Consider the following 144,179-nt stretch of genomic DNA (forward strand, 5'->3'; position numbering starts at 1 on the left):
AAACTGCTGACCTCTCTCATTCTCACATCTTACAACAACACACTCCTGACAGCTGTATTAGCAAAATTGTAAATCCAGTAAAGAAGTTATTAATATGGAAAGGTCAGTACATGTCAGAAATGGTAAAGTGTGGATAACTGATGGAAAATTACAAATTGGGAACTGCTTTGAAGAAGGCAAAAGAGCCTTTAACTGGTTCAAAATATTTGAAATTTTGAAAATTTGTTTAATGACTTGAATCATCATAATCTTTTGGAAATTGATTGGATAATGTATATTTCTCTTTGAGGGCATATTTCTTCTACCTCTTAATTTCTTTTTTCTCACACTGAATTGTTCCTTTTTCAGCTATATATTTTATGGTACAACTGTTAATTCTTTGTTGTAGAAAATCAACACGGTTTCTGGAAGAAGCAGTTATTCTTCACCCAAATTTTAGATTTTTTGAGGGACAGACAATGTGAGGAGACAGTTTCTGAATCTTAAAAACCACATTGAGTTCCAGTTTTAAAATCAGCGGTATATATAGGCGTATAAAACAATGTAAACTCTACTTGTCATCAGAACAGTAGCCTATGGACATAGTAAGTGTTTAATATTATTTTTGAATCAATTATTTTTATTTTTAGAAACAAAAGGTGAAGATGAGACTGTACTTCCTGAGTAGTATAAACTAACAATTGTCTATTCAAAGAACGTAGCTGTTTGTCTGCTCTCATGTGATATACTTAATCATCTGAAAGAGCAATGGCCTAGTGAGAACTCCACCTTTTAGATGTCCATCACCTCTTCCAAGCAGTCAGTAACTTGCTTCAGGAGATGAGCCTGGGAATTCTGTAAGGTAATTAGAATGTTACTTTTAAGTCTGGATCATTGCATTTTTATGTTCATTTTCTGATTTGTTCTTTACAATAACTTTTTGAAATTTGATTATGTAGGCAGAACGGTTATGGTTGCTTTTTATAGATAAATAAACTGAGGCTGTGAGAAATAAAAGGATTTCCCCAAGTTCGTTTAACCAGTAAAGAGTTTGGATTGAAACAAAGGATGTTTGACTCCTAGTCCTAGGCCGCCTGATGCAGTAAAGGCATCAGAAGCCAAATAAATGTGTAAGTTCACACAGGATTAGATACATTCTGATGTCAGGTTCCTAACAGATTGTTAAAGGCCATCAGGTGTTCTTAATATACACTGCCTGCTTCTTCAGGGTAATGTCATGGTGGGTAACCATGCAATCCCCTAAAAAAGCCCTTTGCTGTCACTGTCAGAGACAGAATTCTGGACTCTAGGCCCATTGGCCTGTCACAGTGTGCCATTTCTCAAGTTCTTATCTTTTGGATACAGAAGCATATTACTTGAGAGTGTGAAGGGGACGTTGGCTTTAATCTTAATTGCCTGCATAACAGTATTTTTAAAATGATCTCACTCTGTAAACTATAAAACGCTACTACTACCATAGAAGTCAAGAATGTTAGAGCAGACCAAAGATTACTAGAAAAGTCAAGCTTGCAATAACTATACATTCTATCCCTCTGAATTTGCCATTAAAATACAGTTGCCGTTCCAAGCAGACCACAGCCAGACTGCAGAATGCACAGTCCGTGCAACTACTCTATCCCTACTCAAATTGCATGCCAGGACAGGACGGGTATTTATCTAAATGTTATGTAATTTTTTTGTTTCCTTGATGTTAGTGTGCTCCTCTAAAGTCTTTGTTTAAATCACCTGTTTATGAAAATAGTGCAGTATAGGTTATGGGTACAATGCATGTGGCTTCTCCTATGATAGATATTTTGTTTATCAACATTTTAATTTTACTATGTTCATTCCATGATTAAGCCAGTTACTTGCTCTTATTAGGGATTTACCTGCTTTGACTAAAAGAACTACGGAGCCAAAACCATGGGTTCAAGTACTGAAGCAGTTGTTTTTGTTGGCCAATATAAGGTAAATGCAACCTAGCTTAGATAGCACTTATACTCTGATGCATCCTAAATCTAAACAGATAACATATTATGCTTTTGCTTGCCTGTTTGTGCAGTAGCTCACAGTTTCACAGACTAAAAGAAACTATGTACAAAAATATATTTAATTCACAGCCTTTTACAGAAGTGGCCTAGGAGAGCTGGTGAGGATACACGATTCTGTCAGTTTCACATGCAGACAGTTAACCTGACTCAGAATGCTACTGCTTTCCACGGTAAAGAGAAAGCTCACGACTAAAGTCTGTGCAGCAGAAATGGAAACTTCCAGGATTCATGCCATTGTTGAGTTTTAAACATTTTATACAACATTTTAGTAGGTATAAGCTATTTTCCAGGCTTATAGTAATTTCTGATACATTTCTTGCTGGCTGAGAAAGGTGATGAAATGTATAAATTCCATAACATATCAAATCTCTGTTCACACATATATTCCCATGAACACGTGCCTTGAAGCCAGAAGATTTGGATTAGAGCCTGTGCTAGTCTTGCTGCTTATTTGCCCTGTCAGCTTGGGCAGGTTATTTTAGGATATAGGTTCTTAGTTACTTCCTTTATGAAATGTGAAGGTAAAATCTGCTTTGATTAATTTAGCACGCTCTAGCGTAGCAAAATTCTTAATGATAAAAAGTAATTATTATTAGTAGTATGTTTTTGGCATGGAATATGACAGTATATGTAAAAATACTCTGAAAACTTTAAAACGTTATGTTTAGTCAGCTACTATTGGATAATTATTTCAAATAATGTTAACATAAATATATGCTAAGCATGTACTCAAATAGAATGTTTGCTTATATAACATTTTAAAGATAAATTTTAAAGTATCAAGTGGAAATAGTTTTGATTTGTATGTATATATAAATATATGTGTGTATATACATTCTTAATATGGTATAGCGTGTGACTATCACAATTACTAATCTGGATATTTTACTCTGTGATCTTGGGCAAGGTATTTTCCTTTGCTCACCTAAACAGGTTTTTTAAAACTTTTTATTTTACCTATTAAATGTAAAGTAAAACAATCTGTATCAGAGATTTGTGGGAAGAATTAAAGGAAGCCAGAGTACTTAGAAATAGATCTTCAATAGACCCTCATTAATTATTATTAGAATATGGATCATGCAAAATTGTATGACAGCCAAGTTAGGTTTCAAAACATCTCTTCCCACTCTAATATATAATGCTTCACAAATTTTTCTACAGGTAGACATTAATGTACATATCAGAAAGAATAAATTGATGTGGCTTAGAGGTAGAGTTTTATGTATGGAAGACCCTGAAATCTTTAATTTTCTACTAATCTATGGGCATAAACTGCACTTTTAAAATGGCATAACCCTATACCTTCCCAGGAGCTAGTATGTATTGTTTGATGAATTTTTACAAAACTTAAAAGATGAGAGAGGAATTATTATTAAAAGGAACAGATGATGGAATCACCTGGGGGCATCCATAGCTCTCAGGCATGTATTTTCCTGCATAGTCGCTGGGTCCAGGTTGCTACTGTGCCTCCCTCTGGGGACAGCACACATGTGCAGCCACATGCAGTGTGGCAGGACATCCTTCTCCCATATCTTCCTCCCTGTCATACCCTCAGTTGGTCTAATGAGTTATGTTGACATGGAGCTCTCTGTACTACTATGTTCTCAGGACATGGGAAACAGCACATTTTCCTGTGTGACCCAAATAGGGAGTCTCTAAAAAATGTAGTAGTAGTAACTGCACATCCGGTGTGTCTATCCAAGGGAGGGTTAAGGAAACCTACCATAAGCCTGCTCTTGGCTGGACTTTGTCAAATTGAGTTCTCTCATTGCTTCAAAGATATCAAGTCAGGACACAGAGATATACTTGGATCTTCAAATGTTTACTTTATTTTTATTTAAATCTGAGCAGGATTTATAGGTCTTTTCTCTTCCCCTTCCACCCCACAACAAACGTGTTGAACATAGGTCTATTTCATTTAGGTCCTAAGCAATGTGCTCCACCAATGATCTGTGCTGCCTCAGGGCTTGGCTGAATTTAATGATTTATTTGGATCCACAGATAGCTGCCTAGTCAATAATCTTTGATGTGGGAATGTAAATGATTACATTTTGAAGATTGCATATGAAGAGCAATAATTATGCCTACATTTTCATATATCTGTGAATACTTTAAAATATATGTGAAAATAGATTAATTTTAAAAACTTGCAACTTTACTCTTCTAATTAGCTTTTCATTGGAAAAGTATGAATTCAGAATTACTTGAAACAAATTTTGCTTCTTCTCTAGAAGGGGATTCATTTAAGACTAGGAAAAGCAGGACATGCTGTAGGTGGAACTAAAGCTGAAGAAACATACACAATGGACAATTTATGACCTAAGCGCTGAAAATAATTGACAACAAAACTACTGCCTATTATGTTAAGGATCTCTTCTGGGGATTAATGGAATAAGACCATTATAACTAGAGGCCCCTTGTGGACATGGTACAGGCATATGAAAACATTCATATCAATAATGAAGGGAATCTATATAAGGCATTCTCATGAAATTTGTGAATCTTCATAATTATGACTACCGGTGTAACTGCCTAGGTACGTTGGACAGTTTTATTCTAGGCTCTTTTATTTTATATTTACAACCAAAAGATGAGCTAATCATTGTATCCTCATCTGGTAGATGCATTATTTGAGAGGTTATTTATACCTGTGGTCACCCATGTTAAAAGTCCATAGAGGGAGTAGTTAAACTCGTGTCTGTCTGATTTACAGCCCATGACCTAGCCACTACTTTACAGTACCTCCACAATGACTTACTCAAGATTTTAAAAAGTAATAATAATAACTTGAAGTAATTGATAAAAAAATAACTAAAATTGAATTTAAAATAAATACAAACCTGCAACTGGAATCAAAAGTTCAATTGCCAAATTGGTAAGATAGAGATTTCACTTAGTGAAATTTCATATGAAAAAGAGTTGAGGAGGTTACAGCAAGTGAATTTTGTGTTAACATTGTGATAGCTCCAAAACCCTTGACTATATTAATAGCATTTCTTCATGGGTCGGCTACTGGGTTTTGGGCAGGATGAGTTTTCACTGTGCAGAGCAGTCTCTGTTTGACAAGAGACTTAGGATCCATAGGCCTCACCCAATACTGCCAGTAGTACATCCAGGCAATGAGAAAAGAACTCATATATAAAACACTCTCTACTCCTGCAATGGCTTGGTTGACAACTACTGCATTAGTAGACATATGCTAGTCAGAAAAGAGGAGATAATAGGTAAATATTTCTTTGAACTAGTCAGAAATTATTGAGCCCATTTTCATCATATTTAAAAGAAACCTTTATTATACTAAAAGAAATTTCAGAGAATAATTGATTCACAGTTGTTGGATTTTGTGAAACATCCTAGTACATGTGTAATACATTTTTCTCATTGCCTAACTAGTTTTCACTGGATTTCAGTCACATGCACCCAAACAGTTCTAACTAATATGCTAACACAAGGTTCCTAAGACTGAAAATAATATGTTACAAGAAATGCCACAAGAACTGGGATTCTTTAATCTGAAATAATGTTGACAGAGGACATGATGTTTTCCAAAATCTGATGGAAAAAAATGGCTTAGGAATTAGATTTGTATTATGAACCCGAAATAGCAAACCTGAGACCGGTGCTTTGATGATGGAATAATTAGAAATGGCTATAAAATAAAAGAACTATCTTGAGAGGTGGGGACTTTTTATCATTGTTTGTGTTCAAGGGGATGCAGCCTTCTGAGATGTTGTCTATGAATGAGATGGGCGGTTGGCCTCTTGAGGTCTCATTCAGTGATGTTAGACCCTATGATTCTATCTCTTTTGGGTGTAAGGTCATTGCAGATCCACTTACTTCTAACATTTTTTTTTTCCATAAAATGCTCTTATTTTAGTTCTACGTTCTCTGAAAATACATCAAGTAATACATTCTCCTGAAGACCTAATTTTAGATGCGCAAAAACTGCATAGATTTACACTGAGATCAAAATATCAAGCAGCACATCAGGGTCCCCAGAGCTTTCTGCACCTGAAAAGAAGAAAAGAAAAATCCAAACACTTTATTAGCAACTGTACACTTTCCTTAGAACACATAGGCTTAGCCTGCTGTGTTCCCATCAGTTAGTCTTCCCTCCTCTGGGGAGGCACTCAAAGCCAAGCTCATCAGGGCTGCAAAACATTCTGTGAAGAAACAAAGCATTCATGGTTAATGAACTGGTCCTGCAGGACTAGCCTGTTAATGGGAAATTGGCCCTCAGTAACACTAAGGTGAAAGATCTTTCCTGTCCTCACAGCCCTCCCTCCCAACCTATTCTTATTTTTACAGGAGAAGAAAACCTCTTGATTACTATAAATTCTTATGAGGCTATGAAGATCTCCTATCAGAATCACCATAATTCTGTGAAACACAGAATTGACCCAATGGTTCTGCAATTAGCAAGGCTTACACAATGTACAGATGCTTTGTTCCTCATTTCCCTTGATTCAGGGTGTATTTATTCACTTAAAATTGTGTTACACCTTAAAGAGGAAATAGAAGAAGATATCATAAGATATTTGGCTTAGTAAAATTTTTAGTATATCACTCATTTCCAGAATAAGTGCCTGAATGGAAGAACTTGGATCTTAGACCTCTTTAGGATTAATTATCTAAATGGCAGATCAGCCCTGCTTGCCTTTCCTATGAGAGGATGATCCTTTTATGCTGCTATGTAATTAATTTCACTCTGCCCGCCTATTGCCACCTCTCCTTTTGGCTTTCCTCTGACCAGCTTTTCTAATGGAAGGCCCATGAGATGTACTATGGATCCCCTGCTTGTCTGTGTGTTACACAGGTTTTTAAAAAATGCTTTGTTTTTCAATAGTATTTCTATTATACATTTATTCTTATGCCAAATGTCTCAATTCTGTATCCCATTGTTGATTTCTATAGAGCTCTGTGTTTCTTACTTTCTTATTGACACTTTCCCTGGGACACCCTTTACTACCTAATACAACGTAGTCTGCCAATAGCAAGCTCACTTCACTTTTGCAATACCCACGACTGCATCCTCGTTAGTATTGGGACATCAGGTTCTGCTGTTTCTAGACTTGGACACGTCGGTGTGTTGTGTCCCATTGCTCTGTATACCACAAATACTTTTCCATATGAATTTTAGATTTTGGAATTCACTATATTATTCCTGGACTAATTTCTCACTGCTTTAGACATGGACTTCTCTCATTGCCACAAACACTTTAATATATATCTTAAACACTGAAAATAAGAGCATTAAAAACTTGGTAGGAAATAGTCACCTGTCCTAGGAGGTTTTTTATTATGAGACCCAAGTATTTCTATATTAAATGTCCATCCTCAGGTAGATACAAAAGATCAAATGTGCTTTCCAAGCTTACTTGCCCTAACTTGTCAATACCAACATTATTCCTTGTGTTAAATGCTTCTTAGTCCCAGTAGCAATGTCACACCCAGATAAAGATGCATTCCTCAACCCACACCTCTTTTTTGGTGAACATATTGAGATAATAAATAGATAAGTATCTTGTTTAACCTTTAGGGCCTAAGTAGAGTAACAGCTGAATCCGGGTTCTCAGCCAAGCCCTTTCTTATGTAAGAGGTATAATAGTGGTGTTTGAAATCAGTATTACATTTCACTTTTAATATCTTCCTTCCTTAGCCTGATTTCTTTGAATCTTAGATATTTTTTAATCAGAAATTTCTTCCATCACTGACTTGCATTTTGGTCTAAGTGGAAAATTGAGGTTCTCCCATAGAGAAGTTTCACTTGACTTTAATTACTTAAAGGTTAACAATTGATTACAATCTTGCATTTCTATTACATTACCAAAAGACTAAGTAAAATTTGAATTAGTTAGCAAATGTGGCAAATATGTATAAAAACATGAAAGTCCAAGTGAGGTACTTTGATATAATTCAAAAATTATAAATCAAACACAGCAAAATGAGGAAGATCAATAAAGAGAGCTATGGTGGAAATGCAAATTAATATAACCTCTATGGAAAACAGTATGGATATTTCTCTAAGAACTAATGATAGAACTGCCATTTGATCCAGCGATCCCACTGTTGAGTATCTACCCAAAAGAAAAGAAGTCATTATATCAACTAGATACCTGCACTTGTACATCACAGCACTATTCACAATAGCAAAGATATAGAATCAACCTAAATGCCCATCAGTGGCTGATTAGATAAATAGAATGTATATATATTTATATATTTTTATATATATATATAAAATAAAATAGTATTCAGCCATAAAAAGAATAACATAATATATGTTGCAGTTAACATGGATGCAGCTGGAGGCCATTATCTTCAGTGAAACAATGCAGAATGTCAAAATGCATATGTTCTCAGTTCACAGTAGGAACTAAATAATATGAACACGTGGACATAGAATGTGAAATAATAGATATTGGAGACTCAGGTGGGTGGAAGGGTGGGAGGGGGTGAGGGATGATAAATGACTTAATAGGTACAATGTACATTATTTGGGTGATAGTTACACTAATTTTATACATGCATTCCTAGATATATAAAAGTGCTGCAGAGCCCATCATGAGAGTTTTACCTATCCTCCAAATTTAGTGGCAGCTGGGTCGGTCGGATATGTTGCTCCAATTTTGTCTTCTAGGAAAATTCTAAAAATCCATTGTTTTTGAAGGTTGTTACTAAGAAGGTTTTCAGTTAGAATTTATTGTGCTGTCCTTATGGTTCATTTAGTGTTAGTAGAAACACTAGCGCCTGAACATTGCTTGAATTTTTAATCAATCACCACTCTCTATTTAGTGAGTATGAGACTTATATCCAAGCTATAATTGGGTGCCCATCAGTTTCTTTTTCGAGATCTTCATTAGCAAATGGAATCATTGTTCTCAAGCCCACAGTCAAGACTGGACATCTGAATGACTTCTAATTCTTAGAACCAGGACAATGAATTGTGTGTATCAAATGTGTGCTTTGATTAATGGTTTGTCCTTCAGAACATAGATAGGAAATCACAGGCTTGTGTAGTCATAGTGGGAGACATTTTTCCTAATCTATCTAAGGGTGACATCTCTTATTTGTGTAACTTTGTCATTTTAGGCAATTTGAAATTTTCTTGGTATGTTGGTTTTCCTGGGCATTTTCATTTCCATTCCTAAGCCTATAAAGTCTCCAGTTTGTTCACTGGCTTCAGAATGCTATAGAGTTTGAGATTGCTGGGTTTCAGTGAGGCTTTTTAGCATGCAAATGTCATCAGTGCTTAGATCTTTGACTATGGCAGAAGAGCTTAGGAAACATATATAATTCCTTTGTTATTACATTTTAGTTATTTTGAGGACTGACTTTAGTTACAGTGTATATAGAAAATATAAATATACTCTATGTTTCTGACCTTTTTTTCCACTAAGTCTTGTAGAGCATGTAGTTTAATTGTTAAGAAACTGAAGAAGATATTTTAAGTAAATTATTTCTCATGAGAAGGATTAGAATCAGTCCTGTATGTTTTGACTTCAACCAGTTTTATATTTTCAGGTCTGTCAATTGCAGTTTCCACTCCTGGAACTAATTTCTATATCAATTAGTTTCAAGTAGCAGGAATATGATTCAAAATACATATAGTATTTCATAAGCAAAGGGGAGTATTTATTTTAAGGGTACAGTGTTGTTTCATAGAATCCAGGGATATATATCCATATATGATTGCAGTTGGTTTCAGGAAGAAATAGAAAAAATAATCTGAAAAATCTTTCTTTTTTCCTCTTTCTCTCTCTCTTCTCTGGAAGTCATAGTAAAGGTAGAGTTAGGGACTTCCTCAAAGAAGAGGTAAATGTTTGTGTTCTCCTAATAAGCTTCCCTCTAAGTAGACACTTCTTTTAGTCATAACAAGACTTTTTGTGGTGAAGAAAATCAAATAATGGGAGGAGATGTAATAACTTACAATAATTTTGGAGGTTATACAAATTTGGAGAAAGTAAAATGTTTGAGTTAGGTTGAGATGACGCATTTCTTGATTCCTAGGCATTAAAAGTATGCTATGAGGCAAGTAAAATTTCCAAAGATTCCTCCAGCCAAATATGCTTATCTTAATTTATATTTTCCAAGGACCTTATAAATTGTATAATTATTGATGCTGGAGAATGAACCTCAAGTAGCCTCATATGTTTGCTTGTAAATGTGTCTATAACCCCATCGTTTGTTTTGTATTCGAATGGAGATTATAGTCAAACTGTCTTTGTCCCTTGTATTTAGGTCTATTCATAGGGGTCTTTAGCATCTAACAAATGCCATAGTTTTCATTATTAAAATAACAGGCTATTCTTGTATTATTGTATTTATTAAATTAGCTATTGTTTCTGAGAAGCATTTATTTTCCTTTGTTTCTTTTTTCTCTTATTGTGGACAAAATATCTGTATAGTCTGTTATTGTTTCACCAATGCGGTATAACAACTGAAAGAAACCAGCGATTTATAATAATAGGCATTCTTTTTTCTTAGCCTTTGGCCTGAAGTTCAACAGATACAGTCCTGCTTTAGGACACTCTGCAGCTTGTGTCCATGCTGAAGTTGGCTAAGTCTGCTCCATGTACTTTTTTATTGTTCATGGACCAGCAGCTACCTGAGACTTGTTCTCAGCACAGTGAATCACTGGAGTGAATAAAGATGAGTAGAAATATTTGAGATCTTCTGCGACTTTTGCCTGGAACTAGCACCTTCTCACTTCTCCCACATTCCATTGACCAAGTACGTGACAGTCCCAACATTAGTGAAACAGAGAAATATATTATGCCTTTAGTGGGAGAACTATAAAGTCATATGGTAAAGGTATGAACATATAAATATATTTATGGAAAGTCATGAAGAATTGACAGTCATGATCCAATATCACACCAAAGGAAAAAGAATTCTGCTGGTGATATTTGAAATATCTGATATTCCTCTTTTCCACTACTTTTGTAGCAATAGAATAACTATGACTTTGTTGCACATACAATATTTGTTGAGGTTTGATAACACAATGACGTCTTCACAGGACATTGTCTTGGGACTTGCCCATATCTTGGGTAATGAAAGAGATGTTGGCTCATGTCTGTAATCCCAGCACTTTGGAGACTGAGGCAGGTGAATTGCTTGAGCCCAGGAGTTCTAGACCAGCCTGGAAAACATGGTGAAACCCCATTTCTACAAAAAATACAAAAATTAGCCGAGTTTGGTGGCACGTGCCTGTAGTTCCAACTACTGGGGAGGCTGAGGTGAGAGGATCACTTGAGCCCAGGAGGCAGAGGTTGCAGTGAGCCGAGATCACACCATTGCATTCCAGCCCGGGTGACAGAGTAAGGCCTTGTTTCAGAAGAAGGAAGGGAGGGAGGGAGGGAGAAGGAAGGAAGGAAGGAAGGAAGGAAGGAAGGAAGGAAGGAAGGAAGGAAGGAAGGAAGGAAGGAAGGAAGGAAGGGAGAAAGAAAAAGAGATGTTGAAACCTTATATAAACAACAGTATATCAGTGTGTGTATATAGGTAGAAAATTAAATTATAAGTCCGCTTGTAAAAGTCCAGCTTAGCAAATGATTGTAAGAATGCCTAATTATTGAATTGTTGTTCTACCTCTACCCATTCGGTGTTCCAAAAGCCATTTTCCCATTTTCAAGAAAAATTATGGCTATGATCCAACTTTCTCTTTAAATTGAGGAGTAAAAATTTAAAAAAAAATAAAAAAGGACAACTGTAGCCTAAATATGTGTCCTAACTTGGTTTACTTTCCAATCAATGACACACTAATCAGAGCAGCGCAAGTTCAAATATCTCATTTTCTACTACAATAAAGATTTTGTATTGAAAATAATCCTGGTCACTGCTAAATAATACTATACAATTGTGAAAATATCATCAAATAAACAAATTAAAATTTATTTTTAAACTTCCAAAGGAGAGCTATTTATTTCTTCTTCAAAGCTGCATAAATAAATTTTTTTTACAGTGTACCTGTAGCGTGCATAACATCATCTTGCATATTAGAAAAGTAGATAGAAGAAAATAATGCATGACTACTATATTTTAAAAACATGTATACAACAGCAAACAGGAATACTGAAATTTAGTTCTGTTTAAAACCCCTTTTTGTTTTTGAATTTAGCAAGAAATTGGTATCAGGAATTATTATCCTGGGGAGTAACTCAAGTGTAATTTTAATTATTTTATTTTGTTATAAACAAAATGTAATCAAGAAGATGTAGTGGAAAGCATGTGTAGATTATAGACAGTTATGTATTTCATTCATTGCATGGCAAATCAAGGGATATTAAGCAAAAGAGAAGACAGCTTTTGCAGCGATGTTTAAGACATATTTACCTTTAGGACATGTTTTACCACTTTCATTAGATTTATTCTATTGAGATGAAAATATGAATACTAGGATATATAAAATAAGACATGTTATTTAATGATGTTTGGCAAAAATCATGTCAGGTGCAAGCAATGGGGATTGAAGAGATAAAGATAGTATGGGCTTCCAGATAATTTAGTACAGTTCATTTGAATTCAATTTTTGGAGTACCTATAGCAAGCCACACACTCTTTTAATAGTATGAGGGATCCAGTAAAGAACAATACTTTCTTCTCAGACCAAGGACATACAGCAATAGCAGTAAGCTAACAAGGCAAGTGGTTTTTATTTGACTGGAATAAATTTGGTTTCTCACTATTTTAGTTAGGAACAAACAAACAAAGCTACCAAATAGATGTTATAGAGATGCTTTGCTAGATAAAATGTCACAACAATAGGAAGGAAGAATCTCCTGGGGAAGCAAGTTTCACAGATGATAGGTCTTGACTGAGAGAGTTTTAACTTTGACTGTTATATTTATCCATGAGATAGAGATACAGTATGTGGTTTCAAGAGCTGTGACAATAAAGTGGAAAATAGAATATATGTAAAGTACTAAGTCATCCCAATTTTTTCTCCATTTGAAGCTAAATTGTATTGGTTTGATTCCTTTTATAATTGTTAAAGTTTTCAGAAATGGAAGTTATAAAATAATTGTTGTGTAATGAAATTGCCTAATTAGAATCTAAGTAATCATAGATCCCAATAATAAAATTCAGCAAACTTAGAGAAACTGATTTTTTGAAAAGCAGCTTTATTTTAGAGCTTTAGACCCAAACATATTTCCAGCTAATATCTTGCTTTTGGTATAAATTCAGTGTTATTCTCTACCCTTTTATTTCTTCAAATACTGCAAGCAGAGTGAGAATGAATGTTCAGAGTGAGGACTGGAAGGCCCTGTAAGCTTTTCAATCATCAAAGAAGTTTCAATCTCGTTTGATGTTTCCTCCTTACAAAGACAGAAAATTGGACTGTTGCATTTTAGAAAGGTTATATACTGCAGGTTCTAGTTTACTTTAAGTTAAACAGAAGATAGCATTAGTCCTGTATATCAGTTAGTAGAGACTAGCCTTGATTCAAACTTTATGTATAAACAATTATACTTTGAATTTCATTGGTGTATGTGTGTAAACACTTATTTCTAATTTGATATTGCATGAGGATTTAGGATTTGGAGACCTTTCTAGGATGTCTTTGTTCTTCAAAACTTACTGAATGTTCAGGTTTAACATTCTCCTTTGGGACAGTTTGCAAGGAATGCTGAAAATTTATGGTAGAATATATGAGACTGCTGTATAGTAGAAGTCGCTTATTTACTGTCTTAGTTCATTTTCTGCTACTATAAAAGAATATTACAGACTAGGTAAATTGTAAAGAATAGAAGTGTATTTGGTTCACGATTCTAGAGACTTGGAGGTTTAAGAACATGGCCCCAGCATCTGGCCAAGGTCATGTCATAGCGGAAGGCTGGGAGCAGAAGGGCAAGAGAATCACCGGGGCTGGACATTACAAGCTGCTGTTGAGATAACTAACCTGCTCCCACGATAATGACATTAATTGATTCAGGAGGCTCCGGCCTCATGACCTGATAACCTCTTATTAGGCCCTACTTCCCAACACTGTTGGATTGGGGATACAGTTTCCAACACAGGAACTTTTGGGGGACACGTGCGAACCATGGCAGCTATCTTCAGCTCTGAGGATTAGTGACTCTTCTTCCAGGTCAGAAAGACTGCCTTCCTCTTTTCATTATGCCCAAATACCACCTTCCTAGAAAGACCTTCCCTTGTCAGTCTAAATAAAATGTTGTTTCTTTCCCTGTCAATCTCTATCCTCCTTATTCTGTTTTATTTTTCTTTATATCTCTTGTCATCCAATGGCACATTATGTGTTTGTTTGTCCTCCTGATGCCTTAAAATGAAACTCTGTAAGAGTAATGACATTTTGTGTTTGATTCCTTTCTATGTCCTGAGTTCCTAGAACAGTTCCCAGCACAACTAAATGCTCAATAAGTATTTTTCTTCAATGAATGAATAAAATTGGAGAGTAAATGAAGCTAGTCAACTGCTCAGACACTGTATCAACTCGTCTTTTATATGAGTATGGTAGTTCTTGTTAGAGATTATATGAGGTAATTTATGTTTTTATTTTTACCTGACTGCATTTTATGAGGGAAAATAAATGCTATGGTGGTACCTGGGAATTCTGGGAAGTCATGATTATCTAGATATTTCCAGAATAAGGGTCTACGTAAGTAATAATGTCTAAAATCTTTACATGCCTCAGCACAGTGATACACATACACACATGCATACATTCACATATATACGTACATATGTCACATGAATATTATCTTACAATTTTAAATGTTGAATATTTTATTAACTAAATTCACAGTCATTTCTTTTTTAACCTATCCAATATTTATTTCTGTTACCCTTTCATTCTTGCACAAACTGAACTTTTTACACTGTGTGTTAAATTGATCTAATATGAAATCCAGTTTAATTATTAAATTTGGTTCAATATTTAATTTGGTTTAATAAAAGTGATCTTGCATATAATGTATGCATTTAATTGATATATTTAGGACAGGATAATTTTGAATAGGTTAAATATTTAATGTAGAGTAATTTTTTAAATTATTCAGGATTAAAAATAGAATAGATCTATGTTATCAAAGTACTGAGCAGATAAATGTCATGATTTAATAAATTTCTGTTCACATATGTGAAATACTGCCATTGCTTAACTTCTGATCACCAATCTGTCTCTGTCTACGGTCTGACTATGAACTCTATTTTATTAATAAGGAAAGAAACTAAAGGTCTTCAATATCACAAAATCTCTCTTCTTTCTCTTTGAAGTATCTAATGTCAACATCCTTTTACCTACCCTTTTCCTACTTTTCCTACTCAAATTCTTGTTAGTACATTGTGACTATTAGTGTGTCTTTTAAAACATGAGATTTAAAATGAGTTAGCACTTTCTCTCTCTTCTTTATTCCTAAATTACACTTTCCCCAAATCAGCCAGTGTCAGTTTCCTAGCCACAGCTCGAACTTCACTCTTGTATTTAAGTATATGTTCTTCTGTTCAGGTCCACAAATAATTGCTGATGGTTTATGTTATTGTCAGCTTGTTTCTCTTTCTCATCCTCCTTTTCTTTTTAAGTCCAAATTTTATCCTCTTAATTCCCACAGAATAGCTCAGACTTTATGATCATTCATTCCTATAATATTACAGTTGTCCCTCAATGGTCTCCACATCAGCTGCTCCTCTTACTTCCATCACTTTACTGCTCTGCACTCTGCCCACCATCATTACTCAAATGATGAATTAGTATGCTTGTGAACTGCAGGCAAACCCAAAACAGGGCCCTTGTCTACGTAAAGATTGTCAAGGCACGATCTGTATTTTAAAGTTCCAATTGTAATTATCTGATTATGATTAAAGTGAGAAAAGATAAGCAGGCTTTGGTCTGTTATTAAGTCAACTTATTTTGCGTGTGATATTCCTCTTCCTCCTCTTCCTTTTCTTCCTCTTCCTTCTCTTTCCTGCCTCCCCCTCTTTTCCTCCTTCCATGGCTCGTCATCCTTCCTCTTTCTATTTATTTCTCTTCTTCCTTCAAAAAGAGATTCACTAATGATTTCATGTTGATGGTGCTGGAGGAAAGGTAAATGAGGAAGTATGAAGAGACTTAGCCCCAGGCAGGGAATTGGGCTATCATATGCTCATAATAACAAACTAACCAAATAGCCATGGGTACCAGCAGTAATCTGCCCAGAATCCAGGAGGATTATTAAAACCATATCTATTAAAAGCTTTCTAGACACATAAATGCTATACTTATATCCTGGTAATTTTTTACTTTGGAATTAAGTTTGGGATCAGGAGTTGGGTAATTTGTTGTTATCTTCCTTCACATTCAAATTTATAAACACAATGATTTTTAAAATTTGTTCCTTTTTTAGTGCTTGAAGTTAAAAGAAAGTAAATGTGTGTAGTCAGAGAGAACTGCTTCAGACGTCTGTGCCAGATACATGTTAGAGTGTTACCAGTGATCCTCTCCATGATCCTTGCTTCCTGGTATTCATGTCTTGGTATAATCTCTTCCTGATGAGTATTGTCAGGTCCTGTAACTTGCCTCGAACAAATGGAATGTATAAAAGGTGATAGGATAGTCATTCCCATGGTTACATTATGTTATATATATATACACACACAGACACACACATGATATTGGGCTATATATTACATATACAAAACTGATATATATTATCTATAACAAGGTATATCACATATATAACATCATATATACATATATGTGTGTGTGTGTATATATGTTATATATGTGTGTGTGTGTATATGTGTGTGTGTGTGTGTGTGTGTGTGTGTGTATCTGCCTTGCTGGCGGGGACTTGCTCTAGGAACTGTCTTCCTTGCTGGCTTAATAGGCTATGTTGGGAAAGCCCATGTGGCAAGGCGCAATGGCAGTTTCTGGGAATTAAGATGGCTTCTATGAATGTGAGTAGCCACTACTAGCTGAGAGAAGCTTCAACTCATGGCCAGCAAAATGCTGGTACCCTTAGCCCTTCAGCCACAAGGAAATGAATTCTGTCAACAACCTGAGTAACCGTTGAAATACATTTTTTTTTTCCTGCCTAGTTCCAGCTGAGAATGCAGTTCAGTTGATGTCTTGCTCACAGCCTTGTAAGCCTATGAGCAGAAGATCCAGTTATGTTAAAGCCTGGACTCCTGACCCACAGAAACTCTGAATAACAAAATGTGTGTTGTTTTAAGCTGCAAAGCTTGTGGTGATTTGTCACATAGTAATGAAACTAATAAATTTGTCTAAACTAAATAATTCAACCCAGGAAAAATCCCCCTACACTCCTATGAATATAATCATTATGTCTCTCACACATACCTTAAAGTTCTAGCTTTAAAAGGCTACTTGCTGCACCGCTAGATGACTTGTTCTCCACCAACCATGGGATGTTTGCTCACATCTCACTACCTGTGTTTATGAGGGCATTTTTAAAAATAGAGTTTCCAAAAGCGTAGGATACATTTCATTTATCATAAGCTAGACCTGGTAGGTAGATAATTATGTTCACACACATAGCATTGCATCAAATCGTACTGCAACTTGGAAAAGTTTTGTTTTGCCTTAATTTTCTTGGCATCTGTCTTAGTCCTCTTGGGCTACTATAACAAAATACCACAGATTGAAAGGCTTCAACAATTTTTTTTTCCTCTCAGTTCTGAAGGCTAGAAGTTCCAGATCAAGGTGTCAGAATGATCAGTCTGGTGAGGGCTCTCTTCCTGGCTTGCAGGTGGCCACCTTTACGCTGTGTCCCCATATGGAGTGGGGGTGGGGAGGAAGAGGACTCAAGTGTCTCTTATAAAGGGACTAATCTCAGCACGAGGGCCCCACCCTCATTACCTCTTCCAAACTTAATTACATCCTAAAGATCCCATCTTTAAATACATCACATGGGGGGTTACGGGTTTAACTTATGAATTGTAGGTGGACACAATCAGTCCATAGCAGCATTTTTTTTTTTTTAATCTCTTCTGTTTTGTCCCTGTTCCTTCCATTAAATTATCTTTGTAAGAAGGGATGCAGACCTGCAGAACAGTCTTTGGTAGCAACAGAAACTATGTAAAATATAACGTTTTCTTCTGTTTTCAACACATCTATTCTTCAACTTCACCTTTACATTGTGTCAGATGATACTGGGTTTTCACTTGTGGAAGTCTTAACATGTTTTCTTTTTAAGTACATTTATTTAAAATTTAATAAAACTTGAATCATATGAAGGAAAATATTAAGTAACTATAACCATAGGTATAACATAGGTCATGCATGTGCTTCACAGTGATTGAACTTTGAAAAACTTCCTCATTTCCATCAAACTCCTCCTTTTTGCTTGTTCCTCAAGGTTCAGCTCACATATGGCCTGCTGGGAAAGCCTTCCCTGCCTTCTTTAATTAGTGATACCTTTAGTGAATCCACAGAACGTAACTCAAAATGTTATTAGAGCATGTTATCAATTCCTTAACATTTGTTTCCCTCAATTTATTATAAACTCCTATAGCAAAGACCATGCCTAAATTGTCTATGTTTGGCCTCTAGAATGGTGCCTTGAACATGGGAGAAATGTGTAACTCATTTTAGATAATATATTACTATATATGAGAGATAATACTGGCCAGTGTAGTGCTTGCACAGATAAATAAGGCCCTTGCGATAGCTTGCTGAGAATGATGGTTTCCAGCTGCATCCATGTCCCTACAAAGGACATGAACTCATCCTTTTTTATGGCTGCATAGTATTCCATGGTGTATATGTGCCACATTTTCTTAATCCAGTCTGTCACTGATGGACATTTGGATTGATTCCAAGTCTTTGCTATTGTGAATAGTGCCGCAATAAACATACGTGTGCATGTGTCTTTATAGCAGCATGATATATAATCCTTTGGGTATATACCCAGTAATGGAATGGCTGGGTCAAATGGTATTTCTAGTTCTATATCCTTGAGGAATCACCACACTGTTTTCCACAATGGTTGAACTAGTTTACAGTTCCACCAATAGTGTAAAAGTGTTCCTATTTCTCCACATCCTCTCCAGCACCTGTTGTTTCGTGATTTTTTTATGATTGCCATTCTAACTGGTGTGAGATGGTATCTCATTGTGGTTTTGATTTGCATTTCTCTGATGGCGAGTGATGATGAGCATTTTTTCATATGTCTGTTGGATGTGTGAATGTCTTCTTTTGAGAAGTGTCTGTTCATATCCTGTGCCCACTTTTTGATAGGGTTGTTTGTTTTTTTCTTGTAAATTTGATTGAGTTCTTTATAGGTTCTGGATATTAGCCCTTTGTCAGATGAGTACACTGCAAAAAATTTCTCCCATTCTGTAGGTTGCCTGTTCATTCTGATGGTAGTTTCTTTTGCTGTGCAGAAGCTCTTTAGTTTAATTAGATCCCATTTATCAATTTTGGCTTTTGTTGCCATTGCTTTTGGCGTTTTAGACATGAAGTCCTTGCCCATGCCTATGTCCTGAATGGTATTACCTAGGATTTCTTCTAGGGTTTTTATGCTTTTAGGTCTAACATTTAAGTCTCTAATCCATCTTGAGTTAATTTTCATATAAGGAGTAAGGAAAGGATCCAGTTTCAGCTTTCTACTTATGGCTAGCCAATTTTCCCAGCACCATTTATTAAATAGGGAATCCTTTCCCCATTTCTTGTTTTTGTCAAGTTTGTCAAAGATCAGATGGCTGTAGATGTGTGGTATTATTTCTGTGGGCTCCGTTCTGTTCCATTGGTCTGTATGTCTGTTTTGGTACCAGTACCATGCTGTTTTGGTTACTATCGCAAGAACAGAAAACCAAATACCGCATGTTCTCATTCATAGGTGGGAATTGAACAATGAGATCACTTGGACACAGGAAGGGGAGCATCACACACTGGGTCCTATTGTGGGGAGGGGGTAGGGGGGAGGGATAGCATTAGGAGATATACCTAATGTAAATGACGAGTTAATGGATGCAGCACACCAACAAGGCACATGTATACATATGTAACAAACCTGCACTTTGTGCACATGTACCCTAGAACTTAAAGTATAATAAAAAAAAGATAAATAAAAATAAATAAATAAGGCTCTTCTTTTGCTATAGGAACATTATATACACTATAGGCACTTCCATTACTATAGATGACTTTAAGATAAAATTACATAAGTGAATCTTACTGGTAAGGAACAGTAAACAAAAAAACCCCACATAATTAAATAGGAATGTGCAATAGATTACAAAGTAATATTAGATACGGTGAATTCATTTCAGTTGATTTGTCTTATTCAAAATTTTCAATTAAAGAACTCATTTTAGTTTCCAAAAACTTCAGTTACAAAGCAAAAAGAAGTCATTACTAATCATTTATTCTGAAATAAATTTTAAAACTCTGAGAACTTTATTATCTTTCATCAACTATTTATAGCATTTCTACTAGGTGTTAAAGTACCAGGTTCTTAAATATTATTAATGTATAATGTAGTAGTAGCTGATGAAGAAGAGCTGACATAGAAAACATACAGAAATATGATAGTCTTTCTCTATTTCTTTTCTTAAAACACTGGATAACATATACCTAATATATTGATCTCAATCATGTTGAATTTATTCATCCTCCTTCCCTCTTTCCTTCCCTTCCCTTCCCTCCCTCCTTCGCTTTCTTTCACTTTCCTCCCTCCCTTCCTCCCTTCCTTCCTTCCTTGCTTCCTTCTTTCCTTCCTTCCTTCCTTCCTTCCTTCCTTCCTTCCTTCCTTCCTTCCTTCCTTCCTTCCTTCCTTCCTTCCTTCCTTCCTTCCTTCCTTCCTTCCTTCTTTCCTTCCTTCTTCCCTCCCTCTCTCCCTCCCTCTCTTCCTTTTTTCCTTCCTTCATCCCTCCCTCCCTCCCTTTGTTCTTTTAAAAAATTCTTATGTGAAATAGGTTAAAAACTGAATTTTAAAAGCTAGACCATAAAATGTTTCTTCCTGAGGTAAGAAAATAACATATAATGTCCAATAACAATAATAAAAACTGTAACTACTTCTCTAAGGAAACAAATAGAAAATGATTTTTTTGGTCTATTCAAACTAAAGATGTGTGAATATGATGTTACCTCAGTGAAGAAATTATAGAAAATTATATCTATGAAAGTGAAAGTGCTTTTCACTATTAGAAGATTGTTATATGAATAAATTCAATCTTGAAGTTGGAATGCTTTAGCTGCCATAGGTGTTTGTGCAGGAGGGACTATTTGTACCTGCCACATAAACAGCAATAGGAAGGAAGAAAACCTGCTTATATCCAAATTTACTGGCTGAACAAATGCCAATCTTAATTTTTAAAATCCAAGTATCAGCTATAGGTTTCTTGAAGCCAAATGTTTAGATTCTGATTTTTTTTTCCACTTTTTATCATCAGGGTTTGTCATCGGGAGACACAGTGAATTGATGCTACTCATGCTGAGAGAAAAGGCTATAGCATTTTTGAAATTGTTCTCATTGTTTAAGAATATTAATTGAAGAATTGCCATGCTATGATTGGTTTAGTCACAATTTGCTTGCACTTGATAACATTACGAATGCAGTTTGAATTAAAAAACTGCAGATAGTCTCCAGTAAAATAAATGGAAGGAGGATTGCCACAGAAATAGTAATATTTAAAAGTACTTAGCTTGAGCAATGAATTTAATTTATTATAGTGTTGCTCTGTAATGAGAATGATTTTTTTTTTTTTCAGTATTATAGATCTATGTGGAGACAAAGGGCAAAATAAGTGAGAAATGTGGTTCAATTGACCCTGGAAGAAAGAAGTTATTTCTTATGTCGGTGGAGGTTTAAAACTCATTTGCCATGCATTTCTTGTTATTGCATTTTAATTATAGTGAGGACACATATGCTGACAGCGCATGAGATCATATTTGTTAAATGGACCTCGACTTGTGCAGCACTCATCAGAAAGCCTCCGGGATTACACAATGTATAGGCTTTGTTATGCTTACAAAATAAAGGACAGCTCTATTAGGTATTATTTCAAGGATAAGGATATGAACTAAGGAATTAAATTCTAAAATTTCAAATAATTAGAAAAAAGAAGGCCTAAAAGTATTCCTCAGAAAGAAAGCAGATAAATTAAATAACTTGCAAGAAATACAAATAAGGAGAGTCATTTAATTACATATATCTTTAATACCTATATAAACAGATATAAACATCACACAATAAAAATATCATGCAGGATGTACGTACTCACTAAAGTGAGCTCAGTTTCTGAGAGTACTAAGCTGATGAAGTCAAAGTTCGGGACTAAATTTCTGTGAAGACCATTTAGCTCTGCTGTTTTAAAGCCACATGCTGCCCTAATATCCCTAAGTAACTTCCCAATTGCACATAGTTGCTCAAAAGAGAAAAATGCAAAAATGGACCCTAGTCCTAGTCCTGTAACAAAGAACTCAAAGGGTATTTTCTATTAATAGGGCCTGCTCAGTGCAGGCAATTAAATTTGAATAAGGGGTCAAATTTTATATATATAGAGAGAGAGAAAGAGAGAGAGAGAGAGTGTATATGTCTGTAGATCTCTGGATATATGTATATTTATATCTATATATATAGATATACACATCTATATATAGATATACACACGTGTATATCTACATATAGATATCGACATGTATATATCTATATATCTATAGATATATACATGTAGATATAGATATATACATGTAGATATAGATATCTACATTTTATGCTTACAAAATATATATGCTTATGAGATCTATAGATATATACATGTAGATATCTATATCTATATCTCACTCTGCCACCCAGCCTGGAGTGTAGTGGCACGATCTCTGCTCACTGCAACCTCCCTGGGTTCAAGTGATTCTCCTGACTCAGACTTCCCCACAAAATGTATATAAATATATATATGTACATATATATATTTCAATAGTTTTTTGTTTCTAATTATAGTAATACCATATAAAATTATTATAGTAAATAGATATGAAAGTGTCAGCTAATATATTTTAGTGTTATATATTAGTTGAGTGATATAATTAATGACTTTTATTAGTTAGATATTAATAATGATATAATGCTGAATTATGAGTGGTAGTTTGTTTCTTGTTGCTTTTTATTGTAACATATTTTAGGTATTCATAAAGATGTAAAGAGTAATTTAATAAACGCCTATGTATCTCTTATGTATCTTAAGACAGAAAACATTACAAATACAGTTAAAGTCTTTTGTAATCACATTCCACATCAATGTCCCCAGAAAATAATTATCCTAAATTTGATATTTATTATCTGTATTTGTTTATTGCCTTTACTACATAAATGCTTCCCCAAACAATAGATAATATTTTTATATATTTGAAGAACTTATGAAAATCTATACTACATTGTATTTTGTTTTTGCAGTTCTCTTTTGTGCTCAATATTTTGTTTGTATTTTGCATGATTCATGAATTAGTATTATAGCTCTAATTTGTAATGGTATGTAATATACCAATGTATTCTTATTTTAGTTGCAATTTACTCATTCATGTGGTCTTTTCTGGCCACTTCTCAGTGGCCCTGCTTAGTGCCTTGGCAGGCTGAACATTTACTGACTCCATTAATTTGACTCCCTTCTCTCTGATTTCTCAATGCGTTCAGCCAATGAGAGGCACCGGCAGGAAATCAAACGATAAAAGACAAGAGATATTAAGGTAACTACAGTCAACAGTAACTTCTTGTACATTTAAAAATAACTAAAATATTACAATTGGAATGTTTATAATACAAAGAAATGATAAATTCTTGAAGTGATGAGTACTCCATTTACCTGATGTGATTATTACACATGGTATGCCTGTATCAAAATGTCTCATGCACCCCAGAAATCTATATACCTACTACGTACCCATAAAATTAAAAGCTAAAGTGTTTTTAAAAACCAACCAACAAATAAAATTGTATTTTAAATATATTTTAAATGTACAAATCACAAATTTATAGCTTGATAGACTTTTACAAGTGAACTTACCTTGATGACAATTACCCACATTAATAAATAGAGTCACATCAGCATCTTGGATGCTTCCTATCTCTTCCTAGTCATTACTTCTCCTAGTCAAGACCAAAGACAACCTCTATTCTTATTTTTGTCTGTATTGATTAATTGTTTTGAACATTATATTATTGGAGTAATACAGTATAAACACTTTCATATTTTTCTTTAACTCAATATAATGTCTGTGGGATTGATCCATGTTATTTTCAGTACTGTGTAGTATTCATTGTATGAAAAGACCACATTTGTCAGTTCTATTGGTGATACATACTTGGATTGTTTCTACTTTTGTGGTATTACCAAATAATGCTTCTATGATCATATTCAGTACATGCTTTGGTGTACATATAAATGCATCACTCTTGGGTTTCTACCTATGAATGAAACTGCTAGGTGATGGGATATGTGTATGGTCAGGTACTGAGAGTTTTTCTAAATGTTTGTGACAATTTACTCTCACATTAGCAGTATATGATTGTCCCTGTGGCTCCACATCTTCCTAATACTTTTCAGTTTTTAAAATTTTAACCCCTACTAGTAGGTGGTCATACATATAGTTCTATTATTTAAATTGCCATTTCTCCAATAATGAATGATATTGAGCACTTATGGCCATTGGAAGTATGGACATTCACTGTGATGCATGCTTTTCCATACCATTTTTAATTGGATGATATCTCTTTGTCTTCAATTTGTGGGAAAGTCTTTTCTTGGATATATGGACTACAGAGATCTTCTAATTTGAAGCTTGCTTTTTCATTCTGTTGTTGACTTTTCCTCATAAACAGGTTTTTAACTGTAATATCATGCAATTTATATGTCATTTCTTTTAGTGTTAGTGCTTTCTTGAGTCTTCCTTAAGAAATGTTTTTCTAACCCAAAGTCATGAGTGTGTTTTGGTATATTAAAAATCTAGAATTTTTAATTTCTTTATCTGTCACAATTAGATATATAATACTTTTAAAATTGATTTTGCATCTCACCTGTGAGAGACTGGGCTGTAATTTTTCTTACTTGTAATAACCTTATTGGTTTATACTTCTCCTTCAGACTTCACATTTTATATTTCAAGTATGTTTCCTGTAAATAACACACAGCAGAAATTTTCCATTCTTTGTTTTAATTGGCAAGAGTAGTTTATTTACATTTCACGTCATTACTGGCATATTTGTATTTTTTTATTCATACTATTTTGTGGTATCTGTTTGGCATTTTCTATGTTAGTTTTTCAGTTCTCCTTTTGGATTCATAATTATTATTATTATCCTATTATATCTCCTCAACTATCATACTTGCTTTCTCACCTTTTATAGAAAATCTTTAAAATTTTAACACATACACATTTAACAGCTTAACATTAATATGTTTATCATCTTTCTCAAAATAATCCAAGGACATTATAATGATTTATTACTATTACCTCCTATTTTTATACTTTCTATTTTTCTAGTGTTTTGGTAACACCTATTTTTTCAATTTCTGAAATTCGATGTTGTAATACTGCTATATTTTTCAATTTGCCCACATAGGTACCAATTTTTCCATTTAAATTTCTTTTTTCATTTCAACTCTTTTATCCTTTTTTTCCCCTAAAATACATTTTGCAGAAGTCCTCTACTGACTATTCACTAGTTATAAGCTCTCTCAAGTTGTATTGAAATTTATTTATTTTTTGCTTTATTCTTTGATACTAGTTTAGCTGGGTATACAATCCTATGTTGACATTATTTTCTCTCAGCATTTTGAATATCCATTGTACATATTTTTATTTCCACCCTTGTTCTTGCTGTTGGTACATTTGCTTTTTCCATAGGCCAAGTTTTCCTTCTTTCTTTTTAATCTCTGACATTTTAATATCTGCCTTTATCCATGATATTTTGCAGTTTCTCCAGAGTATGTCTGGTATGGAGATATATGTACATATGCACAAACACATGCACATGCATACATATATACAATTCTGCTTGAGATTTATTATTCTTGAAGTAGAGAAGTTTTATCTTCCATTAAGTTTGGAAAATCTGTTATTTCAGACATTATCTCTTTGAATATTCCTACCCCATTTTGTATATTCATTCTTTCTAGGATTCTAATTTAATATTCGTTATACATTGTCATCCTATGTCTAATATCTTTAACACATCTTTTATATTTTCCACCTCTGTTTGTGCTCAGATACAAATTTATATCTCCAAATGTGTATGTAATCTGCTATATTATTTTACATTGAATTTTTAACACCTGTTATTTTCTTTTTTGTTGGATATTATAGTGGGCTCTCCCTCTTATTTTGATAATACTTTTTTCTTATTTTCTACACCATTTTAATTTCCTCGAGCATTTTAAACAGAGAATGTATTTATATGTTATTATTTTCCATATATAAATAGATAGTTTACATTTTGTTTTCAACCTTTTATCTGGGAGATGTCTCTTTTTGCTGTTTGTTGCTCTTCCTGATTCATTATGTTGACTCTTTTCATTGTATAGTTTACAACTTTGGTGTATACATTCTGTGGCAACACTGAAAGCCTTGACATGAAAATATGTTCAGAGAGAATACATATTTACTTTTGCCTGGTGTCTAGGGTAAACAGTCCAGGCCATCTTTAATGAAATTTATTGACCTCAAGTCTCTTTGATATTAAACCACAGGTTGGTAAAATGGTGATTACGAAGAATTCCTTATCCCAACCTACACTCTGACCCCCAACACCGGTAAATTTTCTTAATTCCCTGGGCTTGTAATTAAACTATTTTTCAAGACTCACTTTTTTACACATAGCATAGCCTTTTGAAAGTCTTAATTTCATGTGACGTGTTTCTCAATTCCAACTCCCAACTTTCTTCTTGGTCTCATGACTTCATCAACCCTAAACATCAACATAATGCTGCTACTTTGGTTCCATCTTTCTTCATTTTTGGATTCTAGGGATTTTTCTTATTGTGTTTAATCTCAGATATATACCTGAAAGAATTATGAGATTTTTGGTCTCCTTTACTTTAAAGTGTTTTATTATAGGAGACTTTCTAAGACATCTAATCCACCACTTTGGTAGAAACAACAAAAAAAAGGGTATATATTTTTAAATCTACTAAATATTTCACAGTCTCCCATTTAGATTTTCAGTTTTGCCTCAATGGCATATGACTCTACACAGTCTTTAAAAAAATCCCAACTGACCTCATGGTTTGAATTGTTGTGCTTTGCATGTGATAACTTTTGTGTCTCAAATTAAAACCTGACTGTTTCTGCCTGCATTTTTTTTTAGGTTGGTATCTATAGGGCAATTTCTCAGAGGTAGTGTCATGACTCTTAAAAATTCACTTTGATTAAACAATAATGAAAAATTGCTTTACTTTCCCTTCTTTATTTTCTTCACTTGCAACTTGTTAGTATTCAAGTACTTAGATTTTGGGGAACATTGATTCACCCTCATATTTACAGCGTTGTTTCTAAATTTAAAGTTTACTTTTATCCCACAGTGGACCTTTTTCTGTAAGAACTGTTCATTGTTTATAATGTAAACTGGAGTTGAAATAATTATAGATTTTGCTTTTTTTTTAAATTAAGAGAGGCAATGCAAAGCATTATGGTTATGCTACTTTACTATGCCATCACTGGAAACTGAGGTTCATGAGCATTAATGAGGAAAATCTTTTCCCTAGCTTCTGATGGCTGTCAAACAAACACTTTTTTATTTTTATTTTTTTGAGATGGAGTCTCACTCTGTCACCCAGGCTGGAGTGCAGTGGTGTGATCTTGGCTCACTGCAAGCTATGCCTTCTGGGTTCATGCCATTCTCCTGCCTCAGCCACCCGAGTAGCTGGGACTACAGGCATCCGCCATCATGCCTGGCTAATTTTTTTGTATTTTTAGTAGAGACCCGGTTTCACCGTGTTAGTCAGGATGGTCTCGATCTCCTGACCTCGTGATCCGCCTGCCTTGGCCTCCCAAAGTGCTGGAATTACAGGCATGAGCCACCGCGCCCAGCCAACAAATGCTTTTTACTGTATATAGTTTTCACAAATGAAATGTTATTATCATGAATCCCTCCTAGAATTTGAATCTTCTCATAGGTATAAAACAATTTTCATGTTTGTTTCAAATGACACCAAAGAACACAAATATTTTACTTATTATTCATAGGATTTCAAAATATTAGAAATGAGATGAATAAAGTTCTTATCATATTGAGTATCTGTTGAATTTTCTTTCAGAAACTGGGAGCACTGTACCTCTTGAGGCCCCCTCATCTCATTTTAGAATACATTTAATTAAAGGCGTAACTTGGAAGTCAATTAAAGTACTCTGTCCTTTGACAACTATATTTTAGAACAAGAGAAGATCTTGCATACCTCCTGAACTCTCCAGGGATTTGGACAGAGTGTGTGAGATGGGGTGCAGCCTGTAGTTTCCAGCTTTTCAGCTTTCTCTGTGGATAGAAACTGATATAATTTGGATGTATGTCCTCACCCAAATCTCATGTTGAAATGTAATCCCCAATGACAGAGGTGGGGCCTGGTGGGAGGTGACTGGATCATGGGGGTGGATTTCACATGAGTGATTTAGCACTATCCCTCTTGGTACTGTCCTTGTAATAGTGAGTTCTCATGAGATCTGGTTATTTAAAAGTATGTAGCACTTCCCCTGCTGTCTTGTCCCTGCTTTCGCCATGTGACCTGCCTGCTCTCCCTTTGCCTTCCACGGTGATTGTAAGCTTTCTGAGTCCTCCCCAGGACCTGAGCAGATGTCAGCACCAAACGTTCTATAAAGCCTGCAGAACCATAAGCCAATTAAGCCTTTTTTCTTATAAATTACCCAGTCTCAAGTGTTTGTTTATAGCAATGTAAGAACAGCCTAATACAGAAGCTGTCTTTGCTGAGTTAGACTATTTCCAAAGCTTTGTGGGTGGGTTGTGTGCCATGCACTCACCCCTTTTCTTGATGTCCATAAGGAATCACCACTCATACGAGACTCTGCGTATCAACGTATAATAAACTTTGGGGAGGTAAAAGGGATGTATTTCACAAATTATAGCACTTGTATAAGTGTCTATACGCCTTTGTTATATAATCTCATGATAATTCAAAGATAATGTCAATGTGTGTTGACGATTTTACCATGGTTACAAATGTAGAATGATTTCTCTGTTTAGTCTGTTTAGAATATATTCCCTTGTGAATTAGTACAAAGCTCCCTTTCCCTTCTGAAGATGCACAGCTGTCCAGGCCTGAGGCAATCAATCTCAGGATCACCTGCAACTCATTGATGACATATTGAAGTGCCACATGTACCTTTGAGGAAGATCTAGTCAGTTAATTAGTTAATTACTTGGTTAAAGAAAATAGAGCACAGTGAGAAAAACAGGACCATATTTGAAAGTCCAACTTATATTTTGTTCAGATCCTGGCATTACCAATTGCTAGCTGTCAGAGGGAAATTATCTAATCCACCTCTATCTTTTTGTCCTCATCTCTAAAAGTGGGATAATAATAGTAAAATTTATTGAGTTTTTTGCAAGGACTAAAACATGTCAGTGGATACATATAAGACACTCAGAACATTAACTGGAACATAGCTCTAAAAAATCATAATCTATTGTTATTATTAATGTTAAGGCCTAGTCATTCCTTGTATTGCCTGATCAGCCAAATGATTCACAATGTTTTACAAGATGACACTTACTATTGAAGATACACACACAAACATACATACATATGTATATATTGGGCGGTAGCCAGTAGTGGTGAGAGCGGAACACACTACAGAAGCCGAATTCAGGGTCATTGTCAACACCCAACCTTGTTCTCTTGCTCCGGTAAGATTCTGTGAGTTACCGCATGTCCTTTCACAGATTCTTTTCTGCTTAAGCTAGCCAGAGAGGATTTGTTGTTAGTGATTGAGAGCTCTGACTGATAAAATGCTGAATAAGTGAACTCCATCATGCCTGTTCTGTTCCTTTCCTCGCAAAGCCCAAATTCCCTCAGACATTCTTCATTTTTAAAAAGATTTTGTCCCAGAACACTAACATTTACAGAACCAAATTCAAAGCACTAAGTGTAAGAGCCTAGTAACTATCTACTAAGTACAGTTAACTTATCAAACTCCCAGACTAGCATGGATTGTTCATATCCATCTTTAAGCCACATTGTCAATGGTAAATTACTTTGAGGACACAATTAGGGTTGCTTATCCCAGGACCAATATTACTAGTTATGTCTCTGCTGATGTTCCTTCAGCTTCACTGGTGCTTTCCTCTGAATGCTTGATACTTGTCCCAGTTTTTAAAGCGTAGTGTTGACAACCAAAAGGAATATACAAGATGAAGTCTGTTTGCAGCAAGAAAGGAATGATCAGCTCTCTGATACTGGACACTACACTTTTATCAATGTAGCCCTAATTCATATTAGCTTTGTTATTAGACTTAAGTTATGAAGTATAACGATCAATGGTTAAAGATAAAATATGAAATTTACAAATAAGGCTGGGTGCAGTGGCTTACGCCTGTAATCCCAAAAGCCTGTAATCTGATCACTTTGGGAGGCTGATCGCTTGAGCCCAGGAGATCAGGACCATCCTGGGCAACATGGCAAAACCCCCTCTCTATGAAAAATACAAAAAGAGTAGCTGGGTGTGGAGATGCATGCCTGTAGTCCCAGCTACTCAAATGGCCAAAGTGGAAGAATTACCTGAGCCCAGGAAGTCAGGGTTGCAGTGAGCCGTGATTGTGCCACTGCACTCCAGCCTGGGCTGTGGGAAAGAGACCCCGTCTCAAAACAACAACAAACCAAAAAAATTACTAATATATTTTACTCTAATACATGTCTCCCCCCAAAAATAGAATAGTCTGTGAATAAGATACTACTTTGTGGAACCACATCAAATTCCAGATTCTAGCTAATTATAATATTTTATTGAGGTCCACTTTTATTACTTCTAAATCAATGGCATAATAGAATTATTTATTCAAAGAAGGTACAGTGTAATTAAAACGTAATAAAAAAATCACAGGTTTACCAAATGTTGAATTCTCAGTTGGCTGATAAAAATGGTGGTTCCCCGACCTTACTCCAAAAGCAAGTTCTATGTGCTTTCCTATATACTGAAGTTTCAGAGTCAACCATAGAAATTCTTTCCATGGAGGAAAATGTTGCATTTGTAATCATTCACAGCTGGATTGCAAGATGCTATGGATTTTAAACTACAAGTCTGAGCCTGAAACATTGGTTCTAGACTTTTGATTCTATGGAAAAGTAATCTGTAGTTAGACAAAATGATAAAATGTCTTACTTAAAAATTTTCATATATTCCAATATAGTATTGCAGTAAAATATTTGCAAATGTTTTCAGATATATGGGCAATAAAATACTATTTTTAAATAGTGGACCCCAATGAAGAAAAATACTAGAGAAGTTATAAAAATATTTTGAAGTTTTTACTGTTTTCCCACTGCATATTGCCATGCAAATATACACATGTTGGAGATATAATTTAGATTAATTGTTTAATGAAACAATGAAAAAATATTGATGAAGAAGGTAGAAAAATCAGTTTGATATTGACAGAAATTTAGATAATATAAACTAATAAACCTGATAGGTTCCAAGAAAATACAAAGTCTTTGTATGTTGAAGTGGTGTAAATAAAAGATGTTTCTGAGGGTTTGCCTCTGTGTTTTTATGATCTTCAGAAAGGCAGCATCTGCTGGCACCTAAAAGAGGTCAAAGGGGGTTTGGTGAGAGTAGTCATGAAAAGATATGGTAACTTGGCTTGTTACATTATTACTAGTTCATGGTTTTGTTGAATTTTTAATTGCATCAAATACTAAATGTTAAGCTAACGTCCAGTATTTTTAGGTCATAGGCAAGATGAAAGGAAAAAAAAAAATAAAAATGATCTCAACTCTAAAAAAGGTTTATAAAGCTACATAAGTGAGTAGCACACGGCTGCATTAGTAAGAAGCCTGAAGTTTATTTGAAGCACAGAGGGACCCAGTGTGCTCTTCTCCCCCTGTGAGGCGTTTAGTCATTTGGCTTGAAAGGCTTGTCATTTCAAGATTGAGACAGATTTAAAGTTTCTCAAAGCATGACCTTTTTATTATTATTCTTGATCAACTCAGGCTAAAATTGAAAGCATAAAGAAAGACTTGAGAAGAATTTCAAAGCTTTTACTTAAAAATACTTTTTAAACTGCCATGCAGAACATTCTGCTAAAGTATTTTCACTTCCGTGTTCACAGCAAAGTTTAGGGAATTTGAAATCTCCCTGGTTTGGAATGTGGTTCATGTAAGTGCTCTTTCACATTAGCAGCACATTGAAAGTATCACTAATGGAGAACCAATTTAAAAATTAAATTCACTTTCACATCTTTTTAAAATAAAATTTGAATAGGTTAGTATGTCTGCAAAATTAATATCCTATTAGTTTAACTTTTCTCTAATGGATGAATGCAATTTATGACCATAGAGGTTTTTATTTGCCTTAAATCTATATAAGCTTGAAATACAGTCTTCTTGACAAATGAGGTTACTAGAAACTAAATGGGAATTCTTATTTGCCACCACAGTGGTGACATGAAGAATCACAGCCTTTAGCTCAGGGCTACTAAGCTCTTAATAATGAGAGAAAGGTGTTCCATCTTCACCTACGGTAGACCCACAATTACAATGAATAAAAATAGCTGCCAAGGCTTCTCCAAAAAATATTCATGACAGTGAGAAAAATATTGATTTTAAATGCCAAGAAATAAAATATCTTCTAAAGTGTTCATTTCAACCCAAGTATTATTTTCCAAAAGAAACTGAATGGACTGTAAAGTGTTTCAGAGCGCTATTTCACGTGTAACACTTTTTTCAGAAAAAGTTCAAAGCAAGAACTTGTAATCAATCTCTCCAGTTTATCTCTCTCTCTCTCTCAATTTTCTTTGTTATATATATGCACACTCTCCTTCTTTCTCTTTTGCTCCCTCACTCTCTTTAAAAAAACTCATCATTTTTAGGAGAAAAACAAGCTTTATGAGAATAAAATGGGTTTAATTGATATTTTCGTATTTTAAGCAGAATATTATAAGCTAAATAATGTCTGTAAAGTGTAAAATATGCAGACGGGACATTATCTTTGACAAGAGCATCAAACCATGTCTCAGCTATCACATTTTGGCATACACACTTCTCTTTCATATAGTATCAAATTATATGATTATATGAGATGTAGATTAATAATCTGCCTTTAGACACAACTGGGTTTGATTATTTGCCACAGTTTTCTACATAAATTGCACGAGTACTATGACATGAATGCTAGCAAATTGCCAAAGGCAAGAAAGAAATTGAGTCATTGAAAAATTGTGTCGGACTCCTTTTGTGCATTATTCCAAATTTTCTTAGCCCCAACTTCAGCCATTGCAGTGGGAATTATTTATGTACAAGCTTCAATCGGATTCTAACAGGTGCAACCTGAGAGGACACCACTCTAGGCTTGTGTAGACATACTTCCTGCCTACTCTCTGTATTAGACTGTTCTTAGGCTGCTAATAAAGCCATACTTGAGACTAGGTAATTTATAAACAAAAAGAGGTTTAATAGACTCACAGTTCCATATGACTGGGGAGGCCTCACAATCATGGCAAAAGTTGAAGGAGGAGCAAAGTCACATCTTACATGGTGGCAGGCAAGAGAGCATGTGCAGGGGAACTTCCCTTTATAAAACCATCAGATCTCATGAGGCTTATTCACTATCACGAGAACAGCATGGGAAAAACCCACCCCCATGATTCAATTACTTCCTACCATGTCCATCCCATGACACTTGGGGGTTATGGGAGCTACAATTCAAGAAGAGATTTGGGTGTGACAAAGCCAAACCATATCACTGTCCTTGGGCTTCATTGAAACTACCTCATAGAACATGTTGGAAATAAATAAATAGATAAATAAATAAATAAAACTAACAGAAAAACAGCTGACATTTCTTCAAATGAGACTTGGAAGTATGGGAATATTGATGTCTATGAGGGCATCATGATTAATGGGCGACTGAAGCCTGTGACGATGATGATGCTTCTTTTTGTTTCCTATATGGATGGTTCAGAGATGCATTTCATAATGCTCCTCAGAAGATCCAGAGTACACCAGCGTGTAGGGGTGGCGATGTAGTCATGCATTCTTGATAGACTTTCCCTGCTTCTGTCTCATATCCCCATTCACTACCCTTGCCCTGTGGCCTAGTATCACTTTCTGAAGCTGCCTGTGCTTGTGCTGCCTCTGTTCTTGGAAGATCCTAGAGTAAGACAAACTGATTCCAAATAGGTGATGCTTTTTAGCATTGAAGGCTGTATAGAGATAATCAATTATTGAGGCATTAATAAATTCCAGAATTTAATGTAGCAAATTATAACACTGAGATGAAGACTTTGATTTCTTGTTCTCAGTTACCTCCATCTATGTCTACATGATCTGGGGCAGAAGTGATAGACCAAAAATTCTCTGCTATGACTGGTCTTGATAGTGGTCTTGATAACAGAGCACTGCAGAAAAGCTATTCTCCTTCTTCTAAACTCTGGAAAGTGTAACCTGAAGAATTACTCTAACATTCTACCATGATTGTAGATTTAGCTTAAAGTTTTCTAACATTTTTAGTAGTGGAAATAAATCATGGGTTTCACATATCACCTACAAAAAGACCAAATGATAACTCTAAAGAATATGACATATGAAAACTATAAAATACCGTAAAGTTAAATATTTGAATGGTAAATGAGCTTTTAAGAGATTAGAGAATACATTGCATAATTCATTTTCTTTTCATATTTTAACTCCCTTATTGTGGCTTCGATATTATTACTGTCCTTGATTAAGATTTGTGAGTTTAATTTTAGGTAGGTTTTCTTATATAGGCTGAATTTTTTATATTTATTATTTGTATAAATTGAAATGGGTGAAAATATTTAAAACAAACAAAAGCATAGAGTAAAAACCCTTCAAATATTATATTAAAGGAAACTGTAATTTCAAAAGAGAATATTTGCAGTGAAATTTTTAGGCTAAGCCACATTATTGTTTACAATCAGAAAGTCATTGTGAAATTTTATGTAAGAAATGAAACAATGATTTTATTGCCTGGACTTCCACTTAGGTCATGTTAATAGATGTAGTCCAACAATTTTGCCCAAATGAAATATTTAATCGACTAAGTCAAAATGTTGAAATTTTATGTCAAGATTTATATTCATTTCATTTAAAACAACTGAGTATAAGTCAAAGTTGGCTCTAAAACTCATATAAAATTTACAATACAGAATTTTAGATTTTATCAGGCTAAGATTTAACAATAAGGGCATACTAAAATCCTAATTTGTTTTAAGTAGGATATAATTGAAAGGCGGCAGAGTCACTCTCCTCCACAAAACACTTTCTTTCTTTATTTAATTCTGCTTGCCTGACAGAATTGAGGTCAGAAATAAAATTAATACAAATTAAGAGTTAAGTGTTATGCATGGTACATACTAGGGCTTCTACAAATAATAATTATAATTACTATTGTCATCACCATTTCTATACCTCTGAACAAAACAGCTTGGAAAGATGTAATTTCCGTAATGGATGCCCTGGCTTTAAAAGGAAAGGATGAACTGAAATCTTATTCTCCATCCCCTGATAACTCAATTGAGAATGCTGTGTAGTAAGAAAGTCTCATTTTTTAACGTGCTGTGAACTTGTGCCTACAACACTGGCGGGAAGGTTCCATACCTCTGGAAAGCAGGCGCGGCAGAGCTGCAGGGGCTCCTGATGTGTGAAACTCTGATCTGTGGGCTGCGTTTTCATTAAGTTCACTTTGCTTTCCTGCTGCTTTTCTTTCTAAGCTCCACCCTGAAAAACACAGGCCTCTTTAGCAAAATTAAGGAAAAAAACAGAGTGATCTCTCTTTGGGCAGTAATCGTATGAAACAGATTAAGAAATACACTTCCTCATGCCAGCAGGCAGAGGCTAAATAACGACAAATGTTCATAGACTCAAATTGCAGGACAAAGGCAGAGTACAATGTTAGTTGTCATTATTATCTTTACCCACAAAGGTGTATATGTGTGTGTGCGTGTTGAGGAGAGGGGAAGTGCAGAGAAGCAGGAAAATAATTAAAAGGAATATATGGAAAAATGATAGTTTGTAGAACAGCGGATTTTCTCCTGCCAAAGTCACACACACACACACACACACACACACACACACACACACACAAATAATTCCACTAAAAATACATAGCAGAAGTTTTACGACCAAGCTACCTTTCCAGAACTGATTTCGGTAAGTCAGAGTAATGGTCTTGAAGTTGCCTCAGGATAACCTTCAGCACAGCTGAAGATGGTTAAGTTTTCCTCTCCTTTTCTTATATCATTACAACCAGATTTTTCTTCTGGGGAAGAATTTGTCCCAGGCTGAAGCAAAGTAGAGAACAGTATGGCTTTTTTTTTTTTTTTTTTTTTCCAGTTTACCTCAACTTCTTATTTTTTATGTCAGTTAGGAAAGGAAGAAAATAAAAACATGGAACACTCAAAACATGAGGAGCTGTGAAATTTTGTCTGCAGCCTACAAAGCCTCCTCCCTGTGCTGACCTCAGCGAATAAAAGCAGGCTGAGGACACTATTCCTGGAATTGTGTGTCTGAGGGAAGCTGCTGGCCAGTACCTGTCACCAGCATCTTAGATTCAATTATTCAATGCAGCATTTAACAAAAGTTAACTGGAGGGCCACTATATCCCTAGACTATCCCTGAGTGGGCATAGGTTTGTCTCCTTGGGAAAACAAATCCAATCTTATTAAGCACAGAGAGACCATCAGAGTTAGAATGAAGTCTTTTTTTGTTTGTTTGTTTGTTTGTTTTGTGTTTTTTTGGCATGGGGGCAGTGGTGGGATGTGATCTCAGAAAGAGAAGAAGCAAATCAGTGAGGGAACAAAATAATCTTGTTGCCCAGGGTCTGGCTGTGTATCAGAAAATAGAAGAGTACATGGGTAAGTTAACTTCAAAATCAAGGTTTATAAGACCACAAAGAGATCTGTAGGATCTACGGAAGCTGCAAGAACTTCAGAAAGAATGATGGTTCCAAATCAGGAGGAATTTGCTCTGGATTTTCTGGTTGATATTTAGGTGGTACCGTAATATGTAGGGGGTAACATCTAGAAATATTGGGGCTATGTGAAAAGGCACCAAATGAAGCAGCTAGCAGGGTGCATCTGACCATGCTGTAAAGAATCCAAGCCTGAGAGTAATGACACTGGCCATGTGCAGAGTGAGGAGGGCCTGCCACGTGAGAGACCAGGACAGTACAGGGATGGCTTCAGGCACCCGAACAGTTAGCGCCTTTGGAAAACCTAGAACATGGTTCTAATGATGGGTATGCTTCTTCCCAAAAGTTGTTTTGAAAATTTATGAAGGCATTTTTTATTGTCACAGGTTTGGAGGAAGGAACCATTTACCAGGAGACTCTGGGTTGGTAGCTGTCCAGCATTGAACAGGAAAAAGAGCATGTTGAAAAATGGTCTTAATTTTTTCAGGATTATGAAATATTGTATCAGATATTTTGTGACTCACAAACCCATTTTAATATACTGAGTCTAAACCATAACTCCTTTATACATGTAAACACAAAGTAATTTTTTGTCTGAACATAATGTATACTGAAGTTGCCTGAAATATAAATATTGTATGACCTAGAGAAGATTGCATTTTAATTTGTTCAAAACTTTAAAAGACTTGTCAGCGATTCCTCAGGGATCTAGAACTAGAAATACCATTTGACCCAGCCATCCCATTACTAGGTATATCCCCAAAGGATTATAAATCATGCCTCTGTAAAGACACATGCACATGTATGTTTATTGCGACACTATTCACAATAGCAAAGACTTGGAACCAATCCAAATGTCCAACAATGACAGACTGGATTAAGAAAATGTGGCACATATACACCATGGAATACTATGCAGCCATAAAAAATGATGAGTTCATGTCCTTTGTAGGGACATGGATGAAGCTGGAAACCATTATTCTCAGCAAACTATCGCAAGGACAAAAAAACCAACCACCACATGTTCTCACTCATAGGTGGGAATTGAACAATGAGAACACTTGGACACAGGAAGGGGAACATCACACACTGGGGCCTGTTGTGGGGTGGGGGGAGGGGGGAGGGATAGCATTAGGAGATATACCTAATATAAATGACTAGTTAATGGGTACAGCATACCAACATGGCACATGTATACATATATAACAAACCTGCGCATTGTGCACATGTACCCTAGAACTTAAAGTACATATATATATAAAAAAAAGACTTGTCATATAACAGAAAATCCCATTATCAAAACTCTCATCATAATAGAATGAGTAGCCAATACACCTCAGTCAGCAGGCTTTTGTAGCTCTTTCATTCAAAATATTTCTAATAGATACAAACATACAACCACTTCATTTTGTATTCTAGTGCTGTTCTTAAGTATTTACATGTGAACTATACATTACTGTATGATAAATTACATCCCTATTTCTCTTTTACATGTCACGACATGATATTGATTCTTTGAAATTGTATGTACTGGTAGATTATATTACGTATGAATTTCATTTCAGAATACGTGAGAAGATGTCAAATATTTGTAATGAAAGTGGAAGTAGGCCTGATGAGGCAGAGGATCCTTTCCCAGGTTATGTTATGCTAGAAAACATTCCGTGGGAGATACTAAGAAAGAAGAGGACACTTTGAAACTTTAATTTCTTGATCTTATTCTATTGCAAATTTAGTGTACTGCCCATGTTTTTCTTTCAATTTCATCAAGAGAGTTTTGATTTGTGGAATTTCTGGTAGTTTTGTTTCTTGTAGGTGAAAATGTCATTACCTTTATTTTGGGGAATTCATCAGGATGTGCCTTTTATTACACAGAAGAGAGGCAAACACAACATAATTGCTTTGAAAGGAAAATGCACAGTTATCTCATGTGTATAGTATGTACCTTACCTGCAAAGTATGCAGGCTGAGTGTATTGTTTACTAATGCAATTTGAAGTATCATCAACTGGGAGTAATGCAAATTGGAGGTATCATTATCAACTGTGACTTTGGATATAGGAAAAGCTGATTTTCCCAAACCCAATGATTATTTATCCCTGGTCTGTGATTCCCTAACATGGAATTATTAATGATAAAATCAACAGCACTGTGGAAAATGTATAGCAGTCTGTAGTATGTGCCCTGGTGGGTCTTGGGGAACACACTGTATTTTACTTTACACAATCCTAGAAAAAGGGCCTTGATGTCCTATTAAGTTCATCATTAAAGGACATAAAACTAAATATGGTGTAACTAATATGTTCCAAAAATAGTAAAATGTGGTATATTGTTTAGATAACATGTACTTTTTGGTTATCTAATTGAAAAGTTCTTTTTTGAATAGTCGATGCCAGCTTACATCATCTGGAGAGGTTTTTTTAGATGTTTCATTGGTTTCATTGTTTACTATCTAGAGAACAAATTTAGGGCTGTTTCATATTCTTAACAATGTAATCTAGAATCTGGAGCTCAGATTTCTGACACGTTTTCTATGTGTTCTGGACAAGCATCAGATAGGTACATAGGTACAGAAAAGGCCTACTTTGATTAATCAAACCAGTGAAATTTTTTTCTACACACTGACATGCTGAACTTTAGCTGAAGGAGAAACCAAAGAAGAACTTGATAAGATGGGATGGGATGAACTAGACGAGGGTAGAATTAAAACAGGACACTGTAAAATATGATTGTATGATCCATCACCCATTTGCTTTGCCAGAAAGCTGAAAAGTTTTTACTGAGCCTCACTGAAGGTAGGAGGTTGGATTGGACAACTTTTTTTTTTTTTTTTTAATCCTTTGAGCCCAGCCTGAAATGAAAACAAATCATAATCAAAGTTCCACACCTACATATTTTTATTTTTTTACTTTTTGTTCCACATATATTTTTCCATATACGGATTCCACTCCCACGTTTTCACTTGGGAGCCAAGAATTTTAATGATAGAAGTTATTAGAAACGAAACAGAGAAAAAGGTTATATACAGAATTGAAAATAATTTCTGTTTAAGTCATCTGTAACTATTCACTGCCTGACATAAATTTCTTGTGTTTAGGTTAAAAACAGTTCCTTGTCCTTTGGATATAGAGATGGCAGTCATTTCGTGTGAGCATAGACGTACTGCAACCATTATTCAGGCTTACAGAGCTTCTGATAATTGTCCACAGAACAAACAAACAAAAACACAAAAGACCTAACACATCTCTGGAGGCTAAAAGGTAACATGAAGTACTTAATAATGGACCAATAAAGTACACATTATAGAACCGAAAACCCCATATCATTGTTTTCAAGCATATTGGTCCGAAAGATATACATATATAATTATTTTGTTTCTTTTCTTTTTTTTTTTTTTCTGGACAAAGTCTTGCTCTGTCACCCAGGCTGGAGTGCAGTGGTGCAATCTTGGCTCACTGCAACCTTTGCTTCCCGAATTCAAGCGATTCTCCTGCCTCAGACTCCCGAATAGCTGGGATTACAGGCATCCGCCACCACACCTGGCTCATTTTTATATTTTTAGTAGAGACAAATGTTCTCCATGTTGGCCAGGCTGGTCTTGAACTCCTGACCTCAGGTGATCCACCCACCTTGGCCTCCCAAAGTGCTGGGATTACAGGGGTGAGCCACCATGCCCGGCCAATTCTGTTTCTTTTAATATTGAATAGAGTATGACACAAGTCCCTTCTTATTTATTTATTTATTTATTTTTATGATTTTAACTTTCATTTTTAATTTAGGGGGTATATATGCAGGTTTGTTACATAGGTCTATTGTGTGACACTGAGGTTTGGGTTGTGAATAATCCCATCACCCAGGTGGTGAGCATAGTACCCAACTGGTAGTTTTTCAGCCAAACTATCAATTCTGGTTATGATTTGTTTTCATTTCAGGTTGGGCTCAAAGGATTAAATAAATAAATAAATAAATAATTTTAAAAAGTTTAAAAAAATTAAAAAGTTGTCCAATTCAACCTCCTACCTTCAGCGAGACTCAGTTAAAGCTTTTCAGCTTCTTGCCATAGCAAATGGTTGATGCATCATACAATTGCAATTCATAGCATCCTGTTTCAATTCTACACCCGTCCAAAGAGTTTTTTCCTCTCTCCCCACTCTAGTAGTCTCCGTTGTCTATTGTGTTCATCTTTATGTCCATGTGTACCCAATGTTTAGCTCCCACTTACAAGTGAGAACATGCAGTATTTGGTGTTCTGTTCCCATGTTAATTCATTTAGAATAATGGCCAGCAGCCTCATCCATGTTGCTACAAAAAGGACATGACTTCATTCTTTTTTATGTCAAGCCTGTATATAATTGTGGAAAGTAAAAGCCCTTTATAATTCTCTATAATTGTGAAAAGTGAAAGGTCTTTACCATGAACATTTTTAAACAACTTTATCAAGATATAATTCACATGACATAAAACTTACCCATTTAAATTATGCAATTCAATGGTTTTGGTCTATAACATTATTATTTTAAAAAATCTTTTCAGCTTGTTACATTTTAAAAAGTTTTTAAGGTATGATTTAATTTGGTATTTTAATCATTGTTAAGTACAAGATTCTGTGGTATTTATTGTATTCTCAGTGTTGTACAGCCATCACCACTATTTTCAAAACATTCCATTACCCCAGAAAGAATATTTTAAGAGAAACTAACCCTATTGATTCAGAAAATGTAAGCCACAATTTTAGAAAAATTAAAGTTCTCAAACTAGAAAGAAATATTTTAACTTTTTTTCTTTGAAGGACCGTAGCTCTTATAGGGAAAAGGAAAGAGGAGTTCGTGGTGACCACTAGGAGGTCACAATGGAATGTCTGCATACTTCCACCAGGGTGACAACACGGCTGCTCATTCCACCAATGTCACTTACACAGCTACTCATCCTTTCAGATTCAACACAAGCATGTTCTACGTTGTTTTGTGCTCATTAATGTAAGTGCGCTTTAGCATTTATAATCATGTGTCCATTCACATGATCATAAATGGACACACGACTATAAATGCTAAAGCACACTTACTTCTACAACATACTGAGCTCACCGGGTATAAACAAAAGCATGCACACACAGGTGTATTGAGAATAGACAACTAAACACTGAGGAATCTTATGTGTACTGAGAAACAAGCGAAGAAGGAATATGCCAGCTAGAAAGAAGAATGTTTGGAACCTAGAGGGAAAGTAAATTTTATGGTTTTAAATATATCCACAGCTTTTTCATATTCCTCCCCTCAATAAGTAGACTCCAATTCTCTTCCTTTTAAATATGGGCTGGCCTTACAAACTTCTTTCTCAAGATTAAAATGCAGGGGAAATAAGATTGGTGACTTCTAAGACTAGGGAAATGTCATGCAACTTCTGGTGAGGTTCTGGTTCATACTGAGAACCTGGCCTCCATGTTGTGAGGAAATCCAGTCTACATGCAGAGGCTACGCAGGAATGTTCTGGCCAAAGGCTTCCCAAAAACATCTAGCTGACAGCCAGTCATCACCCATCACCAAACATGTGAAGATGCTATCAAACCAACCCCAGCCACAGGATCTGACTAGAACCTCATGAGAGGCTCTGAGCAGCAATCAACTAGCTTATCCTTGTCAAATCCCAGAATCGTGAGAGATGATAATAATAAATTATGGCAACTTTTATACCAATAAATTTGGGATAAACTGCTATGCAGCAGAAGGTAACCCTGACAGTAAATGAAGTGATTACATCAGGGTAGGTAAAGTGAGTTAGATGGGGAGTCAACAGCAAAGGTTAGGAATAAGGCTAACTTCCCCATATTTACTTTCCTTAAAATATAAAGAAGAAAATAAGGTTTTTAGGTTATTGTTTATTTATCTCGCTTTTTTATTTTTTTATTTTTTATTTTTTATTTATTATTATTATTTTTCTTTTTTTTTTTTTTTTTTTGAGACAGAGTCTTGCTCTGTCACCCAGGCTGGAGTGCAGTGGCCGGATCTCAGCTCACTGCAAGCTCTGCCTCCCAGGTTTACGCCATTCTCCTGCCTCAGCCTCCCGAGTAGCTGGGACTACAGGCGCCCGCCACCTCGCCCGGCTAGTTTTTTGTATTTTTTAGTAGAGACGGGGTTTCACCGTGTTAGCCAGGATGGTCTCGATCTCCTGACCTCGTGATCCGCCCGTCTCGGCCTCCCAAAGTGCTGGGATTACAGGCTTGAGCCACCGCACCCGGCCCTATCTCGCTTTTTTAAAAGTATAATTGATTATCAAAGATTTCAAATGAAAATGAACTTAAAAATCTTTATAAATAGTACAGATCATGAAGATTTTAAGTTTCTGTATGTCTCATTTGTTGATTAGGGCATATTTCCTAGCTTTGGAATATGATTTTTGTTTGGCATTTTAATAATACACACATCTCATAAACACATAACTTGTGTCATAACTAACTTTAATTATTTTGTTCATTAAACGATATTTGTTAGCATTTATTAAGTGCTGGGTATTCTACTAGAGATATAATAGCTAATAAGATATACTCCTCACAGTCAAGGAATTTATAAGAAAATCTTACGGGAGAGGCAAACAAGTAAACCAGCAATTATAGTACAGCAAATCCTACATATGGATAAAAGTACAAAATCTAAGGCACCATATGGGAACATCTCATCAGCTCTTGAGAAAATGTTGAGGAGGTGTCAAGGAAGGATCTTTAGAGGGAGTCATGGCTATGCTGACACCTCAAGGGAAGAAACTGAGTTCAACCAGTGAAGTTCTCGAGATAGTTGAGGAGGAAGGCTAACAGTATGGGCAGGAGCCATAAAATGTGCAGAAACCTGGAACCAAGTATACATGTAGCAAATTCTGGGAACTGAAAATGTCTCATCATGGCTGGGAGAAGAGATCACAAGGCAGAGGCTAAAGAGATACAATACAAGGAGTTACCTCTGTCAAGTTAATAATTTTGAACTTTATCCTGAGAGCGTTGGGAAGCCGTTGAATGCTTTTAAGCAAGAGAGAGACGTGATGAAATTTGACTGTGATGTAAAAAACATATTTGAAAGAGGAAGACTAGATTCTGGCAGACCAGAACACTCTTGCAGCAATTCGGGGGACAGAAGACAAGGGTGTTAGCTCAAAGTGGTGTAGGAAGAATCACCCTATGAGGAGGGAACAGAGCTATTGTTCACTCCCCACCCAGAGATCCCCAACTCTGCATGAAGGCCTTTTGGACATGGATAAAATGAATTGCTAGTTGGTAATCTAATTTCAGGAGGGACAGATCCTGAGTGTGTATTTCAGAGTGCTAAAGTCTATCCAGAAACTGATACCCATGAGGCATTCTGGATCGAATGCCATATGTGTTGTAAAAGCAGACAGGTGCTTTGGTAAGCTAGCAACAGATTTCAACCACAAAAATTCTTTTTTAATGAGAAATCTCTGCCACACCAGTAACTTACACGAAAACAAAGATTGTTGTGTATATATCTGCATGTGAAATGAATATTCATGCCTATGAGTCACTTTAACATTTTCACAATCTGACCTTGAATGAAGAGGTCAGAGCACCACTCATTAAAAAAATGATAAGGCTTTCCATATGAACTTACATGGTATTGCAAATTGGAATTTTTTCAGCACCTTTTGAGAACAATTCCTCAAATTAGGATAGTGTATGAGGTGTTAACAATGTCCGTGTGCTTTGAATGAAATCAACACCTATAATATACAGTAACATTTTTAAAGCATTGCATATGTGTATGTTCATGTGTATGCTATGTATATGCATTAAATAATTATGTTGAAGATACATATGTAGATTTGTAGGTGTGTAAATGTGGGGAATGAGAAACTGAGCCACTCAAGAACAGAATCTGCTTTAATGAATTCCATATAAATTCAATGAGAAATTAAAGTAATTCTTTGCCAAAAGAGTGGCTGATATGATAGGACAACTGCTTTCTTTCGCTACCAGCAGAACAAATTAACACTGCTGTAGGAAGAGACAAGGAGAAGTGGTTTGCAGTGATTCATACAATAAATAACCAATGTATCTGTAGTTATTGTCATTGAGCGAAAAATGCTTTAATTTAAAACATATATACTAATTACTGAAATTGTCAGGCAATCATTAAGAATAAGTATTTATAGAAATTCAAAAGAGAAATTTAGCATTGCTATAGATTTCACATTTGTATTATTTATTTCACTTTATTTTTAAATGTTTTGAAGAGAGCTTAATCTAGGGTTTGAAAAGACAGATCAGGATGATGACAAACAGGTGACCTTTCTGACGGGGTTGAGTGTAAATACTCATTGTAATTGGACAGTAGAAATTTACTATTTTGCATGTTATTTCTCATGTTTTAATCTTTTAGGTACAAAATGCGTATCATGTTAGTCCAAACTGGAAAAAAGCAGACAAGAACAAAAATTATGGTCTATTTACCCTGTGCCAGACATTGTCATGTTGTCCCATCAATCATCACAATTGCACTGTTAATTGGTTAAAATTCGCATCATTTTCAAAAGACCCATTTTAGACTTTTTTTAGTCTAAGCCATTTTAGTCTTTTAGAATTTTTTTAGTCTAACCTTTAAGAGGTTACAACTACCTGAGTGGCTCTAGTCAGTAAGTGCTGGAGGTGGGATTCAAAAAGACATCTGTCCAATTAGATCTCACCCCTTGCTACTTACCTCTGAATTTCACTGGGTGGCCAAGGATGTCATTTTTCTAGGGTGAGGTACAAATGTAAATAAATATCCAAATAAGCAGATTCTGGATTTTGTTTTTCAAACGTTACAGGATGTTTGAACTAGAAGCGAACTTGTAAATCTAGTCCAAAGGCCCTACTTTATAGAGGAAGCAAGTGAAACTCAACAGAGAAAAAGCGATTGACTCAATGTCATTCCTACTGTTCATAGTAAACTTGCAAGTAGAATTCTCATCTCTTGAGCCATGCTAGAAACCCATTTATCATGACATAAATCATGATTAATGAATACCTAATGGTCATGAGTTTAAAGGTGTATTTAAACCAAACATGTCCTGTTTTGCCATGTTTGAATTTTTAGTTTTACTTCTCAGCAAATTGTGGTCTATAAAGATTTGAATGCTTTCATTTTGAGTTTCTTTTGCTGGGTTTTACATTAATTCTTTTTACTGTCATATAAATGTCTAAAAGCAAAACAATAACAATTAAATTAAGATGCAAAAATGTTAAATTTTATGTGCCTAGTTTAAAAGGACCTTAGCCTAGCATGGCTTAATGCAGTGTTTGCCAGGACTTCCCTTCTTCTCTCACAGATCAATTAAATTTCTTTACTCCACATACCCTAGAATGTATCACTCTTTTCTTTTGGTTGTCATTCTCTCAGCCATGCTTGAACTATTATGATCAGGTTTTGGTTATAAAGATACAACATTTTTATTTTATTTTACTTTATTTTATTTTATTTTAATTTTTGAGACAGGGTTTTGCTCTTGTTGCCCAAGCTGGAGTGCAATGGCGCTATCTCGGCTCACTGCAACCTCTGCCTCCTGGGTTCAAACAATTCTCCTGCCTCAGCCTCCTGAGTAGCTGGGATTACAGGCACGTGCCACTATGCCCAGCTAATTTTTGTATTTTTAGTAGAAACAGAGGTTCACCGTGTTGGCCAGCGTGGTCTCGAACTCCTGACCTCGGGTGATCCACCTGCCTCAGCCTCCCAAATTGCTGGGATTACAGGTATGAGCCACCGCGCTCGGCCCAAATATTCCACGTTCTTTAGTTGGAGTTTCAGATACTGTTCATTCTGAGGTAGAACCTGCATTTTGTCAACTCAAAAAATATTCTTGACCTCTGTGCACAGAATTTCCATGAACCAATGGAATACATTACATATACATAAAGCCTAAGTTCCCAACTCTTCCTGGTTTCCCAGAACCTTCTCAGTTTTATCATTGAAAGTCTAGGTCCAGGAAAAGCCCTCCATCTCAGTCAAGATGGGTTTAAAACAAGTGTTCAATTATATATGCCATATAATTACTAACTTGGTTTTACAAAGAACCCTACTGTTTAGACAAAGTAGAAATTATCAGCACAGTTTTGCAAAATTGTGTATATCCCAATTCCATAATTAACTCTATAATATTAGGGACCACAGAGACTTTTTACGTTTCAGTTTAATTATCTGTTTAAAATAAAAGCCACTTGGTAAAATAAGTGACCCCTATGTCACTAATTACTCACTTACTCAAACTCTAGTAAAGGCTTACTTCCAGGAGATATATGACATGCTTCAGGTAATTATTCTAAGGCCTGCTGCCCCTAGTATTGCACCCAGCTGTCTCTCTTTGCACAGTCTCCATAATTCTTTCAAGTTCCAATGCCATAATCCTTACCTGCTGGTCCCCTGGGCATCAGCACACATAGCATCCATGGGACCAAGCTGCAGCTTCTATCCTAAGAGGAAAGAAGCTGGGATACCTAAGTCTCCTGGCTCTGCCATTTACAAGCTGCATAGTTTGCATCTATCATGATTTCCTCTTTAGGTCTCTCTAATTTTATCAGTTGTTAGAAGGGAGATGGGGCAAAATCATCTTTCACAATGTGCTAGGATTGTCCCTTCTCATATAACAAGCATGTGAAAATTAGCAGAATGCTTACTAGATTATTCATTTGAAGCACTTGAAACAATTTCTGGAACATAGTCTGGCATTAGGAGGTTAACTATTATAATTATCTGGGAAAACTCTAAGAAGAAACAGGTTTAGAAGGCTTAAGTGAGGTATAAAGATAACTGTGAAATATGTACAGATTATTGTTAACTCTTTTAAAATGGTTATTGTATAATATACTGTATTATACTCTATGTTACTGTATAATATACTGTGTAATACCATATAGTATACTGTATACTCCAACACTATATATTATACTGTGTAATACTGCATGCATATGCTGGTTACAATGAATGATTCAGAACCTAAGAGAGTCCTCAAATTCATTTGGAAATTTTTAAAATTATTATTATACTCTAAGTTTCGGGATACATGTGCAGAACATGCAGGTTTGTTACATAGGTATACATGTGCCATAGCGGTTTGCTGTACCCATCAACCCATTATCTACATTAGGTATTTCTCCTAATGCTATCCCTCCCCTAGCCCCCAATCCCCAACCGGCCCCAGTGTGTGATGTTCCCCTCCCTGTGTCCATGTGTTCTCATTGTTCAACTCCCACTTATAAGTGAGAAGATGCTGTGTCTGGTTTTCTCTTCCTGTGTTAGTTTGCTGAGAATGATGGTTTCTAGCTTCATCCACGTCCCTGCAAAGGACATGAACTCATCCTTTTGTATGGCTGCATAGTATTCAACAGTGTATATGTACCACATTTTCTTTATCCAGTCTATCATTGATGGGCATTTGGGTTGGTTCCAAGTCTTTGCTATTGTGAACAGTGCTGCAATAAACATATGTATGCAAGTGTCTTTAGCAGCATGATTTATAATCCTTTGGGTATATACCCAGTAATGGGATTGCTGGGTCAAATGGTATTTTTGGTTCTAGATCCTTAAGGAAACACCACACTGTCTTCCACAATGGTTGAACTAATTTACACTCCCACCAACAGTGTACAAGCGTTCCTATTTCTCCACATCCTCTCCAGCATCTGTTGTTTCCTGAATTTTTAATGATTGCCATTCTAACTAGAGTGAGATGGTATCCCACTGTGGTTTTCATTTGCATTTCTCTAATGACCAGTGATAATAAACTTTTTTTCATGGTTTTATTGGCAGCATAAATGTCTTGTTTTGAGAAGTGTCTGTTCATATCCTTTGCCCACTTTTTGATGGAGTTGTTTGCTTTTCTTTTCTTGTAAATTTATTTAACTTTGTAGATTCTGGATATTAGCCCTTTGTCAGATGGATAGATTGCAAAAATTTTCTTCCATTCTGTAGGTTGCCTGTTCACTCTGATGATAGTTTCTTTTGCTGTGCAGAAGCTCTTTAGTTTAATTTGATCCAATTTGTCAATTTTGGCTTTCATTGCCATTGCTTTTGGTGCTTTAGTCATGAAGTCTTTGCCCACGCCTGTGTCCTGAATGGTATTGCCTAGGTTTTCTTCTAGGGTTTTTATGGTTTTAGGTCTTATGTTTAAGTCTTTAATCCATCTTGAGTTAATTTTTGTATAAGGTGTAAGGAAGTGTTCCAGTTTCAGTTTTCTGCATATGACTAGTCAGTTTTCCCAACACCATTTATTAAATAGGTAATCCTTTTTCCATTGCTTGATTTTGTCAGGTTTGTCAAAGATCAGATGGTTGTAGATGTGTGGTGTTATTTCTGAGGCCTCTGTTCTGTTCCATTAGTCTATATATCTGTTTTGGTACTAGTACCATGCTGTTTTAGTTACTGTAGTCTTGTAGAATAGTTTGAAGTCAGGTAGTGTGATGCCTCCAGCTTTGTTCTTTTTGCTTAGGATTGTCTTGGCTATATCGGCTCTTTTTTTTTTTGGTTCCATTTGAAGTTTCAAGTAGTTCTTTATAATTCTTTGAAGAAAGTCAGTGGTAGCTTGATAGGGGTAGCATTGAAGCTGTAAATTACTTTGGGCAGTATGGTCTATTTTTTGTGTATTTATGGGAGTTCTGTAGATTATAACCTTGTGTAGATTTATTATTGTTTTGTCTGTTACATGTATGGTTTATCATGAGGTAAATTGTGACATTCCATGAATTGGGCTAAAATTGGAGAGGTCATGGATGTTAGTCTGCTTTGTGTTGCTATGAAGAAATAGCTGAGGCTGGGTAATTTATAAAGAAAAGAAGTTTATTTGGCTTACAGTTCTGTAGGCTGTGCAGGCAGCATAATGCCAACATCTGCTAGGTATTTAGTGATGCCCCGGGAAGTTTTTAATCAGGCAGAAGGGAGCAAGAGATATGACAAGAGAGGGAGGAAGAAAGAGTAGGAGGAGCCAGGTTGTTTTTAACAATCAGATCTTGCATTAACTAATAGAGGGGAAAACTCAGTAATTATCTTGAGTAGGTCACCAAGCTACTCATGAGGGATTCATCCCCATGACCAAACACCTTCCACTAGGCCCCATCTCCATCATTGTGGGTCACATTTCAACATGAGATGTGGAGGGGATAAATATATAAACTATATTGTCATGATTCTCCTTCTTATTCTTTTACTTTGGGTCAACTGCCATCAGTTGGCTGAACTTGATTCACAGATAATTGAATTAAGAGCAAATCAGCATAAAAGTGAGTTAAATATCATGCATAAAACAGGTTAATTCATAACTAATGAAATAGTTAAATAAAAAGAAAAGTAAAATAATGAACTTAGGAATTACATAGATTATTTTGACATAATGACTGGGATACTACTGGTATCAGAATGCTGGTTTTGTTAGGTGCAACGAGAAAGTCACTTCAAAATTTTCATATGAAAGCCAGATGAAAATGAATGAAGATAATAACATATAGACAGAAATAATTAGAAAATATTGGATCCAATTTCAACTGTACTTTCCTTCTTGATTCCAAAATGTTTTCAATTAACTGATGAGCTCATACAATAAATCAACATAGATAGAAGCATACAAGAGTACATCACACAAAAAATTTTTGTTCCAGAGGGAGCTGATACCCTCAGTATAATCAGAGTTCTGCTCCACAGGGAACTTCCCTCCCCCACTCACCCACACACTTCACCAAAGTCTGGTGTTTTTAATATTTTTTAAGTCTATATTTTAGCCAGAAGGATTTATATTAAGCATAAGACATCAAGTTTTAGAGAGATGAAGAATGAAGGTCATGACCTTTCTATTTTATCTTTCTATTACTCTCAGCCTAAAACTGGCTCCTGGGGTAATGCCTATTTCTGTAAGAAATTCTTTTCACTGATCTCTTCTTTGTGGCCCTTATAATAGTCTGCATTTAAGAGCATGTAAGCATCTAATGTACATGCACAGAAACTTCTTCAAGGGAGAAGAACCTGGCTCCCGAGGCCTGTAGGCTGCCACTTGACACCAGGAATTCTGAAGTGCTTGAACTCAGAAGAAATTATTCTCTTCTCCTGTATCCTGATTAAAAAAGGGCAATTCGTAACTTATTTTAAGAGGCTTTAGACTCTAGATGCCAGGCTGTTTCCCTTTTCTCTTTACAGGTGGTTTATAGAGTATGATTTTACAGTTTTTATTGTGTTTTTTATGTATTTTAAATAAAACTGTTAAGTAAATGGAATCTGATGCTGGCAGTAAATTAAACATGTTAATTATTTGACACGCGTCTTTAATAAGCACGTATGTATTTATGTTTTTATGTATTTATTTATGTATGTATGTATTTATTTATTTATTTATTCCTTTTGAAAGGCTCACTTTAGTTTTCTTCTTCTTCTTTCCCCCCTCTCTTTGAAATGTCTGTGTAGCTCAGCCCAGTCACTACTCATTAAAAACTCTGCCAATGTCTATATAATCTTTAAGGTCGAAATAATCTTTAAGGTTTAATGTTTATGTTTAAAATTGCTTGGCACAAATCCTCCTAATTCTTCTTGAATATCATATTACAATTATGCATATGTAAACTGCAGCAATTGCACAGGTGTGTTATTTGATAAATGAACTATGTTAGCTTGACTTTCTTTTTTTTTTTTTTTTTGAGTTAACAATTGTTTTTTTTTATTTATTTTTATTTTTTTTTAAATTTATTTATTATTATTATACTTTAAGTTCTAGGGTACATGTGCATAACGTGCAGGTTTGTTACATATGTATACTTGTGCCATGTTGCTGTGCTGCACCCATCAACTCGTCAGCACCCATCAACTCGTCATTTACATCAGGTATAACTCCCAATGCAATCCCTCCACCCTCCCCCCTCTCCATGATAGGCCCCGGTGTGTCATGTTCCCCTTCCTGAGTCCAAGTGATCTCATTGTTCAGTTCCCACCTATGAGTGAGAACATGCGGTGTTGGGTTTTCTGTTCTTGTGATAGTTTGCTAAGAATGATGGTTTCCAGCTGCATACATGTCCCTACAAAGGACACAAACTCATCCTTTTTGATGGCTGCATAGTATTCCATGGTGTATATGTGCCACATTTTCTTAATCCAATCTGTCACTGATGGACATTTGGGTTGATTCCAAGTCTTTGCTATTGTGAATAGTGCCACAATAAACATACGTGTGCATGTGTCTTTATAGCAGCATAATTTATAATCCTTTGGGTATATACCCAGTAATGGGATGGCTGGGTCATATGGTACATCTAGTTCTAGATCCTTGAGGAATCGCCATACTGTTTTCCATAATGGTTGAACTAGTTTACAATCCCACCAACAGTGTAAAAGTGTTCCTATTTCTCCACATCCTCTCCAGCACCTGTTGTTTCCTGACTTTTTAATGATCGCCATTCTAACTGGTGTGAGATGGTATCTCATTGTGGTTTTGATTTGCATTTCTCTGATGGCCAGTGATGATGAGCATTTTTTCATGTGTCTGTTGGCTGTATGAATGTCTTCTTTTGAGAAATGTCTGTTCATATCCTTTGCCCACTTTTTGATGGAATTGTTTGTTTTTTTCTTGTAAATTTGTTTGAGTTCTTTGTAGGTTCTGGATATTAGCCCTTTGTCAGATGAGTAGATTGCAAAAATTTTCTCCCATTCTGTAGGTTGCCTGTTCACTCTGATGGTAGTTTCTTTTGCTGTGCAGAAGCTCTTTAGTTTAATGAGATCCCATTTGTCAATTTTGGCTTTTGCTGCTGTTGCTTTTAGTGTTTTAGACATGAAGTCTTTGCCCATGCCTATGTCCTGAATAGTACTACCTAGGTTTTCCTCTAGGATTTTTATGGTATTAGGTCTAACATTTAAGTCTCTAATCCATCTTGAATTAATTTTCGTATAAGGAGTAAGGAAAGGATCCAGTTTCAGCTTTCTACTTATGGCTAGCCAATTTTCCCAGCACCATTTATTAAATAGGGAATCCTTTCCCCATTTCTTGTTTCTCTCAGGTTTGTCAAAGATCAGATGGCTGTAGATGTGTGGTATTATTTCTGAGGACTCTGTTCTGTTCCATTGGTCTATATCTCTGTTTTGGTACCAGTACCATGCTGTTTTGGTTACTGTAGCCTTGTAGTAGAGTTTGAAGTCAGGTAGCGTGATGCCTCCAGCTTTGTTCTTTTGACTTAGGATTGTCTTAGAGATGCGGGCTCTTTTTTGGTTCCATATGAACTTTAAAGCAGTTTTTTCCAATTCTGTGAAGAAACTCATTGGTAGCTTGATGGGGATGGCATTGAATCTATAAATTACCTTGGGCAGTATGGCCATTTTCACGATATTGATTCTTCCTATCCATGAGCATGGTATGTTCTTCCATTTGTTTGTGTCCTCTTTGATTTCACTGAGCAGTGGTTTGTAGTTCTCCTTGAAGAGGTCCTTGACATCCCTTGTAAGTTGGATTCCTAGGTATTTGATTCTCTTTGAAGCAATTGTGAATGGAAGTTCATTCCTGATTTGGCTCTCTGTTTGTCTGTTACTGGTGTATAAGAATGCTTGTGATTTTTGCACATTAATTTTGTATCCTGAGACTTTGCTGAAGTTGCTTATCAGCTTAAGGAGATTTTGGGCTGAGACAATGGGGTTTTCTAAATATACAATCATGTCATCTGCAAACAGGGACAATTTGACTTCTTCTTTTCCTAACTGAATACCCTTGATTTCTTTCTCTTGCCTGATTGCCCTAGCCAGAACTTCCAACACTATGTTGAATAGGAGTGGTGAGAGAGGGCATCCCTGTCTTGTGCCAGTTTTCAAACGGAATTTTTCCAGTTTTTGCCCATTCAGTATGATATTGGCTGTGGGTTTGTCATAAATAGCTGTTATTATTTTGAGGTACGTTCCATCAATACCGAATTTATTGAGCGTTTTTAGCATGAAGGGCTGTTGAATTTTGTCAAAAGCCTTTTCTGCATCTATTGAGATAATCATGTGGTTCTTGTCTTTGGTTCTGTTTATATGCTGGATTATGTTTATTGATTTGCGAATGTTGAACCAGCCTTGCATCCCAGGGATGAAGCCCACTTGATCATGGTGAATAAGCTTTTTGATGTGTTGCTGAATCCGGTTTGCCAGTACTTTATTGAGGATTTTTGCATCGATGTTCATCAGGGATATTGGTCTAAAATTCTCCTTTTTTGTTGTGTCTCTGCCAGGCTTTGGTATCAGGATGATGTTGGCCTCATAAAATGAGTTAGGGAGGATTCCCTCTTTTCCTATTGATTGGAATAGTTTCAGAAGGAATGGTACCAACTCCTCCTTGTACCTCTGGTAGAATTCAGCTGTGAATCCATCTGGTCCTGGACTTTTTTTGGTTGGTAGGCTATTAATTATTGCCTCAATTTCAGAGCCTGCTATTGGTCTATTCAGGGATTCAACTTCTTCCTGGTTTAGTCTTGGAAGAGTGTAAGTGTCCAGGAAATTATCCATTTCTTCTAGATTTTCCAGTTTATTTGCGTAGAGGTGTTTATAGTATTCTCTGATGGTAGTTTGTATTTCTGTGGGGTCGGTGGTGATATCCCCTTTATCGTTTTTAATTGCGTCGATTTGATTCTTCTCTCTTTTCTTCTGTATTAGTCTTGCTAGTGGTCTGTCAATTTTGTTGATCTTTTCAAAAAACCAACTCCTGGATTCATTGATTTTTTGGAGGGTTTTTTGTGTCTCTATCTCCTTCAGTTCTGCTCTGATCTTAGTTATTTCTTGCCTTCTGCTAGCTTTCAAATGTGTTTGCTCTTGCTTCTCTAGTTCTTTTAATTGTGATGTTAGAGTGTCAATTTTAGATCTTTCCTGCTTTCTCTTGTGGGCATTTAGTGCTATAAATTTCCCTCTACACACTGCTTTAAATGTGTCCCAGAGATTCTGGTATGTTGTATCTTTGTTCTCATTGGTTTCAAAGAACATCTTTATTTCTGCCTTCATTTCGTTATGTACCCAGTAGTCATTCAGGAGCAGGTTGTTCAGTTTCCATGTAGTTGAGCGGTTTTGATTGAGTTTCTTAGTCCTGAGTTCTAGTTTGATTGCACTGTGGTCTGAGAGACAGTTTGTTATAATTTCTGTTCTTGTACATTTGCTGAGGAGTGCTTTACTTCCAATTACGTGGTCAATTTTGGAGTAAGTACGATGTGGTGCTGAGAAGAATGTATATTCTGTTGATTTGGGGTGGAGAGTTCTATAGATGTCTATTAGGTCTGCTTGCTGCAGAGATGAGTTCAATTCCTGGATATCCTTGTTAACTTTCTGTCTCGTTGATCTGTCTAATGTTGACAGTGGAGTGTTGAAGTCTCCCATTATTATTGTATGGGAATCTACGTCTCTTTGTAAGTCTCTAAGGACTTGCTTTATGAATCTGGGTGCTCCTGTATTGGGTGCATATATATTTAGGATAGTTAGCTCTTCCTGTTGAATTGATCCCTTTACCATTATGTAATGGCCTTCTTTGTCTCTTTTGATCTTTGATGGTTTAAAGTCTGTTTTATCAGAGACTAGGATTGCAACCTGTGCTTTTTTTTGTTCTCCATTTGCTTGGTAAATCTTCCTCCATCCCTTTATTTTGAGCCTATGTATGTCTCTGCGTGTGAGATGGGTCTCCTGAATACAGCAGACTGATGGGTCTTGACTCTTTATCCAGTTTGCCAGTCTATGTCTTTTAATTGGAGCATTTAGTCCATTTACATTTAAGGTTAAGATTGTTATGTGTGAACTTGATCCTGCCATTATGATATTAACTGGTTATTTTGCTCGTTAGTTGATGCAGTTTCTTCCTAGCCTCGATGGTCTTTACATTTTGGCATGTTTTTGCAACGGCTGGTACTGGTTGTTCCTTTCCATGTTGAGTGCCTCCTTCAGGGTCTCTTGTAAGGCAGGCCTAGTGGTGACAAAATCTCTAAGCATTTGCTTATCTGTAAAGGATTTTATTTCTCCTTCACTTATGAAACTTAGTTTGGCTGGATATGAGATTCTGGGTTGAAAATTCTTTTCTTTAAGAATGTTGAATATTGGCCCCCACTCTCTTCTGGCTTGGAGAGTTTCTGCCGAGAGATCTGCTGTTAGTCTGATGGGCTTCCCTTTGTGGGTAACCCGACCTTTCTCTCTGGCTGCCCTTAAGATTTTTTCCTTCATTTCAACTTTGGTGAATCTGGCAATTATGTGTCTTGGAGTTGCTCTTCTCGAGGAGTATCTTTGTGGCGTTCTCTGTATTTCCTGGATTTGAATGTTGGCCTGCCCTACTAGGTTGGGGAAGTTCTCCTGGATGATATCCTGAAGAGTGTTTTCCAACTTGGTTCCATTTTCCCCCTCACTTTCAGGCACCCCAATCAGACGTAGATTTGGTCTTTTTACATAATCCCATACTTCTTGCAGGCTTTGTTCATTTCTTTTTCTTCTTTTTTCTTTTGGTTTCTCTTCTCGCTTCATTTCATTCATTTGATCCTCAATCGCTGATACTCTTTCTTCCAGTTGATCGAGTCGGTTACTGAAGCTTGTGCATTTGTCACGTATTTCTCGTGTCATGGTTTTCATCTCTTTCATTTCGTTTAGGACCTTCTCTGCATTAATTACTCTAGCCATCAATTCTTCCACTTTTTTTTTCAAGATTTTTAGTTTCTTTGCGCTGGGTACGTAATTCCTCCTTTAGCTCTGAGAAATTTGATGGACTGAAGCCTTCTTCTCTCATCTCGTCAAAGTTATTCTCCGTCCAGCTTTGATCAGTTGCTGGCGATGAGCTGCGCTCCTTTGCCGGGGGAGATGCACTCTTATTTTTTGAATTTCCAGCTTTTCTGCCCTGCTTTTTCCCCATCTTTGTGGTTTTATCTGCCTCTGGTCTTTGATGATGGTGATGTACTGATGGGGTTTTGGTGTAGGTGTCCTTCCTGTTTGATAGTTTTCCTTCTAACAGTCAGGACCCTCAGCTGTAGGTCTGTTGGAGATTGCTTGAGGTCCACTCCAGACCCTGTTTGCCTGGGTATCAGAAGCAGAGGCTGCAGAAGATAGAATATTTCTGAACAGCGAGTGTACCTGTCTGATTCTTGCTTTGGAAGCTTCCTCTCAGGGGTGTACTCCACCCTGTGAGGTGTGGGGTGTCAGACTGCCCCTAGTGGGGGATGTCTCCCAGTTAGGCTACTCAGGGGTCAGGGACCCACTTGAGCAGGGAGTCTGTCCCTTCTCAGATCTCAACCTCCGTGTTGGGAGATCCACTGCTCTCTTCAAAGCTGTCAGACAGAGTCGTTTGCGTCTGCAGAGGTTTCTGCTGTTTTTGTTATTTTTACTGTGCCCTGTCCCCAGAGATGGAGTCTACAGAGACAGGCAGGTTTCCTTGAGCTGCTGTGAGCTCCACCCAGTTCGAGCTTCCCAGCAGCTTTGTTTACCTACTTAAGCCTCAGCAATGGCCGGCGACCCTCCCCCAGCCTCGTTGCTGCCTTGCCGGTAGATCACAGACTGCTGTGCTAGCAATGAGGGAGGCTCCGTGGGCGTGGGACCCTCCCGGCCAGGTGTGGGATATGATCTCCTGGTGTGCCTGTTTGCTTAAAGCGCAGTATTGGGGTGGGAGTTACCCGATTTTCCAGGTGTTGTGTGTCTCAGTTCCCCTGGCTAGGAAAAGGGATTCCCTTCCCCCTTGCGCTTCCCAGGTGAGGCGATGCCTCGCCCTGCTTCAGCTCTCGCTGGTTGGGCTGCAGCAGCTGACCAGCACCGATCGTCCGGCACTCTCCAGTGAGATGAACCCAGTACCTCAGTTGAAAATGCAGAAATCACCGGTCTTCTGTGTCGCTCGCTCTGGGAGTTGGAGACTGGAGCTGTTCCTATTCGGCCATCTTGCTCCACCCCCTAGCTTGACTTTCATAATTACATTTTCACCTCATTTTGTCTTCTGCCATCTCTCTGTGAGCCTTTGATTTCTCTGTTGAATAGTATAAAATCTTCTGTGATTTGAAATTATTTCATTTGACATTAGAGGAGGTTTTCAATCTCTCTCAGGTGTGGTTTTATGAGCAAGTCAAATGTTTGCTCTCTGTTCTGTAACTACAACCTGTGAAACATTTGTACTAGATTTAGCATCGTAATAAATCACTAAATTAACCTATTTCATGAATATAAAATGAAATAATTTAGTGAGAAGGAAATTGCTTAATAAGGTTTATTAAGTATTATCTCACAATCCAAAGCATATTATCTGAGTTTAGATAATTTATAAAGAAATGAAGATGTAAATAACAAGATAGTTATGCAATTTGTCCAATATTTTTGATAGAATATGACGATCACTTTATTTCACATTAACTCATTTGATTTTCATGGCTTTTTAAAACAGGAATGGCTGATATTTTTGTCTTCATTTTGCCGATAGGGACTCTGAGTCACAGAGGTTATGTCACTTGCCTGAGGTTTCTGCAGCTAGAAAGTGTAATAACTCAGAAAAGAAGATATTCAATCACAGCTAAGCATCCACTTCTGTAAAACCCAATAAAAAAGGGTGCTCTGAATAAACTATGTGCTTATTTTTTTTAGTCCCATCTAGATTTAAACCTCTGTAGTGATTGCAGACCCCTTTTTTGCACTGTTGGACAGATGGGCATAGGGAAATGTTAAGTTTCAAAGAACATTAGTTCGGAATGTCTTTTATGCATTTCCCTAGAAAGAGGCTTCCACCATGGTTTGTATAGTATATATTTTCTTCTCTCTACTCTCTTTCCTCCCTTCTCTCCCTCATTTATTCACTATTTACAAAATCTTATTAGACAGCCAATTTATTTGAAGTATGAACCTAGGAGTTAGGAATGCCAAGTTGAACAAAAAGATTTTTTTTTTTTTTTGAGACGGAGCCTCACCCTGCCACCCAGGCTGGAGTGCAGTGATGGGATCTCGGCTCACTGCAACCTTCGCCTCCTGGGTTCAAGTGATTCTCCTGCCTCAGCTTCCCCAGTAACTGTGATTACAGGTGCCTGCCACCACACCAGACTAATTTTTGTATTTTTTTTAGTAGAGACGGGGTTTCATCATGTTGGCCAGGCTGGTCTCAAACTCCTGACCTCATGATCCACCCTCCTCAGCCTCCCAAAGTGCTGGGATTGCAGGCATGAGCCACCGTGCCTGGCCTAAAAAAAAAAAAAAAAAAAAAAAAAAAAAAAAATCTTGATATTAAGGAACATACATTTTAATTGAAAATACAAATAATTAAATTAACTCCTACTATAGAGTGTGCGAAGAAAACAGAAGTTGGAGGTTGGGTAGGTAGAGAAGGGTGATCTAAATCAAATGGGTGTGTAAGTGTGGATATTGTGGGCATCTCTTATTTTATGTTTCTCTTAGATGAATAGATTTAAAATGAATTACATATATGGGCAGCACATCTCGTACTTTATAGATTTTCATTCACAGTAATGCACATATCTGGGTAAAGACCAAATTTAGATTAAGTGAAAAAGTCTCTACCCCATGCTTTTTTCCCATTTAAATTAAGGTTAAAAAATTGATTTTTTTTTTCTTCTTGCCACTAGTATGACATCAGAAAGCTATTCTCATAAGACTCACATTCATATTAACCTTAAAGATTTTGTGCCCTTGAAGAATTACAGGCTATATTATTTACCAGGAAACACTCCAAACCAATTTCCATCTTGACAGTGATGATGCTACCTATTGTATCCAGAAAATGTGATATATAACAGTTCCAAGTAGTTATTTTATGGGCTGCCTTTATACAATAATTCTGAAGGGAGAGCTTTGAAGAAACATGCGACAAGAACAAGCATGGATTGGAAATGAAATATAGACCCTCAATTAAGAGAAACCTGCTGTATATTGTGGCCAGTAACTCTTCTGATATGTTTGCCTGGTATCTTATGCACAATAATACACTGGGGTTGGTGGATTCGAGGTTAAAGTTTATGTTTACTATCTAAAGGCATATGTCAGACTATTAATGAAACTTTTATTTTATTGCATAATTTTCAACACAAAAATTACTGTAAACTTTATGTGAAATCTTTATAAACGTAACAACAATGAAATAAAACCTTCATAAGTATTGAGGTCAAAACAGATACACTTGATTTTTTTTTTTTCAATAGTATCTCCTGTAAAATAATTGATAAAAATTGGATTTCTCCCAGTATACAGCTGAGAAAATAAAAATATACTAATACAATGTTCATTTTCTATTTTATTCATTTATTTATTTTTATCCCAAATGAAATTTTATGAACGACAGGTATCAAAATTAATATTAAGTGATATCCCTGACTGCAAATTTTGTTTTCTGATCACTTAAATTCAAAGGAGAAAATGTACCTGGAATATATGTTAGATATTGATTTTTAAGCATTATGTTAGTTCTAATTTCTAATCTGATGTCGATCAGTAGGAGCTCCACATGCAGTGTGGCTTTCATATTTCTACGAACAAACCACATTTAATTTAAGGAAACAAGGAAAACTTAAAGTAGTTCAGCATTTCTCTTTTCCTTGAGATAAGAACAAATAATGCAAGTAAATTTAGCCACAGTTTTAATCAGATTTAGTCTAGAGACAGAGGACTTTCCCCTGAATGTAATTTAGAAGGATATTTGATTTGAAATATTGGCTAAAATATTAGATACTATTTTAAGTACTTTTTATTAGCTATAAGTATTTTATATACATCTATGAATAAAGAAATCAAGTCGTACAGGCAATTAAAAGCTTCTCTAGATTTATACCCCTAGTGGGTAACAAAGAAAAAATGTAAGTCCTATACTTGAGTTTCTAAGGTGAGTGATCTTTCTAGTCTTTTACACTTCCTTTCACCTCTGGTCTTTCTATTACTGACCTGGTCAGAAAACACTACTTCATGCAAAATGTTGGCATCAATATACACATCCCATATTGCCTTGTGTATATAGAACAAATTATCCATGGGCCATCATTTGCACTAATAAGATCAGTGAAAACAATGCCTTTTGAATATTGAGCCAGTTTTATACCACATACCAATCTTATAGCAAGTCTGAAGAAATTGTTTTTAAATTTATTTTACATTCTTATTCAAAAGCGTTTTCAAATCAAACATCCTTCAGACGTCCTTTAACTATTTTGCTGGGGCTTAGGAAAAATGCAGAGCAATACACTTTCAGGTGTACACTGTACAGTATAATTTGCATACAAATGCATTTTTACTGAAAAAGATCAGGCCAGAGTTTTAAATATGTTTCTACATTGAACTTTTAGGTATCTTGTGAAGTTAAATATAATATAAAATTTGAAATTCTCTCTAGTTCTGCCTACTCCATAGGAAATAAGCTTGTGTTTCGCAGGGTGTGGAGACTAGTTTCATTGAAGCTGCTGCAGAAATAATCACAGACATTAAACAACATTAACGAATCAGATCATTCAATATCTTTTTGTGCTTATGCTTAATGAAGGACTTTCATATCAAATATTAATTTCTAATGGATATTTATAGTTGGAAGTCTTGACAGAATAAAGGGATTGGGAGACTTTTCCCCAATGTCACAGAAAACATTCGCTCTAAAACCTAAGTCCAGTTACAGAATTTAAACATGTCAGTATAGCTTACTATATCAATGTGTAAAAATGATGTAAAAGGTAAGCAGATAATAATATTATCCAGGATCCAGGCACCCAATAAGATGAAATGCATATAGAGACTCTCTAAAGTATTAGAGAAGCCAGAAAACCAAAGGGAAATACAAGAGCTAAAGAGGGCTTATTCAGATAAGATTACTTCAGGGTCAATGAAGCTGGTAAGGTATGTAAAGATAATTGAAAAAGATTTCTATTAATTCACATTTTTAAAAATAATGACAACAAAAATTGTGTATGCTATTTCTTGATTAGCAGGTGTTTAAGTAAATAAGCTAACTGCATATTTAAAAGATAAAAATAGATTAGATATCAATTATAAAGGACTCGGGGAAGTGGTATTTGGGGAAGACATGTTGAACATTCATTGCATATTTATATATAACACCTAAAATTCATTCATTTGGAAAATCTTTCTCAAGGATGTGTTATATGGCAGGCACTGTTCTAGGCACCAGGGATACAATAGTGTGGAAATACAGCCATAGGTTCTACCCTCAGAATTTCTATGATGACTGACCTCCTAGAACATTTAAAGGATTTGCAGAAATAATTCTGTGGAATCAAGTGTCTTTACATGATAAATTGATAAAGATCAAGTGACTAAAATTTTAACTATAAAAAGGGAAAATGATCATTGTGGTATAAAATCGATGACATTTATTTGTGACCCCATAAAATAATTATTGCCTGATTTTTGATTTATCACTACTGTGGACCAAATATTTATAACATCTAGGAGTATTGTTTTGCAGAAAAAGTATGTAAATGTATAACTTAATTACTACAAAATGAGGAAATTCCTATGGGCAAAAAGTTACCAGGATTATGTATTCTGATACATGAGTACAGGAATCTGCCTGCTTGGGCCATCTGCCTACACCATGTGGTCCACAGTACTGCCTTTAAAGAGCTATATGTGTAGGAGACATAAGACAATATCTGAAGCCTGCACAAAGCCAGAACCTCTGAAATGAGACACATGGAATGAAACAGGGATCTAGACAAATAGCCCTACCTCACAGAAGGAATTTTTTAAAAAACTATTAGTAATATCAATAACATTTTTTTGAAAAAAAAATTGCATCTACAGTCGATTGCTCTGGACATTGATTTCGGATGAAAGGGAAGATCTCCCCTGAGAATTCAGCACATGATTGGTCCTCATGTGGGTTTGAGGGTTAATATTCATATTCTCTCTATGGCTTGAATAATACCAAGTCAATCTTTAAGAGGTTGAACGTGTTGGGAATGCTTCTGAGAAAATCTTAGGCAAATTATCCTCTTGAAGAAAATATCTCAAATAAGTACCAAAAATATAAACAAGAAAACCAGCCAACATGAGTAACAATACTTCAAAATTAGTTTGGAATAATTGGATAGATATTATAAAGTATATCTAGTTAGTATATTTAAAGAAATAAAAGAGGACAAAGTGAAGTTATGCCTGAACATAACAAATTTGTTATGCCTGAACGTAACAAATATTAAGGCAGACAAAAAGAGAACTGTGTAGAACTTTTTTTCTGAAAATGAAAAATACAATAATCGAAATTAGAAACTCAATGAATTAACTGAATAATTGAGATAATTCACACTTGAATGAATAATAGTAAACTGAGAGAACTAAATAATTAACAAAGATTGTATCACAAAGAGAAACAGATGCAAAATAATAAAGAGAAATTAAGAATTGGGGAAATTAGAATGAACAGGTCAAGTATTAATCTACTAAAACCTCCTGAAAACCATGAGAGGAAGGGATTATTGAAATGAAGTACTTGGCAATACTTGAACGAATAACAGAATTTTCAAGAACTGAAAAACATATGATTATTCTCCAAAGCCCAACATATTCCAAAACAAAGCAAATTACCAGAAATTTATACTCAGAAAGGAATAGAATATACTTTCATTGTCTGACAAAAAATAACTTGAATCATATGCCTAGAAACATTTTTTAAAATGAGTGAAATAAAGTGATAAAGCATGGTGTGTGTTTGTGTGTGTGTGTGTGTGTGTGTGTTTTGTCTCATAGAAGTCGAGAGAGTTTATAACTAATAGATCCTTGCTAAAGGATCCTCTAAGAACTTTAGGAAGAGAAAAAAATTTCCCCAGAAGGACAGTGTGAGATTTTTTAAAAAAGGAACATATAAATCTACACAAACATTGACTTTATGAAACAATAACATCATGACCCAATGCTAAAACAAAATAGGATGAAAATAAAACACTGGAAAAAGTATAATTTGGGAAATGACACAAAAAAGCCATTTGTTTTTCAATGGTGTAGTAAAGACATCGTAAAGGCTGTTCAGTTATGTGCTGTACTAAATTTCAAGTATGGCCATGAAAGTATTAGAAAGAGTATTTATTTAAGGTTTGCAGAAGAGGAACAATTAAATGGGGAAAAAAATCAACAAAGGGGGAATATATACAAATATGTCATTAATTTACTAAATGCAAATGGGCTATACCCCTCCCTTAAAAACATATATGTTCAGAATCTATTTATAAAACTCTAGTCTCAATCTGTTTACAAAAGACACAGATGAAGCATAAATAGTAGAAGTTTTGAAAGCGTAAGAAAAAAATAACATTAGACAAAAACCAAACAATTAAAACTGTGACTACTAAATTAATATAAAAATGTACATTAAGTAAAAAACATTTTTGAAAATATGGATACAAACTTCAATTCAACAGAGAGACATACATATTGCAGATTCCTTGCCCTTAATGTGTAGGGTGTGTGTGTGTGTGTGTGTGTGTGTGTGTGTGTGTATCACTTGACAGAACTTCAAGGAAAACTTAGAGAAAGATTGTAATACACCTCTCCCATTAGTTGATATTTTAAGAAAGTGGAAATAGGAAGGGTATTAAAATTTTTGTACACATTATTAGCAAGTTTGATATGATGTATATTTAGAGAACCCTTCACACAAGAACTGGAAAATACAGCTTATTTTTTCCAAGCACACTTGGAACATTCTAAAAATTAGATACCAGGCAATAAAGAATCAAATAATTGGAATGATATAAAACAATCTCTAATCACAGTGTCTTAAAGTTGGAAATTAATACGATGAAATAATTATAAAATCTCTATGCCTGGAAATTTAAAAAGGCATTTCCAAATAACTCATTTGTCAAAGAACAATTTGTAATACAAATATATATTAATAAGATTATACATGAATACATAAATAATAATTAAAATAAAATACTAAAAATTATAGTATGTCTTTAAAGGGGCAGAGGAAAACTTGTAGCTTTGTTTCTAATGGAAAAAGAAGCTAAAAATTAATAAGCTAAATGTTTATTCAAAGAAGTTGGAGAAAGTAAAAGAATAAATACTAATGAAGTAAAGGGTAATGAAAAATTAGATAATTTAATGAAATAGAATAAATAATACAGAAGATTAATAAAGGTACATCATAGTCCTTAGGGAAGATGAACCTTGGCTGTTTTGGCAAGATTGATCAAGTAACATCTGGAAACTTTTTAGATAATATAAAGGATAAAAACAAGTATATAACTACAAATGTTGCAGAAATCTAGAAAGATAATTAAACAATGTAAGAATAAATTCATGTCAACAAATATGAAAGCATGTTAAGTACATTTCTAGAAAAGTGCACATTGCTAAAATGGAATCAAGAATAATACAAAAATGGTATAATTCTATAATTGTTAGAAAAAAAATGGATCATTGGTTAAGAATTTTCCCAGAGAGTACAAGTGTAGGAGATCGGTCAGGGTGGTGGGAAAAACTATAGGGAAAAGATGCAAACCTTCTGGAAGTTCAGAAGGTTCTGCAGAGCCCCCAGTGGAGAATAGCTGAAGATAGCTGTTCTATAACCCTGAGGCAGAGGGCAAGGAATAGGTGCAAGGGAGCGTAGGGGAATTTATCTTAACAGGTTTTCTTTTCTTTACTTATCTTGACCAGGAACTGACCTTTGACCATCCAGGAGACACTCCCTGAAAGGGTAACAATAAATGTTAATTACCTACAGGTTGTGTTTGCTCCAGGTTTTTGGCATTGTGCGTGCACTGAATGAAAGCAAGCAGCTCCAGCTTCTTGGGGCTGCTATCCGGCCACTAGAGCCATGCAGTCACCTAGCTGCTCTTACACTGCATACCTGTGTCTGAGTACTCATTTCATCTGTCGGCCAGGGTCTGCGGGACATACCTGGCATAAAGAGGCATGGTCAGTTTTATAGAAGTTAACTAAAAGTTCAAAGAAGAGTTAATTTGATAGTACACAAAAATCTTCTAGAAAATAGGAGAAAGGAAATACTTCACCACTCACTTAATGTAGCTCTTTTAGTCTTCATTCCAAACCAGACAAGGACACCAAGAGAAAGAAAACAAACAGGTCAATTTCACTCATATGAGTAGACACCAAACTTTTTGAGAAAAAAATAAACTGAATAATATTTTAAAATTATAATACCATGATGTACAAATGTACAAATAATGTGATGTTGCTTCCACATTAGAAAATCCACTATGTCAATCACAAAACAATGGGATTAAAGGAGAAAACCATTCAAATATCGTAATAGATACAAGAGGAAAATCATAATAAAACTGCTCAAAATCAGAAATAGAGGGAATCTTTCATAATCAGATGAAGTTTATCTAGACTGATCTATAGCAAATTTCATATATCAGTGAATTATTAGAACCATACTATTTAAAATCAGAAACAAGACTTAAATGTACGTTGTCAATATTTCTGCTAAATATTATTCTAGACTTTCCTAACCATGTAGCTAGGAAATAAAATAAATAAAAGGGATAAGGATTTAAAAAGAAGAAACAAAACTGTTATTGGCAGTTGATATGATAGCCTAGAACAAGGATCAGCAAACAATGGCCCACGGGCAAAAGCTAGCTCACCACCTGTTTCTGTAAATGAAGTTTTATTGGAACACAGCCATGCCATGCTTATTCATTTGCATATTGTCTATGGCTGCTTTCATGCTACAATGGCACAGTTGAATAATAGCTACAGAGACCATATGGCCCCCAAAGTCTAAAATGTTTACTATCTGATCAACCTCAGGTCTAGAATTTAAAATTATTAGAATTAATAAAACAATTTACCAAGTTGTCAAATATGTCAATAAAATTAATTGCATCTCTTAAATATGTAATAAACACTTAAGACATATTGATGTACACATATGCATGCACAGTCACAAAGTATTTTAGAAATAGTAGTAAAACTAACAGAATTATAGAAATTATCTTTTTAAGAAAAAAATTAAAAATAATTAAAGAATTTGAAGAAAATGAAATAGATGGAGTGATATAAAGACATCATACTCATGGGCAGGAAGACCAAACACGGGAAAGACTCAAGTCTCTAATATCCTCAAATTCAATTTAATTCCTATCAACTGTAACAGAGTTTCTCATGAAACTTAAAAATGTCTTTTTAAAATCTAAATAAAAAAGGAAAGTATTAAGAATATTTAACATATTCCTAAAGAAAATTTTGGCAGATATTCTTCTATCAGATGACAGGTTACAAAATAATATTTAAATCCAAATACTTTTGAGGTAGGAAAATCATGAATAGAAAAGATAAGGAAACACAAGACAGATGCAGATAAATATGAAAGCTTGATCTATAATGAATGCTGTATTAGAGTCTCCTGAGAAAAAGATATATTATATTATTTAGGAAGTAGTACAAGGAAAATTGTTTATCCATAAATATACACAAACAATTTTACATAGATTAAAAAGTTAATTGTGCAAATAATTATTATAAAAATTTTAAGTAGAAAATATTGATCACATTTTATAAAATTCGAGTAGGAGCTTCTTTCTCTGGAAAATATAAAATGCACAAAATGTAAATGAAAAGTTGACATCTTTGACACCACTAAAATTAAGAAGAGTTGTTCAACAATCAGTGTATATCATAAAAGCGAAAGCACAAATCATGTCCATACAAATTTCCCGTGTAGTTAGCCAACAATGTGTTAGTATCTAGAATATGTAATTCCAAAATAATAAAAATACAAAAATATACTAATAGAAAAATAACCACAGCAAACAAAACAAAAATGGAAAATGAACTTGTGAAAAATATGCTGAACTCATTTGTTTTCATTTAAATGCAAATACAAATTACAATGTGGGCAACTTTATACCCACTAATTAGACTGGCAAAAGTTTAAAAAATTGAAAATAGCTCAGCAGTTTTTATTTCTTGTTGAGAATATGAACTTGTACAACTACTGCAATTCAGTAGTTTCATTCCTAGACACACACCCCAGTAGATCTCCCAAGTACCCCCAGGGAACATCCACAAGAATGTTTAAAGCAGCAGTGTGTGTAGCAACAAATTCCTGGAGACGAGAAAACTGAAGGAAGCATCCCTCACAATGAATCTCCAAAGCAAACTGCTTAGTGAATAAAGCGTGATGCACAGAAGTACCTACCATGTGATTCTATAAATAAACTATCCCAAAAGATGCAAGGCAAGACCTAGTCATGTTTAGGAATACATATGTATGTGGTAAAACCATGAAGAATATCAAAGGCAAGGTCAATCTGAAATGTTGTTCCATGTGTACTTCTTGGACAGACGAGGGAAATCGTGTTAATAACGTTCTCTTCATTCCCAGAAGTCACTAAAAACTGCTAACTTTATCATTTTAATTTGTGCATACAGGTTAACTATACTCTTTGGCATGAATGATATATTTTTATAAAGAATATCTATAGAATATTTTACAATAAACTAGAAAAATGGTAAATAAAGATCATGTTCCTACAAAGAATTAAGATTAAAGGTTTGATAACCAAATAAAGTTTCATCTCAAATAAAACTTCTGTACAAAACAATGATTCATTTACAACCTACCAATACAGCTTAAGACCATCACTTCTCACCTCTATGGCCAGGCACAGACACATATATGTGGTCACTAACAATGTTTGATAGCTGAGGGCTTTGATGTGGCATTCAACTTCTAGGTTTTACATAGTGTAGGGTAAAAAAGAAGAAAAACAAATACCACCACATACCATTTGTAATTCTTTGTTTCTTAGAGTCACATTGGAAAATGTGCTGTATCCATTAACCTTTTTGCAAAGAGCAGGAGGAAAGCTAGTTAACATTTGACAGCTTTGCAGAGTCTATTGACTTCTAATGAAAAAGACACTGCTACCTCTATTTTCTGCATGCTTGTCAGTTTCAGCGCATTTGTTACAAGAAGAGCCATTACCATTACTGTGTTTTACTTCTGCAATCCCCCATATTCTGTCCGTAAATATAAATTGAGGGTGATCTTAACTTATTATCATATGAATTTTAATTTTCTTATTCAGTAATCCCATATTGGCCATTTGCTTGTTAATTGTTTATTCTGTACATAATAAATGAATCTTACAGTTCTTGTAAATAGTACTTGATGGTGACTCTCTAGGATAGCTCAGAGTTAACTATCCTGCCTTTAAACACTAAGTAAGAAAAGGCTAATAGAAACAACAGTCTTCTCTGGCCTTGTATCCAGCATGTTGTCATAATCACAGAATGATTGAAAATGATGATGGTATTATAAAATATTTGTGCAAGGCGAAACAAAGATGCAGGTGCAGTAATAATAACATGGTAGTAGAGTCCCAGAAAGAAAAAGGTAAGAATTTTCCAGTTTAAAATATAATCAATCAGTAAGTGGATGACTTCCCTGGCATATAATTGATAGCCTAGGATTTCAATCAGTAATTTGCTATTACATAAGCCTTTTATTTCTATGAAGTAATTCAAAACTCCCCAGAGTTGATGGTCAATCCTTACAAATGCAGGCAATAGAGCATATACACTTTTCCATCTTTTAAAGCTGTCTGTACCCATATCATCCATAATGTTTAATTTTGGAACTGATGCAATTATTAGTTAAGATGACTCTAACTTCAGGTGACAATCTTTGTTAGCTGTGCTAATTTATAGACAGACAGACAGACAGACAGACACACACACACACACACACACACACCCCCCACAGTAATAGGTTCTGAAATCAGTTCCCAAGACTAGCTAAATCTGTAACTGAATACTCTCAGTAAGACCCAGATTTATCTCTGTCTCTTCACTCTGCCATCCTTAGCCTCTTGACATTTGTTCTCATCCTGCTACCTCCTCGTCCTGAGGAACCTACATTCCATGTGGCCTCAGACAACAATTTCTAAACAATTGCAAGTCAAGTGGTGAATTCATTCTTTCTGCATCTTTCTGAGAACAACAACAACAACAAAAACACACACACAAATAAATCTACTTCCTAAAAATGATTCCTCTCATCCCCCCACCCGCAGAATCTTATATCTCATTAGATAAAATTGTGTCACACCGATTCCTACATCAATCACCAGCAAGATGAATGGATTGACTTAGACTAAATATGATTTACTTCCCATCTTGCTATCAGCTGGGCAGGTATGCAATCTTTACCGAAAGGCAGGATGATTTGATATAGTAACAAACTGAGCATCTTGTGGGCAGACAGCTAAGAGGCAAACAAGCATGCCACAAAAATGGAAAAGCCTACTAGAACTTTCTATGCAGTGCCTTTGCCCTAAATCTCAGGCCTAAATAATCTCTGTTCATTTGACTCTTATATCTATCTTTTTCTTAATAATGCACAGGAGAGGTCATTATAATATTTTGGTACTCTATTTTGAAGTCTCTTAATAATTCAGTAAAATAACTTTTTTCTTCTAGTATCTCCTATTTCTATTTAAGCAGTAGAATATTTTATATTATAGATTATTTGTAAAATATCAAAACAAAAGGAAGAAGCCAATTCTTAGACATTATATAATATATCTCAAGGAAGATATTTAGACTTCTAAATGAAGGGAGAACATAAGGCAGAGGAAACAACAATACTTTAAAAAATATTCACCTTTTAGTACAAGAGGGATCCAACAGGAAATCTAGGGAAAAAGACAGAATAGAAATTTGACTTTTATCTATTCATTCTTCTTACCTCATGTTTTTAAGTGGAAATATATATTATAATGTTACAGTGGGAGTTAAAGGTAGAGAAAATTTAAGATAAAGACCTTTCTAAGTTTTTAGAAATAGATTTTCTGTGTTTGCATGCCATTTTTTAGGAACCCATTAAGTCTCTAAGTGACTCAAATATATATATATATATATGTGTGTGTGTGTGTGTGTGTGTGTGTGTGTGTGTGTGTAGAGAGAGAGAGAAAAAAATTGGGAAATACAGAGAAAGCAAACTTAACAATTGGGAGGTATCAGGTGCATGTCGGGAACAGGACTAGAATTTTTACCCTCTTTCTGGCATGACAGACTTGAAAAATACACATGATAACTACCATGTTTGAGATGGAGAAACTGTTAAATTATGTGGGTTGCCCTCTTGCTGACAGGGGGCGGGTGTAATAGAATGAGGATAAAATGTCTCTCTAACCACACAGTCCATACCAGACGTAGGACGCAGGGTTCCTAGCCATTTGCCTTAACCTGCCGCACGACTAAAACACTCAGGGGAAAATGAGATGAAACAAGTAAAAATACCTAGAAATAGTATATTTAGGGTCTACAAAAATTGGTTAAGTCTATGCATTAAGTAATGAAAATAATGATGAGGTGAAAAATGTTAAAGTGTTCTTTCAAAGTGGCCTTTATGTAGAGCACGTGGAATCACATTTCTATTCTCCCTAATTGCTGGAAACAAATAGTGTGAAAGCCAGAGGCAAGTATGTATCTTTAGTACCAAAGTGAGATGTAGACATTTTCTGCTTTTTAGAATACATTCCTTTTTATGTGTCTACAGTTATAAAAGGTACACTTTTTAAATAGAACACATGCTTTTTGACCCCTATTTGAAATAAGAAAATTGAAAATCATGGGAAGGTCTACATTGCAACAAGATAGACTGTTGAGACTGGAGTGATGGGGAGGGTTGTCAGGGGAGGGAAGCAGTGGTGATGATGATGGAAAAACACTTTGCAGGGCAGCTGCATCAGGCACTATTCCCACATGTTTCACACCGCATGTAGCTCAATGTCTGAGTGCAGGGCTGTGCACCACACCACACAGTGGGAAGTATGAAACTGAGTACCAATGAAAAGGAATTTTTTCGCAGTGTTTCACAATTGCCAAAACACCTATACAACAAAATGCTTCCTGTTCAAAAGATGAGATCTGCCTGTGCTCATAGTTCTCAGGGTCATAAGGTTTGCCAGTCCAAGGGATATTACTGTAAAAAAAAAAAAAGTGTGCATGATGTAAATATTAAAAACAATTTAGAATATTATGTCGATTATTGAAGGGAAAAACAAATGCACAAATTAGGATTCATTCATTTTATGACACAATTTTGTTTTCTTCATTTCCGATTTTAATAGACATAGAAAAATGTCATGACATAAAACTGATTTTTGAAGCTATTAAATTCATGCAAAACAAATTTCAATATGTAGAATTTTAGTCAGGGCTACAAATAAACATTACCTGGGGAAAAAAAAACACATATTTTTTAAAAGAACATGTTAAATAAAAGCACTAGGCTCTTGGTCATTAAGTTTTCCTTCAGAAGCTTTAAGTTCTAATAAACCAATGCAGAAAATCAAGATCATTTTTATGGCCCATAATTGAACTGGCCAAATTAAAAAATTCCTTACCAGTTAACTTGCTGCCTCCATGAAAGTGATGAAGGCATGTCCTCTATGTCCAAGAAGAACACATCATTAGGAGTGCAGCTGTTGTATTTTATTTTCTTTGTGGTTCTTCACTTCAAGGTTATCATATGTAGAGGAAGTATTAAAGGAAGAACAGAGTTAGAAGAATTTTTTCTGGGTTTCATTGTCCTTTATCTGAAATATCTATCATTACATTACCTCAGCTAGAAAATATCAGAACCAATTCCTGTGAGACAATTTCTCTGTACCATTTCTATGGCCTTGAGCACTTTAACCTTGATTTTGTAGATTGGTGTGCATATCACTTCTAGAATGTACATTTCAATGGAGGGCAGGGTCCTTATGTGTTTGATTCATTCTAGAAATATTTATTGAGCATGTGACAGATGTCATAGAAACATAAAGATGGATAAGACAAACTATTGGTAGTTGAGAGAAGAGATAAGAAAGCCAATAATGATAACACCAGGAGAGAAACAGACAAGAGTAGTATTTCAAAAACATAAATTCAGTCATAGCAGAAATCAGATGGGCCAATGCAGAACAGATAGTTGCAACTGTGCTAAAGGGTTAGAGAAGCTGTCACAGAGGCAGTTGCATTTAGCATGAGTCTTAGAGATAAGCATCCATGGAGAAAAAGCTTTTTTGAAATAAACAGCATTGGTGAAGGTGCTACATCGTGAAAACCATCGCATGCCTAAAGAACTTGTAGAAATTCACTACACCTATAATGTAGGATGTGCAATGTTAGAAAGTTTACACTTTATCCCAAACCTATTGAAAAATGTTTGTCTGTGAAAAAATCAAATTTCCTTGGTTAGAGGACCAATCCTGTGGTCAGTCCTGTAGCAACTATGAGATATGTGAGGTCAATCAGATTGAATTAGGGCACATCTGGTGGCAAGTAACAAAAAATTAACCTCAGCTCATTTATAGCCTAAATATGACTAACTGACTCATACCTAGTTTCAAGGTGAAATCCCTGTATGTGTACTGTCAGAGCTTAGACTCCATTTCTCTGTGAATGCTTTCTCTGACTTCCTTCATGAGGTGATTTTCCTCGGGCGATCTCCCCTTGTGGTACAAAATGACTGCCACCAATAACTGGGATTACATTTTTGCTCTTTCACATTTGAAGAGGAGTATTTTTCCCCACCACGATTAAACAATACATCTAAGTTTTATTAGCCCAACTTGAACACTGCAGCATGAGGAATGAGATTATGTACATTAGTTTATGCCTATCAGAGCCAATATATAGAGGTGGGGAATCACATTGATCTGAACTATTGGGGAGAGAGACACAATGGTGGAAACTCGGTTTCCAAAAGGAAATTATGAATCTTGTTAAAAAGAAGACACAGGAGTGGAAAGTGAACTGGAAGTAAGAATGGCTGCTGGAAGGAAACCAGCAAATGTACATGAAAGAATATACTCTTTTCATGGTCCAGGCCAGAAATGACAAGAACTTGAATTTATATATTGGAAGTGGAAATAGAGAGTAGTGGATGGTTTTGAGAAAGTGTCAATGGATTGAATCTGACAGATGTCAAAAAGGGAAAAATGAAGAATGGCTCCAAGTTTTGTGGTTTGGGTAAATGGAAACATGATAATGGTAACCAAAATAGAGAAAATAGAAGGAGGATTAAATCTCATAAAAGGAGAAAAGGGTAATATTATGAGTTATTTGGAATATATTGTATTTAATGTGCTTGTTTGAGTACAAATTGGCATGCTTAATAGGTAATGAAACAGATGGATATGGATTTCTGCATACAGATCTTGACTGAAGACAAAGAAATGGGTAAAGGCAGAGATTAATGGTAATTTAAACAGAGAGTAAGTGAGAAGAACAGGGATAGATTTGATGAGTGAAGTAGAAAAGAGGCAAATACAGAACTCTGATAATGATAAAATTAAGAGAATGATTGAATAAGACTAAAAGAGCACTGTAGAGTAAAAGGAAATATATTTAAAGGAGAGTCAGTAGAGTATATGGGATTTTAATGTGAAGTGATGAGAAAGTCCCCTTTTACAGAGCCAGAGAGAAAGTGGTCACTTACGTATTACCTAGTTTAGCATAACAGGTGTTATTATAAAGCATGTCTAGGGAAAAGTTGAGCTATTTTATATAGAAAAGTAACAAGACTCTCTGAGGAAGAATTATTTGGCATGAAATCTAACTAAAGAAAATAAGGAGACACTGGAAATTGAGGTGTTTGTGTATTGGGGAGGGATTTTTCAGGCAGTCAGAGAAGCAAGCGAATTGAAGTTGAAATGAGTACAAAATGGGAAGAAGGTTAAGATAGCTGGAGCAAGGTTGAAAATACTTTTGGAGAGACAGGTATACATCAGAATAATGCAGGACTCACAGGCCATGGAATTTAGACAGTAGACTTTACTCCAATTGTAATATGAAGCTGTTGAAACAATTTGAACAGAAAAGTGTCATGATTTGATTTACATTGTCAAAAGAATTTCCTGGGCTCCACCTGGAGGAAAGTCTACAAGGGGTGCAGGAAAAAGGATGACTATTTAGCCATCTCTTGTAGGAATACAGGTGAGGATGATGATGGGATGACCTAGGATGTTTGTAGTAAAGATAGAAGAGGTATCTGTATTTAGAATCTATTCCAAAGACGACATAGTTTAAAGCACGTGCTGATGTGGAGTGGAGAGAGGGAAGAGTCAAGGTTGCTTATAGTGTTGGTCTAGATGTGGAACATTGAGACTAGAGCTAGTTGGAAGATGGTGGGGAAGAACATGTCCTTTGGCCAAAATAAATTTTCTATGTTTTGTAAACACCCAAGTGAAGTTATCGAGTAGGCAATGTGATAACATAAATGGGGAAATAAGGGATAGAGACAAAGATAATCCTGAATTAGGTCATTCAGTGAGTGAGTGTGGTTAGAAAAGAGAAGAAGTGCACAGACTAAGGCCTGCAGAATTCATATTTAGAGTTTTAGAAGGTAAGAAAGATCCCAAAAAGGAGACTGAAAAGGAGTTATCTTTGCAGCAGGAGGAAAATCATGAGAGTTTGCCATTCACGTGATCAAATGGAGACAGTGATTCAAGTAACAGGAAACATCTATTTTAAATACTGCCAAAGCTCAAAAGAAAAAAAGGATGATCTAGAAGTGTTTATTAATTCTGAAGAATCCAGCAAGAAAATTTCAGTTGGTTGTTGGGGAATAAGAGATTAGGTGGAGAAGATTATGAAAAAATGGGAGTTAAGGAGTTGAAGATAACAGGTACAGAAATATTTTTTATAACTTTTTCTACAAAGGAGAACATGAAAAATGGGAGATACAGTGAAAAAATGAGATGAGGTCAAAGGAGTGTCTCTTATTTATTCATTTTTTTAAAGCACAAGAGATAGCAGAATGTGCTTGTGAGCTAATGGAAATTTTCTTGTGGAGAAGAATAAATTAATATGCAACTTCAAAGTCTTTGAGTGGACAAGAAAGAAGATGTCAGCCATAAGCACAGGGGTTGGTTTAGTTGTTGATTTAGTTGTTGGGACCACTCACCCACTTGAAAAGGAAGGAAAACAACATATAGACATAAAAATGATCTAATTGCTTCTGTTACACATTCCCCCTCAGGGGAAGCAAAATCAAGGATATTAGCTGACAGTAAACAATTATTTTGGAAGGTAAAATATTTTGCAATCAGTTAGAGATAATGACATTGATGTTTTTGTTGAAGTTTACAACTGGCAAAAATTATTGTTGGAGATATACTTAGATAAGATGCCAAGACCAGAGTTATAAATGTGACTGAACTAAAAAAAAATTAAAAACCATAATATAGTATATGTAACAATATTTTTGTTAGTCTGCTGTGTGATCACTATGCTTCTTGTTCTCTTTTTATGTTTTCTCGTATATCTTTGCTTTTTAATGTTTGAATTATCATCTCTGGTAGAACATTAATTCAAAAAAAAAAAAAAAAAAAAAAGACTGTAAAGGTCAAAGCACTTCATTTTCCTGAGAAATTTCTGGAGAAATATTTGTCTGGGGAGATGACTCCCAGAGAATATTGTCCTCTGGAGGTATTTGTGGATACAATTTATCCCTGCTAACTTTGTCTACTTTAAAAATAGGTAATCAAAAGTTGTTTGTATCCCTTTCTTGTTGTAGATATTCAGTAAGAAAAATATGAAACAGTAGCCAACATTCCCCTGTGATTAAGCCATCTCATTGTAAAACGTCTGGGTATACTTTATTGTAAGCACACCTTTGTTCATGGCACAATGAGTTTTGATTTTCTCCCCTGGAAAATTGTAGCTTTAGCAATTGCTCATGCAGATTCTGTAGACTTGTACCATAACAATTTGGCTCTTTACATTCTTTACCTTTGAAGATGTGGCATTTAGCCCAATGTAAGACTTCTGGTGAATATGATGAAAATGGCAGAATCCCTAATCTTGGATACAACACAAGCTGATTGCTGCTAAGTTTTCTAAGACACACTGACATGCTCTGAAAAGTATCTTGGAAAGGCAGATGTGTGCATATATTCCTTACATTCTAATTGCAGAGTTATATGTTAATATATTTCCAATTTTAGTTTAGTACCAGTAGTTACATTAAAACTAATGAGTATTCATACTCTCACTACTGAAGGGCAAAAAAAGAGCTCTTGTCTCTTTGCTGAATGACTTTTAAATGAGTGTACATAACTGTGAATTAGCTGCTCACAAGAAGGTGTTTCCAATTTCCAACTCATACTTGAAGGACCATTATGCCTATAGCATAGTACCTTCCAAGTGAAATTTGACATGTGAAGAATAAATGATTATCTGCTTGTCAGATGACAGGTTTCTTTACATTTACTTTTACCTTTTATGGTTTTCCAAGAGTTTGGAGGTATTTTTTAAGGTTATCTTCTTCTGAGGAATTAGAATTGTGCTTTACTCTTTTAATTTGTTCATAGCTATACAGAGAAACCCTTAGTGCACCCAGATTTGTGCATCTGAGGAGAAGGATATGTCATTTTTTGTATCTAGACTTCTTGTCAGAAGGTTTTCTCCTTGTTGGAAGGTTTTCAGAGTACAGAGAGGTAGTTAGAATTCAATGTCTCTACGTTTTTTCAATTTTTTAAAAAGAAAATAGGATAGTAGTATGAGAAGTTTACATTTTTTGAAGGGCTAGGATAATCATAACATCTCTAATTACACACACTTCTTCCCTACCAGCTCTTTGGTTAGTCTTCTATTTGCAGGGTTCCTCCAAGATCCATTTAAAAGTAGTGATGAGTGTGCAAAACCCAGATAGCAGAATGCTAGGGAGTGGATTGAGTGTGAAAACGTGGAGGCAGAGAGTATACACAAGTCTTTCAAGGCGCCTATCAGTAGAGGATTATGAAGCTACAGAATAAATGAGGTAGGTTTGATGTTTATTTATGGGATTCATAAATAAACATAGGTCCTTTTATCTATGACTTCACCATCTTTATTTGTGGTTAAAATGTTTCTAATACCTTATGAGAAGTTAAGCTACTTCCTCCTTTTTAAATATGGAATAGATTTGACCACATTTCTCTAGGAAGACAGCAGATAAGAGAAAGGTGATTATAATACAGGACAGAGAAAATGATTAATAGAAACAAAATACTTTCGAAGGCAGAAGGTGATGGATCTATGGCCCAAGTAGGGGAAAAGACTTCTATTATAACAAGAAGAAAAATAGGCATAGGGGAGGGGCACTAGATTCTTTAAGATGGTAAGTTGTTTAAGGAAGTTAAGAACATGATATCTGGTAAGTTTCTCTTTTCTCTGCTGAGTAGTAAGCAAGATAATCTGCTGAGAATGGGTAAAGAAGTAGTCTCCAGAGATTTGAGACTATTGCAAAAGGTTTGAAATAGTTGTTTTGGTCAACAGGAATGTTTAAAAAATTTACATGTCGTAAACACTAAGCGATCTGTACTAGTCTGCTCTCATGCTGCTATAAATAACTGCCTGAGACTGGGTAATTTATAAAGAGAATAGGTTTAATTGACTCACAGTTCTGCATGGCTGAGGAGGCCTCAGGAAACTTACAATCATGGCAGAAGGCACCTCTTCACAGGGTGGTAGGACGGAGTGCAAGCAGGGGAAATGCCAGATCCAGATGCTCATAAAACCATCAGATCTTGTGAGACTCACTCATTGTCATAGAACAGAATGGGGTAAACTGCCCCCGTGATTCAATTACCTCCACCTGGTCCCACCCTTGACATGTGGGGATTACGGGGATTACAATTTAAGGTGAGATTTGGGTGAGGACACAGAGCCAAACTATATAATTCCATCCTGGATCCCTCCTAAATCTCATATCCTCACATTTCAAAACGCAATCATGCCCTTTCAACAGTCTCCCAGAGCCTTAACCCATTCCTGCATTATCCCAAAAATTCAAGTCCAAAGTCTCATCTAAGACAAGGCGAGTCCTTTCTGCTTGTGAGCCTGTAAAATCAGAAGCAAGTTAGTTACTTCCTATATACAATGGGGGTACAGGTATTGGATAAATACACTTATTGCAAATGGGAGAAATTGGCCAAAACAAGGGGCTACAGGCCCTATGCAAGTCCAAAATCCAGTAGGGCAGTCATTAAACTCTAAAATTCCAAAATGATCTCCTTTGACTCCAGGTCTCACATCTAGGTTATGCTGATACAAGAGGTGGGCTCCCATGGCCTTGGGCAGCTCTGCCCCTGTGGCTTTGCAGTGTACAGCCCCCCTCCCAGCTACGTTCATGGGCTGGCATTGAGTGTATGCTTTTTTTCCAGGCACATGGTACAAGCTGTTGGTGGATGTACTATTCTGGGGTCTGGAGAATTGTCGCCCTTCTCTCATAGCTCCACTAGGCAGTGCCCCAGTGGGGACTCTGTGCGAGGGCTTCAACCCCACATTCCCCTTCCACACTGTCCTAGAAGATGTTTTCCACCAGGGCTCTGCCCCTGCGGCAAACTTCTGTCTGGATATCCAGGTGTTTCCATACATCCTCCGAAATCTAGGCAGAGGTCCACCAACCTCAATTCTTGACTTCTGTGCACCTGAGGCACAATACCACCTGTAAGGCACTAAGGCTTGAGGCTTGCACCCTCTGAAGCAATGTCCCATGCCATACCTTGGCCTCTTTTAGCCACAGCTGGTGCTGAAGCAGCTGGGAAGCAGGGCACCATGTCCAGAGGCTGCATAGAGCACGGGGTCACTGGGCCCAGCCCAAGAAACCATTTTTCCCTCCTAGACCTCCAGGCCTATGATGGGCTGCCATAAAGGTCTCTGACATGCCTTGGATACAATTTCTGCAGCTGACTTGAATTTCTCCTCAGGAAATAAATTTTTCTTTTCTATGCAATGTCAGGCTGAAAATGTTTTCAATTTTTTGTGCTCTGCTTCCTCTTGAATGCTCTGTCTCTTAGAATTTTTTTTCTGACTGATACCCTAAAACATCTCTGTCAAGTTCAAAGTTCTATAGTTCTCCAGGGCAAGGACAAAGTGCCACCAGTCTCTTTGCTAAAGCATAGCAACAGTAACCTTTACTCTAGTTCCCAGCAAGTTCTTCATCTCCATTTGAGACCACTTCAGCGTGAACTTCATTGTCCATATCATTATGAGCATTTTGGTAGCCATTCAACAGGCCTCTAGGAAGTTCCAGTCTTTCCCACATCTTCCTGTCTTCTGAGTCCTCCAAATCTCTAGGAAGTTCCAAACGTTGCCACATTTTCCTGTCTTATTCTGAGCCCTCTAATCTGTTCCAACTTGTTCATGTTACCTAGTTGCAAAGTTTCTTCCACATTTTCAGGTAAGTTTATAGCAGTGCCCTGCAACATCAGTACCAATTTGCTGTACTAGTCCATCCTCATGCTACTATTAATATAAAGAACTGCTTGAGATTGGATAATTTATAAAGAACAGAGGTTTAATTGACTTACAGTTCTGCCTGCCTGGGGAGGCCTCAGAAAACTTACAATCCTTGCAGAAGGCACCTCTTCATGGGGTGGCAGGAGAAAGAATGAGTGCAAGCAGGGGAAATGCCAGATGCTTATAAATTCATCAGACCCCTGAGACTCACTCATTATCATGAGAACAACATGGGGTAAACGGCCCCCATGATTCAATTACCTCCATCTGGCCCTGCCCTTGACACATGGGGATTTATGGGGATTATAATTTAAGGTGAGATTTGGGTGGGGACTCAAAGCCAAACCATATCATGATCTATTGAAGTTTGATTAAAAATTTCTGTTTTTGATGCTCAAAATCTTGGTATTGAACCTATGTCTTCCAAACGTGCTGATGATATTTCTTAAGTATGCAGCTTCCTGTACCTACCTCAGGCCCAGTGTATAAGATCCTGGAAATCTACACTTATTATTCCTATAGTGATTATTATTATTAAGAAAGTCTTAGAAACACTAGGTAAACCAGACAATCAAAGAACTTGGTATTCAGATTCAACCTTTGATACAAAATATTTAGGCATCATGCTATCAGCCTATAGCAATAGACATTATAATACAAACTTTCAGGAAAACATTTTACGTGTGTCTATGTATATATTATTGAATATATTTTTAAGTTGTCATGTCAATTATATTACCTTACAAATTCAAAAATTAAGTGCATAAGACAATGATTATTTTATTACATTTACTGATCCTGTGGGTCAAAAATTTAAATATTGCACAATGATACTGACTTGTCTCCTCTTCATATTATCTTGTACTGCAACTGTGAAGACCTAAATAATTGGAGCGATTCATAAAGCTGAGAGCTAGAAAGATCTGGAGGCTTCTTTTCACATATTTGTGTTGCCTGGTTTTATGTGACTTAAAGAGTGAGCTCAGCTGGAGTTATTGGCCAGAATGCCCCATGTGAAAAATTTGCCATGTGGCTTGGTGTTCCTCATAGCATGGTTATCTCAGGGTAGTCATGTTTCATATGATGGCTCAGGGCTCCAAGAGGGAGCATTCCAGTGAATAAAGTGTAGTTTTTGTGTGCTCTCCTGACATAGCTTTAAAAATCATGCATGACTATCTCTGTCGCATGCTATTCGATGTAGTAATTTACTAAGGCCAGTCCATACTCAATGTTAGGAGAATTAGACCTGACCTCTTAATAGGAGGACTGTTAAAAAAAATTGTGGCTATTTTTAAAATGAACAGTGGTACAGTGTCTTCTTTATAGAGATCCACATGAACAAATTTTCTGTCAGAAATAGAAATGGTTTTTATTCTGTCAAGTGATTCAAGTTTTATTCACAAATTATACAACTGCTAAATACCTACTTTTGCAACAACTATTCGGCACATTTCTCTTAAGTACATAGAAATTCATAGAATATATTTTGTGTACAATATTTTGTAAGGGAACCAAATATTTTTGAAACATGGAAGACATAGGAAAGTATATGAATATATAAATAGATTTCCACGTAAACAAAGGAGGAATAGGAGGCTTCGTGAAAAGATAATACATTAGAGGTGACCTACCAAGCAAGATGTCATTTGGAATTGCTCAGGAGAAAGATTTGACCTGTGTTAGAATTCATGAGAAATTGAGCATGCAGAAGTAAGTAAAGGTACTCAATGAAAAGGGGCAGGTCAAAGAATACTTGGAAGGGGGATGTGTGCTATTATATAAACACAGGGAAATGAACAAATTGCCCTGTGGGTTTTTAAAATGGGAGAAACCACTGAGGTAGAATATATAAAGTTAAGAAAAAGAACATAGGTTTTAAGAGATAAAGAAGTTTCAAGAAGAGATTATCAGTTGTGTCAAATGCTGAAGTGAGATCAGGATGAGGATTCAAAATAATCAATTTTATTTTTTAATTAGGAAAACTACTTCTGATCAAGATTGAGTAACAAAGAACAAATAGCCCTCTCAGCTGAAGCAAACAAAATAATATGAACAAAATTAGATAAAACAATGGTCTTGAAGACACTGAACATCAGGCAATTAAGGGCAGTGAGCTAAGAGAGACAAAAAAAAAAAAAAAAAAAGCGAGTTCAACAGTTGGCCTATTTTGAGAGGATTTTTCAGGCTGTGGCACAGAGAAGAAGAATCAAGAAGAGACTGGTGAACTCCTTGAGTTGAGGAGATGGAGTAAGACTCGTGGAAGACCAAGAGGGCTAGGTCACAGGAGAGAATATAAGAGAGGAAAGTGTTGCGTAGATAAATAATTCTGGAGATCTACAAAATGTCATCTTAAAGTATTCAGCAAAGTACAGATCATAACATGAGAAAACTGCCTGAGGACAGGTAGTGAATTCTAAAATAATTACATAAAAATAGTAAAAATTTCAGTGAAAAGAGGTTTGGGAACAGTGCCTGTTCTCACTAGCCAGATTAGAAAATCTCATAATTCATGGGGAATTGGTTAGATTGAACGTGATCTGACTCTAGTAATTGGGATGAATTAGCCCTGGAGTAAATAATGCTTATCTTATGCTGGCTCTATGAAATCTAAAATCAGAAAGCCCAAAGATGTCAAACAATTTTCAAGTAACTAAACTCTTCCCCAGAACAAAGGTCAAACATATTTATAGTAATATAAAAACATCTAGCACTGAACAAAGGAGAATTTACAATGGTTGGCATCTAATAAAAATTACCAGGTAAGCAAAGAAACAGGAAAGTATAAGCCACAGTGAAGAGAAAAATTGATCAATCAAAACTAACCAAGAACTGACTAGCACATTTGAATTAGTAGACAAGGATATGCAGCAGTTATTGTAATTGTATTCCACTTGTTTAAAAAGTTTAGCAGAGACATGTAACATACAAAGTAATCTTGATTTTAAAATCATTAGAATCAATGATTTTAGAATCCTCTAACCAAATTAAACTTATAAATATGAGAATTATAATATGGGCATGAAACATATACCTGATGAGATTAACTGTAGATTGGACATTGCAAAAGAAAAGATTAGTGAATTTAAATATGTAGTAATAGAAACTATCCAAAATTGAACACAGACTATAAAAAGGAAACATTATAAATTAAAAATTAAAAATCTATACGACAAATCCTAAATCAGTCACTAAAATTATATATATTGTTAATAAACAAACAATGGAGATAAAATGAAATTATACACACACACATGCACACACAAATTCAATCCAAATGAAAGCAGAAAAAGAAGAAAAAAGAGAGGAAAAAAATGTAAAAATAGCAAGATGAGTGACAAATTTATAATATCCACAATAACATTAAGTGTAAAATTGTCTAAATGTCCAAGTTAAAAGGCAGAAATTGGCTGAGCATGCTAGTTCACACCTATAATCTCAGCATTTGGGGAGGCCAAGGCAGGAAGATCACTTGAGCCCAAGAGTTAGAGACCAGCCTGGGAAACATAGTGGGACATCATCTCTACAAAAGAGAAAAAAATATTAGCCAGGTATGATAGGACATTCCTGTAGTACCAGTTACTTGGGAGACTAAGGTGGGAGGACTGCTTGAGCCTGGTGGGAGGTTGAGGGTAGAATAAGTCATAATTGTACCACTTGAGCTCCATCATGTGTAACAGAGTGACACTCTGTCTCAAAATTAATAATAAAATAATAAAAAGTAAATAAATAATGAAAAGACAAAAATTGTTAGCTGGATTTAAAAGCAAAACTTGATCACATGTTGCTAATAAGAAACTCATTTTAAATATAAAGACATAAATAAGTTGAAAGTAAAAGGATGTAAACAGTTGTACTATGATAACATTAATCCAAAGAAAGCTGGAGTCGCTATATTAGTGTCCCATCCCCAAAGTAGATTTTAGAGAAAATAATATTACTCAGGATATAGAACATCATTTCATAATGGTAAACGCATCAGTTTGTGAAGATGGCATAACAATCCTAAATGTTTCTGCAGCTAATAGGATAGTTTTAAAATATATAAAGAGAAAATTGATAGAACTGTAAAGATAAATAGGCATTCCATAATTATAGCAAAAGTTTTAATATTCTCTTCTCAATAATTAATAGTAGTGTAAAAAGAAAATCATGGGGGATATAGAATACATGAACAACACTATCAATAAAATTGACATAATCAATGATTTTAGAATACTCTAACCCAAAACGACAAGATTTATATTGTGTAGAAGTGCACATGGAATATTTACTAACATTGACCATAAAACGAGCCTCAATAAATTTAAAACAATTTAAGTTACACAGAGTATGTTCTTTCACTGCAAAGAAACGAAACCGGAAACTGATAACAGAAAGAAAATCCGACCAATCCCAACATATATGGAAAGAAAACAATATACTTTTAAATAACCTGTGGATCAAATAATAAATCAAAAGTGAAATCCGAAAGACTCTGAAGTGAATGAAAATGAAGTTACAACGTATCAGAATTTGTTGGATACTACCAAAGCAGTACATAGAGAAACAGTTTTAACACTAAATTCTATATTAGGAAATAACAAAGACCCAAATGACACCCACTTCCATCTTAAAAAAAAAAAAAAAAAAGGATGAAAAGGTAGACAAAGAGAAATGACAAAGATCAGAATAAAAGTAAATAAAGTAGAAACAGAAAAAAAAAAACACACAGAGAAGTATAAATAAAATCAAAACCTGGATCTTTGAGAAAGTTAATTTATTTAATAACAGATACCTACACTTACCAGGAAAAAATAAAGCAGATTATCAAAGAATGAGAGTGATGATATTATGACAAAATCTACAGATATTGAAAAGTTAATAAAGAAATGTTATGAACAATTTTATACTACTAATAAAATGTAGATAAAATTGGAAAATTTTTTAAAGCAATACTAAGTTTTTTCAACATGAAATCGAGATAACCTGAATAGTCCTTTTTCTACTAAAGACACTGAATTTAAAGAACTCACAATTTAAAACAAAACAAAACAAATAACAACAACAAAAAAACTCCTGGCCTATATGGCTTCACTGGGGTATTTTACTAAAAACTTAAGGAAAAATAATGTCAATTCTATACAAAATCTTATAGAAATTGAAAAACAACATCACTTATCATTAGAGAAGTCACCAATTACAAAAATTAGATAACAATACACACAAACTAGAATGGGTCAGAAATACAGACCAAATCAAATATTAGTGAAAATGTAGAGAAAGTGGAACACTCCTATTCTTTTGATTGTTATGAAAAATGGCAGGAGCACTTTAGAAAACAGTTTTACAATGTTACTTATATGTTACACATACACTTACTATATGATTCAGACACTCCACTCCTAGGTATTTACTCAAAAAATACGTAAGCATATATCTGTCTATGTACACAAATGTGCAGGGCAGCTATATTTGTATTAACCCGAGACTGAAAACAATCAAATGTCCTTAAACAGGGGAATATATAAAGAAATTGTGGTATATCCATGCAGAAGAATATTACTCAACAATGTAAATGAATGAACTGCTAATACAACAACATAATCATACTAATTTTAAAAAGATAAACATAATGTATACGGTATGACTTCACATAGATGCAATTCTTGAAAATGAAAACTTAGCTATGGTGTCAGAAAGCAGATCAGTGTTTCCCTGGGCATTGAGAATGACACAATGAGAAGAAGGGTGAAGGATTACAAAGGAGCTTGAGGAGACTTCTGGATGATGAATACACTCATTGTTTTGGTTGTGAGGAAGGTTTAACATGTGTATAAACTGGTTGCTGTTCTCTTTATGTACAGGGTCAACATCTTGTTCAGGTCTACCGTATTGTGGGGAGGGTCATGGATGGCCTCTTTTTCTCATATGTAATGATGATACAACTACAATTAAGATTCTTTAATGGCAAATTATTTAGTAACTAATGGTAAATTTTTATCTGTTCTAAGCAATGGAATTTTTGAAAAAATCATATTATGAATGCTATTTTGCACTGATAACAATTTTTTATGAAGAAATAATAGAGCTATAAAATTATAACTGATAAATTTATATTAAAATGAAGCAATTAGAATATCTAAAATGGCTTTATGTTTGAAAACATGTTAAATTAGCAACTCTGAAGTCCAAGCTGCCTAATAAGAAGAATTCTTTACTAACCATTTTTTTTCCAAGATGGCAGCTTCTTTGAAATAGCAAGATCAACTCTGTGAGCTTTAATTTAAGAGGCAAAATGGAAAACCACTGGAATCATGAAGGACACCTCAGATCAACTTTAGTGATTACAATTCAACATGGGATTTGCGTGGGGAAAAAGATCCAAACCAGATCATTCTTCCCCTTATCCCTTCCAAATATCATGTTGTTCTCATATTACAGAATACAATAATGAATTCCCAACAGTCCCTCAAAGTGTTAACTAATTCCAGCATTAACTCGAAGGTTCAAAGTCCCAAGTCTCATCTGAGGAAAGGCTAGTCCCTTCTGTGCATAAGCCTGTAAAGTAAAAACAAACAAACAAAAAATCAAATTAGTTATTTCTGAGAAACAATGGGAGTATAGGCATTGGGTAACTACTCCCATACCAAAAGGGAGAAATCAGCCAAAAGAAAGAGGCTACAGACCCCATGAAAGTCCAAATCCAGCAGGGCAGTCATGAAGTATTTTTTATTTTTTTTGAGACAGAGTCTCACACTGTCATCCAGGCTGGAGCACAGTGGTGCAATCTCAGCTCACTGCAACCTCCACCTCCCGGGTTCAAGCTATTCTCCTGCCTCAGCCTCCTGAGTAGCTGGGATTACAGGCATGCACCACCATGCCTGGTTAATTTTTTGTATTTTTAGTAAAGACAGGATTTCATTATGTTGGCCAGTCTAATCTCAAACTCCTGACCTCATGATCTGCCCTCCTCAGCCTCCCAAAGTTCTGCAATCTTAAAGAGTCAAAATAATCTTTGACTCCATGCAAAGGGTGAGCTCCCAGAGCCTTGGGCAGCTCCGCCCCTGTAGACTTTGCAGGGTTTAGCCCCTACAGTTGCTCTCATGGGTCAGCATTCAGTTCCAATGGCTCTCTCAGGCTGAGGATTTAAGCTGCTGGTGGATATAACATTCCGGGCTCTGAAGGACAGTGGCCCTTTTCTCACAGCTTCACGAGGTAGTACCCTAGTGGGGATTCTGTGTGGAAGCTCCAACCCCACATTTCCCTTCTGCATTGCCATAGTGGAGGTTCTCCATAAGGGCTCAGCCCCTGCATTAGGCTTTTACCTAGATACCCAAGAGTTTCATACATGCTCTGAAATCTAGGTGCAGGCTCTCAAGCCTTAACTCTTGCACTCTGTGCACCCACAGGTTTAACACCACTTGGAAGCTGCCAAGGCTTACAGTTTGCACCCTCTGAAGCAGTGGCTCAAGCTGTTCCCTGGGCCCATTTGAGCCACAGCTGGGACTGGAGTGGTTGAGACTCAAGGAGCAGTGTCCCAAGGCCCCACAGGGTGGTGGGACGCTGGGCCTGGCTCATAGAATTATTCTTTCCTCCAAAACCTCTGGGCCTGTGATAGGAGGGGCTGCTGAGAATGAGGTTCTCAGAAATGCCTTGCAGGCCTATTTTTTTTCATTGTCTTGGCTATCCACACTTGCCTCCTTTTTGCTTGCACAAATCTCTACAGGTGTTTAAATTCCTCTCCAGAAAATTGGTTTTTCTTTTTTACTGCACAGCCAGGCTGCAAATTTTCCAAACTTTTGTACACTCTTCCGTTTTAAATAGAAGTTCTACTTTCAGATCATTTCTTTGCTCACACATAGAAGCCTAGGCTGTTAGAAGCAGCCAGGTACTTCTTGAATACTTTGCTGCTTAGAAATTTCTTCTGCCGGATACCCTAAATTATCACTCTCAAGTTCAAAGTTCCATAGATCCCTAGGGCACAACACCACAAAATTCTTTGCTAATATATAACAAAAGTGACCTTTGCTCTAATGCCCAGTAAGTCCCTAATTTGCATCTGAGGCCTCCTCAGTCTGGACTTCATTGTACATTCTGCAGAATGTACACCAAGCATGACTGCAAAGACCTTGGAGAGCTTTTACTCATGGTGGAAGGGAAAGCCAGAACAGGAATCTTCACATGGCTGAAGCAGGAGGAAGACAGAATAGAGAGAACTGCCTCACACTTTTAAACAACCAGATCTCACAAAAACTCACTCACTATGGTGACCAAAGGGGATGGTGCTAAGCCATTAGAAACCACCCCCACAATCCAATCACCTCTCATCAGGCCCAACCACCAATGCTGCGGATTATAATATGACATAAAATTTTAGTGGGAACAGAGATCCTAACTATATCTGGGCCCCTCTCTGCTCCATGCCCAGGCAGATCTCCAGGTATTGGTAGCAATCGCTTGGTAGACTGAGCTGCCCCACCCTTCCTGCTCAGAGATTACGGTGCAGCAGTGTCTGCTCTATTCCATATCCAGGGAGATTTCCAAGCAGTCAGAGAATTTGCTTGCCTGAATTAGCAGCCTGAGCTGGCCCTCCCTTACTGTGCAGAGACCATGGTTAAGTAGGACCCTCTCTATCCTATACCCAGACATATCTCCAGGTATGTAGATCATCCATTCTCTCAGATTAGAAGTTTAGACTGTCTCCACTTCCTCTGGCAGATAACTTGGGGCCAAAGAGGTTTCCCAGCTCTATGCTTAGGCACACTGCTTGGAACTTGGTGATCACCTACTGGATTCTCCCTCAGTGCTGATGCTCATACCTGACATCAGGGGACTTGTAGGTTAGCCAGCCTGGTTTGGCCCCATCCATCTCTCTCCTCCACTGGTCTGGGGCTGAGCAGGGAGCTCAGACCACTGTGACCTCCACAGATCAGCTCATTGCCTGAGGAAACAGAGAAATCTCCTGGTAAACAAAGGTCAAGTATATACTCAGTCACATTGGCCGAAGCCAGCTCCTACCCCAAAGAGCCATCTATTGTATTGTAGGTCAAACTGCAGAGCCCAATACAAAATCCACTGAAAAATTGCATAGGGCTTTAGAAGCAAAGCCAAAAGACCCTATCCAACTTGTAGGTTGGCCAGCCTGGCCAACATGGTGAAACCCCGTCTCTACTAAAAATACAAAAAATTACCTGGGTATAGTGGTGGGCACCTGTAATCCCAGTTACTCAAGAGGCTGAGGCAGGAGGATCACTTCAGAAAAATCTGAAGGTAGTGATACCAGCAAAGGATTGCACTAGCTGTTCATCAATGGTCCCTAACCAAAAAGAAAACTCAAAAATAACAGATAAAGAATTCTAAGCATGGATTACAATGAAACACAATAATAACCAAGACAAGACTGAAAGTCAACACACACAAAACATCTTCTAACCAGTCTTTCAAACTAACTCAGTCAGACAAAAATAAACAAAAAGAAATTTAAGAAATGAACAAAGTCTTTGAGAAATATGAGATTAGATAAGACCAAATCTGTGAATTACTGACATTCCCGAGAGAGAAGGCAAAAATGTAAACAATCTAAAAAACATATTTGAGAGAGTAATTGAATAAAAGTTCCCTAATCTTGCTAGAGAGGTAGACATTCAGATACAAGAAATCCAGAAAACACTTGTGCCAAGACATATAGTCACCAGGCTGTCCAAGGTCAATGCTAAAGAAAAAATCTTAAAGGCTGAAAAAGGCCAGATGACATACAGAGGGAACTAAATCATGCTAACATCAGACTTCTCAACAGAAACTTTACAAGCCAGGAGAGACTGGGAGGATATTTTCAGCATTCCTAAAGAAAATAAAATTCCAATCAAGAATTTTATATCCTGCCAAACTAAGCTTCAGAAGCAAACCAGAAATAAAATATTTCCCAACAAGAAAGCATTAGGGGAAATCCTTACCCTTAGGCCAACCGTGCTCAACATCTTTAAGGAATTTCTAAACATGAAAACAAAAGAACAATACCTGATGTCATGAAAACATACTTAAGTACATAAGCCATAGACCCTACAGAGCAACCACATAATAGAAACTACAAAGCAATCAGCTAACATCTTGTAATATCATTAAAACCTTACATTTCAAGGATAACCTTGAAAGTAAATGGTCTAATGCTACACTTAAAAGACACAGAGTTGTAAGTTGGACAAAGAAAGGAGATCTATCTTTCTGCTATGTTAAAAAAACCCATCTCATACAAAATGACAGCTAGTATTAAAATAAAGGGTTGGAGGAAGATCTATCACATAAACAGAAAATTTAAAAAAGCAGATGTCACTACTTTTATATAAGATGAAAAAGGCTTTAAATCAACAAGAGTAAAAAAGGACAAGGAAAAGAAGGGCATTACATAATAATGAAGTGTTTAATTCAACAAGAAGATATAACTATACCAAATATATACACAGCCAACACTGGAGCAACCAGATTGATAAAACAACTACTTAACCTACAAAAAGACTTGGCTATAAAATTATAATGGTGGTCTTCAGCACCACTCTGATAGCATTAGACAGATCACCAAAGCAGAAAATTAAAAAATAAATTCTGGACTTGAATTCAACACTTCACCAATTGGACCTAATAGATATAAACAGAATATTTCCCTCATCAATGACAGAATATAAATTCTTCTCATCTGCACATAGAACCTACTCCAAGACTGACCACATGCTTGGCCATAAAGCAAGTCCCAGTAAATTCAAAATGTTGAAATCATACCAACCAATAATAATCTCAGACCATAGTGGAATGAAAATAGTATTCAATATTATGAATGTCTCCCAAAACCATTCAATTACATGATAATTAAACAACTTGCTCTTGAATGACTTTTGGGTAAACAATGAAATTAAAGCAAGAATCAACAAATTATTTGAAACAAATGAAAACATAAACAACATATAAAAATCTCTGAGCTACAGCAAAGGTAGTGTTAAAAGGAAACTTCATAGTGCCAAACACCTACCTCAGAAAGACAGAGAGATTTCAAACTAATAATTGAACATCATACCTAGAGGAACTAGAAAAAGAAGAAACGAACTAATCCCAAAGCCAGCAGAAGAAAAGAAAAAACTAAATTCAGAACAGAACTGAATAAAATTGAGACCCAAAAATGCATAGAAAGAATCGATCAAACCAAAAGTTGGTTACTTGATAGGATAAAGATTGATACATCACTATCTAGATTAACAAAGAAACAGAAGATCCAAATAAGCACAACCAGAAGTGACTAAGGTGACTTTACAACTGATTCCACAGAAATACAAGAGATCCTTAGAGACTATTATGAACACCTATGTGTACACAAACTAGAAAATCTAGAAGAAATGAATACATTCCAAGCAATGTATAACCTCCCAAGATTGATTCAGGAATAAGCCTTGAACAGACCAATATTGAGTTCCAAAATTGAATTAAAAAATACAATCCCATTTACAATAGCCACAAAAAATACCTAGCAATACACATAGATGTTAGAAAATGCATATAAGGAGAACAAAACACTGAAGAAAAAAATCATACATAACACAAACAAATAGAAAAATGTTCCATGCTCATGGATTGGAAGAATCAATATTGTTGAAATGACCAAATTGTTCAAAGTAATCTGCTGATTCGACACTATTTCTATCAAACTACCAATGCCATTTTTTACAAAATTAGAAAATATTATTAAAAATTTCATATGAAATCACAAACGATCCCAAATAGTCAAATCAATTCTAAGCAAAAAGAACAAACCTAGAGGCATTATATTACCTCAGTTCAAACTATACTATAAGGTTACAATAACCCAAAAAAGCATGGTACTGTTATTAAAAACAGACATATAGATCAATGGAACAGAGCAGAACAGTAGTCCCCAAACTTTTTGGCACCAGGGACCAGTTTCAAGGAAGACACTTTTTCCGCGGACCAGGGTTGGGCATGGGAGATGGTTTCTGGATGAAACTGTTCCACCTCAAATCATCAGGCATAAGATTCTTATGAGGAGCGTGCAACTTAGATCCCTTGCATGTAGAGTTCACAATACGGTTCAAGGTCCTATGAGAATCTAATGCTGCCGCTGGTCTGACAGGAGGCAGAGCTCAGGCAGTAATGCAAATGATGGGAAAGCCTGTAAATATAGAAGAAACTTCACTCGCTCACCCACCGCTCACCTCCTTCCCACTGGTCTGTGGCCTAGGGGTTGGAGGCCCCTAGAGTAGAGAACCCAGAAATAAAGCCATCCACCTGGAGCCCTCTGATCTTGCACAGCATTGACAAAAATAATAAATGTGAAAAGGACTCTCTCTTCAATACATGGTGCTGGGATAGCTGGCTAGTCATAGACAGAAGAATGAGGCTCAAACGCTACCTTTCATCATATACAAAAACGAACCCAAAATTGATGAAGAATTTAAATGTAAGACTACAAACTATAAAAATCTTAGAAGAAAACCTAGGAAGCACCATTCTGGATACCAGCGTTGGTAAGAAATTTATGACTAAGTCCTCAAAAGCAATTGCAACAAAACAAAAATTGAGAAGTAAGATCTAATTAAACTGAGAGCCAAAGAGCTTCAGCAAAGATAAGTTTCTTTTCAACAGCAAAACAAACTATCAACAAATAGACAATCTACAGAATGAGAGAAAATATTTGCAAACTATGCATCTAACAAAGGTCTAATATCCAGAATCTGTAAAGGACTTAAACAATTCAACAAGCAAAAACCCCCAAATAATCAGAGTAAGAAGTAGGTAGAATATATGAACAGACACTTCTCAAAAGAAGACATACAAGCAGCCAACAAACATATAAAAATGCCTAACATCACTAATCATCAGAGAAAGGCAAATTAAAACCACAATGTGATAACATTTCACACTCATCACAATGACTTTTTAATAAAAAGAAAAAAGTCAGAAAACAAGAGATACTAGCAAGGTTGTGCATGGAAAGGATGCTTATGTACTGTTGGTGGGAATGTAAATTAGTTCAGTCACTGTGGAAAGCACTTTGGAGATTTTTCAAGGAACTTACAACAGAACTACCATCTGACTTAGCAATCCTACTACTGGGTACACGGAAATACATTATTTTATTTAAAAAATGCATATACTTGTGTGTTTATTACAGTACTATTCCCAGTAGAAAAGACATGGAATAAATCTTGGTGCTCATCAATTGTGTATTAGATTTTTTTAAAAAGTGGTACATATACACCATGGAATACTTCATAGCTATAAAAAATAACAAAATGTATGCCACATATATGCAGCTAGAGACCATTATCCTAAGTGAATTAACACAGGAACAGAAAACTCCAGCCTGTGAAAGCACCTTTGGGGACTCTATGAAGCTGCAGGGGTGGAGCTTCCCAAAGCCTTCGGAGCCCACTCTTTGCAGCAGTGTATCTTGGATGTGGAACATGAAGTCAAAGGAGGTTATTTTGGAGTTTTATGATTTAACGACTGTCCTGCTGTGTTTCAGACTCGTGTGGGGCCTGTAACCCCTTTCTTTTGGCTGATTTCTTCATTTGGGAATGGGAATGTTTACCTAATGCCTATATCCACATTGTATTTTAGAAGTCAGGCTCATGGGTGAAAGGGACTTGCCTTATCTCAGATTAGATTTTGGAGTGTAGACTTCTGAGTTAATGTTGGAATAAATTAAAACTTTGGGAGACTATTGGGAAAGCATAATTGTATTTTGTAATGTGAGAAAGACATGAGATTTGGGGAGCCGGGGTGGAATAATATAGTTTGGGTGTTTGGATTTTTGTCCCCACCCAAATCATATCATATCATATTACCCTAATATCATGTTGAAATATAATTCCAATTTTGGAGGTGGGAGATGTTTTGGTCATGTGGGCAGATCCCTTAAGACTTGGTACTGTTTTTGTGCTATTATGTTCTTGTTAGATCTGGTAGGTTAACGTGTGTGGCACCTCCCCTGCTCTCTCTCTCTCTGTCTCTCTCTCTCTCTCTCTCAAACTCTCTGTCTCTTTCTCTCTCTTCCTCCTGCTTTCACCACATGATTTTCGTGCTCCCACTTCACTTTCTGCCATGATTGTAAACTTTTTGAAGCACTCACCAGAAGCTGAGCAGATGCTGATGCCATGCTTATATGGCCTGCAGAACTGTAATCCAATTTAACCTCCTTTCTTTATCAATTACCCAGCCTCAGATATTTCTTTGAAACAACTCAAGAATGGCCTAAAACAGGTACACATGGACAGAAGTATGGCAAGAATAGACACTGGAAGCTACTAGAGAAGGAAAAAAGGGAAGCAAAGGTCAAAAAACTAACTACTGGGTGCTATTCTCACTACCTGGGTGACGGGATCATTTATACCCCAAACCTCAACATCACACAATGTACTCATGTAACAAAACTTTAGCATCACACAATATACTCGTGTAATAAACAATATGGCTTGAGTCTAAAATAAAAGTTGAAATTTAAAAAACAAAGCCAAATTAAAAAATAAAATAACTATCCAGTGATAACCATGTTCAAAATAACACATTGATGGAATAGTGAGTCTTATTATAATGATTTAATATTCACTAGAAATGAAATATTAAAATGATAATTGACATTTAGAAATCTATAATCATAATTCAATTATTATAGCATACTGACTTTTTATAAATATAACATATCAGAAAGTGTCAATACAATTATTTGTTAACAAGAAAAACTGATAAAATAATGGAAGTGCTTCTTATTAAAAATATGTAATGAATTGTATTCATCCTGTGAATGTCTGTGTAGTTTTATTTCTTAGATACTACAAAAAGCATTTATGTGATCATTTTAATTTTTTGACATCTCAAAAAAATATTGTATAATATTACTGCTTTCAAAATCAAATTTAATATCCTGACCTAATGCATTATATGCTTAAGGATTATGTAGCTGTCAAAATTAATACCTAAAAAATTAAAAGTAATATATGTTATCCAAAGGTAAAAAATGTCTAATCTTCCTTTGGCTATAAACAAAATAAAGAACAATAATTATTGAAGAATGGTAGAATGTGATCCATTAGCATTTAAATAAAAATATATGAGATTTATTTTATGATTAAAAATGGTTAAGAATTTATATAAGAAGATTTTCTTGGTAAAAGTCCTTCTGTCCTGTAATTGATTATTAAGATATTTTCTGATAAACCCAAGCTACTTGGAGAGTTGAGTGTCCACCATCTTTTCAACAAAATAAATATTTTATAAACAAACTCATAATTTTTAGGCATAATCTCTCTTCATCTGAACACCTCTATTTATTTCAATAATACTACCTTTCTTCCAGAAATCCAGTGTCAAAATACAGACTGCTGTTCATTTTTGTCTCCTATTAGTGGCACCATAACTAATTCTGCTGTTTAACTTGCTTGTGAGTCACTCACATTCAGCCAATTGCATCAGTCATACCGCAGCAGGCCTGTGCTGACCACATGACTCCCCAGCCTCAAACCATTTAAGTAAATTCCAATATCTATGAGATCTTTTCCAACATTTTTACTGGGATTAAGGCCTTCCAAAATCTTTTCCCTGGAAATCATTAAGACACTCAGAAGGTTCAGAACCCTGGCTAATGGCAGAAAAAAAAATCCTATATACTAAATTATTAGTGTCTCTGATTGTTTTCCCATCTGCTTTCAGAAGGTCTAGCTTGAAGTGATAGCAGTTTGCAAGGCACCAATTGCGTTTGAATATCCTGGTCTTTTGCTAACAAGGCTCCAATGTCAGTGAATACATGATGTGAATCCAAAAAAACAAGTAGCAGAAGACTGTTTTGCTGTCACCTTACCAGGACCCCCAACATCCTAGCTTCAGGGGAATATTTGCACAATTCCCCTCCCCAGTTCAACTCAACTAGTTCCATACATCAAATCATACCTAATGAATAATATTATCTGTAAAGTGAATCATAAATATTTATTAGAGCTTACAGTTAGACTCTCTCTTTAGAGTAATCACATAAATAACAATACTCTTAGTCATTGTGTGAGTTCCAATTATTGTCTTTAAAGAAATTGTCGTTGGGGAACTTTAAGTAACATGTCAAAGATCATAAACCTAGGTAGTGATGGAGTCAAGATAATAATTTCAGTGTGTCAAACTCCAAAACCCCTTCTCCCCCAAATTATTCTATACATGTATTTTCTTATATTTCAACTTATTCCAAAGGTATCAGGTGATATGCTGGAAAATGTACAACAATAAGGCTACTACTATAACACCACCACAAAAACAAAGTCTAGCTAATAGTTTGGTACCATTTGTCCCTTCAGAGAAGTTTAGATAAAAATTACATTTTTATTTGACTAACAACTCTGTCTGATGACAATAATATGAATACTCTGATTATAATTATTTCTTACTTACTCTTTCACACTCCCTCTGTTTGTGTAAGCACTGGCATAGTTGTTCATTTTTCACCAGAGGCCATAAGTCAATTGAATACTCAAGCAAAGATTTTGAATTAGATTGTTTTCCCTTCATTATTGCAAAAGACGGTTCTTTAGCTGTGAAATGGATATATAAATTCTTCTCAAGCACCAATCAGGAAAAATATACTGCAAATTTTTCTTAAGTGAGGGATAATCGTGCTGCTTTTCTTCATCATATTTCTTAAATCAATTTCCTTTTTTTCCTTTTCCATGACCACCACTACCAATTTTAATTCTTGTTGTCTGTTATCTAAATTATTTCACTACCTATAAATTTGTCTTCCATCTCTAGCCTTCCTTCAGAATTTCTTATGCATGAGGCCAGCCAGAATTTTTAAAACAAACTTGTTTCTATTATCTTTTCCTGAAGGGTAAAGGACATTTATATTTCCCCAAACTTGCTAAGTCATTAGTTATTTTTTTATCTTTTGCCTGAAGGGTGATCTTGGCTAAAGGACATTTCCTGCCTCAAATAGCACTTCATTTGTCTATCTTTCAGCCCACACTCCTGATCTAATCCGTCAAAAGGTTGAGCCACCGCGCCCGGCCAAATCAGTGTATTCAAACCAACAAAAAACACAGGAATAATATTCCCATGCATCTTCTTTTATATGTATGTTTAAGGAACAGATACATAAATATGTGAATAAAAGTGTTTTATATACAGAAATGCCTTATATCAAATACATGTAGTATTTGAATGTGTTGTGCATTTTCATGTCATATGGATACTGTCTTAACCTGCTATTGTGAGACCACATTCACATACAATAAGCAAGCTTATGGAATTTAAAACTGTGCCAACAAATCTTTGATCATAGTCCCATAAAAGGTGTAATATAATTCCCCTCCCCCTAAGAATGAGTTGAACTTACTGCCTTGTGCCTATTCTAGTGGATAGAATATGATGAAAGTTACAGTGTGTGACTCCAAGACTAGCTTATAAAAGGCAGTGTGGTTTCCACCTTACTCTCTCTAGGTTCACTCACCCTGGAGAAAGCCAGCTGCATAAGGACACTTAGGCAGAGGACCATGAGGTAAGAAACTGAGATCTCCAAGCAATGGCCTGTGAGGGACTCATGTCACCTGACAATGTCCATGTGAGTGAGCTTGGAAGCAGTTTTACCAAACTCAGTCAAGTGTTCAAATGATTGTAGTCCCAGCCGAAAACTTGTAACATTGCATCCCAGCCAAACATTGCAGTTTCATGGCAGACCCTTAACCAGAGCCGTCCAAATAAGCTTTTCTGTTTTCCCAATCCATGGGTATAGTGAAGAAATAAATGTTTAAGTCATTACAATTTGGAATAATTTCTTATATAAAAATAAATAACTAATGGGGCATCTAGAGGTAGATTTTAGTGAGTAGATTCTAGTGAGTGCATGGGAAGATATAAAGAATATGGTCAGAAATAATTAATCTGTTTCCTCTATTTTTTACTTGTAGAAATTAATAATCATTATACCAAGAATGTAGCAGCATTTGCATGATGTATTTGGGTTGCAAAATAGAAAACACAGCTCAGACTTCATCATCATCATCATTACCTTTCTTACAAAAAATATTGAAAACATTTTCACAAAATACTTTATTATTTTATTTTATTTTATTTTATTTTATTTTATTTTTATTTATTTATTTATTGAGACGGAGACTTGCTCTGTCGCCCAGGCTGGAGTGCAGCGGCGCCATCTCGACTCACTGCAAGCTCCGCCTCCTGGGTTCACGCCATTCTCCTGCCTCAGGCTCCGGAGTAGCTGGGACTACAGGCGCCCGCCACTACGCCCCGCTAATTTTTTTTTTTTTTTTTTTTGTATTTTTAGTACTGACGGAGTTTCACCACGTTAGCCAGGATGGTCTCCATCTCCTGACCTCTTGATCCGCCCGCCTCGGCCTCCCAAAGTGCTAAGACTACAGGCTTGAGCCACTGCACCCGGCCCATTTTCACATAATGCTTTTATAAGAGCTTTGTGAAGCCATTGAGTGACATATTGTAGCTTCTTAGGGACTCAGAAAATACAGAATTTCATGTGCCACAAGTACTCTGCATGTAATCTTTGCTTTTTTTCTTATTTTAGTAAAATAAACCCTATATTGTTAGTTGGTTATTTATAGTGAATTATATTTTCACAAATGACATATGTTTTCATAGTATATATGAACTTGAATAGAATGGCTCCATGATTAGTATTACAATTGGTTTGTAAAGCATGCATTCCAGCTAAAATACTACCCTTTTTCTCCTTTCATGTCTTTTTATAATAACATTGAGCTTAAATTACACATTATATTTTCTTTTATATTATACCAGGTAAAGACAAAACAACTTCTTAGAATATGTAGGTTATATTATAATTGGCACAATAACTTTGTAAAGAGTGAGTAAAGCCATAAAATGAGATAGACTCTTTAGTTGACATGCTGTTTTATGTGTATATTTATAGAAATAGGTATTAATAGTATTTCTATATTTCAGTACTTTTGCCAGAATAATAAAGCAAAATAACTAAGTTTTGTTTTTAAGAAAGGATGCAAATAAAGAGTTTTAGTATTCTTTTACAAGGCATATTAAATATAGCAGTGATTTTTTTTTTCATTTTTATTTTTAGACAATTGCATTTTTTTTTCTCCTCTTATGGAAATGTAAGTCTAACCAGTAATATTCAAAAAGGAAAACTAATCAGCCTTATCGAAAGAGACAGCTTGTCATTCTTCACTTTTCATATCTACATTAATCTGGTTTTAATTTGGTATGGTTCTTCTATTTATCCAGGGACTGGGTCTTGCATTTCTTTTTCTTGTGAGGAAATTGTAAATATGTTCACATGGCATATAGTAAAGTGTCAAGTTGTATGCAGCAAGAAAACCCTCAACTATGGGAAAACTCCATCCTATGCGCTGTAGGGTGACTATATATAGGTTTGTTTTATTGTTTTTAATTTGCATATCTTCTGTCTGTCCTTAAATTAGATGCAGTATCTTAATAATTTCACTTGAAACTCAAAGCCAAGATTTTGCAGTGTGAGGAAGTTTCAGAATAAGACATCAAGTTTCTAGCCATCAGAGGATAATTTATTGATACTTGTCAAAAGGAAGTATCAGTCTAACAGAAATCAAGACAAAAGGAATGCCTGATGAATTTTCTTTGAAGTGCCTTTTATAAAAGTCCTTGGTAATACATATTGATGAACTCCAAATTGTCTTGCCTGAAGGGAAAAGAAAGTAGACTGCTTTACACTGTCTTATAAATATTCATCAAAAGAACAAGACTTATGTTTCTAGGCGTGAGGTGAATGATTACGGTTGTATGATTGCCTTGGAATCTGGATAATTAGTAAAACAGCCATTGACAGAGAATTTTAAACTTTGTATGTTTCTTGCTTTCATTTTATTTGGAGTCAGAAATAAAGCTTTCTATAGCTAAGGGAAGCAGTTTTAGGGGATGAAGAATTGATATTATCATGTTCTAGCCATAAGTTTGTTTACTATTTGTTTAGTTCAAACTTAAAACAAAAATAATTGGTTTTATTTTATTTTTATTTATTTATTATTTGCTAATTCATTTTTGGTCTAATGAACCAGTACCACTCTTACTAAGGATGATTTGTTAGGATATGTGTCTTAAGACCTGAAGACTGTAAAATGATAGGATGGATCCCTCTAAATGGTCAGATAGAATAATTTTGTTTGACTGTTTTTTGTATGGTATTATTGTTGTCATTTTGCTTATTCATTTTGAACTGAAAAATTAACTTTGTTTTTCTTTTGCTTATTGAATCCATGTGATTAAAGATCTAGCTTGATTAAATGGACATGGAATTTTTGATATTTGGAAGATAAGTATTGTTCATACCAACAATCAGAAATTACCTATCATTGTATAACTAGTTGCACATTTCTCCTAATCCTTGTTTTATAAGTCATCCTCTAAACTGTTAGGAAGAAAATAATCCCTTCTCTGGAAACTTTATCCTTTACAGTGTTTAGCACTTAAATGCAATTAAGCAAACATAATATCCTCTTGGAAGCAAAATAGTTGCTCAGCTTAAGTAACTGACACTAATTATCTTTGTTGAATGAAAGACATATTCGGCAAGTGTTTGAAGAATGCTTCCTTCGTGTTGAGCAGAAATTAGCACTTATATTGGTGTTACAGGCAGAGGAGCACTCAACATGCTGTATCTATCAGTTCATACCCATATGTAGACCTACAAGTAAGAAAGCGGAACTGAAATTGACATGTGTCTGAGAGTAAAATGTGATAAAACAGAAATAACTTTTAAGTAAGAGAAAGACAGTTTGAACAAATGATTCTCCTAGAAAATGTTTAGGTGTTATCTAAAAACTGTCCCCTTATTGTAAGGGAAATTTTACTGCTTCAAAGACCTTGGCCAGAAACATGCAGAATTTTAATATCCAGCAGCATTGAGCTGTAGTAAATGCAGAAGATGACAATGATGGTGATGAGGGTATTGGTATTCTTGAAAAAGTAACTGAATAGTTTGGCAAATAAAGTTAAATTATTTTCAGAAGCAAAGGAATCATCTTGCACCCTCCTGCTTTTTCTTTTTTCAATATTGCACTTTAATTTGATGTATAATTTATCTCATTCAGAATCTATGAAAAATAGTTTAGAAAAAAGACTCTTATGAGGCATATGTTGTCAACAGTCTGGAACACTTAAATTGATCACACAGAATACCTAGATAAATTCAACATGGGATAGAAACAAAGCAAGGACAGTCTGGAAACTGAAGTGTTTTGTCTGTGAGGAAATCTATTATTTTTATTTTATTTCTGAGGAAACATCACTGAGAAACTTACTAGCTATAATAACATTTATAGACCATTTTTTCCAAGCCATCTAAGGAAAAAAATCTCCATTTAAAATGCAAATGGAAAAATGCAGTAAAACGAGCAGGGCAGAAAAGGAGAACTGACAGTTAAATATTTAAAACTCTGCCTCATAGTAGCAATCAATGGCTCATACAAACATTTTAATGGAAATATTTCAAATGTCTATATGCAGAAAACCACAAGAGAAAGGCTACTATCTAAAAATAATAGCTATAATTGAAATTTTGAAACTATGGGGTTACCCAATACTTACTAAACCACAGCCCTAGCTGGATTTATTTTAGGACACTGTGTCTGCCCAGAGTACAACATCTTAAGAATGAGACAGAATTTACAATTGTCACTGGGAGGGCCTATGAGGAAAGGAAAGTGACTGTAAGTTAAAGACTAACTTACAAAACTTGCCCTGGTGCTGACTGAAATGATTCATGTTTTGCTGAGTGGTTTTTTGAAGAAAGTAACAGCTTCCAATGTATTCAGTGGTAGGAGCCCACTGGGGTGCAGATGAGACCTGCACTCATAAAAAGCAAGTATAGATAGTCATAAAACATGAGGAAACAGTTGATATCACCCCCTTCCCATTAAATTAATTCCAATAAACACAAATGTAAATACTGTAAGTTGTCATTTGTTTATCAGGGAAGAAAGGAATGATAAAAATTTTAAGCTGGCATGTTTAGAGTAAATGGGAACTCATATTTCATGTTTATCAGAGTGAAAATTGATGCAAATTTTCAGTAAGTATAAAACAGAAAGCCTATTCTTTCAGCAAGAAAGTTGACTACTAGACATTTATCAAAAGAAAATGAATAGGAAATTGTGTTAGGGTATATATTGTAGGTATGTTTATATAACATTATGGAAAAATACTAGAAACAACTAAAATGATTAATAGTGAGAGACTGAGTAAATGCATCATATTAAACCAGACAGTTGTTCAATATTTAACCATTAAAATATTTTATATATTTTATTTGTATTTACATGAAAATTATATATTGAGAGGAGAATATATATGTGTGTGCATAGCTCTATCTATGTATCATCTATCTAAATGTCATCTATCATCTATATTATATAGATGCTATTAGAGGTTGAACTGTATTCCTCCACAATTCATATATTGAAGTCCTCACCCTCCATACCTAGAATATGACTATGTATTTGGAGTCCTATCTTTAAAACGGTATTTGAAATGTCTTTAACAATCTTTTTAGAAGTCTTTGAAGAGGTAATCAAGGCAAAATGAGGTCATATGGAAGGGCCCTAATTCAGAATATCTGGTGTCTTTATAAGAAGAGATTAGGAAACACACAAGTAATGAGGCAAGACTGCATGAAAACATGAGAAGGAAATGGCCATCTGCAAACCAATGAGAGAGGCTTCAGAAGAAACCAATCCTGTTGAAGCCTTGATCTTGGACTTTTAGCCTTCATAATTGTGAGAAAATGAGCTTCTGTTGTAGGAACCACCTAATCTGTGCTACTTTGTTATGGCAGCCATGGGAAGGTAATACAGATAATTACCTCTTGATATAGATAGAGATATGTATTTTTTCTTGGTAATCTGTGTTTTCTATTTTTTCTAACATAAATACATACCATTTATATAATTTAAAAATATATAGGAAATAAGAAAAAGCTGCCAGACTGTGTTAGTTGTGAAACACTGAATATTTCAGAATAACTTTCTCTAGAAATTCAATTAAGAATTGGGAAGAAAACACCAAATGTATCCAATCGTTCACATGTAATTTTGCCTAGAAGTTAACTTTCGTAAGTTTGATAACTGTCATTTCTTGCTACAGATGCAATCAAGCAACATTTTATTCAAAATAGTTTTAATCACGATAACCACACCAGAGCTGACTAGCTGAAAACAAGTGGGGTGACATATTTTGTGCAAAGATCCCAAGTTTTTAGTTAGTAGGGGCTTTGTGTCATGGAACTTTCTATTCTCCATAGCACCTAGCAAAATTCTAGATATGAATTCATTCTTCATAAATGCTTTTTGACTGGCTTATTCAAAAAGTGAGAAAGAAGAATGATTTCTTAAAAACTGACTTTGCTTTAGTACTTTATTAATTGATGCATGTATTCACTGTAGTAAGATATAACTAAAAATCTTCAGGCTGTTGATTGCAAGAAGTTACCTATCAACATAGAAGGGATGTGTCAGTCTTTACCTTAAAAATGAATAAAACCCAGAGTATAATTTGCCTTGGAAATGTCAGTATCAGCAGTGTGACAGAGGACACAGAAGTGACAATCAAACTATATTCAGTATGGCCATTTATTAAAAGTTTGGGTGGCCTAGTGCATGGTATATTTTTGGTTCTATAGGACGATTCAAAGTAAACTCTTCTGAATCCAACACATTCTCTAAAATCCCTATATGCATGTAAATAAATGTAGCTCTATCTATAAAAAACATAAATAAGTTTCAAATTTTAAAACTTACAAATTTTCAGAAAATACATCGGTGATGGCTCAGGGAAACTATTTCAGATGAGGAAAATTATTTTCTTGATATTTGGTTATCTATTTTAACACAAGACTCTTGATAACAATATAAATTGTTTAGGACCCATTAGCTTTTTACCTCAAATATTGTATAATTGCTTCAATTAATTATACAAAATATGGTTTGCATTTTATACTCACACATTAAAAACCCGTGAATGTTCACTTCCAGAAAAAAAGATGTAAGGTATTTTGCTTTATACATAAGATATTTTGCTTTCTATATATTCTATATCTTTCTATATGGGTGTCATCTCCGTAGAGTCCCAGGCTTTCTAATCTTACTTGTTTTTCAAAAACCCAGTCAACGCTTACAGTGTCATTACAAGAAAAAGATGAAAATTTATTCTTTCTTCTAAGAAAATGAGTGTAGAGAAATTTATTTTAAAACACAAATCATATTACAGGTAAAATATATATCAATAAAACCATATTATCTTGACATGGCACAGAAAACCATTATGTTTCTCTGTATTTGCTTCTTGTCTTCTTTTTTACTAATTAAGCCTGGTTGCACCTCAGCCAGCTGATGAGTGTTCACCATCTTACTTCCATTTTGACTCTTCTTTGTCTGAACTCTGCTTCCCTACTCTCTCTGTCTCCTTCTCTCCAAACAGTTACCTGTACTGATTTCAGCTTTAACCTTCAACCCGATATATTTTTTAGCCACTCACAAAGAATTTTAAGAATTCACAAAACTGAGAGCTTCTGCCAGAAATGCTGCAAAAGATGTTAGAAATATATTATATCAAGAAGTATTTCAAAAAAGACTGCACATTTTGACTCCATTAGTCGATCATAAGAAAGCTGCCTACATCATAAACACACTCTCCCAGAAACTTTAGTACAGGTGCGGCTTTAGTAAGTTCAGATGTATAAATGCTAAAGTTTATGTAAACATTCACTCGAAAGCATCATTATTTACATTTGATAACCAGTTATAGGTTTTCATGATTTTAATGAATTTTTTTACATTAACTTTTGGCTTTAGTCTCTCTAATTGAAGATGACAAACTATTAAAGCAAAAATTTAAAAACTGTATTATTCAAAATTCAAAAATCTAAAAAAAGTAAAGTAATTAGACCTAATTGAACTTTCAAATGCTGATTTAAAAATAAATTTGTAGTATTACACTTTTGAAGTTATTAAGGCGTAAAAGTGTACTAAGACTTTTGGCACACTTTGAATTTCAATATTCTTCATTAATAATGGATTTAAAAAAACCTAAACAAAGAAAAATAGGACCATATTATACCTTTTTCACTATCCTTCAAAAATTGCTGAAAATTTTCCTGCAGTACAATGTCACTTATCTTCAATCATCTAGAGAATGAATGCCAGGGAGTTCAAGGGAGCAGCCTCAGGTCATGGAGCTGGTTCATGAAGGAAAAGATTCCCAGGGCTGTCACTCCATTTCTGTTCTCACTACCTAAATGGAGTAAGTCAATAAGAATTACGGACTTGATATTTTTATACTGGTGCCTGACAGACCTAATCTCTCCCTTGACTAAAGTTGCCCAATCCATGAACCTCTGCTCAGAATAGTATCATCAGGCACTTCCTTTGCATAAAACATGGGTTTTGTTTGGACTGCAGTAAGGATCCATCCTAAGAGCAATATCACCCTTAGCCGGCAGATGAGGCCCTGCATTGGGCTTTGTGTATATACAAATATATATGTTTGTAAGACTTCAAAGCTTCCTAATCTTTTTCAATTACCGTCATGTGTATCCCTCACTTAACAATAGGGATATATTCTGAGCAATGTGCCATTAGGTTATTTCATCATTATGTGAACATCATAGAGTATATTTACATAAATCTAGATGGTATAGCCTATCACACACCTAGGTTGTATGGTATAGCCTATTACTTCTAAGCTATAAACCTGTACAGCATTTTACTGACTGAGTACTGTGGGCAACTGTAACACAATGGTAAGTACTGGTGTATCTAAAGATAGAAAAAGTACAGTAAAAATGTGGCATAAAATACAGAAAATAGTCCAGTATAGTCAAGGTTCTCTAAAGGGACAGAACTAATAGGATATATGTGTATATGAAGGGGAGTTTGTTAGGAGAATTGACTCACACGATCACAAGGTGAAGTCCCACAGTAGGTCATCTGCAAGCTGAGGAGTAAGGGAGCCAGTTCGAGTTCCAAAACCTCAAAAGTAGGAAAGCCAACAGTGCAGCTTTCAGTCTGTGACCAAAGGCCAAAGAGCCCCTGGCAAATGACTGGTGTATGTTGAAGAGTCCACAAACTGAAGAACTTGGAATTTGATGTTTGAGGGCAGGTATCATACAGCACGGGAGAAAGATGGCGGCCAGAGTACTCAGCAAGTGAAGTCTCGTTCCACTTTCTTCTGCCTGCTTTATTCTAGCCGTGCTGGCAGCTGATTAAATGACGCCCACCCAGATTGAGGGTGCGTCTGCCTCTCCCAGTCCACCGACACAAATATTAATATCCTTTGGCAACACCCTCACAGACACGCCCAGGAGCAATACTTTGCATCCTTCAGTCCAATCAAGTTGACGCTCAATATTAACCATCACAACACCTGTATAGAGCACTTTCCATGAATGGAGCTTGCAGGACTGAAATCTGTTCTGGGTGAGTCAGCGAGTGAGTAATAAGTAAATGTGAAAGCCTATGTATACTACCATAGACTTTATAAACACTTTACACTAAACTTATAAAACATATTTTTCTTTCTTCAATAATAAATTAATCTCACTGTAACTTTTTTACCTCTACATTTAAACATTTTTAACTGTTTTACTCTTGTAACTACACTTTAAAACAAACACATTACACAGATACACAACATATTTTTCTTTTTTATATCCTTTTTAATAAGCTTTTTCTTATTTTTAATTTTTACTTTTTAAACTTTTTTTTAAAAACTAAGACACAAACATACATATTAGCTTAGGTTTACACAGGGTCAGGATCATCAATATCACATCTTCAAGGACAGTAACACACATAGAGCTGTCATCTCCTCTGATAACAATGACTTTTCACTGGAGCCTTTTGGAAGGTGGAGGTTGGGAGGAGGAAGACGATCAGGAAAAATAACTAATGGGTGCTAGGCTTAATACTTGGGTGAGGAAATAACCTGTACAATAAACCCCCATGACACAAGTTTACCTATGTAAGAAACCCGCACTTGTACTGCTGAACTTAAAAGTAAAAACAACCAAAAAAAGACTTTTTCTGGAACACCTCCTGAAAGACCTGCCTGAGGCTGTTTATAGTTACCTTGTTTTTTCAAGTAAAGGGGTATACTCTAAAATAATGAAAAAAGGATGATCTAGTAAATGCATAAACCAGTAACATAGTTCTTTATTATCAATATCAAGAATTATGTACTGTACATAATTGTATGTGCTATACTTTTATCAGACCGACGGTTCTGTAGGTTTGTTTACACCGACATCACAGACACCTGAGTACAATGTTGCACAATGACATTTCAATGGCTACAATGTCACTAGGTGATAGGAATTATTCAGCTTAATTATAATCTCATGAGACCACGGAAGTATATGTCGTCCATTGTTTTTTTTTTTTTGTTTTTTTTTTTTGAGACGGAGTCTGGCTCTGTCACCCAGGCTGGAGTGCAGTGGCGCAATCTCGGCTCACTGCAAGCTCCGCCTCCCGGGTTCACGCCATTCTCCGGCCTCAGCCTCCCGAGTAGCTGCGACTACAGGCGCCCGCCACTGCGCCCGGCTAATTTTTTTCTATTTTTAGTAGAGACGGGGTTTCACCATGGTCTCGATCTCCTGACCTTGTGATCCGCCCGCCTCGGCCTTCCAAAGTGCTGGGATTACAGGCGTGAGCCACCGCGCCCGGCCAATTGTTAACTGATACATTATTATGTGCACATGGCTGAATTAAACTTAGTCCAGTCCATATTAAATTCCATCTCATACTCGATACAGATTCTCCCAGGACAGGTTGAAGGTGCTTATAACTGGGCAGGGGATGGGATCTACTCTTTCTCTCCTCTTCCTACTTTAGTACCTTGGCCTGGGGAGAGATCTCAGCCAGACTCTGGTTCGTTTCCTTTTCTGGTTCAAATCCAGAGTCTGGATTTAACTATTCAAAATTTGGGGCCAGAGATACAGGAAAGTGGAGGCAGAGATCTTATTTATCGAAGTGTATGTTGGCATAGAAATTATCCCTAATCACTACTCCAGTTAGACCCTATTCAGTCTAATGTTAGTGGTCTTCGCAGAGGATACTATATACAGTTTCCTCAAAAAAGTACTCAAGTCATTCCATCTTTCTTGTCCTAAGGGAATATTCCATAGGGAGGGGAAGCTTAGGCACTCTTTATTCCTTCCAGAAGCCATGCAAACAACCAAACAACAACAACAATAAAAACCTCTGTCTAGCTGTGAGGTTACTTTGCTTGGTTTGGTAGCCCCCTGTTCAGCCTTCTGCATCCTTCCAATCCTCTAAACTCAATGATTCTTTCCTTGGAGGAAAGGGCACTACGTGTTCCTATTCTGTGTCATTGAAGGGCTGTGAAGAATTGGAAAGGAAGTTTATGCATCTTTTACTTCTCAGGGTCTCTATAACGTAGTCCTCTCATGCCCTGCTGATGCAGATTTCTCCAAGGAAACTCTGACCTTTAGAAATCTACAGACTAAAAGAAGTTGCCAATTGAGTTCATTACATGTCTAAATTAAAGGGGCCTACATAGAACTGCCTTCCTAAAAATCAGTGGAAAATTTTGCTTTCTATTACCTTTTGCCCTATTCAAAACATATCCTGAGCATTGCCATCTGTTTGAAAAACATAAGTTTTTGAATCTCGGCAATGTGTTGACCTTAATCTACTTAACTACTGCATGATTACTGCTTTTGGAATAGCTAGAGAGTCATTCACCCCCTTGCCCAACCAGCACCGAATGTTTGTTCCAAAATACTATGATAGTAGTGTCTGACATTAGCTGAACATAAACAACTGGAAAGGAAATAATTTGGGATGAATAATCATGCATAGCATATTGAGGATGGAGTTGGGGGATGGTAGAATGTTATGCACTAGGAAAAGACAAAGAAAATGTCCCAGAAGTGGTCAACTAGAGAAATCATTGTTTTGCATGTAGTGGGAAAGGAAAGGGGAAATAATGTCTAATTGTCTAATAGTGGAAGGTTTGAGAGAGAGAGATATATATATGTAAACAATTATATAATATAATTCTATATATGTAAATATATGTTTATGTATATATGTTTATATTTACAAATCTATCTTCATTTCTATGCATATTTATGTTTATAAATCTATCCTCATTTATGTTTTAGAGAGCTAGATATGCTTATATCAGGCCTGAAGAACTGTGGTGGATTGATAAAAACTGCTGGATTAATGGCTGTTAGAGTTCAGGAATTGGGCTATAAATAATGTATATAAACATACCATATAACACCACCTTTGAGAAGCATGGCATTGAAGCTACAGAGTGGAGGTGAGAGTCCCACATATTGTAGGATATGAACTGTCCTGAGAAGGTCAGTTTTATTCTTTGAAGAATAGTAAACAGTAAACAAATAAACAAAAACATGAAGTGGGAAATCTCTGCAATACATTTTAAAAGAAAGAAAAGAATATCTACTTTGAAGGCTGATAGGGGAGTGAAGCTGAAAATTACTTCAAAAACCAGAATCAATTTTTAGATAGCTATGAGGCAAACTTAAATTTGATGAAAGAAGACATGGCTTTAATAAAACAGAAGCAGAAAACTACAAGGACTGAATAATCATAGATAAAATTCCAGCATGATGAAATAGAGAAGAAGGTAGATAAATGATGTAAGGATTGTAAGTAATCCAAATGTTTAAAAATCAATGTAACTGTTTATTAGAATCAATAAATAGCATAAATTAAAAAGAGAAATGCTAGCAATTTGGAGAATAAATTTGAGAACTTTACTAAAGAAAAATAAATAATGAATAAGTCCAAATTTATTTCAAGAGAACTGGAAAGAAAAAAAGCAGAAGTAAACATGTAAGAATTTCAGGAATTCCTAAAAGAGAAAATAAAACAATTGGAATAATAATCAAAATAAAAACATACTTCATCTATAAATATATATGTAAATATATATGTATATGTCCCTAACTTACTGAGGTTACACAATTTAATCATAAACATATTTCAGGGAAAAGTAAATATCTTATGTTGAAAGATATTTCAACATAAATATATTCTTGCAAAAATCTGAAATTCAAAGGTAAATAATATTGCCATAGGCTCCCATCAGCAGGGAATAACCCAACCTAGGAAGAAGAAAAAGTTGAAAGGAAGGAAGAGAAGAAGGAAGGGAGGGAGGAAGGCAGGGCAAGAAAATTGAAAGAGGAAGAGAAAGAAGGAAAATTGAAAGGCGGGGAGAAAAATAAGACTGGAATTTGATGTTTCTATAACATTAAATGATCAAAGAAACTGAATAAAGATATATAAAGTCTTGATGGGAAAAACTGGGGCTCCTGCTTTTCTGAAAATTCAGGTTTTGCCTTCACACTTAAAAATAAATCAGACTGTCTGCAAAATTCAAGAGCCCCATGTTGGGACAAATCTCTATCTCTATCTATCTATCTATCTATCTATCTATCTATCTATCTATCTATCTATCTATCTATCTATCTATCTATCTATCTATCTATCTATCTATCTATCTATCTATCTATCTATCTATCTATCTATCTATCTATCCATCCATCCATCCATGTAATAACATCCACTATTATTGCCTTAGTCTGACTGGGCTGCCCTATCTAAATACCATCGACTGGATGGCTTAAACAACAGAAATTTATTTCCCACTGTTCTGTGGCTGGGAAGTCCAAGATACAGTTGCTGTGCGATTCAGTTCCTGGTGAGGGCCTGTTTCCTGGTTTGCAGGTGGATGCCTTCTTGTCGTCTTCACATAGTGGGAAAAGAGAGAGTGTTGTTCTCTCTTCCTCTTCTCCTAACGTCACTAATTCCATCATGGGGGCCCCATCCTCCTGACGTCATCTAAATCTAATTACTCCCCAAAGGCCCCACATCCAAACACCATCACATTGAGGGTTTGGGTATCAACTGGTAAATTTGGGAGGAGCATAAACATTCAGTCTATAACAATTACCCACCCCAAAAAAATCACTTAAAAATGCATTTCGGCCGGGCGCGTTGGCTCAAGCCTGTAATCCCAGCACTTTGGGAGGCCGAGATGGGCGGATCACGAGGTCAGGAGATCGAGACCATCCTGGCTAACACGGTGAAACCCCGTCTCTATTAAAAAATGCAAAAAAACTAGCCGGGCGAGGTGGCGGGCGCCTGTAGTCCCAGCTACTCGGGAGACTGAGGCAGGAGAATGGCGTAAACCAGGGAGGCGGAGCTTGCAGGCCGAGATCAGGCCACTGCACTCCAGTCTGCGCGACAGAGCGAGACTCCGTCTCAAAAAAAAAAAAAAAAAAAAAAAAATTGCATTTCAACTGAGTGAAGATGAATGATAATTAGGAAGGAAAGAATGAGAATACTGTCATATTAAGAAGTATAATTTAAGTATTAAAACAAGTTAGAGATAAATGTAAGCCTCTAAATTATAATTATAAATCTAGCTTTGATAACAAAGTAAAGTAATATGCTTGAAAGATAGTATATGATATAAAATATTTTAGTAATTAGCTTGTTCTAAAATTCCAGATTACCTTAGGGAAGGCCTCTATGATTTCAGAAAGCAATGAAATTGTAATAATTATCTTGCTTACATTGAAAATTCTTAGAAGCTACAGTTTTATTATTGACTGGTTGATTTATAAAGTTTTGTTAAATAATTTTTTGAAAATTTAAATATAATTAACAGGCTAAAATCAAGATATACACTATTCAGATGACTGGTAATGATATATCCATCCATATAGCCCTAATTAACATAAACTATAAAAAAATGTAAACAAAACAAAATATTATATTATGATAGATATAATTGAACTTGTGGCTCACTGCAACCTCTGCCTCCTGGTTTCAAGTGACTCTCCTGCCTCAGCCTCCAGAGTAGCTAGGATTACAGGCATGTGCCACCGTGCCCAGCTAATTTTTGTACTTTTAGTAGAGATGGGGTTACACCATGTTGGCCAGGCTGGTTTACAACCCTTGACCTCAAGAGAGCTGCCCACCTTGGCCTCCCGAAGTGCTGGGATTACAGGCATGACCCACCACACCTGGCCTGGACTTACTTTCTTATTAAAAAATAAAGTTACTCATGTTAAAAAATTTAAGTCCAATTATATTTTTATTAGAAAAGACATGCCCCCCCAAAAGTCACAAAAGTACTTAATTAAAAAAATAAACAGAATAAGCAATGATTTATCAGATAGTTGTAAACAACAAAATAATAAAATATAATAGATGTCAGTATTATCTGCAGAGGCAGAAAAATAAAATGAGTTAGACTATTATTTAAAGATGCATGATATATGAAGACACAATACTGATAAACTCTGCCAATCACCTTAAAACTTTATTCAGCTTAGAAAATTGAAGAGAACATAAAAAAGTATCTACCAAAACTTCTACCCTCTAACCTTCATCTTTACCTTATACTCTACACTATTTATAAGAATGTGGACATTTCATGAACAATGAACAATGCTTCACCCTGTGTGCTAGATCTCATGCCTTCTCATCCAGACATAGACATTGCTAGAGCAATTCTCTTGATTTCCTACATTATCACCTTTTTTCCACTCTACATAGTTCCCACTCTAGATGATATCAGCATGTACAATAAAATAAATAAGTTCCAAATTAACCCTACTCCCTACCAAATAGTGTCCCCATGTCATACCTTTCATAGCAAAACTTTTGGAAGGAATTTTCTATATATTTTGTCTCTAATATCCCTCCTCCCATTTTCTCATAAACCCATTCCAAAAGATTTTCACCCACTTCAACATATCAAAGAAAATGCTCTTAACCAATGAGATTGCACATTTCTAAATTCAATGGTTATTTCTCAGTCTTCACTGAACTGCAAGAGTAGATGACATTTCATCAAACTTTTCCCCTTGCAACATCTTCTTATCTGATTTCCAGGGCATGATACTCTTCGTGTTTACCACCTATATCTCTGCTTCCATCTTCTTAGTCTGGTTTCTTTTTATAGTCATAGCTTCTAAATGTAGGAGTACCCCAATGTTCCCCTCTTTGCTCCCTACACTTATAAGTGATTCGACCGAGAATATGTACTGATGACTCTCAAATTCAACTTAAAATGCTCCACTAAAAGATTCATTCATATATCCAATGTCCACCTGACATCTCTACTTGAATGAAATCTAGAAATAAAAAACTTAATATATTCACAATATAATCCAGAAATTACAAACTTAATATATTCACAGCTGAGTTTCTGTTATCCTCCCCTTCACCTCCATATATAGAATTTCTGGACATTTCCTCTCTCTACTTTTCAATTATTCAGACTAAAATAAGTGGTATCATTCTTGATTACTTTTTTAAATCTCTTATACCACATTAATTCCAGTAGCTAGTCTTGTAAGTTTTATCTTTAATTCATATGTAAATTCTGAGCACTTCTTTCCATTTGCCACTATCCTTAAATAAACCATACTCATGTCTTACCTGGAAAACAGTAATAGCAACCTAACTGGTTTCCCAGATTCCATATTTGACCAGCTATAGTTTATTCCCAACATAGCAAACAGTGTGATCATGGCAAGAGGTTACATTTTATCACCCCCTGCTAGCAACTCTCCAACAGCTTTCCATCTCACTCAGAGTGAAAGAAAATGTCTTACCATCATCTATAGTGAAAGAAAATGTCTTACAGTCATCTATGGAGTTCAACATTTTCTGGCCTTTTTTTTTTTTTTTAAACAGTCTGACCTCATCTACTATTGAATCTGTGGCCACTCTGAGCCAACCATTTTAGTCCTCCTTAGACACACCAGTCATGCTCTCATATCACAGCCTTTGCACTCACTGTATGAAAAATTCTTCCCCTAAACATTGATAGGACTAGCTCTCTCACTTCCCTCGGGTACAACTCATAAGCCATCTTTTCAGTAAGGGATTCCCTGGTCATCCTAGTAAACATTTTTGCTCACCTCTGACATATAATTTCCTTGCCTTCTTCACTTTTTCTTTGTACCACTTAATTTCATCTAATATTACACACAGATAGTTTTCTTTTTCCTTAAATCTGCTCTGTGCCCCCAAGATAGGTTCTTCCTAGTTGCTTCCACTTAGTGGTGTGCAAGAGCTGGCATATACAGCCTCACAAGAGCAAACTGTTAAATATTCAGAAATTTTATGAGCTAGCCCAGCCATTATGAAAAAAAAATTCTGTAAACTAATTGTTAATGATTTTATAAACAAAGGTAAAACATCGAAACTAATCACTTTCTAAGAATTTCACTATATTTTGCGATTTTCTATGATCTTGAAGTTATCTATGTCTATCTGTATGGCAGAAATACTACATAGGAAAGTCTCATTATTTGCAGTAGTTATGTTATATGAAGTAATAGTGAACAATGAATTAGTGGATACCGAACCATGCTGCTAGGGAAGTTCAGAATTAGATTTCTGCAAACCTCTAATCAGGACCTTTTCATCAACTGATCAATACATAAGCTTGTTTTATATATGTTTCTGCTTAGATACACCTATTTTATACATATTATTGATTCATTAACACTGAACTCAAAGCCAGCTGCACTGTAACTCATGCTTGGATGAAGATGATTATCTAACGCATATATTTTCCATAAGGCACATCACAGCCTTCTGCAATTAAGAACACTACACTGCATGTCAGCATTATGCTTGGACACCATTTTAAACAGAAAAACACCAACAAAAGGCACAAAAGTGTAAAAAATATGGCACACGGATGCTTATAGTATGAGAACTTAAATGAGAAGGCAGAGTATTGTCTTCTTCAACCTCAGCTGGGAACATGAGTATCAGGAAACTCAAGTTTTTGCCATTTTATGCATGTCTGTGGATGACCATGACATGACCATAAACATTACTTTGGGGTGACAAATAAATATTTGTTTATTTATTTATTTATTTTATTTGTTTTATTTATTTGCTTATTTATTTATTTATTTATTAGAGAGGTGTAATTCACACATATAGAATTCACAAATATTGACGATTGACTGTATAATGGTGAACAACTGAGCAATGTAATATGCTTTCTAATTCTGCATTCAGTGACATCATATTGGTAGGTTTAAATTGGCCATGGTGGAAGCATAAACATCACAGGGCAAATACTATAAATGAAGGCCTTATTTACTGTTTGATTGGTTGTATAGACTCAAGAAAATTATGAGAGAAATATTAATAAAAGTATGTTCTGTTTGCAACCATTACACTGTGAATAGCACAAACAACTAAGGCTCTCCTTTCCAGTATTTGAAAACAATTATTTAATCAGCAAGGAAGTCATTATGTTATTAAGAGCAAATGAAGTCCCAATATATGTCTTTGCTGTTTTACTTGTCAATGTAGACAAAAATATCAACCACCATCATTTCAGATTTATACTGATTTATCCATTGTAATGATAGGTTGGCTAGGGATTCAAGAATTCAGGAAAAATCAAGGAAAGAAAGGGTTGCTAGAGAATGCTTTGGCTATTTAAATTTATAATGTAAATATTGCATATTTCATAATTATTTGTGAATTGTCTCCTACATATTTTTCATATGAGATGTACTTCTTTTTCAAAAAAGAGCTGAATATTAAACATTTATGAGAACACCATTTCTTAAAATACACTCTCCGTTTTAGATATCTAACATACTCCACTGTCTACAGAGCTGCCTCACCCTTTTCAAGAAGCCCTCTTTGAGAGGTCCTTTTTGACATGAACCTGGGCTGGTTCCCTTCCATGTAGCCCACATATATGCCATGGGAAATACAATTTCTGCTCTGCTCCCAGTGGAAAAGCAACTCTTTCCCAATGTATTCTTCTCTTCTTGTGGTCCACCTCTAGCTTGTAGACCAGCTGTTCATGCTTTACATTTACCAGGCATTAGTCTGCCATTAGCCAAATATGCTCCCCAATATCCAAGGGAAATAAATCATGCTTTCTGAGTGATCTCCTTGAAGTCCTTCTTACATGACTTGAAATGGGCGGGGGGCGGGGAAGCACTTGCTCCCCTTTCTTACAGAAATGGGAGGGAAATATTGAACTAAGTTATACAATAACAAATATGGGAAATACATAATATATATAAACACTATGTACAATTTTAAGCTGATAAAATAGAAAATACTGATGGAATGAAAGAATTATTTTAACAGCATGCTCCATGCTACTAAAATATGGACATAGGTCCATCGCCATGTGATGCCCTGCACCACTTTGGAACCCTGAAGAAAGTCCCACCAGCATGAAGGCTCGCAATGGAAGGAAGGGTCTCACCAGATGTGGTCCCTTGAAGTTGGACTTCTCAGCCTCCATCACAACCCTATAAAGAAAGTGAAACGGAGCACAGAAATTCCATTCCAAGATGGCCGAATAGGAACAGCTCCGGTCTGCAGCTCCCAACGTGATGGACACAGACCACCTGTGATTTCTGCATTTCAGATACCTGGTTCATCTCATTGTGACTGGTTGGACAGTGGGTGCAGCCGACTGAGGGCGAGCACAAACAGGGCGGGGCATCACTGACCTGGGAGTTGCAAGGGGTCTGGGGATTTCCCTTTCTTAGCCAAGGGAAGCTGTGACAGACTGAACTTAGAAAAATCAGGACACTCCTGCCCAAATACCGTGCTTTTCCAAAGGTCTTAGCAAATAGCACACCAGGAGATTATATCCTGCACCTGGCTCAGCAAGTCCCAAGCCCACAGAGCCTTGCTCACTGCTAGCACAGCAGTCTGAGATGGGACTGTGAGGTAGCAGCCTGGCTGGGGGAGGGGTGTCCACCATTACTGAGGCTTGAATAGGTAAACAAGCAGACAGGGAAGCTCAAACTGAGTGGAGCCTGCTGCAACTCAGCAAGGCCTGTGGCCTCTGTATATTCCACCTCTGGGGGCAGGGCACAGCTGAAAAAAAGGCAGCAGAAACTTCTGCATACTTAAACGTCCCTGTGTGACAGCTCTGAAGAGAGCAGTGGTTCTCCCAGCACAGTGTTTGAACTCTGAGAACAAACAAGACTGCCTCCTCAAGAGTGGGTCCCTGACCCCTGTGTAGCCTAACTGGGAGACACCTCCCAGTAGGAGTTGACTGACACCTCATACAGGCTGATGCCCCTCTGAGATGAAGCTTCCAGAGGAAGGATCAGGCAGCAATATCTGCAATATCTGCTGTTCTGCAGCCTGTGCTGGTGATACCAGGCAAGCAGTCAGGATACAAAATCAATATGCAAAAATCACAAGCATTCCTACACACAAATCATGCCTCTGTAAAGACACATGCACATGTATGTTTATTGTGGCACTATTCACAATAGCAAAGACTTGGAACCAACCCAAATGTCCGTGAATGATAGACTGGATTAAGAAAATGTGGCACATATACACCATGGAATACTATGTAGCCATAAAAAATGATGAATTCATGTCCTTTGAAGGGACCTGGATAAAGCTGGAAACTATCATTCTGAGCAAACTGTCACAAGGAGAGAAAACCAAACAATGCATGTTCTCACTCATAGGTGGGAATTGAACAAGGAGAACAAGGAGAACACTTGGTCACAGGGTGGGAAACATCACACTCCGGGGCCTGTCAAAGGGTAGGGGTAGGGGGAGGGATAGTACTGGGAGAAATACCTAATATAAATGACGGGTTGATGGGTGCAATAGGCCAGCATGGCACATGTATACCTATGTAACGAACCTGCACCTTGTGCACGTGTACCCTAGAACTTAAAGTGTAATAATAATAAAAAAGAAAGTGAAAAGACAAAAAAAGGAATTATTTTAAAATATATAAACAAAGACTAACGTAAGGGGTTATATAAAGCTTCTATAGACAAATAACGATATATGATTCAGCTTTGAAAGAGGCTGCAGAACTAAATTGCTTTACTTGTGAACTACCTCAGTCCCCAATTAATAATCATGCTATAAATTCATCCAGGAGATAGAACATGATAGCAAATTAGTTACTGCTGTATGAAGTTAACAAAACTCATATTAAAACCTAGGAAAACGAAAAGAATAAAATGATAGAATGATAGCACTCCTGAACACAGATGGAGGTACTCTAAATAAAATATAGCAAATAATTTCAATAATTTATTAAAAGATTTTTATAAAGATGAAGTAATTCTTAGTCCAGAACACATTATAACAACAGTGACAATTACAATGATGCTGATGATAACTAAACTGTAGTGGCCATTTACAATATGCCATTTTTTAATTTTAAGCATTTTATGTATATCAAATCATTTAATCTAAACATCAATCTATAGACATGTTATTAATTTACAGATGAGAACTGAGTCCCTGAGAGGTAGAGTAATTTGCTCAAAGTCACACAGTCAATAAGTGCTGGAGTAGGTAGTTGAATACAGCTTTCCAAGTCATTCCCCCATACTGAGTGAATATTAATATGTGTAAGAAAAAGTGTATCATCTCAATAAGACACACATTTGGAAATATTTTAACATGAATAGAAAAGCTTTGTAAGCCATAACTCTGAAAAACTAGGCAAACATAAATCTTCTTAATATGATTAAGCATATCCCAAAGTAAAAGTTATGTCTTCCTTAATAGGGAAACACTAGAAGGAAATTCAAGACAAAGGTGCTATCTAATTTCTAAAGTTCCCTTATAGAAATATGGCAAAAGAGGGAAATAAAGAATTACAAATATTTGAAAGGGGACAAAATATCATTGTTTAAAAGCATGTGGCTGTATACCTAGAAAATTCGAATTAACTATCTGAGTCAGATGTCTAAATATAAACATTCTGTATTTATCTACAATAACAATGATGATAATATGTCAACCACATGGAGCACATTCCAAATATTTAGAAATAACACCCGTAACTAAAGATATATGAGGCTTATATAAAGTAGGCCATGATTTTTTTTTTGAGTTGAGAGAAAGAGAAATATATAAAGAGTTTCTCAAATTTATTTTCAAAATAAACAACTACAAATAACTATTTTAAAGAGTAAAGGGAGTAACATTTTTATTCCTGTAAAGGCAACATGTTGTATAGCCACAAAAAATAAACCAACTTAAACTCAACAGAGGGTTAGTGGAATAGAATGTATATGCCCGAAGCATATCTCAGGATAATTGCTCTCAGGTCTCCAAGGGCGACCAATCAATGTTGCATATAGTATCCAGATTCTGAGGTCCTGTCTAAAGGTATTCTGACTAAGTCTGGTGTTATTTACAAGTATTCAAGGTGATTCTGATGCCTACGGTTTATATTACTTTGATATGTAATAAAGCAAACATTATAAACCACAAAAAATTTTCAATGATAGTAAGTTCTACTATTAAAGAGAAAAAATTCTCAAATTACTGAAAGTAAATAAAAGATGAAGAACTACACATTTAGAAGAAAACAAAGCTAATGTAAATACATATAACCCCATGGTTCTCACACTTTACACCAAGGCAACCTATGGCACTCCTGTCAACTCATAAGGGCACCATGGGATATTTTAGATTTTCAAGGTAAATATAGCAGTACCCGACATCTCTTAGATACAATTCAGACTACTAACTCTAGGTACACTGTTTCCTCATTAGATTGAGCTACATTGGCAAAATTGACATCATGTATTTTCATTGCAATAATTTCTGTGATAGAAGCAAACACAGTGTAAAATTCAATTTGTGTCAAGAAGTGAGAGCAGCAGTGTCCAATCTAATTTCAATATTTGAGAAATTTTGCAGTATCCAGTGGACACACATGTCCCATGAATAACTGCAGTTATGCAGAAATGAAACTAAAAAATGTTTTCAGTTTACGTGTATTTTTCTTCAAACAGCTAATAAGTTATTAACAGGACATAAATACTTATTTAATTTTTTGGACTGAATTACTTAATAAACACTAGTAGTAGGCATTATTTTTTGGCTAAGGGGTACCTTACAAGAATTACTGAAACACTAACGGAATTGTAAACTAAGAACATTTGTATAACTTTAAGCAGAAGTAAGAAATGTTTTTAATTAGTCTTTGTATGAGAAAGACTTTAGCAAAAGCAATAGTAATAAATTAATAACAAAACTAATATTTATATATTGAGTGTTTACTATTTAAAATTCTGCACTTTAAGATTTATATAAATTATCCCATTTATTTATCACAATCTTTTGAGGTAGATTTATTTTAATCTCAATTGTTAAGATTTATAGTAATTAATTTTCCCAAGTTATGGTTTGCTATAGCTAGCTGTTACACCAATCCAAGTACTGAACCATAGCACAACTCTACATGCAACAAATACGACAAACCGTTAATAATATATGAAGTGCTCTAACTGGATGTCTAGAAAAGCACTAGAAAATATTAATGGAAAAAGAACTGAAATCTATGACGAGATACTTCACCAAAAAAAAAAAAAAAAAAAAAAAAAAAAAAAAAAAAAAAGCAGAAAAAGCCAGTACAGAAGAAAAAAATCTTTACTAGTAGTACAAAAATTTGAATTAAAACTGTAATGACTTCAACATGATATTGTTACCCCCATAAAAGCAGCAACCATACACTTTCATCTCTGTTATATATAAGGCGTTGTTAGGTAATTAAAAAAATAAGAACAGTCTACTTTTTTTACTTGGAAAGATTTAGAGATTTATTTTCTCCTGAAATAGTTATTGAGTGACTATAAATATCTAATGGAGTTAGTTCTTAGACACAGTGGAGAACAATACAGACATAGGCATGTCCTTGATGGAGATTAATGTCTGTGGATGCTAGCCATGTTGATTTGTACTGAGATAGGCATTGCCATGGATGAGAATGCAATTGGATTCAACCTTTCTAGGAGAAACTTTGGCAATATGTGATGAAAATCTTAAGATGGACTCACCCTCTCATTCCATTTTGAGGAATATTTCAGAATGGCAGTGAAAAATTTGCTTTCAGTGATTTTTGTCACAATATTATTTGTTAGAGAAAAACTTTGAAAGCAACAATGGTCAATTATCAATGAAGAATTAAGGGAATGCAACCATCTACAGAACAGAATATTAAGCAATCAATGAAAATCATATTTTTGAATAATATTTCATTATATGTGTTAACAAAAGATAATGAGATCTACAGAGGAAGAGAAAGGAGAAAATGATTTTCAGAAAAGGAAACAATCCTGCAGATTGGGGAATGCAATCTCTGGAGGAAACGAAAAGTACATGGTCTGAAGAATGGACAGGGAGGTTGTCATTTACACCTTCAGTGCCTGTCTTAAAAGAAAGCTTATGAACAATTATGAGGACAGTTAAGTGTATATGCAGTGGGCAGACATATATGTAACATACATTTTCATGTTTATTTTGAGATGAGGTCATAGCATTAAAATGGGGTGCAATTTGGCTATACATGTCAAAAGGTATAAGCTGTCCCAAACTGCATGAGGTCTGCAGCTGTTTATCACAAAGGAGTGATCCTAAGGCAAGGCTGATCCTCCATCCAAATGGAGTTTTATGGTAGAATTGCAAAGCAGGTGGGATGATGGGATGCTGTCAGCTAGTGTCAGGCAGTCTGTTGGAGGTCAGCTGAAGAATATCCAGCTGTCTTAATTAGAGTGAAGAAAACCTTGTGATAATTATTAACACAGGAATATGTGGACGTGCTCCTCACCCCGGCTAAGGACATTTGGTTCTGTTTCAGTGTGTCTCATTTTAGCCACAGGGAGTGCATTTGTCTGTCTGCTTGGGTATATTTTAACACGTGGAAATAGTGCTTTGAGAAACAGCAGGGGAAAGCAGGTATAATAACTATTACCAATCGGTATTTAAAAATCACTAAAACTCCAATAGGAAAAACAAAGGAGTGGGACATGCAGTTGGAATCCAATACTATCATTAATATATGTACATATATACACAGAGAAACACAGAACTAAAAAACGATTAGAATGTTCAAGATAGTTATATCTGGGGTGTTAAAGAAATTGAGACTATGGGTGATTTAAAATTTATAATTTGATACTACAGATTTTCTCCAATGTGTATGCATTGCTTTTATAATAAAGTAACTCGTATATAAACTATTGTGACCAATAACAATGAGAATTGACAAATTTAAACGAAAAATCTGTGATGATTTTAAAAATTAACACCATGGTAGTCAGTCAGTTAATTAAGTACGTGGTTTAAGGATTTCAAAGGTTACAAAATTAAGCTTGTAAAAGACAGAATTATTTAAAATTAAAAGACAATTATTTATTTAACAGTTATGTCATATTTATTATTAATAAGGCATTGTATACATCAGAAGCTAAGTTAATTAGACAATTTATATTATAGCTATCAACATTTTAGTGAAGCATATTTAATTGGGTAGACAGAATTCTCAGTTGGTCTCCATTTCAGGGGATAACTAAAAGGAAAAATATCCAGTTGACTCTAAAACAACATGGGAGGAACTGGTGCCAACCACTGCACAGTTGAAAATCCACATATAACTTTTAACCCTTAAACCTTAAGCACAAATAGCCTGTTGTTTACCCAGAAACTTTTCCAAAAACGTAAACAATCAGTTAACACATATTTTGTATGTTATATGTATTATATACTATATTCTTGTAATAAAGTAAGCTAGAGAAAAGAAAATGTTATTATGAAAATCATAAGACAGCGAATATAAGCAACTAAATATATGCTATTCATTAAATGAAGTGGATCATCATAAAGGTTTTCCATCTAATTGTCTTTACCTTGGGTAGGCTGCAAAGGAGGAGGAAGAGGAAGAGTTGATTTTGCTGTCTCAGAGGTGGCAGAGGTGAAAGAAAATTCACACATAAGTGAAACTGTGTAGCTCAAAACTGTATTGTTCAAGTATCAACTGCATATACAGTTATGTCTCACTTAATGATGGGATTATATTCTGAGAAGTGCATTCTCAGGCAATTTCATTGTTGTGTGAACCTCATAGAGTGTACTTATACAAGCCTAGATAGTATAGCCTACTACACACCTAGGCTAATGGTGTAGCCCATTTCTCCTAGGCTATAAGCCTGTATGGCATGTTACTGTACTGAATACTGTATGCAATTGTAACACAATGATATTTGTGTATCTAAACATCAAAAAGGTATAGTAAAAATATGGAATAAAAATAATCATGAGATAATTATATTGGGCACTTAATATTATGAAATATATTTTCTGCTCCTCCCTCTTTTCTGCTATGCAACTCCTAAAATCCTTAGAATCTCAAAAGTGACATCTTTTTGTATTCTAATGAGTTGACTGATGGCTGGCAGCCCCTAGGTAGCTTCAGGAAGTAGCTAGTCATAGAAAAATAATGGCATGATTAGAGGATTGGAACTTTTTGCTCCCCTCTACCCTTTCATTCCCTAGTATTGTTTGGATTTGTGCCCCTGCCCAAGTCTCATGTCAAATTGTAATTCCAAATGTTGGAGGAGGGACCTGGTGGGAGGTACTTGGATCTTGGGGTGGACTTTCCCTTTGCTGTTTTTGTGATAGTGAGTTCTCATGCAGTCTGGTTGTTTAAAAGTGTGTAGCACTACAGCCTTCACTCTCTTCCTCCTGCTCTAGCCATGTAGGACGTGCCTGCTTCCACTTTACCTTCCACCATGATTGTAAGTTTCTTGAGGCCTCCCCAGCTATGCTTTCTGTATAGCCTGTGGAACTGTGAGACAATTAAAACTCTTATCTTCGTAAATTACCCAGTCTCAAGTAGCTCTTTATAGCAATGTAAGAATGAACGAATATACCCCCAAACCCCTATCCTCATCTGTAGGGAGAGGAGTGGGGGCTGAAGGCTAATTTGATTGTGAATGGACAAAGATTTAATCAATCATGCCCACAACACAAAGTTTCTATAAAACGCCAAAGGGACAGGGTTCTGCGAGTTTGCAGACAGCTGAATATATGGAGGTTCCTGGAAGTTGGCATGCCCTTTTCACCATACATCATCTTATGCATCTCTCTTCATCTGCATCCCTTATGTCCTTTAATAATAAGCCAGGAACCATAAGTAAATGTTTCCCTGAGTTCTGTGAGCCACTCTAAAAACGTAATTAAATCCAAGGAGGGAATCATGGAAACTTTTATTTATAACCAGGTGATCAGAAGCACAAGGAAAACAGCATGGGGAATGTGAATGGTCGTTAGAAGTAGGGGAACAGTCTTGTGGGACTGAGCTTTCACCCCTTGGGATTTGAGGGTATCTTCAGGTAGATAGTGTCAGAATTAAGTTGGAAGAGAACCAGCTGGTGTTCACTTCAGAACTGATTGCTTACTTAGTGTGTAGGGAAAAGTCTCCACATATTTGGTCACAGAAGTCTTCTGTGTTGATTGTTGTCGTGTGAGAACACAGGAAAAACTGTTTGGTTTTTCTTCTTTTCAGGAACTTAACTATAAATAGAGCTTGAAAAATTGGAAACTGCCCTGGTTGAGTGAATGAGTGAGTGGCGAGTGGATGTGAAAGCCTAAGGACATTACTGTACACTACTATAAACTTTATAAATACTGCACACTTTGACTACACTAAATTCATTTTAATTATTTTATTTCTTCAATGATAGATTAGCTCTCATCTACTGTAAGTTTTAACTTTATAAACTTTTTAAGTCTTTTAACTTTTTGACTCTTTTGTAATAATACTTAGCTTAAAGTACAAACACATTGTATAGCAATACAAAAATATTTTCTTTTTAGTACCATTCTTCTATAAGCTTTTGCTTTAAGATTTTAATTTTTACCTTTTAAACTTTTTTGCTAAACACTAAGACTGCAAAATACACTTTAGCCTAGGCCTACATAAAACTGCCTTTGCAAAAATTGTGACAGAGAAATCCAATATCAACGTAGCTGATTCAATTTGGTTTCTAACCTCACAAGCTAACTGCCCTGGGCATAGGCCAAGCTAACTATGGGAATAATTTAGTTCATAGTTTAACTTTAAAGAAGATGATAATAATCCCTTCCCAAAACTAACCCCATCTTTGTTCAGGAACCAAAATCGCCTTTATAAATCTAATGAAAGTTTGCAAGTTTGGAATTATGGGAGAGTCCTGAACTCTGCTAAGACCTATACATACTTAAGCAATAACCAGCCATTGTACCCTAGTTTGTTTACTGCTCAGGAGTCATGTAGCTAGAGGTCACAAGATTTGTAACTTCTCCAATTACTTCTATAGATAACATCACTATTCTCAATATTTAAGATTGGTCTTTGAGATTTTTTCAGACTTTTGCATTCAGGCAGACCAATCGAGGTCATCCAGCCCCACCACCTGGACCCCCATGATTCATACCAAGAACTGATTCAACCAGTCTTATGACCCCTCCCCACCCAAAAACTGACTCAGCATAAAAGACATATTGGACACTCCTGTGATTTCATCACCAAACAATCAGCAGCACCCATTCCCTAAGCCTCTTCCCACCAAATTATTCTTAATAATGCTAGACTCTGAGCTTTTAGGAAGGCAGATTTGAGAACTATTTCTTATCCTTCCACTCAGCTGCCTTGTGATAGTTAAACTCTTTTCTGCAACACTGCTGTCTCAGTGTGTTGGCTTTTTGGTGTAGCAGGCAAGAAGAACCCATTAGTTTGTAATTTACTGCATTAGTCTATTCTTGCATTGCTATAAAGAAATACCTGAGACTGGATAATTTATAAATAAGGAGGTTCAATTGACTTATGGTTCTTCAGCAGCATTTGCTTCTGTAGAGGCCTCATGAAGCTTACAATCATGGTGAAAGATGAAGCAATAACTTGCACATTGCATAGTGAGAGCAGGAGCACGAGCGAGAAGTGGGGAGATGCCATATACTTTTAAACAACCATACAACACAAGAGCTCACTCAGTATCACTAGAATAGGACCAAGGGGGTGGTACTAAAGCATTCATGATAAATCCACCCCCATGATTCAATTACCTCCCACAATGCCCCACCTCCAACATTGAGGATAACAATTTAATATGAAATTGGGAAGGAACAAATACTTAAACTATAACATTCTGGCCCTGTCCCCAACAAATCTCATGTTCTTCTCACATTTCAAATTACAATCATGCCTTCCCAATAGTCTCCCAAAGTCTTAACTCATTTCACTATTAATTGAAAAGTTCAAACTCCAAAATTTCACCTGAAACAAGGCAAGTCCCTTCTATCTATAAGTCTGTGAAATAAAAAACAAGTTAGTTACTTTCAAGATACAATGGGGACTATCAGCATTGGGTAAACATTCTTATTTCAATAGAGAGAAATCATCCAAAAGAAAGGCTCCACACAGGTTCAAAATTCAGCAGGACCATCATTAGATCTTAAAGCTCCAAAATGATCTCCTTTAATCTATGTCCCACATTCAGGGTACACTGGTGCAAGCAGTGGACTTCCAAGACATTAGTAGCTCTGCCTTTGTGGCTTCACAGGGTATAACCTTGAGGTTGCTCTCATGGGTTGCAGTTAAGTCTCTGTGGCTTTTCTAGTTGCAAGATACAAGCTGCTGGTGGATCTAACCATTCTTGGGTCTGTCCCTCTTCCCACAGCTCCACTAGGCAGTACCCCAGTAAGGACTCTGGTGGGGGAGGGTGTTAGCCCCACATTTCCCCTCTGCAGTGGCCTAGTAGAGTTCTCTGTAAGGGCTCCACTCCCACAGTAGGTCTCCACCTGGACACCAGGGTTTTCCATATATCCTCTGAAATCTAGGTGGAGGCTCCTAAGCCTCAGCTCTTGCACTCTGTGCACCCACGGGCTCAACACCACATAGAAGTCACCATGGCTTGCATCCTTGCAAGCTGTGGCTTAAGCTTTACCTGGGCCCCTTTGAGTGAAAGCTAGAGCCTGAGTAGCTGGGATGCAGGGAGCAGCATCTTGACACTGTACCAGGCAATGGGGTCCTGGGTATGGCCCATAACCATTCTTCCCTCCTAAATATCTGGTCTTGTAATAGGAGGGCATGCTGCAAAAGTCTCTGAAATGCTTTCAAGGCCTTTTTCTCATTGGCTTGGCTTTCAGCATTTGCTTCTTTTGTAGTTAGGCAAATTACTCTAGCAAGTGGATATTCAGCAATGCATTTGAATTCCTATCCCGAAAATGCTTTTTATTTCTCTTCCAAATGGCCAGGCTGCAAATTTTCTAAACTTTTAAGCTCTGCTTCCCTTTTAAATATAAGTTTCAAGTCATTCCTTTGCTCCCACATCTGAGCATAAGTTGTTAGAAGCAGCTAGGGTATATCTTCAACATTTTGCTGCTGAGAAATATCTTCTACCAGATATCCTAGATAATCATTCTCAGTTCAAACCTCTACAGACCCCTAGGGCATGGGGTCATAATGCAGCCAGGTTCTTTGCTAAAGCATAACAAAAGTGAACTTTATTTCGGTTCCCAAAAAGTTTATCATGTTCATCTGAGACCTCATCAGCCTGGACTTCATTGTCCATATCAATCACTATCAACATTTTGGTCATCTTCCTATCTTATTCTGAGTCCTCAACACTCTTCCAATCTCTGCCTGTTACCCAGTTCCAAAGCTGCTTCCATATCATCAGGTGTCTTTAAAGCAATACCTCCTCCTGGTACCAATTATCTGTATTAGGCCATTCTCACATTGCTATAAAGAAATACGCTGAGACTGGGTAACTTATAAAGAAAAGAGGTTTAATTGGCTTATGGTTCTGCAGGCTATACAGGGAGCATAGTGACATTCACTCCTGAGAAGGCCTCAGGAAGCTTATAAGCATGGCAAAGGTGAATAGAGAGCACTTATGTCACATGGCAAAGCAGAAGCAAGAGGTGCCACACACTTTAAAAAAAACAGATCCCAGGAGATCTCACTCATTATCATGAGAAAAGGACTAAAGGGATGGTGGTAAACCATTCCTGAGAAATCCACCCCCATGATTCAGTCATCTCCCACCAGGCCCCACCTCTTACATTAGGTATTAAAATTCAATATGGGATTTGGGCAGGGACACATATCCAAATTATATCACATACACAGGGTCAAGATCATCAATATCATATAGGCCACATAACAATGTAAGTCAGTGATGAACTGCATATAAAAACGTAGTCTCATAAGATTATATTCAAGCTGGAAAATATTATTGAATATTTTCTCCAGAGATTAAGACCTTTTCAACCTTTTGGGAAAGATAAAAGCAATATCAGAAAGGACATAGTAAAGGTCCTGAGTAGTTTATTCAGGATTACTCCTAAGCAAGACCAGATCACAGGCAAGGAGCTTGAGAATGAAAAGTCACCAATTTAAATTAATACACCTGGTAGTAACACATTTTACAGGGAGAGGTTGTGAAGAGAATAAATAACATCAGGAACCCTATACAGCTTTTGTGTCCTGAGTTACAGTAGAACAATTGGAGAAACACATTTTAAGGACACCCTAGGCACAGCTTCAGGCAGTGGGCTAAGGAAAAAGCAGCAAGTCCACAGGGCAGAAGTAGCTCAGCATCTTTAACAGTGAATGAGCTAAGTTACAAATAAGTCAGGCTCAACACAAACAATTTCAAACTGAAATAAAAGACACTTTTTTGTGTGTTTACTATCTGGAAAATATGGCATTCCACCTAAGTTCTTCTAGTTGAAATAGAATAAAGGGCACTTATTATCATTTCTAATTATGAGGCACAACATTGAAAATACTCCATTTCCTTTATTAAAAATAAATTCCTAAATCTTCTTCTATATGAATTTTTACTTGTATATATATAATTATATATATTTTACTTTATATCAATTCTTTCTACTATACCAATACCACCACCATCATCTCCATCCTGCCCATTCCTACCACTGCATTTTGCCATGTGAGTCTGAGCTTAAAATAAAAATCTGTTAAAAAGTTAATTATTCTGATAGAAAAATATAACAGATATGCTAAAAGGTAGAAGATAATGCTATTCCTTGTAGAGAAAATTCAGGGCACAGGTGATATAAAATAATCTAGGAATGGAAAACAAAGATATAATATGTGTATTACATAGAAGTCCATCTCATACATGTATCCACAAATATATTGGGATTTTATTTTAAAGAATAAAACATCTTTAGTCAAGAGCGTGAAATGTGACCATACAAAATGGTGGCACTCTGATTCAGAGCTGTAAATAAGAGTCAGGAAGCCATTCTAAGAAAGACTGCCTTCAAGTTAAAAAAAAAAAAAATTACCTTGCACCTTTGAACTGGGTCAAACTGTAACTACCACAACATCCTGGAAAACAACTAAATTTCACCAATGCCACAACTCCTAAACAGCAACAACCAATGAACTATGGACTTAGGTACTAAGACAGCTGCCTCCACAAATAATTTTTCCTAAACTATTTGTGTAATCATCTTCAGCTTCCTTTTGATTTACTCCTAAAAATTCCATTTCCCTCCCCTTTGTTGGAATATAATTTGGTTTCTACGTGAATCTGTGACTCCTGAATAGCAATTCCTAAGACCCCAATAAACGCCTTTTCTTACTGCACTGCAGTCTTTGCCTCCTTTAGGATGACAGAACAAATAAGCTCTCAAAACAAGCCAAGAAGATATTGGAATATAGTTATAGAAGAATAGAATACAAAGAAAAGTAATAATACTCAACCTTGCTTCATAGATTATTTTTCTAGAATATTGTGCTTCTCTTAAAGGTAAAAATTGGCTTGTAAATTATGATTTCATTTTTCTGCAATACTTTTTTTGTATGTTACATTGGATTGGAAGAATTTTCTTTCTTTCTTTTTCTTTTATCAGAAGTTCCTAAAAAGAATTTCTTTATTCATTCTACCTCATAGACTTCATTAAAAACACTGCTTTACAGCTGCCTCTAACACTTAGTCTCCTTTTAGAATTCATATTCTAGCTTCCTCTTCTTTTATTTTTTAATATTTTAAAAGTTTTTTTTTTTTTCTACTTACCTGCCTCTCTTTTTATTTCCTTTTGTGTCTGGTGCTTTATTAAACAGTCTTTTTTTTTTTTTTTAATAAAAGAGTCTATTTTTAAATTTATGACCCATATCTAAAAGGTTGTCCATAATTTTTCTACACCTAAATTCCAAAGAATACCTTAGATAAAGCTTATCTTGGACATAACCCCTGTTTTAAAACCATAACTCTCAATCGGAAGACTTTTTGATCAATTTAGTTGTGGAAAAATGCAGATTATAACATTCTGCGTTGTTTTTCACAGTTGGTTTTAGGACTGTCTCTAACCTTTTATCTAAGTGGAAATCATCAGAGTTTACAGCTCAAACTGTTTTGGGAGGAAGTTAAAAATGAAGTGGTGATTGCATGCATTTTAAATACACTGATTTATTAACAAATAGGAAAAAATTTTCACAAGAGAAAAAACAACAAGGAAAACAATACTGAAAATTTTGTGTAGTTCTTAAAGTTTTCATGTTCATTTTCTGAAAACAATACATTTTCATTCAGTGGATTCTATATTTTTTTCCACCGGGTAAAAGATCTTTGTTGTATTCTTCAGAAATTATACAAAAATAATATATTTCCTTAGGTCTCTTATGCTTTTAAATATAAAGAGAGGTAGAGCTTGAATAATAAATTATCTAGTTAATAGAAATTAGGTATTCAAATATCCAAAATACTGTTTGAAAAATAAATTAACCTCAATTCTTTTCAGAGATATTAACCATCATAACTGTAAATTACAGCAAAATACTTGAAACCATTATTACTGAAAAATTGACACATTCCTTTGTTAGTTCTTAATATAATCATAAAACATATTTTAAAAATTATTTTCATTGTAGCAAGTTATGTTACCACTTGGATGATTGACTATAAGACTTCTTTATTAATCGGATAAATTATGTCCCAAAAGTTAACAAATAATTTCATCAGAGGCAATGTAACATTCTTAAGCAAGCTCACAAATGCATGTTTCACTCATGTTTGTAAAATAAAATTATATTTTATAAAAATGTACAGAAGAATATTATTACAGCACTATAGTTAAAGGAGTAAAATAATAACATTAAAAATAAGTAACAAAAGTGGCTACAGTTATTTGAGGAGATAAATGTAAGACTCATAAAGATTCTGAAAACAACTTATGGGCAAGTTTTTGGGTTTGAGGTGTTGGTGGCATTTATTTTCTTATCATGACTAAATTTATTTAAAATTCATGTTTTGTTCTAATTTTTAGTTGCTTTTGCAAATAAATTCCACCTTCCCCCCATCTCAATGAACCATACCTTCTAGTACTCATGCCCCCGGGCAGTCTCCTCCAACCCTGATTTTGGGATGATGCTGTGTAACAAATAGAAAGCAGCAGAAGAGATACTCAATGACCTCTAAGGTCAGGCTATAAGAAGCCATGCAGATTTTGCCTTGGTCTTTTAGAATACTTGCTCTGTGGGAAGCTAGTGCCAAGTAAGAAGCCCAATCACTCTGAGGCTGACATGCTGAGAGAAAGCTCAAATCAGCCAAGCTGTACAGGCCATGTAGAAAAGGAAGGAGAGAGGCATATGGGGGAGAGGGAGGGCTGAGGGCAGGAGGGAGAGAGCGAAAACTTGCCAGCTCCCAGCTGTTTGAAACTTTTCAGCTGAAAAGTCAGTTATATATAATAAAATGCTCACTTGGATATCTACCCCAGTGGAGCCCTCAAATAACTCCAGTTCTAGACACCATTTCACTGTTACTGATTGAGAGGCACCAGGCAAGAACCTCCCAGCTGAGTTCAGTGAACCCACACTCCATGAAAGGTAATAACAAATTGTTGTTTTAAGCCACTAAGTTTTGTTGTTATAAAATAGAGAATGAGAATAATTTTCCATTCTTAAAGGTATAACACCAACACTAAATTGCTTTCATCGGCTAAGATTAAATGTGCATAAAGAAAGGAAAATATTTTCCTTATTGGCTATGCAAAAGGGAAAAGGAAAAGTGATTGTCAATATGTGATGACTTATTTCCTGGGTGATTTAATTACTGTCTAGACAGTCCTAAGGAACCATTTAAAGGATACAATGTTGACAAACTGGTATCCAAAACATTAAAAATGTCTCTATTTTGGAAATTAATCTTTTTGATTTATAATCAGCACTTCCAAAACTTTTTAGTAAAGACCTGTAGAGTAATAACAAAGGCATAATCATATTATGTTCTATAATATTCTTTATGTCAATGACAGGTCATAGATAACCATCCCAATATATTTGTTTATGTATGCAAATACATATCTTAATGTAGTCATTTTTCAACACAAACATAATCCTGCACCCTAGAGAGATTTTAATGCAGTTCATAAAATTGGAATCAGAAGATTCAATTTAGTCCAACCTTCTTTTTTGGGGGACTGTGGTTTTATCTGAAAAAAATTGTACTCTTACATGTTGTATTTGAACATAAAATTAAATTCAGCTATCTCAGAGGACAAGTTCAGATTTAATAAAAATAAATGTGACTGCTCATTCATTCAAAGAAACACACTCTCATTTTCCTACAGATGCTTCAGTAAAGAGAACACTAATCTAATTATAGTATTAAAAAAATAAATTGTCTTTGTGCTTGCTATAAAATAAACAACACAGCTGCAGGGCCTGCCGAGCTTCACTTATTAAAGAAAATACCTTTTGATGATTACCAAAGGCAGATTTGTCTGAAATATGAATATACTCACTAGAGTCTCTGGATGGACGGGATTTTCAAAAAGGGAGGATTTCAATGAAATGAAGAAAATGTAAACCTAGATAATTAGTTAGATAACTTTTGCTCAGTTTTTATTTACATTATCAGCAGGGGCAAAAGTGGAGGGTAAAAAAGAACAAATAATCAAGAAAAAATATTATATTGGTTTCCTAAAAAACATCTCTAATTCCTTTTTGGCACAGAACTTTTTATATTAAGACCTTTTCAGTAAAATGACTCAGTCACCGTAATAATTTAAAGAAGGTATTGCCTAAGTCAGGTGCTGAAGGATTTGGTTTTTAACCTGGGGTGAGATTTAGCTACAGTTCCTCGAGCAAGTAGCTTTCACCTGTGCTTACCACTCTGGGATTGTTAGGACAGTAATAATGGGAAAGTTTCCTATAACTGGGCATTTGGCACAAATTCTACTTGGATATCATCTAAACTGGAACACTTTTGAGAATGAAGAGGGACTATTAATAACTAATTAATTCATAATTATGTTGAGGCAAGGTATAAATTGTCACTGACTCACACCAACTGGGATATATGGTCACCCTACATAAAGAAAACGTTGTCAGTCATTGGCAGGGTCTCCCTGTGTATAATACTGTAGGACCAGATATGTATACAGAAGAGGGTTCACTCCTTTGAAGTCTCACAATTCATTAGTGGCAGAATTAAACATAGGTCTCCTAGTACCTTTCCAAAATAATGGTAGCCAAATATCTCCACTACCAGTCTACCTAAAAGGTTACTATTAGAGAGGTTTCATTGATTTTTGGATACACATTACAAGAGATCTTGAAAAATATAAATGTTATCACTGAGTGCTTCTATATTAGGCCAACAGCAAAAATAACTCAGCCAAGAGAAATTTATCATATTAACAACCTTTACCTTGGAAAACAAGGAACCGGGTCCCAAGGAAATGAATCAAGGGCAGGCATTTTTTGGTGAGAGTAACCGTGTGAAAGGAAATGTCCAGAGCACAGGGAGGCACCACAGAAGCAGCAGGGTAAACACAAGGATGGCTCTAATAAAAGCCGTTTCTCATCTCATAAAGCCTACCAGCTACCTTAGATTAACTCTCCTCCAAACCCAAAGAGCAACATTTCCACAGCAATATTTTTTATTGTTGTTGTTTTATAGCTATCCACATTTGTTTTCTTGTCCTTATCTCATATTTTCTTACCAGAGTTCATAGACCATAACAAATCTCTCCTATAAATACTTGAATTTCATACAGCATATGTGCAAGTGTGAATTTTAAAAATGAAACAAATCGCAATATACTCTACTTCTTCAACTATAATAGTGGGCTTATTATGATGCTCTCTTATGCTCCCTTAAATATCTTCAAGTGGGAGAGTCTACTCTAGGGATGTCTGTGAAAACGCAGAAGGAAGTTATACACACAGCTCGACCTCATACACCTGGAAAAGGGCATGCAACGACATATAATTAGGCCTTATTCAAGATGCCTAGCAGGTGTGTCAAATGGATTATTTTCCTTTCCCCTACTGTGATGTTACATAATAGTTCACAAGACCGTCCTTACTTCTGACACCAACTGTAAGTTTGGAGGTCCCCAAGACCACCTTAGTTTCCATCATTCACTATGGGGACTCACAGAACTCACTGAAAGCTATTCTACTAACAGTTATGTTTCATTACAGTGAAAGGATACAGATTAAAATTACCTGAGTTGCAGAGACACATAAGGCAACTTCAGGAAAGTTCCAAACATGGAACTTCCAGTTGTACTCTCCCCATGCAGTTATGGACAGCATTAATTCTCCCAGCAACAGAATGTAATAAAACAAATGGCATATTGTCCACCAGGGAATCTCACCTGAGCCAGACTTTTTATTGAGGTCCTATCATGTAGACATGGTTGGTTGGACATGTGGCTGATCTCAGTCTCTAACCACTCTGGAAGTCTAGCCGATACCACAGATCACGTTGTAAGATTGCCTACGATGGCCGAAGCCCCCCAGGTAAACCAAGATATTTTTATGAGGCAGCGTATCCATCCAAGGGATTAGAGATTACCGTGTAGGAACTGAGGGCAAAAGCCAGACCTGTCATTGGACAAGTTTAAATTATTTATTGCACTCGCCTATAAGGGATATTGCTGAAATCCTGTTTCTGGGCTCTGCATTGACAGAGTTATGCTATCCCTTCTCCCACCTGCCACCTACTCATGCATTCACTGCTTGTCCTTGTTCCTTTATTTTTTGATGCCTCTAAACTTGGTAAGCTTGTTCATAAACTACAGCTCTAATTTCTAAAAGAAATAATTAGTCTGGTTTATCATCATGTGTTGGTATGAGAATTTGCTGGTAGCCCCTTCATGGGCACAGCCCTCTTCCAATCAGTTGTGCCCAAGAGCAATAGATGACTGGTATTTAACCAATGCCACTCTCATAAGTATTGTCTTAAATGCTGGCATTTCCATAATAAAACTTATGCCTGTCATGAAATACAGGTTGAGTATTCCTATCCCTGACTCAAAATTTTTGGGAATGAAAGTGCTTCAAATTTTAGACTTTTTCAGATTTGGGAACATTAGAGTTATACTTACCTGTTGAGCATATCTAATCTGAAAATTCGAAATCTGAACTGTTTCAGTGAACACTTCCTGTGAGCATCATGTTGGCGCTCAAAAAGTTTCAGAATTTGGAGAATTTTGAATTTTGAATTTTTGGATTAGGATGCTCACCATAGTTGATTTGTTGGTGCCAGGTATAAAAAACCCAGTGTGAACAGCACCTAAACTTAATAATGATAATAAAGAGTAGTTTAATTTCCAAAGGTTACATGAAAAATTGTATCATTTGGTTTCATAGCACACTATTGACTGCTTTGGCTTTGAAATGCTTATAAGTGATATTTACAACCTATGTTTGCCACTGAGGTTCAAAATTTTGCCAATTCAGGACCAATAAGGCTTTTGTCATTCAGCAGGTATAATATATACATTTTAATTGTCTTTTGCAATGAAAGGAATATAAACTGTTATGTCTTATGAAATGTCAAAAGTAACATTCACTTTATTTTATAATGATACAAAATGAGTAACCTAGTGTTATGGACTGAATTGTTTGCCCCCACCCCACACCCCACCATTTTTTTGTTAAAACCCTGGCCCCCAATGTGGCTGTCTTGGAATTAGGGTTTATAAGGAGACAATAAAGGTTAAGTGAGATCATTTGAGTAGGGCTCTAATCTGATATAATTGGTTTCTTTATAAGAAGAGCATGAGACATCAGAGCTGTCTCTCCCTGTAATGTGAGAACACAGCAAAAAGATGGCCATCTGTAAGCCAGAAATAGTCTTTTCCAGAAACTGAATCTGCATTTCAATCTGAGACTTGTAGCCCCCAGAACTGTAAGAAAATAAATATCTGTTGTTTAAGCCCCCCAGTCTGTTGTATTTTGTTATAGCAGCCCAAACTAATACATCTAGAGCTACGATGAAATAAATAACTAAATAATTAAATGAATGACTTTATTGAGTATGAACTTAATAAATAAATGAATACATAAAAATGATATTTAGTACAAAAACAGGGATTTGAACATATTGTAAGCTCAGAAAAATCATTTTCACTCTTAAAGATAAACTCAAAATTTCCCATTGAAGGATCTATGAATTTAGTAAGGCTTTTATTTGATTTAGGCCTATAAAATTTATGTAATTTTTTATCATAGACATAATAAGATATTTTACCTTTTGTGAAGACAATTGGAAATTTTCATTTACCATACATTCTGAATGAGACTGAAGCAATACGAAGATCAAAAATCAGTGAAGCAGCAGAAAGCATTAGTGAGTGAGAACAATTCACCATATGACCATCTGTCCCACATTCTGAATTCAAGAGAGTCCACAAGTCTATAAAAATGTCATGCATGAACTTTCTTTAATGGTAATTTTTTTTACTACTAGATATATTAATTTTCAATTGTATTTCAATAGGGCATTAGTGATAACCAGTTAAACAAATCTAAGATCCTAATGGATATATATCACAGGCTTAGTTTTCATATTTAAAGGTAACATCAAATTTACATCACATTGTTCAGAAATTCACTTATTTATTCCCATACTTTATGGGTGCTGTGATGCCTCATAAAATTTCATATTAGCTAGGATCTCCTGCTAGGAAAATAATATGGTGGTTATGTTAATTTGCATTTCTCTATGATAGATATTTAGCTTTGTATTTCTGTGTCACTGTGTATATTTTCATCTATTTTATAAAAGCTTCTCCCTGTCAGGAGAGAAATGGAGTGGAGAAGACCTGATATTTCGATATGATTTGCATACAGCTACAGAAAATAGAAATGGCCTGGAATTATTTTAAGAGTGTCTAGATAGGTGTTCTGATACAAGAACCATATCTACAGAACACCATCGTTACGTGAAAAACATCTATGTCCTACCTCTCCTCTAATCTCCCAGATCAGAACTGATCTAAGAGGCCTGAGGTCACTGTTCAGTGGTCAGGAGAAATGATTATGCCAATTTGCTTTTTCACTTGCTTTGAAACTGGAAGATTTATGAGGGCAGAAACTTGGTCTCTTTTGTTCTCACTTTATTCCCAGAGCCTATATTTGCTCAATGCATACCGTAGTTGTTCAAGAAATATTTGTTGACTCATTGGCTGGAAGAAAATGAGACAAAATGCCATCCCTACTGCTGTGAGAGGGAAAAGGAAAGAAAATAAACTACGTTGTTGAGACTTCCCCACATAAGTCAGCTTCCTTCTCAGTTGGAAACAAATCTTCTCAGTTGGAAAATCTCTGAGAAACAGCTCAGGAATAAGTGGGTCACATATGACAGACTACCAGTGTTTGAAGGCAGAAAATGAATAGACATCTCCTCTGTAGTTTTCTACATCCTCCTTGAAAAAAACAAGGGAGGCACTGAGGTGGAGCCCCCTTTGCAGAGGCCAGAGTCACATGGGTGTAGAAGGTGCTTCCGGCATTGGACTAAAAATGGGGCCTTGCCCTCTGTTGAGCCAGAAAACAAAACATTTTTGGATCTTGGAACACTGTGGCTTCCTTGCTAGAGTTTTCTCCAAAGTTACCCATTGTGCCAACAGAGATGGCAGAAGAAGGAACTCTTCACTTATCTGACATTTGGACACAATCTTTTCCAAGGGACCCAGTCATAGAGAAGAGAGACATGGAAGTAGACAAGAAAGCTTTCAACCTGCTCCTGAAGGCTACTGTACAGGCAGGAGGCGACCATACAGCTTCTGAGTAGATGGAAATTCTGAATGAAACGGCAAACATTGCTTAGGACTACTGAGCATGCAAACAAGATGGTACCTCAAAACCAACTTTTGATATCATTATAATTAAAATCGCTCTGATATAAACTTTCTATATAGAAGGGACTTCGGGCACAACAACCTGAATGCAAGAATTAAACTTAAAGTCATGTTCAAATAATAATAATATTACATTAAATTCTATAGATAAAATAATAATACTTACATTAAATTTTATACATAAAAAAGTAATCTAAAGATGCCTCCACAGGCACTTGTACAGTATTGAAGAAATATGGATTCTCCTTTACAAAGAATGGTATTTTATTTATTTGGCATGAATTGAGCCACTAATGATGCTGCTGATGATTACTTATAATAAAAAATGATTGCTGCAAACAATTAGCTTTTAGATGATAATAAAAGTCATAGTTAGAAGCAAGTCCACTGAGAACCAAAAGTGACATGTGGGAATCACTTCCAATTAAAATCTCTTAGAAATCAAGATTAAGCATCAGTAATGTTATGGCAGAAGTGAAAGTAAAAATGTGGTTTCGTTGATACACTGCTTTCTCAGGACTATAGTCATTGCATCATTGAGTATTAATGTTACAAAATGTTGAGAAAATTAAATAAATGCACTGGCATATACAATGAACACCTTGATACATAGATATTAAGAATAAAAGTATAAGCAACACAAAAATGCTTTGATTATAAAGTAACGTGATATATTCAATATACACTCTGCTCCATTCTTTTCCTTACATAGGCAAGTAAACTGTCTTCCCTCCTGTCACCAAGACACTGAGACAGGCTAAGCAATGACATCATTTTTAAAGAATATACAACCTATACAACCTATCTACCTGCCAAATTTACAAAGATCTGTCTCTGAATATTTCACATATTTTATCTTGCTGGGGGTCCCCACATCTCTGTTGAGATGATCTGATTTTACATGAGCTCTTGGGATATTGAAGGACCCTGATGACCTCATTCTGTTAGTGTTTACTTGCTACTGTATTTTCTCCTTTTCAGCTTCTTATCTCTTCTGTGACCCAGAACAAATTTATTTCTAGAATTTTGAGTAGGATCAATGTTTACAGGCTATGCTGGGGAAAATTTCTTTTACCTGTATCCATCCAAGCTGATGGAGATAGAGGATATGTGTTTTAATCATCATGTTAAAAATCACTTTATATTGCCCTCAAATACCAACTGCCCTGTTTACTGATTGCAGTTAATCTCAGCTGGATGTTTAAAAACTGAATTCTGGATATAGAAACAATTTCTTAGTAAATACTAATAAATTATTAATAATGATTGTTACTACTACTGTATACTGAGAGCTTAGTAAGTTCTGCCAATTGTTGAAATCAAGGACATACTATAGGTAGCATGATCTTTCAGCAACTACTAAAAGACTTCAAGAGAAAGAAAACATTATTTGGTGTCCCATTCTGTTCCATCTTGGACTGATGATACCTTAAGATTCTGGAAGGGTGAGTTAGAGTTAAAAGAAAGAAGATATTATAATCAGAAGAGGCTGTACAAACATAAGAATGTGCTTGCATATTCAGTCAGCATTGATATAGTCAGAATCAAACCATTGATACAGTCAGAGTATACGGGAGAGTGAGAGGATGGCATGAGGAGAACTGAACATCTGGAAGATGCAGAGCTGAGGATCTGGGGCTTTACTCTGTGGGGAAAGGATTCATAGTGGAGTACAGTGAGATTTGAATATTACAAACATCACTCTTGGAAACTATAGGTAGTGTATTGGTATAGAGAAGTGAATTATGTGAGTAAATATTATTGAACTATTGCATCAGTTCAGGCAACAATTAAACTCAAGTGGTGAAAGAATAAAGAACAGGAAACATATTTGAGAGCTACTTAAGGGACAGATTGACAAAGTTTCCATGTTTCTGGCTGGTAGGATCAGCAGTAATTGATGATGTTTACTAAAAGTGGGAATGCAAGGAGAAGAGAAAGGCAGATGTAGGGAAATGAGGGAGAAAAACTGTTGAGTTCAAAGCCATGTTGAGTTTTGTACAAGACGAGAACTCAGATGCAGGTATTCAGGTAGCAAGTCATTGAGGAAATCCTAAAGGGAAGTCTAGGCTAGAAATACCGGGAAACAATGTAAATGAGAAATAAGTAGAGTATGAATAAAAGCAGTAGCAGGGGGAGTAGTGAAAACACGTTGGGCTTAAGAAACATATTGAAGCGAGATTCAGTAAGACTAGTGCCACATTGATTTAACATTAGAGAAATTTATTGTTCTTATTAAGCACCAGAGCCAGTGCTATCAAAGGTATGTAAATCCACAGGTACAACTTCTAACCTGTAAACAAAACTTTAATTAAAATTTACTCTTACAGAAATATAATATTTTTTTCTGTATTAGACTATTACATGTAAACTGTAAGGTCAAGGTTCATGTTATCTATTTTAGTATCCAAAGCACCTCATACTAGGTATATGGCAACACATGTTTGTTGAAACAAATTGACACATCTCTGCTGCAATTATCATGATATTAACCATTTATTCAGCATACACTTACTGAATGTATATAGGCATCAAGCCCTGTCCTTATTGCTAAAGCTACAAATTTAAAATACATTCTTATATCCAAAGAACTCAGTCTAAGATAAAGACAAACATATATAAGATGATAATTGCTATGATAGCAGCAAGCACAGGACAATATGGAATTACAGAACAGAGATATATCACCTAGCTAGGAGTTTTAGCTTCCTGTAGGTGATGACTTCTGAGTCAAACTTGAGTTTGAGTTGTAGTTCCCAAGCTTCACTGGGGTGGGGCTAATAAATAGTGGAAGGTATTGTAGGCATCAGGATCATGTTGTATGAGTAGGGCACAGAGGTCTGAGAGATTGTAGAACTCTGTAAATAATACTACAAAATTAGTGAGATGATGAAAGTGGAGTGGGTGGTGGGGAGAGAATAATGAGCCATGAAGATTCTAGTAAGGATAATATGTCTTCTGTGCTATTCTTAGAAATCCGAATAGGAGAAAAAATAGGAAGGGAAGCTAGTTTCAAAAAACAGTTCAGCATCAGACATAGTGAATTCGAGCTTTGTATTAGGGTAGGCTAACTATTGTAACCACTTTAGTGGCTTAACACAATAAAAGTTTCTATTTCATTAATATCCCAATCTAATGATGAGTATGTATGGGGGTGTCTATGTTCAATGCAGTCAGTCAAGCACCCAGACTCTTTCTAGCCTGTGTCCCTGACCCTCCTCTGTATCCTTAGAATATATTCCACGTAGCTGGTGGATGAAGAAAGAGTGTGTAGGTGGAGATAATGTTAAGATGTTTAAAGAGTCCAAGAGTATATAGGTAAGACGTTTTTATGGATCAAACCTGAATGAGGCACATATAACATCAAAACATATTCCACTGGTCAGAAATCAGTGTTGTATTCATACCTGACTTTGAGGAGACTGGGAAGTTTTGTCTACCTAGATGCCCAGTAGGAAAGGAAAAAGAATTTGGTGAGCAAATTTCCATCTGTGGTCTAGGCAAGTTGAAATCAAATGTAGATAGCTAGGTTTGAAATACTTTAATAATGTATGAGTTGTAAATATACATAGTGGTTGTTTCAATCATGGAAATGAAGAAAATATTCAAGCATGATCAAATATATTGAAAAAACTCAAGAATTTCAGCCTTTTATGAATACATAAAAGAGAAGCATGAAAAATAGACTGAACATACTTGGCAGAGAAGCAGAAAGAAGACTGCGAGAGAGAATGTCAAAGATACAAAGGGAGAAAAACATGTCAAGAGGGTTGGAGAGGCCAAAAGCATTATGAGCTCCAGGGTAGTTAAATAATATAGGAGCCATTGGCCACATTCTAAAATTTTAACTACTTCAGTTTCATATAAATTCAATATGCCATTTTGATGGTTGAATGACCTACAGGAAGGGGCCCATGATTGTATCTACAGTAATAAATTGCCTTGATTTATGTCTCAACTTGTTTTAAAATGTAATATGGCAAAGTTTTCTGCATAACTTACTGAGATTTCAAATTAGCTTTAACAAAACCTTTAAATCTACAACTAGAGTGACTTTTCTCATGTAAGTTTTGTGTGTGATGACTGCCTCAAAAAGATTAAATATACCAATAAAATACACTTTTAATTCAACTTTCATGCTTATAATCTCTCTAATGCATTTTTAGTTAGCAGCTCTCTTGTGTATTCACTATGTATGTAAAATATATTTGCTTATATGCTTCATATGTGTTTGTGTATATACATCTATGTATTTCCTCATGGAAAAATATAATTAAATTCAAATTATTGACAAAACGTTTTTTAAAATGCATTGCTAAACATCTCAAAATTGTGTTTTCAATTATGAAAACCATTAATGCAACTATTTGGAAATTGTGTAGCTCTAAGGAACAATGCGGGTGGAAGGTGAAATACATTATTGGTGTTTTAATACCAATGTTTTAAATGTTTAAATGTTAATAAACATTTTAAATATATAGGTATATATTACTTGACATTGAAAATAGTGTGAAGAAATGCTTTTCAAATATTCTTGTAGCTATTGGTCTTTCTTCAAAAGAGTCTTCCTCAAATTTTCAATGCATATAATAGATGCAAGAAGAGCTCTTATAATTGATGGTTTCTCCTAATGGTAACCTCCCAGGCAACTCTTAGAATTCCTAAATCAAAAGGAGCAGAGTTGGAAAACAATCCTTTTGCTCTGTGGTGGTAGATACTGTCACAGGAAGGCAAATGTTCATGATTTTTAAAAATGTGGTGCTGAGATGTTTGAGTGATCTAAGTTGGAAAGATTGAGAGCAAGAAGTTAAAAAGCTGAATAGTGGTAGCCCCTCATAAATAATAAATAAATACATAAATACATACAGAAATAACTGATATAGGCTAGTGTTTTAGTGCTCAGACGGACCAGAGGGCCAGCCCAGGCTTGGCCATCACCTCAGAGGAAACCTTTGCCACAGGTTTAGACAACAAAACAAGGCAGAGCAAAAACAAAAACACAAAAACAACAACAAACCTCCAGAGATTTAAAGGACAGTCAAATGATATTTAGCAGAAATGATTAATACCAAGTCAAATGAATGCACTTCTGCCCCTTAACTATAAATAGTGCATACCATGAAATGTTCTCACCTTAAATTCAAACTCCATTCACACGTATTCATTCAAAATGTATTAAGCACCTATTAGCCGGCTCTCTGCTAGTGGTGGCAATATAAAGAAGATATCATGCATAATCTCTTCCAGCAAAAATCTTTAATCGTCATAGAAGAGTAATGAGTACATAAAAATAATGGCTGAGGGAGAATATGTCGTCCTAATGAAGCACAGAAATAGGGTTTCCAGATCTGACTGATGGGCCAGAGATCATCTTCTGGCAGGAGGGACACTTGAACAAGGTTAGTGACATGCCAGGGGTGGGTATTTAGGCAGATGAGAGTTCAGCAACTGTAACACCAACAAGGACAGCAAATTAACAAAATAAAACAAAACCACATGCCTTGATCTCTCACTATATGCCAGACACTGTACTGTGGACTTCATTTGGATTCTTACTGAATGTATACAATTAGCCTATGGACGATGACCCTATGACCTTGATGCCCTTAACCATATTTCATATCTAGGAAGAAGATTAAATTTGTTAAGTATCTTGTCAACGTGATACAACTCTGCTTTGGTGGCTAAGCAATAGTATAGGCTCAGGAAGTCTTACTCTAGAGCTTTATTTTTTTAACCACATTAGACTGTGAAGAATGATTTTTTGAAAAAACAAGAAAGCTGGAGAGGCCTCCTAGGATATTTGTGAAAAAGAAAATCCTGTTTTTGTTCCCTTTTTTTTTTTTTTTGAGTGATGTCAGCTTACTAGAGGGACTTCAGAAAACCAGCTGACAAGGTTGAATATGCTGAGTTTATTA

Source organism: Macaca thibetana, chromosome 4, assembly GCF_024542745.1.
Source record: "Macaca thibetana thibetana isolate TM-01 chromosome 4, ASM2454274v1, whole genome shotgun sequence".
In the NCBI taxonomy this organism is placed as follows: Eukaryota; Metazoa; Chordata; class Mammalia; order Primates; family Cercopithecidae; genus Macaca; species Macaca thibetana.